We start from the raw sequence: 121,933 nt of genomic DNA, 5'->3' as shown, positions 1-121,933 counted from the left end.
CTTCTAGCTGATCTCTCTACAGAGTGATTTGTTTGTAGCTGAATTCTGTACAGGTGATTTGTTTGCAGCTGAGCTGTTTACAGAATGGTTTCTTTGTAGCTGAACTCTCTACAAGGTAACTTCTTCTAACTGATCTTTCTACAGGGCAATTTGTTTGTGGCAGAAATTTTATTCAGGGTGATTTCTTTGCAGCTGAACTCTCTACTTGGTGGTTTCTTTGTAGCTGAACTATGTACAAGGTAATTTCTTCTAGCTGACCTCTCTACAGGGTGATTTGTTTGTAGCTGAATTCTGTACAGGTGATTTGTTTGCAGCTGAGCTCTTTACAAAATGGTTTCTTTGTAGCTGAACTCTCTACAAGGTAACTTCTTCTAGCTGATGTCTCTACAAGGTGACTAGTTTGTAGCTGAACTCTCTACATGGTGGTTTCTTTGTAACTGAACTTTCTACAAGGTGACTTCTTCTAGCTGATCTTTCTACAGGGTGATTTGTTTGTAGCTGAACTCTCTACAAGGTAACTTCTTCTAGCTGATCTCTCTACAGGGAGATTTGTTTGTAGTGAACTCTCTACAGGTGATTTGTTTGAAGCTGAACTCTCTAAATGATGGTTTCTTTGTAGCTGAACTCTCTACAAGTAAACTTCTTCTAGCTGATCTCTCTACATGGTGATTTTTTTGTAGTTGAATTCTGTATAGGTGATTTGTTTGCAGCTGAGCTCTTTAAATAATGGTTTCTTTGTAGCTGAACTCTCTCAAGGTAACTTCTTCTAGCTGATGTCTTTACAGGGTCACTAGTTTGTAGCTGAATTCTCTATATGGTGGTTTCTTTGTAACTGAACTCTCTACAAGGTAACTTTTTCTAGCTCATCTTTCTACAGGGTGATTTATTTGTAGCTGAATTTTGTACAGGTGGTTTGTTTGCAGCTGAGCTCTTTAAAGAATGGTTTCTTTGTAGCTGAACTCTCTACAAGGTAACTTCTTCTAGCTGATGTCTCTACAAAGTCACTAATTTGTAGCTGAGCTCTCTACATGGTGGTTTCTTTGTAATTGAACTCTCTACAAGGTGACCTCTTCTAGCTGATCTTTCTACAGGGTGATTTGTTTGAAGCTGAACTCTCTACAAGGTAACTTCTTCTAGCTGATCTCTCTACAGGGAGATTTGTTTGTAGCTGAACTCTCTACATGATGGTTTCTTTGTAGCTGAACTCTCTACAAGGTAACTTCTTCTAGCTAATCTCTCTACAGGGAGATTTGTTTGTAGCTGAACTCTCTACATGGTGGTTTCTTTGTAGCTGAATTCTACAAGGTGATTTTTTCTAGCTGAACTATCCCTTTCCATAGTTGCATGAACTCCCTACAAGGTAACTTCTTCTAGCTGATCTCTCTACAGGGTGACTTGTGTGTAGCTGATCTCTATACAGGTTTCTTGTTTCTAGCTGATCTCTTGAATTCTCTTCAGGGTGACTGCTCTATTAGGATGACTGCTCTATTAGAGTATCTCGATCTCGCACTTGCTGCACCAAGTTGGATTTCGTGTTATAACTCCGTGGCTTTAAGTCTGATTCTTCTACACCATTGATGAGCCTTTCTAAGATGATTACTCCATCTGTACAACGATTTTCAAAGCATTACCCCAAGCGGTTTATCTGGTAGGCGTGGCAAGTAGTCGTTTTTTTATTAGCCAATCTCGATTGCGTAATTGTTACACACTGTTGGTTTTTACGTTGTATCTTCCTGTTTTTTAGCTCGATTTCTTTCAAACCACAAAAGGTTTGAGGTTCAATAGTTAACCTATTCACCCACCGATTTTCAGCTTATTCCCATACGCGGTTTACCCTGTAGGCGTGACAACATATTGGTGTTATTTTTCGTGAATAATCGCTCATAACTCTTTGCCTGTTTGTCGTATTCCAGCCAAAGTTGGTACCGAGATGCGCCTTTATACCCCCCTTCTGTGTGCCAAATTTCAAGGCAATCGAATATGGCGTTCGCGTTTTATAGCAGTTTTTGTAAGTGTGCGACAAGAAAAAGAAAAATAAGAAGAAAAAAACGAAGAAACTGAGCCAATTTTTGAAGTCGCATATCTCGGGAACGCGAGAAGCGATTTCGCTCAAATTTGGAATGTGGAGTGCTGCAGTTGGAGGGAATGTCCACAGCAAAAATCGTCTTGTTTCATCAAGGATGCACAGAGCTACGGAGGTGCAAAAATTGCGTTTTCTTTCTTCCTGTCAATATACTCACGGGTGTTACGCGCCGGCTTCTTGGGCCGCACGACACACTACCGTGTGTCTTGATTAGTACAGGTCATGTCTCTTTTAAATCAAAGGAATTCACTATAGTATACCTGGTAACCTATAGACCAGCTACATTGTTTTTCAGCTGTTTGATGTTTGTACAGCAGATTTGGAAAGGCTTTCACAACAATATGATAAAACTAATTTCACCTGTATTTCAAACTGGCACGTTGATGATGAGCTTTCTGAATTAATTTGCTGTTGTGATAGTCAACTTATTTCAGGTTATGAAGACCGATCTAACTAGCAGGGTTGCCAAGAGAAATTAAGGGGCCCAGGGCAAAGAGTTAAGTGGGGCCCCAGGGGCAAGGAGGGTTCCACTCTCAATGCACAACTTCAGCCTAGCTGTAACTGAAGACCAAATAAAATAAAAGGTCATTACATGCTCACAATGACAATAGCTACCTCACCAACTATATCTCCATTTTATAAGTTTGTTACACTACTCCTCTGAAGAATACTATGACTGCTCTATTAGAATATCAAGGTCTAACTGCTCTATTAGAGTATATCAATTTTTTAAACAGGTATTCAAGGGGCCCCGATCAAGGGCCCCTTAGGCTGCCAGCACCATAAACCACATGAAGTCATATCAGAAGGTAACTGATACAAATTTAACATTCGTAGACAAAAGTGGGTAAATATGCTAATGCTTAGCTGCCTTATCAGACTGTCAATTACCAAGACCACAGTTTTGCTAAATGGCTGAGTTGGTAGCTATATACTGACTGTAACCAGATAAACAATGTAACACTTTGAATCAAACTACACTTTGATTAAGAATCACCTCTTATAGCCATAGTGGAAAACAATGTATAAAACAAAACTCACAATTAAACTTTTGTAACTATGGAAATGCAACCCACAATCAAACCTTTTTCTTGAAGAAAAAGAACCTATACTCTCCTGTTAACAGAGTTGAACAATAGGTATAGTTACATAGACATAATTTGTGCTGATAGTGATGTATAGTTCCTGGAATAAGTCTGCTTTTGATACACATTAAGGATTTAGGCTAAGCACTAACTTAAAAAGGAAGCCCCCCCCCCCTAAATCCGCCCCTGCAGTATCTATGCCTTAGTTAACGTTAGACCACCATTTAGATATTCAACTTGTACACATGTTTGTATCTGTGTGTTTAGTTTTTGTACGTGTTAGCTACGTAGCTATACTGTATTTGTATATTTTGTACTGCTCTGGCAAGGGAGAATGGCAGTCATTGACTACCAGAGGGTAAATCATAAATCAATCAATCAGCAGAGACACTTGAATGTCCCTTGATGACCTGTGAGTGATCAACAACCTCAATAACAATCAATCAACTTTGACACCTACAATTTGATCAGTCTGATAGGATGAGACGAGGTCACTCCTTCATGAGCCTTGATTATGACCTTTACCAGATCACATGATCCTTCATGACATCATCAGGTATGAGATCATCATCACATGATTCCTCAAAACCAGTGATATCATCAGGGAATGGTTTACCCACAGCCACAGTGAGGTCTATCAGTTGTTGATCCCCTGTTACTTTATTGTACACCTCCCAGTCCACCATCAGCTCTGTATATGAAAATAAACATTTAAAAATACCAGCAGTCAGATTTAACTGCATCTAAAAATACAAATATAAGCACTACCAAAAATATGGTGACCAGTGTGCATGTAGGAGAGACCCTACAAGGATAAGTGTAGCTTGTGCTCACTCCGTTTATACTAAACTAACTCACCACATGGACTGGTGTTGTTTAATTTCACACTTCTCTTAGCAGATCCACTATCAGCTGGGTGAGAACCAAACCTGAACAACACACACACTAATAGCCACACTTTGATGTAACACATAGTGGATACATCAATATACCATACAGTCTGGTTGTTAGGCACATAAAGTTCAAGAAAATTAAAATGTACTTGTTAAGAGTATGTGCTTACTTGTTGTGATTATGATTCACTCTCTTGGGGATCATGTGATTTGTAGTCACAATGTCTACCAATATTTGGAGTAGTCTGGTTACTGTGTAAATCATTTGTATGGAGCATACTTACGCAGTGACGGATACAGGGGGGTTGCAATGGTTTCAGCTGAAACCCCCTCTGAAAATAGCTCGTGCCCCAAATTTATTGACGAGTCATCGTGCCAGTGATAAAATCTCCACGTGTGTTATAGAAGGATTCTCTACTGGCGAAAATCTTCATAGTTTAGATTTTGAAATCACAACTGTAACGTTCTACAGCAGGTTGTGACCTTTTTTTTGGTCTTCGACTTACAGTTAGGCTGAAGTTGAGTGGAATCTGAAACCCCCTCTGAAAATTTCTAGATCCGCCACTGACCATTTTGCTTAGTAAGTATAGTCGTGCTATGTGAAATTTTACACCTTGCAACATTGGAGTACCTCTACAAGTCTTATAGTAGCTATCTTGTATAGCACATCTTGTCTTGGAACTTTGTGTTTGTCCACATGTGTTTTCTTTCAACCATGATTAAGTATGAGAAATGGGTAAGCACTTAACAAACAACACAAGCTTAACATATGCGTACGCTTAACAACCAGACTCTATGGTGTTCTACAAATTTACGTATTTAATCTAATCATTTAATTTAATTTAATCAGACTCAATCTACAAATTTACGAAGTCCTCATTATTACAAGCAGCACACAGAACAATTTGGGATTTTCAACTAGAGTAGGGACCATAGCACATCGATGAAAAGTACTGAAACAAGTTGGAGTACAGTGCACGCTATTAAATCACAGTAAAACAATAAGAAGTGTTATATCCCTACTGTGCATGGTCCCTACTCTAGTTGAAAATTCCAAATTTTTCCATGTACTTGTTTGTTAACTTTTTTTTTGTAAATAATTATTATGACTGGTGAACCCACGCATACCACATCTGAATGGAGCCGTGCACCCCAGCTATGTTAATTATCGTCTGAAAAGTGAGGTATCTATTACGCTTCGTTGTCAGCTATGTTCAACCCATTACACAGCATTTGGGATTAAGAACAGCACCTTTGCATCCATACACTGGTGCAGCGCCCCAGTTATTTTAATTATTGTCTGAAAAGTGCAGTATCCATTATGCTTCATTGTCTACTATGTTCAACCTGTTACACAGCAATACGAATCAAGAACTGATCGAAAAGCTCCTCTGCAATCAAAACAGCCACTACGAAAAATACGGGCGATTTCCGTTACGAAGGGAAGCCATCACATGTTACCACCAAATCGACACTTTTCGCTGTCAGCAAAGATGAACGGGACACAAAGGAGGACACTGATTAAGCTGGGTAGACTGGAACAATGTTAGAAAAGTTTCTTGTTTAGGGAAACAAATAACAGCATTAAGCATTAAACCTATATAGAACCTTATGGTTACCATGTCAACACTATATGTTTCACCAATTTGGCTGCCTCACAAACAACACACAAGCAACATTATATTTTTTACTAAAATTGTATACCAGTTGATCAGGGGGGACCACTTCTTGTAGAGTAAACTTGATGGCTACTTCTGTGTCATTCCTGAAGTGTCTTGGAGCAACCATTAGTGATCAGACCATAGTTCAGTGACGGTAAGTCACTTGTCAATGAGGGAGCCTACAAGGAACACATATTCACTGATCACTATACTACCACACATAACACTGACTATCCAGTCACACAGACAATTGAATCCACAAAACAATAGGCATCAGGATGACTAATGGTTAAGGTTAATAGCTGTAACTACAATAACTTTTAGCAAGGAAATAATGTGGCTACCATGTGAAAACAGCTACTATCTGAGGGTGGCAACTATGATCTTGTGTGTAGGAGCCCACAGCATCCTTCAAGACTGTTATCCACATGGCTCCTTTCAAAATCACTATTTCATGGCTTAGTCTCTCCTTCAAACTTGTGTTATCAACAATTGCACCAACATATTCAGATACAAGTCAGAGCTCTAATCCAACAGAAGTTACCATAATAATTCAAGGCTGCACTATAGCTATTATCTATTATCTGGGGCAACTATTATATGTGAGCCACAGCTATTCTGGTAAAATGTGGTATCATCATCTTAAGATTCTCAGAACAGTTTCATACAGTACACATAAACACTGTATCTGTATTCAGTGGCTAGCACAGAATCAACACATAAATACTCTAATAGAACAGTCACATTAGAAGAAGTACTCACTTTAGCACTAGCTCTAACACACATCACCAGGGGTAGACTACGATGTGTGATAGTACAGTTGAGATCTACTGATACGGCACCAGCCACAAGTGGCCTAATCAACACCTCACAATAGCCAACACCACTGGACACTATACAAGTGATGAATAGAACTTTCTATACACTGGAACCATATAAGAGAAATACACCTTGATATGTGAGCTACAGTGTAGAGCTATGAAAATGGACAAAATACCATAACCGGTTACTGGGCAAATCATAACTTCCGGTTATCCGGTTAACTCAACTTAATCTAATTTTTATGCTGGGCTTATGTAGTTTTGTAAGCTAACTGCACCTTAAAATGTATAGAATAATTTATCAGATTGTATTTGTAGTGGCCAAAGTAATAGACAACAACTAAGGCTGAACCCCACAACAAGTGTGATTATCAATGTTGAAGAATGAAGATTACCCAAACACCACATTGTTAACCGAAATATTAGAAATCAGTTATATGATCACTGAATTTATAAAAATTACTAGTCGATTAATCAGCTAATCATAATTAAGTGTATAAGTTATGCTGACCATAATTAGAACAGCACACGCACGCACGCACACACACAGACACACAAACACACACTACAAACATACAAACTCATACACTACACACACACAGACACACACTACAAACACTCACACTACAAACACACACACACACACACTACAAACACACACACGCACACGCACATGTACTACAAACACACACACACACACTACACACACACACTACACACACACACACACACGCACTACCAACACACATACACGTACACACACACTACAAATACACACACACACACACTACACACATGCACACACTACAAACACACACGCGCGCACTACAAACACACACAGACACACTACAAACACACAGACACACTACAAACACACACACAAACACACAGACTCATACACTACAGCACACACACACACACACACTACAAACACACACGTGCACACACTACAGCGTGCGCACACACACACACACACACACACACACACACACACACTGCAGTACAAATACACACACTAACATGGTGTTGCTGTATCTGTCTGGTCATTCCTAGTGACATTTGGTAGTTTAGAGTGTCCCTTCTCATGATGTAACAAGCTGCTACTCTTAGAATAAGACTTGTGGCTGGTGGTAGCTGTCACGTGCCTCATCTGGTGACTCTGCTCTCCCAACATGCAATGGTCTTGTGGTGGTCCTGTAAGAAAGTGTGGTGAGTTCTTACCATGTGAAATACATGAAATAAACCACAAAAAATTACAGGCTGACAACATGTCAATATACAAACTGTTTACACAAACAATACATAAACAGTCTCAATGTATACTAACACATGAGGTGTTCTGTCTACACAATTGTGTAGGAAGAAATAAAGAACACTAAAGACTTAATAGTAACTCAAATACCACCATATAACCTGTTTGATGTTCTATTAGAGTATATTCATCCTTATAGCAGTTAGTGGTCATGACTGGTCCAATAGGTAATAGTGTGGTATGGTGTCAAATCAATGACAATAATCCACTCTGATGTTATACAACAACATAATAATATCAATTCTTTAAGTTATTCTAATAGAACAGTCAGTCAGTCAACTACTCTAATAGAGCAGTTATCAATGTACAACTCAACAAGTTTAATAAATTCAAGTGCAGTGTTACACCACATATGATATCAACACCACACAATGAGGTGATAACTTACCGAACTAGATTTCTGTACTTTCTTGCCACTAGCAATATCTGGAATGTGAAACAACATCATGAGATGAACATTGTACTGAGACCTGCTCACTGTGTACAAAGCCAACTATACCAACTTAAGTTTCAGCATCACTACCGTATCTCAGGTTATCTTCAAATGGTTTTTTGTTTGGATTATTTTGAAGAGGCTCTTCTTTCAAAAATAAATTATCTCCTGCTTGTAAATAAATTGCCACAATTAAAGTTCACATGACTGGCATGAACATATAATCGCTCCATGCTCGTGTTATAGCACAGTATTAGTGGTTTAGCAGTATCATTGAACAGATGATCACAGACCTGCCATTGTTGAGAAATGACATGTGATCAAGCCAGTGGCCGATTAGAATTTGCTCCACTAGAGACTTCCCCAGACTTTCTCCAGTACATAGGGACAGGGAATAATTTTCTGTTGGCAAGATATCATGCATTTGTGACACGAATTTCCATTTGTTTTCAAAATGTACACTCTTAAAAATAAAACTTCAAAATTCGGATATTGCCTCTTGTGCAAAATTTTCAGCTTTGAAAATAACCCACTATACGGCAATTTGTCAATCAACTAATATTGACGCTGGCTTCAGAACTGACCCTAATCATTACATAATGAGACAACAGTCAGTTACTAACCTAATGTTCCATATCTCTTCTTCTTGCCCATATCAGGAATAAGATTGTGATGATCTGTGTAACACAACTATTATGATCAGAATACTACCATATATGGGTACAATCTGATATGTGCTTACAGTACAAGGTTCAATTAGTAGTGCCTGAAATTACTTTTTTGAAATGTTCTGACAAAGTGTCTGAACAAACCCAAAACTGTTCAGACATTCTTATATTTGGTCTGACATAATCAGTTGAGTTCAAATACAAGTAATAAAAAAAAATAAAATATACAGTTGAGTTGCGTTTGGAAACAGAGTAAAGTTAAAACAGTAAACCACATACACAAATGAAAAAAATTGTAAAAATGATATATAATTACAATACCCAATCATCCCAGTCTTCAAGCAGAAACTTCTCTTGTTGAAGTTCATCATCCTCTTCTTCATCACCATAATATTCAACCTCTTCAGCATCGTTATCATCATCGACAACCACCACATCACGTGTTGAAATCATTGCTGATGCACTAGATAAATGACAATCTGATGTTGCTTCTTTATGTTCAGAGCTGCAGCGCTTTTTGTAATGTTTACGTGGGCCATGAGAGGGTCTTCTTTGCTTAGCACTGCACCACAAATCTATCGCAGAATCTGGTTTGAAGTCCCGAAGTGGAGATTTATCAATATTTAAAGCTACTAGGTTGCTCAAACTACTTTGGGCAAGGGAACTCCTCTTGTTGGTTTTGATAAGGTTTACTTGAGAAAACGCTCTTTCCAGCTTACCGTTAGAAGCTGGCAAAGTAAACAAAATTTTTGCTAAAAGAAGTGCGTTCTGCCATTCTGAAGAATTGGGGCAATTAAACAATCGCCACCATGCTGATTTGTAGTCCATGGTTGGAAGTGAAATAAACTGAATGGCATACTCAATCATTGACTTGAATTCTTCTCGAATTTCACTGATATCAGCACCTGCAATTTCTAATGGTACTTTGAAGTGCTTGGCCAACCTGTCAACAGCATCCAAGGAGTTTGACTGAGAACCATCATTGTTGTCATCAGCATCCCCATCAGCATCTTCAACATCGACAACATCATTTTGCTCATCTTGTAGTAGTTTTTTCCATCCTTGAGTAGCCATCACGACTATCACATCTCGGAATAACTGCATGTCAGACCATTGTAAACGTGTACGTAACTTATTTACTACAAAGTGACAAAATTCCATGTAGTGACTTTCAAATTAAGATTTTGCTTCAACAAATCTTTTCAATTCTTGCCCTTGGTACAGGTGTTTCCCATCTTCACAAGCAACCTTTTTAACAATTGTAGAGTAAACTTCCATTTGGATATTGGATTTTTCTTAAGTTTGTCTATTTCTTTCACAGTTTTAAGTAGGTATGTAAGTGCGCTAACTATATCTAGCTCATCAGCTTGCATGCTTTTAGAAAATATTGAACATGGTGTTAAGATGTCAACAAATACGGCACATCCCAATAAATATTTCGCATCGGTCCATTTTTTTAAATAGCCAATGAACTTGCTGCGATCCACAGACTTGACTGATGAGTCTTCAGACAAAGTACAAAGGTGAGCAGTATATGCTCCAAATTTGTCTATAACCCTTTTCATAGCACTAACTTTATGGCACACCCATCGAGTGCCACAAGCTCGAATTGGCCTGGTTCCTCCCTGATCATCAAATAGGTAAACTTCTTTAAGATCAGAAACAATATTAGCCAATTCTCTACACTTTTTTGGAGATTTTTGGTATAGGTAATACAAACGCAGAAGCGTATCATCTACAGCCTTAAAGCAAGGGGTACCTGAAAGGGCATCACTGATAGCTAGTTCGGTTCTATGTGCTAGGCACCACATCCACACAACCCAGGGGAGTTTTCCCTGAACCAATCCACGCAAACCATTAGCAGCAATGTTGGAAGATGCTCCATCAGTAGCAATTCCCACCAAACCACTGCACATTTCTTGTGTGACACATGATATACCTAACAACTGAAGCCCTTGCTGAAGAGACTCAAAGAGACCTTCAGCATTTGTGTGAAGTGGTGTATGCATCAACAGGTAAGTCATTCTGGTATGTACAGTGTGGTCATTACTGTTTACATCACACCACATAACAAATACCATTTCATTTTCTGAATTTGATGCATCAGTAGACCCATCCATTAGGAGTGAAAAGAAAGATGAGCTCTGAACTGCTGACTGTACAGATAGCAGTTTTGATTCAGCTATATACTGTACAAATTCCTTTGCTGAATTTCCATTTAAGTATGAGGTTCCTAGGTTTACACCGTGTCTTATCTGCAACTCACATAATTTGGGGTACTTCTGGTAGGCGATGTGCTCAGTTGCCACAAAATACGCAATGTCAAACTTCAGTTTTAATTTTTGCCGTTCTTCCTCAGAAATCATACTTAGTGACTGTACAATTGGCATCAATGTAGTAGTATCTCTCCCTCTGCTTTGGGCTTCCTCCAACTGTAGAAGTCTCATGGCATGAAGGTGTTGATCTGATTTAGCATGATCAACTACATTGGTGGTCCGCACGCTCTCTGCTCCTTCAATCCACTTTCCACTGAAATTCTTTTTACAAACAATTCTTTCTTTGTACTTCTCATACTTTACATTTTAGCTTCTCCACAACTTTTTCACCATTTTCCCAAGATGTATCTGAATCTAGCCAGGCTAAAGTCTTGTACTCACGGTCATAGTCCATAAGCCATTTTCGAAAGGTGCCAAACTTTACTTTTCGACGCTTTGTGGAAGAGCTGCTGTCACCATCAGAGCTAGTAGTGCAAGTTCTCTTAGACATTGATGTACAGTTATCCAATACCTGAAATACATACCAACAACAGCGCATAACCCAGGTAGTCACGAATAGTTACACGTGCTTTTGCTCGCCAAACTGCTTTCTGGGCCCATAAATTAGTATACTGCTTTCAAAGTTCTTCTACTGACTAGCTACCAAAGTCCGGAAAGCACTATGCGTATATGAGGTACACTAGACTTGCTCGCCCCAGCACCCAATGAAGCAGTTTGGCGAGTATAAGTTACCAAACTTACTGAATATCGCTCGGCTCAAAAACTACAGTATACGTATACAGTAACGTATATACTAAAGTGAAACAACTGCTTTGCCACGAGGAGAAATTTTTCGTTCGTAAAATTGGCACATGCTCACGTGTGCACACTTTTTTATTTGTCGATCAGTCGGACTGGTGCTAGCACAGAAGACTTGTTCTCCCATTAGTTTCGTCACTGGATCTCGCTAATTGAAGGGCGTGGCACCTGTTTCGTTCACGAGTATTCATCCCGTTTCGTTTGGGATGAATACTCAAGAATGAAATGGGTGCCACGCCCTTTTTAAAATCACTCGCACCCGCACGAGACGACGTTGCATTTGAGCGGTATTGTGATTAGTACTGTAAATTAAATACTATACTTGTTGGCAGTGTTCTTATCGCCTTTAATACTGGCTCGGACGTTATGTCCGTACAAAATGATACTTGTTCAGACAAATACTAATAATGGTCAGAAATTGTCCGATGTCCGACCGTAATTTCAGGCTCTGAATTAGGGATCATAGAAATAACAAGTAGTGAAACAAGTGAGGTCACCTACACCTACAGATACACAACCTACTCCATGACCAAATAAGGTATATCTGTAGGTACAGGGAACATCAACTTGTATCACTACTTTTTTCTATGATCCCTAATTTGACTTAAAATTCCAAAAAAATATCTTTGAACAACTAGTTAAAATGAGAATTAAAAAGAACTGCTGAACTGCTGGCAAATTACAATATTTAGTCTTCCAGTTCATCTGCAACTTAATCTGCAATACTTTTGTCACCTTGATCTATTATGATAATTACATTAGAGATTAATAACTACATGTACAAAGCACATGCAAGCTAGGAGGGTATGGGGCATGCTCCCCGAGGAAATTTTACAAAAACAGATGCTTTGAAATGGAATCTAGAGGCTTTTTTGCCATGCAAAGTATCTTGATCCTTTCTTTTTTTAATAATAAGATAGCATAGACCAAGCAGTATAATTAGAGCAATGTTATATATTCTACTGACTGTTCTATTAGAGTATCACACTGACTGCTCAATTAGAGTATTTCAATCTTTTTATAAATTCAAGTAGCTGAAAATTGGCATTGGTTAATCACAGTGGCTCTTTGAACTACTATTCCTTTCACTGGTTTACTGCTTCCTACACATCCCAACCGCTGCACACAGATCTAAGTAGATACCACCTTCAAAATACCCAACAGTATGCCACACAGTTGACGTGGGCGAGATGTGGGTGCAGTAGGAGTAATGGCAAAACTGGAGATGCCATCTTACTAGCTTAAGTTGTTCTGCTTAGATCATGCGCGCTATATTGTGATATAGTTTCTAGCTATTGTATTGCGATATAAAAAAATATGTCTTATGTTGGCTATATCACCCAGCACTATTATGTGGCCATCTCAGCAAAAGTCTGCTTAGTTTTCACAACCATGTGTTTTGGTAATAACAAAATTTAAAACAAATGATGAAACTACACATGCTACAAAGTAAAACATACGTAAGCAAGTTTTAATCAAGCCATTACTCAAGGGAAGCTAGTCTCAAACCAATTAATTCTATATACCACCTAGTTTGCCTGCTCATGGAGAGTTTGAATATCCTCGTTTTGTTTCATTAGTCCCAACAGTGCGCATGCCACATGTGCTTCCTTATGATGCAGCAAAATTGATGTTACTTCTTTATATAAAATTCCTTTATTGTAAGTGACTACAATGATAAAACTATATTGATTCATTTGCCAATTCATGATGAACATTGTAAGCCAAATCCCAACTTTGTAGACTAATGCAAACAAAAGTTATGGCAGCGAATTTAAATGCCTGCAGCTTATTTTCATCGTACGTAGTTGCTGTATATTTAGATTTCTTTGCTCTTCTTACCATCTAGTGCTATAATTCCAAAACTGCTAACCATAATTTGGACACCAGATAAAGCTGAGAAAATAAAATGAAATTTGGAAGTTGTGTGAACCAGGCAGAATCCACTGAGATGGTCACATATTCAAACCCAAGTTTCACACACACAATCACAAATACAAAGATGATAAGTACACACCTTAGAGAAGTCCCTCTTGACCACACTACTCTTATTAGTGCTCTCCTCCACCTCATCACTGTCATCATCATCATCCAGTAGGGTAGGACTAGTAATGTCCAATGACCTCCTGGTGTTCAACTCATCTGTCTTCTTATCTGTCACTGGGTACTCTTACTCCTTAAAACTGTGGTATGAGCTAGTGGAGATGAGAGGTGTATCATAACAGAGAACTAACACATAATACGATGGACACCACACTGGTTTATCTTTTACATACAACTTCAGAGTTCTAGTTATCTGATCACTAGAGGCTTGCATAACTACTGGGTTGTCCACTGTAGTGGGAAGTGAGCTGGAGGATACCTACTGACCTTATCATACGTATGTATTACTAAACACATGCCATCTACGGATGACTGTAAACAAAGAACTGTAACTTAGATTAAACACAGTGTGAAATGGTACCCAAATAGGGGTAAAACCTACCAGACCAAAACTTTCCATAAACTCCTCTAAGTACAAGCATGCAAATCTTAGGAATGGTCAATATCTACACAACACAATTCACCATTCAATAGCATATTACGCCATGTTATGGCTCAATTTGTTCTTAATATGGTAAGTGATAGCATCAGGTACTGTGATATGCAGAACCTGAAGATAAATCCTCACACACACACACACACACACACACACACACACACACACACACACACACACACACACACACACACACACACACACACACACACACACACACACACACACACACACACACACACACTACACACACACTACACACACACTAACATGCTGCATCTGTCTGATCATTTCTAGTGACATTTGGTAGTTTAGTATATGCCTTCTCATGACGTAACAAGCTGCTACTCTTAAGATAAGACTTGTGGCTGGTGGTGGCTGTCGTGTGAGCTCTGCGATGAAATGTCGCCTCATCCGGTAACTCTGCTCTCCCAACATGTAATGGTCTTGTGGTGGTCCTGTAAGAAAGTGTGGTGAGATGTTACTATGTGAAATACATGATAACAATTACAGACTGACAATAAGTCAATATACCTGTACATATAAACAGTTCACACATCACACACACAATACACAAACAGTCACAATAAAATTGTGTATCTGTACACATAGGATGTTCTGTTGACGGAGCTGTGTAGGAAGAAATAAAGAATATAGTATTGATGATCTGACTGAAAACCTCCTAACAATATGTGGAACTATTATTAGAGAGGATTATAATGGACAATCATTGAACATTTACCAGACAACTAACTCAAATACCATCCTATTACCTATTGGACTAACCAGTGATGACTGACTGTTCTATTAGAGTATATTCATGCATTTGCAGGATGGTCTGATGTGTGTAGTGACAAGCAGTTCATAATCCACTTTGATGTTATACAACAACATAAATATATACCATGATCACATGAAACTTCAAAGGTGCTGCTGGTTGTATATAGGGCATATACACTTCAGGTGAGTATATATATACTCACCCAGTTAAGTATATATATTAAGGTTACGGGTTAGGCGCTTAATAATAGGTTATTATTTTTCGATGCGTGATAATGGTTGGTGCAATATTGGCACGAAACTCGAGCAGGTGTTAGTGAGAAGGTTGTTAACTTTAAAGCATTGTATAGCCACGTGATAATAGTGGAGGAATCGTACGAAGTGAGTGTTAATAATTTACTGCGGAAGGTAGTCAAGGTAAAATTAAGTCCCCGCAATGTGGTTGAACCGGCGTTTAGCGCTACTGCTTAATGTGGTTATTATTCATCAAAAATAGCAGCTGTCAGCCAATTAGCACTAGTTTTTTTATGGCAGTGTCAATGGGTGGTTATATTATCTAGGTCCTGTCGTGGAGACTTTGTGGGAAAACTGACTAGAAGCTGGTTAATTATTGTATCTTTCAAGGATAATGGCGATTAGTTCTGCTACGGAAATACCGCTAGTGCACTACAGTGCTGTTACAATCGGATAACAACTCAATTCGTTCGTGACGACCTAGAAATCACTAAGTAATAGCTTATTAATGCTGAATATCATGGTCTGGCTTCCCATGAAACCTGGTTTTTGATGAATAGCAACTCAACAGTTTCGCTGTTTAGTGCCTGCATTTCTGTACAAGCGCATCCCTTGTTGAGTGTATCGCCGCTTTTGGTATTTCTTGTACGTTAATATACCATGTTATTTTAGTGAGTTCTTCCGTGCAAAACGGTTAAAATAGACCTATAAGCAAAGCGCCTACAAAATTATTTAATGGGTAACCCGTAACCTTAATACAACATCAATATCGTGTCCTGTAGAAAAACTCCAATAGCAGCTTGTGGTATATTATTGATATACTACAGCAAACTAGCCAATAGAATCAGTATATCACTTGTACATTTGATATACACATCTGATTGGCTAAAATTTTTTGAAAGTGTTATAGTTGTTTTACCAGTTAAGTATGTCCGACTTGACAACTAGTGATACCATAATAACCAATGCCTGTTACCCAGCAAACAACATTTGTTGCCTAGCAACCGTTGCTAGGCAACCACCACTAATATATAAATGTTTTGACACCATAGCAACGGTTGCTAAGCAACTGCCAAAAGGTATATAACTAGGTCAGATTTAAAATTTGTTGCCTAGCAACAGTTGCTATGGATTGCTGGACCGATTTTCAAGAAGATTGCAGGCTGCAACACACGTGCATACTCCTTGAGCATGCTAATCACAAGGAATTAACTTACCAGTACTAATAATGGTGTAAAAACATTAGAAATTGCTGTTACTGCTTCCAAGTGGGAGACGAGATGTTGTATTAACATATTATACTACAGATATCATGGTATTCGAAATATATACCAAAAGATATACATATTTAGGAAAGGGTGCCATAGTGCGAGGCTTCGCCTTGCACTATAACATCTCTTCTAAGCTTGTATATCTTTTGGTATAACATATGTGACCGGATTTCACATAACAAGGCTTCCACACACACAAAATCAAACTTACGATTTTACCAGAAATGGATTGCTGGTCTAATACACTATCATATTTCACACTGTACTTCCTTCAGCACTGACAAGTCTGGTTTCTGTAGCAGCTTTCTTCCGACCCTGTCAAAGCCACGAGTGTGAGATTGGCACCATTAAATGGCCATGACTTTGTGATAATGGTGTGTAGTGAGCTGGGACTTCACAGAGAGCTCGCCAATAGTGTTCTCAGTCAATTTGGAGTAGTTTGAGGGCCACGGAGAGCCCAAATTTGGCCTCTGGATTCCAATCGTCTTCTTACTCCATTTTATACCCGTATATTAAGACCACCGTCCACCCCCACCCTCCCACCCTATTACTACCATCTGTGATGTTATTACCCACTCGAAAAAAGCTGCTCAAAACAGGGCAAATGTTGGGTATCAGAAATGTATACACCCACTTAGTGATAGCTAGTAAACAGATGAACAACTGGTGCAAATTTTGTTTGCACAGCTGTAGGCACTGGGAAGTTATTACACAATGATTCCTTAAAATCGCTATATCTCCTAACAAAGCTTTGTGCATCGAAGCCTTGTTTTGTCAAATTCAGTCACATATACATATATATATATATATACCTACCTGGGAAGTCATGTGACAGATTACTTTGTCACGATTTTGGGCTGATAGCCTAACGTGGGCGGACGAATGGCGCCCACACTAACTAGCATGATGACTAATCACCCAGAGACTCGGGCTAATAGCCTTTGTCACGCTAGGCAATCAATCACCTCAGCCAGTAAGTAAGAAGTAAAAGTGAAATAAAGCCTGTATTAAACTTCTGCACAGGTAAACATTGCACTTCTTTTCAGTGGTCTGAAATATGGGTGTGGTGACTCTCCACAGACTTTGTGAATTACCTTCCCTTCAGGGTTTTACAGGTGTTTAGCAACTGAAAAACAATGGTGCAGGCCTCGTAGACTACTAGGAATAGCCTATCCCTTGGAGTTGTTGAAAGGGGGCATATCCCTTACATATGTGAACGAAAATGAAGATAAGCTTTTTATTTGAGGCTTTGTCAAGAGAATTTGTGAAAAAAAACATGATAGTCAACAGTTTAGAAGATATTTCTGTACGTAATATGTTGGTAAAACTGGTTTGTTTAACTAGCGCTTCTTTAGCAGTGCATAGTGTAATTAAAAGAATTTAAAATTTTCATGAATTACCAAATACGAGAATCACACACTAATAATAATGTATTATTGCACAACCAAAAACCCTATTGGTTATAACAATAAAAAAGTTGATAAGTTCCAGATGACTTAGCTAGCTGCATGGCGCCTGGTCTTCACAAGTAACACAACATACATGTAGCTTGTTTTTCTTTGAACTTGTTACTTATTTTGTAATAATACTTATGACAGGTGAATTCTCACGTACTACATCCAAAAAAAGAATGGAACTGGAATTATTTTTTCACATGAACTCCTGTAAATGGGTAATATGTTTCACTTTCAGTTCTATTCAGTTGGTTACACAACATCACAAAATGAATAACAGTAATAATCCGGTCTCTATGACAATGTAGGGAAGCCACCACAAATCAACATCTTAATTGTGTTGTCAGTGAAAAGAAATGGGATGAAAGGAGGACAAAGGTAAGTCCATGATGTGTCTATTGTACATACTGCAGTATGCTAACAAGTGCCTGACAGACTGAAGCAACTTCTAATAATATTGAAAAAGCACATACATAGTTTTAGCTGTTATTGAGGTTCCCTTCTCTGAAGGTATCAGTCAGTCAGTGAGACAGTCAGTCAGTGAGGCAGCATAGCTAAGTGGTTAGGGAATCTGCCTGGTGATCGAAAGGTCCCAGGTTCAATCCCCGGTTACGCTACTTTGGTTTTTGTTGTTGTTTCCTTGAGCAAGAAACTTTACTCACACTGCTTCAGTTACACAGCTGTTAATGGGGACCTGGTGGTCTAGTGTCAACTGGGGAAGCAGCCCACCCAGCTGTAACATCAATGGGTACCTGGTGTTAACTGGGGAAGCAAATGTCTAACTATCCTTGTCTCGCTTAGCAGTGTTGAGGCCATTGTGGAACTCTGGGTTCCGCGACCTCTCTCTATGAGACCTGGACAGTCCTCCTGTGGGTTACTGGCCCTGCCCCAGGAGGATTTGCCTGCACAAGGCTCAAGCACCTGAGTAGTGCACAGGCATCCCAGTGCTGGCTTACTGGGTGGTAATAGCTGTGTTTAGCTGTGTTTTGTACAGCTGCTGTAGGCTTTGTTATGCAGTCAGTCAGTCAGTCAGTCAGTCAGTCAGCCAGTCAGGCAGTAGAAAATTCTCCTGGATTAAAAATAATGTACCAAGGCACGTTTGGGCTTGGTGATACTGTACCTAACCAATACTGCCAAGGTGTCATGAGTATTGTGAGGGTGAGATTGGTTTATAGAAAATGTTGTTTTTTTGGTGCACACCTTCATGATCCATAATATAGAGTTTTCCTAACTGTATGATAAACACACGTACATACACATGTACACATGTGCATGCACACACGCATACACCCATGCACACACATATATATGCACACACGCACATAAAAACACATCCACTTACCACTATCCAGGATTCCAGAAAATAGCAACAGTTTGGCCTACAGTGAACTAAACACAACTGTAATAAATGCTATTGTAACTGAATGTCAGACATAAGATAACAAAATGTGGAACTTGACATAATTTCAATACCATATATGGTACATACAGTATGCACACATGTTAATGAGAGGAATAACATTTAGCCCTCGATCTCACTGCCACAACTGCCCTATGGCATAAACGACCATAGCATCACATTCTAAGTGCTCTGTAACTTCAGTCAAGAATTTTAGTAACTCCTGCACTTACATATCTTGTAGTGGCCACGCCCTTAAGTGAACGGGAACAGGGATAATTGGCCTCTCTGCACTATTGCGTGATTAGATGATGCAATCACATACTTTTGGAATGTTGATAACAAGTATTGTAGACGATTCTTCGCAGTGATAATGGCACTACTAATAAAGAGAAACGGTAAGGAGAAGGATTGTATAGGTTGGAGTGGCATGTTGCTACTTCTTTTATGCCTCTAAACAGTGACCTCGTGTCTGTATGTGCATGTGCACTTGCTCAAATGCTGAAAACCAGACTTGGTGACCATCACTTCAACCATAAACAGGTTAGCGATGTTTATTGTGTTATTAGAAACAGTGGTAGCCTGCAGAGTTGTGAAATTTCACGTTTGGTTTCACTTAATCCAATTTTTGCCCTTAAAAGTTGTATGATGACTCTGTGGTTGCTCTTGTGTAAACAGCAACTTGATAATCGAATTCCTTATTCTATAGCAAGTAAACTGATATAGTTTTATAGGATTATATGGTATTGTAAGATATTGAACTGTTTTATTTGATAGTGTGATTATGTAATGGTGATTTTTGTAGTTGCATAACTTGTAGAGTAGGCACATCTTGTAGGTGTTGTAACGCTGCTTTAGGAATTTTGATTTTGTTGTTGTGTACTGTAAGGTTAGGAATTTTTGTTTGTTTTTCTGCATGTATGTTTTGTAATATAGGATAGAATTTTGTGCATAGTTTTGTACCTATAAATACTTTGAATCAATAAATAAAAGTTTAGTTTTTGTTAGTCAAAGCTCAGTGAACTATTTACGAGTAAAGTCCAGCGTGACAGAGTTAGCCCCACTGTGACAGAGTTAGCCCCACTGTGACAGGTATAATATGCAAGTTATAGCAGTTTAAAAGCAGATTGGAGGTGGCGGTGAGGGGTTTTGACATTAAATTTAGTAATACAAAGTCTTCTTGTTCATTATGAGGTAACATTCCAGTTTGTACAGATAACAGATATTAGTTAGTTCACTGTACATACAGTAGTACATTGAATGAGCTCTTCTTGTCTACCTGAACTGTATTCTAATTCATTAACTATCAAGCTAACTAAACATATTTGAAGCTACTAGCTAACTGAGGCATTAAATAGTTGATCATTGAATGTGAATTGGCCAAGCAGTCAATTATATCAATTCTTAAATGACTGTTCTATTAGAGTATTTGAACAGAACTTTGTATAACAGAATTATTTTTCAGTTCAAGGAAGACCGTTTGTTTCAGACAATAAATATAATCTTCTAGCAGTTGCTGTTGACATCATTTACACAGCACTACAAGATTTTATTATACTGTACGTAGCAACACTTCTCCAAGTAGGCCAGTGAGAAGGTTTTCGATCAATGTGTACAAAATTATGCAAGTTATCCCTCCTAACATTGCCATGCAGGCCCACATTGTGTAAACACACATTCCCCACAAAGTTCTATGTGGGCTTAAGGATTAAGGTACTTACCCTATTAGGAATGTCCATATCAACACTATCACTAATGTTTTGTTGATCACCTTCACCCAGTCATCTTTGAGTGACACAGTACAAGCCTGTACTGTGTCACACAAATGAAGCCCATACATTTATATGTAGAACATTAAAATACACTTTAGGCAAAATACTCTAATAGAACAGTCACTTCCACAGTTTGGATAATCGATGGTCAGATAACGGAGAGACCGCTGTATACAAACACACATTCACCCACACATAAAATACATTATTATATAATACAAGCTGACTAACAAACAATACAATAGAGTGGTCCCTCCATAATCTGGTCATCGAACAATAGAAATGACTGCTCTATTAGAGCGTTTTGACTAAGGTGTGCTTTTATTAAAGTAATTGAACAACATTCTGGATTATGTACTGAATGTGTCCTCAAGTGTCCACATTAACAGGTTCCAGTGTAATATGGAACAGAACAAGGAACCCCTCTCCGACTACTGTCTATTGGATAATGACTTACTAAATACAAGCACATGTGACTTACCATAATGTCTTCTTTCTCATCCTCTCCAACAATCAAACAATCATTGATCTTCTGTAATAGTAATAAACAAATGATGAATTATTTGTGTGTTTAACCATACGTATGTCAGTATATACAGTAAACAGTCCTTGTATATACAAATAAATATGAAATATAAACCACACACACACACATGTACGCACGCACGCACGCGCACGCACGCATGTACACACACACTATACACGCACACATGTACTTCTGGTATTAGTAAATACTTCAACACTCTCTGGACAGATTTCAACAGGTAGGCTCCTAATGGTAACATGTGTCCAAGTTTCTGTTGACATTTCTGTACAATAATACAATATAGTAATCACATCATATCATACACTATCAATAAACAGCTGTGAAATCTAGAGGACTTCGTAAGCTGTATTATAACAATAACTACACACATGGCACAAAGAAAGATAACCCTCAACTTACAACACAATACTACACAGACGGTGTACACAGAACACACAATACTCCCTAGTTTATGTCATCACCATAGACACAGTACAACTCAACACTAACAGTACAAAAGATATGGGACACTACAATAATGTCAACATAGGTCATGGGATAAACAGATTAACACCTTAGTGATATTCATAACAACAAGCTGACTGTATGTGAACACTTCTCTACCATAGTAATACACACAGACAGACAAATGGACAGACAGACACAGTTACATACATTATTGTGTTGCTTGTACATGAAGTGACCTTCTTTCTGCTTAGTAGAGGAAGAAGTGTCTCTGTTGTCAACCTGATACTAGTATTGACTAGCTTGCCACCGAGAAACCTGAATGTGTCCAGTAGTAAAATATAGTGTTAAATACTTGAAATAAAATAGGTGTAAGTATAATTATATGTGCAACGGTGGTGGCGTATGTTATATGACATCACACACACACACGCGCACCCACGCACGCACCCACCCACGCACTACACTACACACAGCCCAAATTGAGAACACATTTTTTGTTGACTGCAATAAAGTGAGTACAGAGAGGAACCTTAGTTAAAAGAAAATTTTACAGATCAAAAATTCTTTAAAATTTTGCTACTACATATCAACAGACACACAACTTCACACTCTACACAACTCATCACATTATTTTGTTGCTACAATACTGGACCTTGCTGGGCCTTAAAAATCCTATCACTTCATTACAACATACAAGGTGTGTTGTTCCTCTGGTATACACTGGACACTTTTATACACTATGATGTGAGCAGTAATTGTGGGTTTGAGTTTGTGTGTGTTATGATGAGGTGGAGTTGTTAACAACATGTCATTTGTACCCTAACAGGTAGAACAGGAGTGTCAGTTCTCCATTTAATATAACTGTGTAGATTACTTCCCCAGTTAACACGAGGTCCCCATTAATAAAGCTGGTCATTTTCTAACTCTTAAAACCCACACATATAATATACCTTAGTAACAATGTACTGAAAAATACACACACTGATAAATCAACTTTTACACGTAACCTCAAACAGATTACTGTCACTATGGAACACAATTTGTGCTATTATATTTGTGATGTAATAAAGAATAAAATGTTACCTAGGGGTTTACCCTGTGACCAAGTCAAAGGTTGCCACGACAACAATATTTATACAATTCAAACATACATGCTACAAACTATTCATAACTCCTTCCCAGTTCACTACATTGAGCTGATAATGTTACAACATCTAAAACTGATGTGAGTTGAACATTAATAAATTGATTACTGTGTCATATTTATTCACTATCGGTCTAGTCCTTCATAACAAGTCAGTGAATGTTGTTACAATTATTTATCCTTTTCTGAGTACACAAATTATATGTTTTCTATTGTTGGATGGTTTTAGGGTTTGTACATTTGTTCCAGCTCTACCATATGTACATGGTCAACACATGACTACTACAGTACTACCTTCACACAGGCGTATAATATTTGTATAACACACTACACACAGACAGACTCACCTGTGATGGTAAATATCTAGGATTAGATAGGAAACTGAAGGATTATTAATGGTAAATCTGGACATGTATGACCTAATCTCTTAGACCTATATCATCTGTGTCACTATCTGCCTGAGGGGACTGCTCCTCCCTGCCTATCACATGATCTACATAATCCTAACCCTTACACCCCGTTCACACTACCCTCTAACCCGGGTAGAGTACGGCACGGCTTGAAACAAACTGGAGTGTGAATCAATCGAGCCGTGCCGAACTGGGTCCAGCATGGCACGACAAGGAGAGGTGGGCTGGCACGGGTTGGCCCTGAGTTGACTCAGGATAGCATACAGTTTGAACGCATTCCGAGCTGGCCAAGTCATGTTAACAATATAACTTGTTTCTGTTGGCCACACAGCAAGTATATTCTATGTTCTAAAACTTTTCTTCAAAATGGCTATGACGTACCGTAGTTCTAGTAGACTTTGTGACAATTACGCTCGAACGACGTGTTAATAATCCTGGAGAAAGGAGCATCCACTAGCTTAAACATGGTGTCTCTAGCATTGTACGGCTTATTTCAGCTGGTTCTACACTTCCTTGCTACAATTCTAGTGTCTTTTTATTAAGCGTCTAAATAATCAAAAGCTCATGCGCTTCTCTTAGCTAATTATTATTCGGCGCTCGCACTATCGAGCTCGTGTCAGATGCAGTAGTGTGAACAAGTGCCAACCCGAGTTCAATAACCCGAGTTGAAATCACTCTGGCTAACCCGGGATAGTGTGAACGGGGTGTTAGGGTATATAACACTGGTCCACTATTCTATGTCTCTACGGCCCCAACCTATTCATCACTCATAAGACTTGTTAGATGAGACTGGAACACCATCTAACCACAGGGTGTTCTGTATCTGTCATCTTGTTGAGATCATGTGATCTGACTATCTTGTACTATTGGTGGTGGTCAGCACTACATGAATCAACCTGTAACGGAACGAGACACGTATGACAAGTTAGTCAGTATGGTGTGTGTAGAACTACTCTATGATGACCATGGAATTGTAACACATTTATGAAATGAGCTACACAAGGACACAGTTATTAAACTACACTACTAGTGTACATGGTTGAGAGGTAGAGGATGACAGATATACTACACAGTTAACAAAACTATATCATTGACTATGACACAATTGTGTAGTCAGTCAAACACACAAGATAAACAAGTGGTTAGTGACATGTATCATCCTGGAGGTAATATTTGTAGACCAACATGTAACCATCAATACATTAGTTACAGGACAAACAGGTTTCCAGTTTGAGATAGTCAAACCCTCCTCCAGGGCGATTTATCACAACAGCAGCTGAACAACAAATGTTGATTCTTGCAATAAACCCTCTGTCTGCTGGTCTAAGCTGTCTGTCGACACATGAACAACTCTGGCAGTTGTGGGAAACACATTTATTGTTTCCAGTCAACCAACACTGGAATGTCCATGTACCACTCATACACTCAACTGGGGCAGGACTAGTAACACACAGGAGGACTGCACAAGTCTTACAGATAGAGGACACACAACCTGAAGTTCCAGAATGACCACTAAAACACTATTCAACACAAGGATAGGTTATACAGTTGACATGTGAGCAGATTTCTTGTTCAAGGTAACAACAGTAACAGTAACTGAGCATTGAACTTGGAACCTTTCAATTACCAGTTAGTTGGTATAGCCACTTAGCTATGATATCTCACACAATGCATGCACACACTCAGATGGACAGACAGACAGATACACACAGACAGACAGACAGACAGATACACACACACAGACAGACAGACACACCAAATCTGCACAATAGCAGCTTCAATCACATGATGATGTGTAAAATGGCCTAATGTGACATTAATGTTAATCTCAGAATCAGTAGTTGCCATGACAACATTACATCAGTATCATACACAGGTAAAATGACATCATCATAACAAAAAATTGTTATGCACAGTGAAACCTCTAGGACCATGAAATTGGACCTACTAGATGTGGCCACATGGAAATACCTTACACAGTGAAAATCACCTTTAGACTCTATTTAGGCTGTTTTGGGTGAGTAATAAATCTCATATACTCCACCTTGTTTTCTAATATACTTCACGCCTTCAAGCACAATATGACATATGCTCAAAATCGGGTTTGTCCAATCGCTATGCATTGTTCACGTGCAGTGATTTAACGAGCGTGATTATTTAGTCACGTGAGGACGCATAGTTGCCATGGCGCTAGTATTATCGTAAGAAAACCAGCCACCGCTTAGCCAAGCCTACAGCAGAAACAGCTGTGGATGAGGTAAGTAATCTGAGTGAAATGTGAAATAGAGTCTAAAGCAGTTATACGGGCACAATGAGTCTATGAAATTTATAAACTCTCAGGCCCTTAGTAGCACCCTCGCTTCGCTCGTGTGCTACAGCCCGGGCCTTCGGGTTTATAAATTTCATAGACTCCACATTGTGCCCGTATAACTATTATTTACAGAATAGCCTTACTCCATTCAGCATTAATTCATCAATTATAGCATTAAAATAAATGCCATAACTTGAACTTTTTGTTTGCTAGCCTGCATGTCTGCCACCTGACCACAGTCACAAGGCTAGAGGCCAAACAAAGCAGCACACAACCACCACTATATGCCACAACAACAAACTCACTGGTGGGATGAAGAGGAGGTTGGAAGGCTTCTCAAGTCACATGACAAATAAGGGTATTTTTTACATTGATGGAAATAAATTATTATGATCATTGATTAGTCTGTGGCTTATTACAGAATTTTTAGCACCTGTACATTAGGCAACAGGCACGCCCCTTGCTATTCTACATCCTTGTGTTTAAATAGAACTAGTGTACCATTTTTTACCCAAAAGACATGAAAATTTTGGAAGAGTTACTGTAATAATTTTGCTATAAAAGAGTGCTTGCGGTTTTTTGATAGCAACTTTGGGTGACAAATAGCATGGAAGTGAAAGGAAAGATTGGTGGCAGTGTCAAACTGGAAGTTGAGTATCTGATGATTGAGAAGCCAGAAGACAAAAATAAAAACACACAATAGTTTGTACTGTTTTGTATAGTGTATCATGAAAGTATCAAGGCTCTAGTGTGTAAACTCTAAGACTAGTTCTAGTTTAAAGGGAAAAATTATAACTTGCATTCTACAGCAAATTAGCAGTTGGGTTTGGACTAAAGTGTGTTCTAGTGCTTATATCCAGTAACAAAGTACAGTATATTTGTCCAAACCATTTGTGAGTTGTGGAAATTTCATGGGAGCCATACATGAACTATACCTTTAATAAGAGCTACGAAATTTGTGTTGATCGCATTTTTGAGATTGTAAGGCAGGGTATAACATGAAGGAGGGAAGCAACATTGGATGTTGGCCGTGAGAATCTCATTTCTAGCCTTCTTTGTGGTGGCCAGTTGCTGCTATCGTTCATCTGGAGGCTTTCTTCATCTTTCTAGTCTCGTGTGACCCTGACTACGACGCATGCCAATGAAGTACGCTGCATAGAATGACTTCTTGGGTGTTTATTCATAGTGTTTTCTCAGGTGTGACTCATCTCTCTATCTTTCTAGCTTTTCAACAAAGACATTTACAGCATCTGTGACCTGGTGTGTAATCTCACGTGATTTATACTTAGCCCAAGTTTAAAACTAACCATTCAGTGGGGCTTAATGGGGCTCATTGTGCCAATCCCATATACGTACTTGTCATATTTCATCAATCAGGAGGTATTTCAGTACCCAAGAACGTCCAGTACATTTTTCAATGCAGACCATTGGGCTCACGTGCACGCTTCCAACCTCCTCTGGGTGGGATGTGCCTTTTGTATTCCTGATGAATGTCTGCCTTCTGTGTTTTGTCATTTCTTTTATCTTCAATTAAATGATCCTCTTCTATCCAGGAAACCATACAAAGACATTAATTTTCCATATCAACACTTTCCTTGAAAGAGCATATCTAGATGCTACAAAACTATTTGAAGTGCTTAACAGACTGGTAGTCGCTAAGCTGTGCTGCTTTTAAAACAATTGCCACACCCCTTAAAGATCAAAATGTGACACGACAATCTAGCTTCATAGGAAAACAAGGTGTTGTGTCATGTCTACTAGCTTGATCTAATGTGTAGCTTAGTGGCAAGATCGAGATACCACACTAACATATTTCATAGCTAGCTCTGGTAAAAAAGAACCAAACTAGTGCAATAAAAATTGTGACCTAATTTTATAAAACCGTCGATATCCGTACAATTTTCAAAATGCATTTTATTTGTTCTTTGTTTTCTACAGGGACAGAGGAATGGACTAGCTAAGTTTCAGCTTCCTAAGTTAAGCAGCATTGGAAATACAGCACTAGACAGTCGGACGAGCAAATAATTTGATATGTACAGAAACTATCGAGAAAAGAATCTACAGACGCTTACATAAACCATCATAACTTACTGATACAACGACGTACAGAATTGAATCTTGGCTCATTGTGTTTGCCATGAATTTGTGCATCCACCAAGGTATAGTTTGTCCCCAGGAATGCTTCTTTGTTCGAGAAGGAAGGCAAATTCACTGAAAAACGATCGTCGGTAAATTCTTTTGTCACCGCAACATAAACAAACGTCTGTTACATTGGAATCTTTTCATGTATGGAGATGAAACAAAGATTTTTGTACTTCCTATGAACAGGCGAACACGATGATGCCCAGGATTTGTCCATTGGCGACTTAATTCGTCCACCAGCGAGGCGATACAAACTTGCACAATTTTTTTTCTGGAGCTTGCGTTTTTTACCCATAGTTTTTAAATGCATTTTATTACAAAAGTATTGTTGTGCGTATATTGACGGTTTTCCAAAATTCGCTCACAATTATATAATTTAAAAATGAGGTATGCTTCCAGCAATAAAACAAGAGATGATGATAGATGTGAGGGAAAATCCCTAGTTTCGTACTTGGAATTGTAGCAAAGTGGGGAAACCCTACTTTTGAATCCATCATCTCTTGTTTCACTACTTCTTATTGCTGGAACCACACATACCTCATTTTTAAATTATATAATTTTTATTTACAATAAATTTTATTGCACTAACTTTAAGGTGGTCACTATAATGAGCTTGTCTCAGGGAGGGTAGGACAAGCTCACGTTAATACGTAATAACATTGCGCAAATACTGAAAGTATTTCACATGAGCTGAATAGACCCTGTACAAAAAGTAGAGGGAGGGGATTGACGGGGATTAATACATATGTAACACTGTAGACACTTGATTAATAGTTTATGTAGTGTTATGTAATAGGAATGATGTAATTATGTATGCTGTAATGTAGCTCACGTGTAGAATGTGAGAAGAGAGTCAAAAAGCTTCTTGTTTAGTGTTGTAGCTCGCTCGCTTGCTGACAGATTAGCTCACATATCGTTACATTTGGGGGCTTGTCCGGGGAGAGAAGAAGCGCGATATTGAAGTTTGCTTCCCCCCCGACCGATCGTCTGAACATTGCAAGAATCTTTATAACCACTAGAGAAAAAGTCGTGGTACCGTGGCATTGTTATAACGGTACCTGTGAAGGCGAGTCATTGGTGTTAAGCGAACTGTTGTTTGTTTGCTGTTAATAATATAGGAGCTACGCCAGTGGTGATGAGCAGGGAAGCACTGAGAACCCAGCTGGACGCTATGCGGCTGGAGGTTCAGGCTCTACAAGTGGAAAACCGGAAGCTGAAGGAGCAGCTGGCAGGAGGACCCGAAAAGGAACTGGAATTAACACAACAGCTGGTGTGCATCAGGGAGGAGAATTTGCGTCTTGAGAAGGAACTAGACGAGGTGACTGGGGAGTTGCAGCGACAACAAGAAATTAATGAACACGATGAATTAGTACAACAGCAACAGGCGCTAGTAGCAGCTGAAGAGAACAATAGGCGCCTTTCCGAGCAGCTGTCACAACAAGAAGTAGCGGCTAGGGAATGAAACTAGCAAATGGGAAGCCATAGAGAGGCGACTGGTCCAGCAGATTGACCTGCTACTATCCCAGGCTGCAGATAGCAAGACAAGTGTGAGGCACCAGGTTAACACTAGTGATCAAGTGAGTGGGCAAGTATTGTGCAGCAATAACTTTGTGACCACACCTCATTCCATACCAACACCTAACATTTGTGGGTCTGTAATCACACCTCACATTCCTCCCATGGTAAACCTAGTATCAACACCATCCAGTTACACAGGTAACAGTCACCACTCATTTATTGGCCCTAATTCTGTCACCCCTATTCAATCATCTTCTGTTGTTCCAAGCACCATCACTAACCACTTGCTTATTGGCTCTAATTGTACCACCCCTATTCAGCCTGTTGTCACCAGCCCAACCACCAGCCATGGTATTGGTACTGGGGTCACCACTGTTATCCCCCCTTGGTACTCCATACCTTCTGTACACCCAACTACTTCTTGGCCTGTGTCTGCTACCGGAATGTCAGGTGGTACTGTTGATAATCTGTCATTAGCACTGTTGTCCCAACAGATCCCATCCTTACCTAAGTTTAGTGGGGATACTCTGGAGGGTGATGCTGAAAGTTTCACTGACTGGATAGAGCAGCTAGAATTGATTGCTGAAGCTTGCAGATGGAACAGCCAGTCTAAACTAGTGAATCTAGTGACTAGACTACGGGGCCAGGCCTACAGCTTTTACCGTTCGTGTACAGCAGATCAACGTGCTAACTATGATACTCTGGTTGCTGCCCTTAAGGAGAGGTTCACTCCCATCCAGATTCAGTCTGTTCAGAGTAGCAAGTTCCACGAACGGAAGCAGTTACCTGCAGAAACAGTGGACAGTTATGCCCAAGATCTCAAGAAGCTATATTACAGGGCCTACGCTGGTGCTCAGAGAGGAAGCAAGGAAGCTGAGGCTATGGGCAGATCCGTGTTAGCATACCAGTTTGTGGCAGGTCTGCTGCCACACTTAAAGTCGAAATTGGTTGGATGCGATGGAAGGCTTGAGGAGCTCTTGATGAAAGCTAGGTTTGAGGAAGCCAGATATCGTGATGTAGTGGCCCCAACCAGCAAACAGTCACCAATAAGTGGTAAAGCACAAGCAGGGCATAATACTCCAAGAGAACCCCCCCCCCCCCCAACAGAAGCAAGCATATAGCAGTACCCGACCAACTGAAATAAGAAGATGCTACTACTGTGGAGGCACCAATCATCTCCTACGAGAATGTCCTCTGAAGGGTAGATCTGCTCCGAGGGAGGCTGGAGGAAACTCTAGAGCTAGTGGTTCAGCCCCTGGTAGGGATGCAACAGCGAGCAATTCTGGTAACACGACTATCACCGATGCACCACGTATGGTAACTGCAGAAGATATTAAAACTCCAGCTACATCCAACAACAGTGCTAGCAACAACAGCCAGAATAGTGTGACGGATACCGTGGACAAGCTGGTAGCTGTATTACATGGGGTAGAACCGCCTCAACAAGTTGTATCGAATGTTGTACTAGGGATAGTTCCAACCAGTGAGGTACACTTGGATGGAGTGCCAGTGAAGGCTTTGTTAGATACTGGATCACCAATCAGTATCACCTCATTAGATTTTTTCTTGAAGGTGTGTGTACAAAACCGCAAGCCTAGTGAATCTCCAGAAGAGTGGGGGGAAACTTTAAAGCAACGATTACAGAAACCAACGGTGTCCTTACGCAGTTATGGAGGTGGTGAGTTAAATGTTGTTAGCCAAGTGAAGTGCTTTGTCAGTAGAAAGGATTTTGTGGTGGAAACTGTTCTCCAGGTGCAAAGGAAGGCCCCTGTGGATCAGCTACTGGGTACGGACACTCTTACGAAGCTAGGGTTCATATTCTCCAGGCTTGAGAGGGATGGTAGAGCAACCAACCTTCTTCCAGAGTTGAAGAGTACACCAAGTGATATTACTCATGCCATTTCTGCCCCTGCAGGTGCAGCAGAGCAGGAGTCACCTACTAAAGTGGCCAAGGTAGCTACTGTTAAGCTGATTCAAGCTACCCGCCTTCCCGCTCATCATGTAAAGCTGGTACGTGCCAGTGTGGATAATCCTGAGTTATTTGGCTCTGTGTGTTTGTTTGAACCGAACCTACTAGGACTGCACCACCAAGGTGTTACAATGTCTGATGGATTGGTGGATGCTAAAGGGCTATAATTTTACTTATGAATAACCAGGGAGTAGAGCCGGTACAATTAGGAGAAGGTAATGTAATTGGGCAGCTTAAATTGGCTAGGCTAGTCAAGACCACATCTGATGTTGATGATAATGTCCCTGACGATTGTAAGGTCAACACATGTGAGGATGCAGCTGTGACTGAGGAGCCAATGGTAGCTAGCATACAGGGTACCTCTCGTGTAGAAGAGCTATTTAGTCAGCTGAACCTTGAGAGTACTGATCTAAGTACTACTGAACTGCCACAGCTGAAGGAACTGGTGAGAGAATTTAGTGGCTTGTTTGCACTCAGCAGTGCTGAATTAGGTCGGACATCACAGGTAGAACATCACATTAATACAGGTGACCACCAGCCAATCAAGCAGTTACCCAGGAGAGTGCCACATTCTCTTAAGTCAGAAGTGTCCCGTCACATCCAGGAAATGCTAGATAACAATGTCATTGTCCCTTCCCACAGCCCATGGGGTAGCCCCATTGTGTTGGTTGCCAAAAAGGATGGTGCAACACGATTCTGTGTTGACTACCGGAAACTAAACGCTGTGACTAAGATGGACGTGTACCCCCTGCCCAGAATCGATGATTCGCTGGATCTCCTTGCGAGATGCCGATACTTTTCTACCTTGGACCTTGCCTCGGGATATTGGCAGGTGGGGATGAACCCGGACTCACAAGAAAAGACTGCCTTCATTACCAGTAATGGCCTTTACGAGTTTACGGTCATGCCGTTTGGGCTATGTAATGCGCCCGCAACCTTTCAGCGGCTGATGGAAAGTGTGTTGGCTAAGATTGCAAGGGAGAAGTGCTTGGTTTATTTAGATGACGTTCTAGTGATGGGTTCCACGTTAGAAGAGCACCTGAGTAACCTTCGTGAAGTACTCACCCGTTTGGCAGAGGCAGGCCTCAAGCTGAAACCGAGCAAATGTAAGTTAGTACACAAGAAGGTAGAGTACCTTGGGTATGTTGTGTCTAGTAGTGGTATAGCAGCTGACCCTAAGAAGATTTATGCTGTTGAGAATTTCCCAAGGCCGACAGACTTGAAGTCATTGAGGTCATTCCTGGGGTTAACTTCGTACTACCGTCGATTTATACCTAACTACTCTGTCATAGCTCAGCCTATGTACAAGTTGACCCGCAAGGATGTACAATATCAGTGGTGTGGAAGATGTGAAGAGGCCTTTACCCGGTTGAAACAGGCCCTCACGAATGCCCCAGTGTTGGCCTATCCCTGCTTTGAAGATAGTTTTCTGTTGGAAACTGATGCATCAGGAGAAGGACTGGGAGCTGTCTTATCCCAGCGTCAAAATGATAATACGATCAGACCAATTGCCTATGCCAGCCGTACCCTGCAATCCCATGAGAGAAACTATGGTATCTCCGAATTGGAAGGCCTGGGGATTGTGTGGGCTGTTAAGCATTTTAGACATTACCTGTATGGTCATCACTGTACAGTATATACAGATCATGAGGCACTGAAATCATTGTTGCACACACCTCACCCTTCTGGTAAGCTTGCTCGATGGGGTATGGCTTTACAGGAACTAGACTTAACGATTGAATATCGTCCTGGAAAAGGTAACCAGAAGGCTGATGCGTTGTCACGATATCCAATATCTCTGCTAAGTAATGATGTTTTGGATGAGCCTGCATCAGCAGTAGTGGCAGTGGTGGGAGTCTCAGACCATCACGAGGGGGAACAGGATAGAGAAGGAACTTTAGCAAACAGGCAGAGGATGGACCCCTACCTCAGAGAAGTCATCATTTATCTGGACAACGGTGTTTTGCCAGAAGATGAAACCAGAGCCAGAGAGCTAGTGTTAGGGAGATCACAGTATGAGATACTGGATGGGGTGCTGTACAGAGTGGAAGCTGATAAGAGTCTGAAGATTGTGGTACCAGCGAGTGACCGTGAAAGACTATTTAATGAAGCACACGCTGGAGAATTTGGAGGGCACTTAAGAGAAGTGAAGATATACTCCCAACTAAACCGCCATTACTGGTGGCCAGGTATGCGGCGAGACATTGTTAGCTGGTGTCGTGCATGTCTTGTATGTGCTTCACGTAGTGTAGGGAAGCCGATTAAGCCATTGCTTACTCCAATACCAGTCGGTGGCCCTTTTGACAGGGTTGGTGTTGATGTTCTCCAATTACCGAAGTCAAGTAATGGTAATCGCTATGCCATTGTGTTCATGGATTATCTTACTAAATGGCCAGAAGTATTTCCCTCTCCTGACCAAACAGCTCCTACCATTGCGAAGCTACTCGTGGAAGAAATCATTAGTCGCCATGGTGTTCCCAGAGAGCTATTGTCTGACCGAGGTCCTTCGTTCCTATCAAAACTGTTAGGTGAAATTTGCTTGCTAATGGGGATCAAGAAAGTGAACACCACTGCTTATCACCCACAGACAGATGGGCTCGTTGAAAGGTTCAATAGAACACTCTTGGATATGTTAGCTAAGAAAGTGAAGCCAGGAGGCCAAGACTGGGATTCACGTCTCCCTTTCATACTCTTTGCTTACCGCACTACCATTCAACAGTCAACATTAGAATCTCCCTTCTTTTTATTGTACGGCAGAGACCCACAGTTACCAGTTGAGGCCACCTTGTGTCCTCCAGTGGCGCGGAACCCAGTATGCACTGATGACTACAAAACTGTGATGATGCAGAACTTGTCTGCAGCATGGAAACTGGCCCAAGAGAATGTTCATAAGGCCCACAGCAAGCAGAAAAGACAACATGATAAAAAGGCTAGAGGAGCTACCATTAACCCTGGAGACAGAGTCTTTGTTTACATGCCAGCTATCCGTACTGGACCTGCATATAAGCTGACTAGACCATATAAAGGTCCATACCGTGTTATTACCACCCAACCTAATGGGGTGGAACTCAGATCTATAGACAACCCGAAGGATCCGACTATTCGAGTGGCATTGAACAGGGTACGACATTGCCCAAATATGATCATAGACAAGGAAGAGACAGTAGTAAGTCCAACTATTGCTGAGGGGGACACTAGTCCAGCTATTGATGAGGGAGACACTAAAAAACCTGAGGATGCCAGAAACAGCTCTAGTGAAGTGTGTAGCAATGAACTGGCTAATGAGGAACAAGATGCTCATACTCAGCTAGAGACTGTGTGGACAAATCGACTAAGGCCCCGCAATCCGAGGACGGCTCCTAGCTAAGGAGGGGGAGATGTAACACTGTAGACACTTGATTAATAGTTTATGTAGTGTTATGTAATAGGAATGATGTAATTATGTATGCTGTAATGTAGCTCACGTGTAGAATGTGAGAAGAGAGTCAAAAAGCTTCTTGTTTAGTGTTGTAGCTCGCTCGCTTGCTGACAGATTAGCTCACATATCGTTACACACATTTTAGTTCTACTTAGTTTGTTGTTTGCAATGATGTGATTCACGATTGGAAAAACGCTGCCGTTATGGAGTAATTAGACTTACAATGATGACGATGTGTGGCGGTGACGACTTTCACATCAACAGTAACAGTGGTCATCAATGATTACAATACAATTGTTTTTTGTACGATCTATTAATTTCAACATGTAGTATGACTACGTTTAAAACAAATATTTTTGTTAGTGCTCCGTAGTGCACGTGGTCCTGTCCTACTCCTCCGAGCTTGTCTTATTAAAGAGGTGGTAATATAAGGTTTCACTGTACTAATATTATAGAATACACTAAAACACTTTGTTGTTACAGGCCCACAAGCTGTTGACAAGATACAACAACAAACAATAGTGTCAGTTATACAATCACTCAGGATCACCACTTTGGTTAGGTACCACAATACAACACCTTCACATGACTACATTCAACCATAGATACACGACTCTTAATAGGGATTGGAAATGGCGTCACATGCCCAGTATACTACTTGTACATTTGGCATCACCAGGTAGATACAAGGCACATTTCGTTTGCTACCACTTTGAAGAGCATGAGAAGACTAACACTTCTTCTTATTGTAGACTATTACTGTAGGTTTTGTATAATATGAAAGTTCTGTAAGGTTGAATGCAGAGGAGGTTGGACACGCTTTAAGCACCACCAAATATTATTGCCATTAATTGCATTATTTTAATTGGTACTCCACGTGACCCTCAATAGTCGCAATGCAAAAAATACAAATGGTGGAGTAGAGTGGGGTAGAGTGAGGTAGAGTGGAGTAGAGTGAGGTAGAGTGGAGTAGAGTGGGGTAGAGTGGAGTAGAGTGGGGTAGAGTGAGGTAGAGTGGAGTAGAGTGAGGTAGAGTGGGGTAGAGTGGAGTAGAGTGAGGTAGAGTGGGGTAGAGTGGAGTAGAGTGAGGTAGAGTGGAGTAGAGTGAGGTAGAGTGGGGTAGAGTGGAGTAGAGTGGGGTAGAGTGGAGTAGAGTGGAGTAGAGTGAGGTAGAGTGGGGTAGAGTGGGGTAGAGTGGGGTAGAGTGGAGTAGAGTGGGGTAGAGTGGAGTAGAGTGGAGTAGAGTGAGGTAGAGTGGGGTAGAGTGGAGTAGAGTGAGGTAGAGTGGAGTAGAGTGAGGTAGAGTGGAGTAGAGTGAGGTAGAGTGGGGTAGAGTGAGGTAGAGTGGAGTAGAGTGGGGTAGAGTGAGGTAGAGTGGAGTAGAGTGAGGTAGAGTGGGGTAGAGTGGAGTAGAGTGGGGTAGAGTGGAGTAGAGTGAGGTAGAGTGGGGTAGAGTGGGGTAGAGTGGAGTAGAGTGAGGTAGAGTGGGGTAGAGTGGGGTAGAGTGGAGTAGAGTGGGGTAGAATGAGGTAGAGTGGAGTAGAGTGAGGTAGAGGGGGGTAGAGTGGAGTAGAGTGAGGTAGAGTGGGGTAGAGTGAGGTAGAGTGAGGTAGAAGGGGGTAGAGTGGAGTAGAGTGAGGTAGAGTGGAGTAGAGTGAGGTAGAGTGGGGTAGAGTGGAGTAGAGTGAGGTAGAGTGGAGTAGAGTGGGGTAGAGTGAGGTAGAGTGGAGTAGAGTGAGGTAGAGTGGGGTAGAGTGGGGTAGAGTGGGGTAGAGTGGAGTAGAGTGGAGTAGAGTGAGGTAGAGTGGAGTAGAGTGAGGTAGAGTGGAGTAGAGTGAGGTAGAGTGGGGTAGAGTGGAGTAGAGTGGAGTAGAGTGAGGTAGGGTGGGGTAGAGTGGAGTAGAGTGAGGTAGAGTGGGGTAGAGTGGAGTAGAGTGGGGTAGAGTGAGGTAGAGTGGAGTAGAGTGAGGTAGAGTGGGGTAGAGTGGGGTAGAGTGGAGTAGAGTGAGGTAGAGTGGGATAGAGTGGAGTAGAGTGAGGTAGAGTGGGGTAGAGTGGAGTAGAGCGAGGTAGAGTGGGGTAGAGTGAGGTAGAGTGGGGTAGAGTGGAGTAGAGTGGGGTAGAGTGAGGTAGAGTGGAGTAGAGTGAGGTAGAGTGGGGTAGAGTGGAGTAGAGTGGGGTAGAGTGGGGTAGAGTGGAGTAGAGTGAGGTAGAGTGGGGTAGAGTGAGGTAGAGTGGGGTAGAGTGAGGTAGAGTGAGGTAGAGTGGGGTAGAGTGGAGTAGAGTGAGGTAGAGGGGGGTAGAGTGGAGTAGAGTGAGGTAGAGGGGCGTAGAGTGGGGTAGAGTGGAGTAGAGTGGGGTAGAGTGGAGTAGAGTGAGGTAGAGTGGGGTAGAGTGGAGTAGAGTGGGGTAGAGTGGAGTAGAGTGAGGTAGAGTGGGGTAGAGTGGGGTAGAGTGAGGTAGAGTGAGGTAGAGTGGGGTAGAGTGGAGTAGAGTGGGGTAGAGTGAGGTAGAGTGGAGTAGAGTGAGGTAGAGGGGGGTAGAGTGGAGTAGAGTGAGGTAGAGTGGGGTAGAGTGGGGTAGAGTGAGGTAGAAGGGGGTAGAGTGGAGTAGAGTGAGGTAGAGTGGAGTAGAGTGAGGTAGAGTGGGGTAGAGTGAGGTAGAGTGGAGTAGAGTGGGGTAGAGTGAGGTAGAGTGGAGTAGAGTGAGGTAGAGTGGGGTAGAGTGGAGTAGAGTGGGGTAGAGTGCGGTAGAGTGGAGTAGAGTGAGGTAGAGTGGGGTAGAGTGGAGTAGAGTGGAGTAGAGTGGGGTAGAGTGGAGTAGAGTGAGGTAGAGTGGGGTAGAGTGGGGTAGAGTGAGGTAGAGTGGAGTAGAGTGAGGTAGAGTGGGGTAGAGTGGAGTAGAGTGAGGTAGAGTGGGATAGAGTGGAGTAGAGTGGGGTAGAGTGGAGTAGAGCGAGGTAGAGTGGGGTAGAGTGGAGTAGAGTGAGGTAGAGTGGGGTAGAGTGGAGTAGAGTGGGGTAGAGTGGAGTAGAGTGGAGTAGAGTGGGGTAGAGTGGAGTAGAGTGAGGTAGAGTGGGGTAGAGTGAGGTAGAGTGGGGTAGAGTGAGGTAGAGTGGGGTAGAGTGAGGTAGAGTGGGGTAGAGTGAGGTAGAGTGAGGTAGAGTGGGGTAGAGTGGAGTAGAGTGGAGTAGAGTGAGGTAGAGGGGGGTAGAGTGGAGTAGAGTGAGGTAGAGGGGGGTAGAGTGGAGTAGAGTGGGGTAGACTTGATAATCACATCACTCCTCACGTAAGCTTCATGAAGAAATAATTTGTTTTGTTAAAGCACTTAGAATTTGGGTGAAATTGCTAAACCACTTTTTTACGTGAATAACTTTGCCTGACTAATCTCATATGTATTTGTAGACAGAAATCACGACGTCTTACTGAATTGTATCGAGACAACCCTTTACTTCACTTCATAAAACAGACTTTTATAAAATTCGTTTTAGTAGTGCTTAAGGGTTGAATGATACAAGCTGCTTTGGTGGAAGCCATTGAGTGGCCTTTCCCATTATATCGTGCTATTTTATCATCTCTACACCAAGGTACCTGTAGCCTCAGCACACACTTCCTGGTATCAATGATACGTGGCTTTTTAGAACACTTTTGGTCATTAGAATTAAACACAACGGTTTGTAAGTCATACCCCTGGTTTAAACACTGCAAATTCCTTAGTTACAACATTGCTTGGTGCTGTAATACCCTAATGTTTCTGTTCTTAAACTCTGCATGGTTGTAGTGTAGCACAACTATTTGTCTATCAAGCATTAATCTAATGCCCAAGCCGTTGAACAAAGCTAGTAATACTGTGACACACTTTGTAAACGGGTCCTAACCCCTCTCACAAAACCTGCAAAACTCTCATCAATGGCCAATAAATTTAGTATGTGGTACAGATTACCTGCCCATATATAGTTTTATTAAGTAAGCAATATGCAATATCTAGCCATATGGCTGCCTACTCACAAGTGATACAGCAATCATGATAAATGTCACTCAGCCACCATTTGACTCGCAGAATCACTCTTCAGCTGGTAAAAATATTTTAATTTTACCGACCTACTGACCCTGTCCTTGGTTGAATTTGGCCCGAGAAACAAAATATTTAGTTGAAGTGGCCTAGTTACAGGTTGCACATCTTGCAGGACATCTATGGTTACAAAGAATTGATGCACTACAACTACTGACAAAACTGTTTTTATGGTTCATCTCAATTCCTACAATATAATACAAAATAAAAGTAGTTCTCAGTATAGAACTAAAGTATTAATTCTATTAATCCAACAACTGAATGTGTTACTGTATAATACTCTCAATAGCAGCTTGACGTATTATATTGAAATACGTCAAGCGATTAGCCAATAGAATTAGTATTACACTTGTTTGTCAAGGTTCCATGACAAAAATCTATAATACTAATTTGATTGGCTAAAATAGTGTGGTGTGTTTATATTAGAAGTAAATGTCAGATTTGACAACTATTGTTACCATAGTGATAGATGCCCCCAAGGAATGACACAACATGGTTGCTTAGCAACGGTTGCTAGGTAACAATTGCTAAGGTAAAAGTCATTTTGAGACCATAGCAACGGTTGCCAGGCAACGGTTGCTAAGTGTGATTGGACTTTTGCAGTGGTTATTTTTTGAATTTCTGTTGCCTAGTAACAGTTGCTATGGTTGTCGGATTAATTTGCAATAGGACGGATGGTTGTGGTATTTGGGATTAATAGTTCTCGCATTGTAAACAGGAAGGAAATAGTGCTCGGCTTCGCCTCGCACTATTTTATTCCTTCCTGTTTACAATGCTCGCACTATTAATCCCGAATACCACAGCCATCCATCCTATTACATATACAAATCCCTCGTAGCCGTGGTATAACTATTATATAACATAATAGTTTTATATTCACAGGTCAAACACTGATCAACACTTCAAATAACAGATCAAGGTGAAACGTTGCCCAGTCAAGACTGCAAGGACTTTGACAGTGGTTGTAAAGCAAACTATAGCTCATATCACTACCTTGTATTGTATATAGTGTACTTCCCCAACAAATGTATTGGTCTGTTTACAAGCCGGGACTACAAGAAAATAAAAAAAAAAAACATCTGAGCAACATGTTACTGTACATTATACTTTAAATTGACCAGCTACTGAAAGTGATTTAGGCCACAATTTGGTGATCTTCTGTTTCTCATCAGTACCCACATGTGTTTTCATTGCAACATGTATTTCCCCTATTATTACAGATTAATCATTATTTGTCTGAACAACAAAATATTGAGATTAGTTTTCAAGATTGCCACACCTGTACAGCAGCTACTGTACCTCATGTACTGTACAAGCAATGTTTATTGAAGTGTCAGATTTGTATAGTGAGCCCTTCATCGTTATAATGTTTACAGAATTTTACAAGCAGAGTGTCAAACAGTGCCACTGTGCTTGTTAGTGGAGCTGACAGCACATCAGAAATGGTCTAGTATCTTGTCATAGCCTAGCAAGTGTGGCACGTGGTGTGATAATGACCCACCCGCCCGCACACCAGCCTCGCACCTGCCTGTACTTCACTTTTTAAATCTTCTGATGAGAAACTGAAAATCATCAAATAGTTGCCTTATGAACGAGAGTACTTAGTCTCGCGTGACCAGACCACTTTTTCTCTTTATCACTGGGTAGGAGAAACAATGACAAAGTGGCCCGCGGTTTGAGACTACTCCAGGTGGGCTAACAAAACATATTTAACAGACCAACTGGAGGATTATACATCCCGTACAAACACATCACAAACACTTACTACACATGCTCATTTTTGGTATCGCTCCTACTCTAGCTCCTTATGCTGCGTTTCTGTTAATAACCATTTTGCCTGCTTCACTTCCCCACGAGTATCCATCAGTCATCGTATACCCTCCGTATATTACCTACACCAGTCGCGTGATTTGCCTTAGCCTGGGTAGTGGTTGTCCTCGTCGATAGCTGATTGTCACTCTATAACAGGTGTTTGTGTGTGTTGTGTAGTATATTATGATGAAGTGTTGATTCTTGTTCGTGTTGTGTCCTCGGGTCAGGCGACTTAATAGCAACGCAGAATTTCCTATACTGACATGTAAAAACTGCTATCTATGCAGATAGGTATAACAGCTAGTAAAAGATCAGTATACAGGAGTAAACTCGGGAATTTAATCACATTGCACTTGTCTTAATTATAGTGAGTAGTGATTATTTAATAGCAGGCACTGGGTGTCTCAGTGGCCCAGATTTTAAGTTGAGAGCCCTGAATGTTTTAATATTTAAATCAGAGAAAGAGCTGACAATGTTGTTGTCTAGCTTGTACAGTGAAGCACACAGTAACATGATAGCTCTTATGCACATATGTAGCTGTATCCCAGTACAGGCCAGTGGCGGATTTAGGAATTTTTAGAGGGAGTTTCAGGTTCAGAAAGTTCAGTTTCAATAACTGTGATCCCAGACTGAGAAGTGCATAGCTAGTCCAGTTGGGGTGAATGTTAACTCAGTCTGGATAGCTCAGTGGCCTGGTAGCTACTTAGATCTATAAACTAGCTAGCAATGAATCAGTAAAAATCACTCCACAATATTGTTTCATACTTGAATCTGGCCTTCGCAGAAAGTTTTGTCTATGCTTGTACTCATTAAAACAACAATTATTTTTAGAGGCGCTTAACACGCTTAAACGTTGTAATAGCTTTTCCACTGATTTCAAAGGCAAAAGTACGATGTTTGGCCAGTAATAAAAGGTCCCAATGTAATACCAAGAACCCTCTCTTATTATTAACTCTTGGTAATACACTATGTATAACTGTTGGTGATTTTATCACCCACACGAATCGTATATAAATTTGGGGCGTGTGCACCATTTTCAGAGGGGGTTTCAGCTGAAACCATTACAACCCCCCTGTATCCGCCACTACAGGCTGATCATGACCAGTGGTTATAACAGTGGACATACTACACATTCCTTTCTGTGTTATGTGATGTGTAGGAGTATTATAGGTTAGGTCTACTCTAATGAATAAGTGAATGTGAACTATCTCATCTATTGATCACATGCTCCACAAGAAGAAACATTACCTTAAAGATTATAGCTATAATTCCCTTTATATGTTTTTCACTATTAACCCTTAAAGCCACATAAAACTTTACAAAAAATACATGCACCACATCCACATAAGCCGCTATAGTGGACATTGATATTGATCAATTGATAACTCATATATGGATGGTCACACATACTTGTATAATTAAGATGTTTGAAATGCTGACATCACAAAGAATAAAATGGTGTCAAAGTTTTACTGATTCTAATACTACTTTGCCAAGTTTAAACACAGGGGTGTAAATTTGTATAATCTTTTAGAGAAGAAGATACAGTATCTTTGAGGTTTGTAAACACTGTGAGCTCTAGTCTTGTAAAATGTGTCTGTCGATCTACAAGTTGATATGGTCCAGTGTCGCTTTCAGCAAGTCCCTCAAGATTAGTGTGAAACGTTCGAGTGAGCTGATGGCAATTCTTTCCGATCCAGGATAGATTTTTAACTGAAACCAGACGAAGAAGACCATGAAACACATAGAGAAACAGTACTAACTGTTTTATTATTGATAATCCCTAAAGCAGACCCCATATTTTGCTTTCAAGAACTCCTCTGCCTGGTGGTAGGTAATACTGCCCATTGTCTCATTACTGCATGTTGCAATCTGATTGGCATGAAATGTAGGGATTTAGTTCATATTGACAAAATCTGCATTAACACAGAGATTTATTCATGATTAGCATTATGATTATAGAATCATTTTAGTAATGCCACCACCCTCCTTCCTACCCTCGATCAGTGCCTGTTACTGTTATTAGGACTGTACCAATACCACGTTTTACATCTGGTACCGATATCCAATATTTATTGTCTATTTTCAGTACAGGTTTTTAATGCATTACAGCCGATACTTAAAGTTGAACCGATATGCATTACAGCATAAGAGTATGTAGGATGATCACTATGGCTGTGTTAACAGTATACGTAGATGAAAACTGAAATGCAATAGAAATTAAAAAAAAAAAAAAAGTTCGTAGCATCCTAAAGGAAGCATGTCAGGTTGTATTAAAGGCACTTTTGGATTTGACTATACTTAACCATTATAGCCAAGGCACCATGAAGGTATTGTGAAGCTGGTTTCTGTTTTATTTTATTTTTTATTTGTGACTCATACAGTACTACCATATTGTACAATAAACAGTCACACTAGTTAAACTGCTCTAGTCAGGTAGAATAATGGAGGACGATTGCTAAATTATTTAACCAATTACTGAAAGACAGTATGCAGTAGTTCCAACTGGTTGGAAATAGTCTCTTATAACCGCAGTTCGCAAGGGTGATGATTGTGATGACCTCAGCAATTATAGGCCCATATCTGTGATTCCTGTCCTTGTCAAAGCATTAGAAAAGATTGTGTCAATTCAGTTTAGTTGATAATGGAGCAAAACAAATTACTTCATCCTCACCAAGGTGTGGAAAATCAGCAGAGGACATCTTGCTTTATGTTGTACATCATATAGATGAAGGGAAAGTAGCGTGTGCTGTTTTTCTTGACTTTCATGAAGCATTTGACTAATTGACTCCCTTGACCACTGTTTACTATTGGAAAGAATCAACAATCTTGGTGTTACAACTTCTGTACTATCTTCAAAACTATTTTAAGTGATAGAGATCATAAACGCTGTTATAAGTCTTCAGAACAGAGACAAATGAAAGGTGGGATTCCTCAAGGCAATGTACTGGGACCATTGTTATTGTTGATATACATGAATGATCTACCTTTACAGGTTACTGATATGGGCCAGTATGTTGATGATACAACATTTATTTGTAGTGGAGCTACTCCTTCCATTGCAGCAGCTTCCATGAACACACAGTTACATCTGATACATAACTGGATCACTAACAGTAAAATGAGATTAAACTGGCAAAATGTGTCACGTGATTCAAATTTGGTTCTAAAAAGTTTTCATCATATCAGTAGTAGATAATTCTAACCTGAAATCAGTACATAAACAAAAGTACTTGTGTGTGTTGTTTTTGACTGTATGTTATCATGAACCTACCATGTATCTCAAGTTTGTGAGAAAATGTCATACTATCATTTTTAGTTGTCACAAACATTGTCTGAATGCTGACCTGCTCATATCAAAAGATTTTGTACAGAATGCGAAACACTGCAATCTCTGTGACATTTCCGGATTTTATTGCTACACAAGAATGGCTACCAGGTCACACCATTCCGTCCCTAAGAGAGGTTATCATGAATTAACTGATGTAACTGTGCCGAAAAGGTCTATAGTATCACGTCCGTTGTCATTTACTAAAAGCAATGGAAGAAGTGAGGACAGTTCATCCTACCGTTTGAACTTTACCGTTTGAGAGTAATAGAAGCCGATAGTGAACGTGGCCATGTTAAAGTTTGATACATAAGCTATGGAGCTGAGTGGGATGAATGGAGATCTCTTGACGATATTGTGGAACTGAGCAACCCGTCTAGTTCAGATGAAGCCACTACTACCACCCCAGTACCATCTGAAGGTCGGTTTTGTTTTTATAATGAACTGAGGAACAACATAAAGTCAATGTGGTCGCCAAGAGGAAGGGTGACCCAGTTTTCACCATAGTCATGAATTTTGACAAGGTTTATTTTAAAGGACATATAAGGCATGGTGTAAAGACCAATGGGAGGCAAAATAGAGATGTGTACCAGTTGAGCAGCTTGTCAAAGCTGGATGATATCTTGGGAGAAAGGTGGTATGTATGCGGGCTTAATGCTAATGGAGACTTTTGTTATGTCCAGCCAAAAACAGTAAAATACTACTTTAAAACTGCAAAACAAAAGGTTGACTATCAGATGCAAGCAGATGGGTTACTACGCAAGTATGTATTTGGTGGGAATTCTCAACTGGTCTTTCATTTCATCTGTGGTAATGATACTGTAGCAGACTGGGATCATGTACTTAAGTCATGCCAGTAACTTCATAATTTGACTTAATTGTATTACAACTGTACAAGTGATAATATAAAACATATAATACTGTATGTACAATCAAGCACTATCATTGTTTTGGGAACATGTTCGACGGTTGTGATTAGACTGTTGACATATTCCACATAACTGAACTCTTTTTGAATGAATGCAATCAGGATTAAAGGTTAGTTCTTCAATGTGATTTAGTTTAAGCAGAAGTTGACATAAGGAACTGATGTCACAATGGTTTGTAGATCTAAAGTAACTTTTTGTTATGTCGTCATTTAATTTTTCTAACCCTTGTTGACTAAATGGAGTGATGCTTCCATAAAGCTTCAGAAATTCAGGGATGTGACTTACTAACACATGTAGGTATGGAGTAACATTCTCAATCTGGTAAACGGAGGTAAAAAGTGACATACACTGAATTAAATCATGTTTAAGGTTGCTTAACTGAGTACTAGTTAAAGTTGTGGGTAATTGAAGTGGTTTGTAAATGTTGTAAAATTGTTCCCAGATCTTTTTTTTACGTCAGTAACTTTTGGCAAATCTGGAAATAAATCACTGAAGTCAATATTGTTGAATACTCAAACTTTCTCAGGGCCAGTTAAGTCCCTCCATTTCAATACTTTATAGACTTTATCTTGATACGTATGAAAGTATACTTTGCAATCCTCATTCAAAAACTTGATGTACTTGTCAAAATGTAACGTATTTTTATTGATGCCATCTAGACGTCTCAACTCCACAATAATCAAATTAGTCAGAACATCTGACACCCTCAGAAATAAATATAATATATCGGGAACCACATGGTCTATCAGTATGGATGGAAATAAAGGCTGCCGAATACAACCACACTTTTCTTCATTGTGCTTTTTTGTTTTAGGCAATAATGAACCTTTGCTGATACTTGCAATTGTCCTAGCTCCTTCATCCTCATTTTTTACAGACCAAACTTTAGTCATATCATGTCTGTCTTTGGAGGGACACTTACATCATATGCAAGAAAATCTGGCGTTAGCAGCTTCAATGCCTGTGGTTATGGCTAAGTATTTTAAATCTGCGATAAAGAACCATTCAATTGCAAATTGACGAGCACCTACTTTTATTGACTGTGTCTGTTGTATTTCATCTGAAATATTCACTTAAGATTCTGCTCAAGTGTTATAATTTTCTGTTGTATTTAGAATTGCAATGGTGTGATTTCCACTGGGGGAATTTGGAGAAGCAACTTCTCTAAGAATTGTAAATGCATTTACAACACAATGCATACTTTGACTGATGCGAGTGCCATCACCTGTGATTTTTACTCGAACAACTGAATTTTCTTTAAATGAAGGGTCACTTTCTACCAAGTGAGAAATCACCTTACGTATCCGCTTTCTTATGGACTGTTGGACTCTCAAACCTCTTCCTGGGGTAGGGTAGATGGAGCTCTTCTTATCAAGTTTCTTAGCTTCTTTGATAATAGAGCAAGAGCTTGGAAGAGAGAGATTTGCCATGGAAAATTCATGGTATGTCTCATTAGAAATTTTATACCGTTCCTTAATGTAGAGTGTCTTTTGTATAACGCTATTTTCAGTCACTTCGTTTTCTTCAACCACCTGAGTTGCTTTCCATTTCTATCAATGGTCATAGTTTCTCTAGTGGTCTTATTCATGAAGCTTACTTTTGTAGGTGTAAAATGATTATCTTCTGCAAATGACAGTGCTGCCTTCACATCATTGGCAAACTGTTTCTTTTTTACTCTGTTGTACTGACGGGTATACTCTTCCCAGCTTTTGTCATTTTTAGGAGTACGAGTGTCTCCACTCTGAACTATTTTTGCTGCAAGCTTTTTGTTAGACTTTCTAACACATTTTCATCATTTGCTTCTTTGAATTTATCATTGGCTTCTTTGACTTTTTCTTCTAATTTGGCAAACTTCTGAAGAAATGACTGAACAACCAAGTGGTCAGGATTTCGCTTCCTATGCTGGTTGGAATAATTTCAGTATCCTTTAACTCGAGTAACCATTTTGTTTCTTTCCAATTGTCTAACAATTTAGCATGGCCAGTTCCTCCTACTGATTGAATAGCTTTTCCCATTCTTGCTAATATAGATGTAAACAAAGCTCTCAACCTGTCTGTTATCAATACATCACAACGGTAATGGCCTGGTAACCATTCTTGACTGCTCTATTAGTGTGTACTTTAGTGCAAGTAACTGCTCTATTAGATTGTTATAGTAGAAGGATCCAACAACGCTGCAAAGAAGCATTGCCGGTGCTGTGAAATCCAACCTGTATGTCGACATGACCTATATCAGACATTTTCTGTTGTTTGTTTTCATTTCCCTAGAAATCTACTTATACCCCAGATCACCTCCCCACTAAACCAGTCACTACTATGGTTTTGTGTAATATTTCATAATAAATAGTGATGTCTGTCTAGGTGTTAAATTACCAACACAACCAGCTCTGTACATTTCCATCTCTGAAAAGAGGACAACCTCTTTGTTCTACCAAAGGGGAAACAAAATTCTTGGTTCTAAACTGTCCATTACAAAGATGTGTCCGATGTGACTCAGTCAAGCTATAATAGTTCAGAGATGACAAGTCCTCCTGAAGACATGACCAGTAACCCACAGGAGGATGTACCATGTCTTACAGATAATTTTTTAAAGCCTTTAAAGTATTATCTGAACCTCATTCACTATGTGAGATATCCTATGTGAGACATGGACAGTCACTGGCTAAATTGCTGGAAAAATAGTATTGTTGTACTGATAATCTGTTCAATAATCAGTATCAGGCGACATTGGTTACTAGCTGATTAATTGGTTTTGATAAATCAAAGCTGATATTTACCTCCACTGTGCTGTGTAGTATAATGATGTGGGGGAGGCTAGACATAAGTTATTGGCATTTCAATTAAGTTATGTGTTGATGGTTTAGCAGTGACTATCAGGTTTTAGGCCATGCCCTGAGGTTTTAGGTTTGTATGTACATACTTGTCTCCCTGTATAGCAGTAGTAAAAACCTGGCAAACATCAGTAGCTTTTGCTTGTGGTTTACATCCAGCTTACAGTTTAGCCTACAATGAGCTGTATATCAATGATTATGTCACTAATACGAGTCACTTAGTAATGATAAGGATGAGTATTAGTGATATTAGTGTAAATAAGATCAGTTATCAGTATCTGTTGCTTAATTCAGTTATTGGAATTATAGGCTAATTTTGTTATCTCTGCAACACACTCTACAAGGCTGCAATTTAGCAGCTGCAGCAGCATTGGTTGGTGAACATAAAACTTTTACCACTACACATCACACTACATACCTGCACAAACCTGTTACACCACAATACTATAATCCTAACTTGTTAAAATACACAACAACATCCATCATAACCATTACACTAACACCATATATGGCAGACTACTAACTACACATCTTTGTAAATTATAGACCAATGTAGTCTATTGGACTTGGACTGGATAAATAACTACAGAGACCAGGGGTACTTTGTAAATATCAGAACAGGAAATCCACAGTTATGAAAGTCTCTCGTCTAACCAGCCAACTAATCCACAAGCGTGTCAATTGTGCACAAAGTGGCCAACTGCACTTGAAGTTTGTAGTACTAGACACAACACAACAAACACACCACACACATGCACGCACTCACACTCCCACGCATTCACGCACACCCACACAGAGCTGAGCAATATCATCGATAGTACAATAGATCATGATAGTTAATCATGAAGACAAAAGCAATAGCAGTGCATCACTATCATGATAGTAGCTAAGATTCATGCTAAAAATTTGATCTATCATTAACATTTTAAACCTGTATATCTTTATCAGTGCTTTCTTCACTAACTAGTGTTACACTACACAAAGCCATCTAAGTGCACTTGAAAGCATATTAAAATCAGTTGAAAAATGTACTTACCAATACAATAGTTCAGACTGACAAATGGAACATACTAAAGAACTTGCTATAATTGCCTACAACTGCCATCTTTGAAAAAGCTGAGTAATCTGGATCAGATTTTGTGGGAGCATGCATTACAGTTTTTGTGCTGCCTCATTGTCTGAGTTGTGTAATACAGACAACACCACCAACAGCAAACAGGCATAGAAATGTTTGTAAGAGGATACACAGAATCAAGCTGTCTTAAGAAATATCCACTTGGTAATACAGTTCAGAGACTGTCGGGATACAGTATTCACTATTGTGATATTTGCTGATAAACTATCGTGATAGTAATTTTTTTAAGATCATTCAGCACTACACACACACAGAGAGCCTAAAAGCAGCAGCTATGGAAATAGAATGCCAATGATGCAAAAATCAGCAGATCACGCTTTATATCTATGGCAACAGAATGCAAATGATGCAACGATTAGCAAAACACGCCATTCGTACCCACAAACAATCGGGAAGCTGTGTAGTAGAATCCCCACAATCTTGGGATGGGCCAATGACCATGCTATACTATGTTTAAACAGACCCTTTCCTTTTCCTGCTCCCACACAAAAGAAAGAAAAGGGTCTGGCTAAGTGAGACTACATCATTATAATGTTAACAGAATTTTGCAAGCAAAATGTGTCAATCAGTGCCACTGTACTTGTTAGTGGAGCTGACAGTACATCAGAAATGGTCTAGTATCTTGTCATAGCCTAACAATTGTGGCATGTAGTGTGATAATGACCAACCTGCCCGTACACCAGCCTCGCACCTGCCTGTACTCCACTTTTTAAAAAAACAACTGATAATCATCAAATAGTTACCTTACGAACGAGATTATTTAGTCTTGCGTGGCCAGTCACCTTTTACTCTTTATCATTGGTTGGGAAAACAATGACAAAGAGAGGTCTGGCTAAGCGCATGAAGCGAGACTAGAGACTACTACGGGTGGAGTAACAAAACAAAACAGACCAACTGGGTGGATTATACATACCGTACAAACACATCATAAACACTTACTACACATGCTCACTGATTATTTCGTTTGGTATCGCTCCTGCTCCCTCCTGCTCACTGGTTCACTTCCAGACCCGAGACGTATCAATACTTTCCGAATATTACCTACACCAGTCTCGTGATTTACCTTAGCCTTCTGCCTTTGGTGGTCTTCGTTTTCCTCAGATCCTCGTCGATAGCTGATAATCACTCTATAACAGGTGTTTGTGTGTGTTGTGTAGTATACTACAGTATGATGAAGTGTTGATTCTTGTTCGTGTTGTGTCCTCTGGTAAGGGTAGAGGGTGGGGCGACTTAGCAACGCACAAATGGTCCGGACTTGTTTAACGGACCACTGTTCCATCCAGATGATCAATGCAGAGAGGGTATTAAAGCTGGTAAAAGATCAGTGCAAGTAAAGTATATTATATTAGAATCACATTGATAACTATCTCATTACTTTGTGACAAGTATTCTGATGTAGTGATTACGTCAGCATAATTTTGGAAAGCTGTCAGTACTATATATTGTGGTTTTGAAAAATGTGCACAGTTTGTTAAATATAAGATGCTCTAATAGAGCAGTCAGAAATTCTAATAAGTGCAAAGAAAAACTAGTTTAGGGATCATAGGAGTGTACCTGAAGATAGCATAAGGGGGCATCTCCAAACTGATTTTGGTACGCTTAACGTCATAATGATGTTAAGGAGGGTTCAGCCCATGACGTTATTAATTTTTATTAAAGCAGTTATAGTGTAAACGGCTAGGAATAGAGAAAGTGATGTGATTAAGCAGCTATACTGATTGTAGATTATGTTTTCAGGTAAAGAATATAACGTTCCATACTTTTATTGCCAATGCACTGTTTTCATAGTGTGACGTTAAGGAGGGGGGTCTGAAGTTAGCGTCATTGTGACGTTAAGCATACCAAAATCAGTTTGGAGATGCCCCCTAAGTGACCGATTATTGAATGAGGTTTACACTTTTCATAAATATCTCCAGGAAAGCAGTATTTACCTCAAATTTTCACCAGGAGGTAATGCCTTTCTTGTAGAATATCTCACGTAAGTTTGAGCAATAGTATCCGATTAGTGTCCGTGTTACGAGTGGATTTCTGCATTCCGTATAATACGAAATATCGAACACCGCTACCTATTATCGAACGATCGTTAATTTCCGTTGATCAGTTATCGAAAATTTTGCACCTTTCTACTCTGTTAACCTCAGTGCAACATACACACTCTTAATTATTATATACACAAAGGAGGAGAAAAAGTTAGTCCATGATGGATGCATTGTATGTACTGTGATATCACAGTTGGGCTGAGGTGATGTCTGACAGTGACTGACTGATACGGCCTGACTGACATACTTACTAATACCTTCAGACAAGTGTAGCTCAATAACACCTATATATTATGTGACTGGACCTGCGAAAACAGGACATGTGGGCACAAACTACACCCCGTCACCTAACAGGTCATATTGCAGTACTGGAACAGATTATTTGTATTCTGTAACTTGCATACTAAATGCTTACTAAGAGCTGAAAATTGCATTGCCATAGCATAACGGTACAAAACGTTATTAGTGATGAAAGTTTGAAAAAGTAGGAAAAAATCATGTGCCCACATGCCCTATTTTCACAGGCCCAGTCACATATGGCTATGGGCTTGATTTTGTCAGTCATGCAGTAGACATTTCTCTAATAAAAGAGGTTCATATAGCTACACTGTACCTAATGTAGGCTTTTCAAGTAGTATTAAAGGCACTTTTGTGTTTGATTATATTTAACCAATACTGCCAAGGTGCCATGAAGGTATTGTGAGGCTAGTTTACGAGGTTGTTTTTTTGAGACTCCGTGATCCTTGATATACAGTACTGGTAAACAGTTACACTAGTTCAACTGCTCTACTAGGATGATCCTTGATATACAGTACTACTGAATTGTATGATAAACAGTCACACTAGTTAAACTGCTCTACTAGGACAGTCTGGTAGAATGTGAGAACATGATTGTTAAATTATTTAACCAATCACTGCTTTAACTTTAGCAGCCACATAATGACATAAATCAAAACACAGCAATTTAAATGTGTTTGTGTTCCGTTACTGACTCCATTGAAAAGATACTGTATCTATGAATATACTCATCCCTATTAGCTTATAAATTTCCTTATTCATGTAATCATGTGATCCACAGTAGATAACTATGTAAATATTACAACATGTTGTGTTGTGTTATGTTGTTACAGAGGATAGTGATATGGCTGAAAAGAAGAAGTGGGATCTTACTTTTGTGAGTATACACTTATTATACCTGTATTGTGTATTGTGTTGTATAAATGTCAAACCTACAATGTGTGGTTGATGTATTAGTACATGTGAAATAATGTTTGGACAATGGACAATTACTGGTCAATTACACTAGTTGTCAGGTCAGGAAATAATGTCTTTATAAGTTGAGTGTGTGTGATATTTGCCAAGGAGGGACACCAAACATAGAGGTATTGGCATGTAATTTTTGTTGTTTCCTTGTGGTGACCACAAAGCCATTCCTAGGGTAAACTGTGAGGCTAACAGTTTACTATGTTGTACCAGCCTACTTGTCTCAGTTATGTACCTGTATTGTAGTAGTAAAATGTACTTACTTATAACCTGTTAGCCATTATTACCTTTTACTTGTGGTATTCACCTGTACATCTAGAATGAACAAGACATCACTGTATCTCTTACAATTTTGACCTTAGTGATAAACCTCAATAATAAGGCCACTTTGTTTTATAGCTACACTAGCTAGGGATGCACCGATTCTAGTATCGGTATCGGTATCGGGCCGATACTGCTGTTTTCATGAAGTATTGGAATCGGCCATTATATTGTTGCAGATACCGATTCTTATCACGTGCACGGAGAATAAAATAACGTTCGTTTACTTGCTTATTTTACTAGCACAGTGGACGCCTAAAAGCATCAAGTATAACACTAACAGCTAACTACCAGCAAAATTACTGATCTATGCTGAAACCTACGTGTGAAAACGCTTTACTGAGAAAAAGATCGATATACTCTAATAGAACAGTCAATAACTCTAATAGAGCAATCAGGTAGAAGTGACTGTTTCAGTATTATAATAAGCACCATTATGATATTATCTACACTTCTCCAGAAGAATACTCGAATATCCACTGGTTTGCGTTTCAGTGACTTGAATCTTGATTGGCTACTTCATTATAAACATGAACCATACTGAAAATGTGTACAAGAATATCATGAAATGCACTATATAATAAATGTGTGCACTATGAAGTAGCTACTTTAAGGTACTTGGTATCAGTACTTGTACTTGCAGATACTTCCCAGCTGAGTACATGGTATTTGAAGTATCGGTAAAAAGTGGAATCGGTGCAGCCCTAACACTAGCATTGGTACCTGCCTTACATACAGGACCATCTCCACATGTGTTAATGCTGGACACAGAGACCAAGCATTAAACACCAGCACTGCTCATGTAGGTACGTAGCATGTATGGTGATGTAACTTTTAAAGAACTTATGCCATCCCTCAAGGTAGGTAACATCAGTGTACCCAGGGTCCAAGGACCCGGGAACCTGCGGGAATCCAACTCTTCTTGGAATTTTATACACTTCACAGCATTCTGTACTTGTACTAGGACAAGTAGTCTTGCATGGACAATCCACTTTTTCCCCATCATGGTGTCTCCCTTGATGTTTATACCAATTAGAAATTACAAGCTCCTCTGGAAAAGTGTCTGAAGCTGACTGCACTTTATATAGGCCACTTGCCTGCATGAGCATACGTACTAGTCTGTTATGCCACCTAGCTACTAGACTAGTTTAGAAGCATTGTGCAAAATGTATGAAGTCTGGTTTTCAAGCTGCTGGAACTTACTTAGTTTGGCTTAGCTAGTAATCGCTATTTACATAGAATATTTGTTTGCACAATATTTCTAAACTTTAGTAGCTAGGTGACATAATAGACTAGCATGCTCATTGTGCAGCAGGTGAATGGTTTGTGAATGCAGTCAGCTTCAGACACTCTTTCATAGGGGTAGGTAAAAACAGTGGACCCAGGGACCAAGGACCAGGGGACCCAGGGACCCAACTCTTCTTGGAATTTTATACCCTTCACAAAATTCTATATTTATACTAGGTACCTTTGCAAGTAGACTTGCATGACTAATCCACTTTTTCCCCCATCACGGTGTCTCACACAATGTCTCACGCGATGTTTAAACGAAGTAGAAATTATAAACACCTCTGAAAAAAAAAAGGGTCTGAAGCTGACATTTATAGGCCACTCGCCTGCTGCACAATGAGCACACTAGTCTATTACAGGTTATGTCGACTCGCTACTAAAATTTAGAAACATTGTGCAAATGCACCACGATGTATGAAGTCTGGTTGAATGTCGAGCTGTTGGACTGAAACTTGCTTAGCTAGTAATTGCTATTTCCCGTGAATATTTGTTTACACAATGTTTCTAAACTTTAGTAACGAGTCGAAATAATAGATTAGTATGCTCATTATGCAGCAGGCGAGTGGCCTACAGTTTCAGACACTTTTTTCAGAGGCACTTATAACTTCTAATTGGTTTAAACATAGTGTGAGACACCATGACAAGTGGAAAAGTGGATTAGTCATGCAAGTCTATACTTGCAAAGGTACCTAGTATAAGTATAGAATATTGTGAAGGGTATAAATTCCAAGCAGAGTCAGGTCCTTGGGTCCCCAGGTCCTCGGTCCCTGGGTCCACTGTTTTTACCTACCCCTTTCATAGGCGTTATAATTTTTGGTGCAAACATTGTGTGAGACACTCTGATGGGGAGAAAAGTAGATTGACAATGCAAGAGCACTTGCAGAGGTACCTATAGGACCTGGGGACCAAGGACCAAGGGACCTGCAGGAATCCAACTCTTCTTGGAATTTTATGCACTTCACAGTATTCTATACTTGTATTGTATTAGTCCTACTGTTTTTACCTACCCCATCCTGCATACTGAAATTAATGATGTAAAACAACAAAGTTATTTGTCTGTGGTTTTGACAGGAATGTAGCTCATTTATTGGGTGAGTCTTGCCTACCAGTGCCTTCAACGTGCTGTAAAGAACAAATAAAAGCGTTGGTACCTGCTGTACATGTAGGGACAACAAATGTGACATTATTAGTATTCTGTATTGCTGTGTAGCATACATGTTGATAGTGCTTTGAACATAATTCTTATGCCATCCATATAGTGACATAATGAACATGCAGGGTTAGTTGAACTACATGCAAGCTAAGGCCATTACAGGTGGTGTACACATAGCACAGTTTCTGTCTCTGCATGACATTTACCTTACTGTCAACAAAAAGAAAGAAATGAACTTGTGCATAATTTAAAGGACATGACTAAAATGTGGAGCAGACTGGGAAAACAGACTCATAAATGAACTGGGAAAACTTACTCCAAACGTCTATTTACCACTCCTGAACAATATCAGATGCTGCAGTGACTGTAAATAAACCTCTGAACACTGTCTTGAAACTTGTATAAGCCGATATTAAGTAGAGCTGTACTGATAATTGGATCAGCCAAAATATCGGCCACCAATATGGCATTTTTTACCAATATCGGCATCGGTATAGAACAGTATCAGAACCGATATCGCTACTGATATTTATACAGCAATAGTTCGTATATAAACGGATTATAATATTGATTTTCTATGTTATTCATGTGGTTGTTCAGTGGCAGTGGCTTATTTTCACCATACAGCAAGCGCTACGTTACAAGAAGCCATACAAATACATGCAATTCTATTGTTTGTTGCTGGAAAGCTTATCAGTCTTAAACAAAGCAGTTATATATAGTACCTTTGTAATAAAAAGAAGAGTCACAGGATAGCCAAGGAAACCTACTGTACCAGCCTTCACACAAGCCAATAAAATGCAGAGTAATGCAGAAATATCTGTTTAAGGCTTCATGGGAGTATGCATAAAAATCAGAGGAGGTACGACATGCACATGTGAGCACATATGTTTTGTACAGAGAAGCTATTTCGTGGGGTTATCAACGAAAAATATGTGCCAATCGAACTCTTTTCTTATGCCTAATTCAACGGTGCAGTCTACCCCATTCAACCCCAGTGGTTCAGTTTCGATATACACAGCCTATTGGAGGAACCATCACGTGATGAATAACTAACCATACGAAATAAGGCCAAGCAGCAAGTTGGGAAGAGAAAATCAGTGAAAATCAACTGCACAAGTGTCTAAGTAGCTTTGCAGTTCATCAGATCTTGTCTACGGATTGATTTTCGCAATTTAACCATTTGAAGAATGCAATTACTGCGAATTCTTTTCAATAGCGCTTAATTCGTGTCGTACCTCCTCTGCATAAAAATGTTTGTGAGTGACTAATTGTCTGGATTGCACAATAGAAACCCAAGCCACCATCACCACAGGCATAGAGTGAGCAATGAATATATCACATGTTGTTGTAGAGTAGGTAAATGTACACTTTTGCATAAATATTATTAACTATGACATTTATTTGTAATGCAAATATCGGATTGACTATCGGTTATCGGCTTCTTTTAGTGGTATACATATCGGATATCGGTACATGCCAAAAACCCATATCGGTACAGCTCTAATATTAAGCACCGCGCTTAAAACTGCTGTTGAACTTCATTCCTTCTGTGCTGAACTAAAAGTGCATTCTTCATGGCGTGACTTTATAATGCTGTAAACAAGCCAAAGGTGACTTGTTGAAGAGATGCTGTTATTAATAATAGATTTGTGTTCAGGTTAATTGCTACATAGCTTTGCAGCTGCTTCTCAGTGTAACAGGTTACGGAAGGTGATGGGCAGGCTTCAATGTCACACCACAGTTTTACTTCACCAGCTGGTAAGGCTGACTGCAACAATAAAATGTGCTATAATTATGTCTACAGCACTGATAGTGACAATTTCACCCGTGACTGCTATTTCCTGAATTTATTAAACCTAGTTTTAAGCGCTGGGCTTGTTGTTGGCTCGACTGCGCTTTAAAATCATGGTTAAAAGCTTTTGTAAGACTTTTGTTGTGTGTAGTATTGTTTATGGGATGCTATGCTATGAGCTATACTGGTATTTAGGTTTGTTTGAACCAGTCCATTTACGAGTCTGTTCTGCATTTTAACTACGTCCATTTGCAATTGTAGTTATTGCATGGCAAGCAAAGGATCAGAACTTGTTCTATGCTATGCACTTTCAGTATTAACGTTGTAGTGACACCTCTTGCCATACAAAACCCCATGCTAGTGTTTAAATATCATCATTAATTTTATTGTCATATATGACATTTAATGATCTTTTAAGCAGATCTAGAGTGAAAAGATGTAAGCAAGATTAGTGAAATGATTGAGCAATTGCACACATAGTTCCTCATTGTAAACTAAAGTATGGTATCTGCATGGTGCCAGTAATATCATTTTTCAGATGCACAGTAATACCTGCTCAATCATGTAAGTTGCTTCTTTGAGGTAAATCTGAACAAAGTGTCGTACAGATTAAGTGTTAAAGAAGCTATTACCTACACACTGGACAAACACACAGATGGACAAATATTCTGGCAATTTGCCTGCCCTACCACAAAAGTGCAGTAAGAGTCCATCCCTATGATGTAAAGCAGTCTATGTGCCAGTGCTGAAAAACTGTAAGCGTAAGGGTTTGTGGATAATATAAATTGTATATAAAAGATACTATAGAACAAATAGGTGCATCGATTTTTTTTATAAAGTTATGACCTAGGCAGGGATCAAACCTAGGTTGGCTATAATCAAGGGAGGTGCGCATAACACCTCAGTTGTTTGCCTGTGGTTTTGACAAGAATATTACTGTAGCTCAACTTTTCAGTGATCCTATCCTACACCAGTGTGTTCATCGCCCTATAAAGAACAAAGAAGAGCACGCATTGATTTACAGTACTGCTCTCGCATAATATCTCACTTACTCGCACACATGCAATTACAAGCAATTAAAAAACTCACTAAAAAGTTGGCGTGGCAACTTTTTCGATCACAAGTCTTCATCCCTCGAATCAACAAATGAATTCCCACAATCAAAACAGGTGCCACACCCACTTTGTAGCAACTATTTTAATTGCGCGTAATTGCACTCGAGTCTTGGGTGGTACCATACACTTGGGCAGTACCATACTACAACATCACTTAAGGTGCCAGATGATATACATTTACACTAAAATTCCTTGTCAATATGTGCTTTGCATGTCATAATACTATGAGCTAAACGTTGAGTTTTATATAGGTGTGCACAAAAATGTACTGTTTAGAAAAATAAAAGTGCCAACACATGGATTTGAACCCATCACCTTCAACACGTTCTACTACTTGAACAGTTTGTGTTGTGGTTTTCAAAGGAATGTTGCTCAAAATTTTTCTAGACCTTGGCCTTATACATGCTGTAGAAAATGAACGGAATCACACATGAACTCGTGATTACAATCTTCGAGTAGCCAGATGATGAATGCTGCATTATCAGCTTTGATTATGTCGAATCTCTCTGAGTTTGGTGAGTACGTGGCGTGACGGATGGACAGAAGGTTTATCAGCTTTATATATACTTAGATTAATGAGGTTGTTAGTAATAGGGCCACCTTGCTAACAGGGCCACTCGTTGTGGTCCTATAGGTGGCTCTGTTAATGAGGTTTCACTGTTTTCTACTTGTTTCACTACACTTTTGGCCTTGTATACAAACATCCCACACTAGCATTGTGTCCTCCTTACTTTCATCATTTTTTGATCTCTGTAACTTAAAATACACAATTGGTGGTATTAATCAAGTACAAGCACATGAAAAAATTTGGAATTTTCAACTAGAGTAGGGACCATAGCACATCGATAAAAGTACTGAAACAAGTTGGAGTAGTCCATGATATTAAATCACAGTAAAACAATAAGAAGTGTTATATCCCTACTATGCTCAAGATACGTACCATAACGGAAATGCACAGTAGGGATATAACACTTCTTATTGTTTTACTGTGATTTAATATCATAGACTACTCCAACTTGTTTCAGTACTTTTTATCGATGTGCTATGGTCCCTACTGTAGTTGAAAATTCCAAATTTTTTAATGTACTTGTTTGTTAACTTTTTTGTAAATAATCTTATGACTGGTGAACCCACGCATACCGCATCTGAAATGGTGCCGTGCGCCCCAGCTATATCAATTATCGTCTGAAAAGTTAAGTATCCATTATGCTTCGCTGTCAGCTATGTTCAACCCGTTACACAGTAATACGAATCAAGAACTGTTTAAAAAGCGCCTTTGCAATCAAAATAGCCACTATGAAAACTTTCGAAGGGAAGCCATCACGTGCTCGCACCAAATTGACACCTTTCCCTGTCAGCAAAGATGAATGGGACACAAAGGAGAACACTGGTAAGTCCATGAAGAATGCATTGTACGTACTGCGGTATGCCAAAAGGCACCTGTCGGGCCGAAGCGACGTCGAACAGTGAAAAAATCAAGCACGTAGCCTTAGCCGTTATCGAGTTGCGCTTGTCTGAAGACATCAGTCAGTTACTCAGTCAGTCAGTAGAAAATTCTGTTAAATAAATTATTTTTAAAATTCCGTGACAACTTGTTAAAAGCATTTCGGGTCGATGTGAAAGCTTGTTTAGGCTTAGTTTTACCTAACCAATACTGCCTCATCGTCGTCAGGGAAAATTGAGGCTGGTTTTTGGGTGATTTTATTTCGTGGACCACGCCTACTGCTTTATGGTCCGTACTATACAGTTACTATTGTACTGTATGATTTCAAATCAGTTCACCTCATCTAATATCTCCAAACTAAATGACAACTCTCAAGATGATTATGCACAATTAAATCACCTGCAAGTGTCCTCCACCACTGACTACAATTTTCTTTGAATTTAAAAGGACATGTACTGTAAGTTCTAGCTCATCACTCTCTTGACAGATTATACTGAATTCATTATGAGATACACTTAGTATTGCTCAGTTCCAAGGTCAAATTTGCCCGTGTATACAATGTGTTTTCCTCTTGTTTTGCTCACGATTTTCCTGCATTTCACCCACATTCTGTGCATGCAAAATGTCCATAGAAAAGTATGCTGTAGCCACATAGAGACAACATAAGTGTTGCAAAATACAAGTTTAGTCACTGAACTTGAACACGTTTCACTAGTATTTGCCAGCATTTTGCCAGAATTTCACCCACATTTCACTCATGTGGGTGAACGTTACCTTGGAGCTGAACTGTACCTTGTAGTATGTACATGTTGTGCTGAGTTCTGAGAAAACGATAGAAAAGATAACTGGATTTGTCTATTAGAGAAATGACATGTCAGCCAACCAGATGGTTATAGTGATGACAGTAAGGTGCCAAGAGCAGACAGGTACAGATTGACTCCATTACAAGTTTGAGAAATAGTCATAACAGACTGGGTGTTTATGACTTCGTCATTAGAAATGTATAATGAAAACTTTGATTGGCTATCAATAACGTGTCAGAGATCATTACTACAAATGAGCCAAATTTCAAGAACTTGTGTAATTCCATACTTGAGAGTTATTGAGAGTTCATATAAAAGAGTAGCTATACTAAGCAGGCTCAGGAACACTGTGATAAAAATGCAGTGTATTTGATGTAGTTGTACTACTTGAAGAGGTGTATGGCTAGTTTAGACAACTATTACAAAAGTTACATTGCTTATAACATGGATAGATTAACATGTGTGAATAAGTGGGCGATGCCTATCAAAATGGGTGTAGTTGGAGATGGTCGGATATCCAAATTTCTTGTAATAACCATTTCTGTGTCAAATTTGGTCAAAATGTACACTTGTTATGCTATGCCACTGCACTATTTCTAGTAGTGGTACGTATTACTAATGTCACAGTATTAGGCCATGTCAACTTAATTATTTCACAGGCCTGACCAGCTCATTGTTCAAAGATTTAAAAAAAACTCATCCATGGAAAAGGAAGCTAAAATGCCACTAAAACTGAAACTCTGAATGCAACCCTTATATTATTCCAATACAATTAATTATTATGTATTTACCTGCCATTCACCTTCTCAAACCTAACTCAGAAACACAGTATGGCTGCAAATGAGTTGCTACTTTGTTGAGACCAAACCACCAGGTTTACTGAAATTGTTTTCATAAATGTGTGTGTACCTGTCTATTTACCTAACTATCTACCTATGTTTGTCCATATGCACCCACATGAGCAAAATCATTAAAATGGCGAAAGTAGCTTTACGTAAGAAGTAAAAGCGTAGTAAAGTTTATATTAAACTTCTGCACAGGTAAACTTTGCTCTGAGGTGGTTTGCGGTCTGAAATGTGGGTGTAGAAGCTCTCCTTAGACTTTGCGAATTACATTCCCTTTGGGGTTTTACAGGCGTTTAACAACTAAAAACAATGGTGCAGGCCTCATAGACTACTAGGAATAGCCTATCCCTTCTAGTCGAAAGGGGACGTATCCTTTGCATACATGGACGAAAATGAAGAGCATGCAGCTTTCAGGCTTTATCAAGAGAATTTGTGGCAGAAAACATGATAGTCAAACTGTAAAACAGTTTAGAAGATACTTCTGTGCATAATATGTTGTTTGTTTAACAAGCACTTCCATAGCAGTGCATAGCAAAGCAATTGAAAGAATTATGAAATATGAGAGTTACGCACTGATAATAATTAATTATCACACAACCAAGAACCCTATTGGTTAAAATTATAAGATAGTAATACATAGTTGGTTAATTCCAGATGAGTTAGAGCTACTGTAGCTGCATGGCGCCTGGTTTTTAGAAGTAGCACAACATCAACTTGTTTTTGTACTCATATTGTTCTGATTTCTGTTAATATTACATACTGACCTACCAACACTATACTCTTGATATTTTAGTCTGTGAAACAACTAATCAAGTTGAAGTGTTCTTAATGTAACAATCATTTACCACAATGAAAACAAATACCTGTGGTAGCTCAACAAGTCTCATGTGTCAATACCACAAATAAACTTGTTTACATAAATTGACCAGTTGTCTATATTACCACCTGACTTCAAACATCTGGTAATTCTCTACTGAAATAATATGGGATGAAACATGTCCAAAGGAATCCTAGAGGGTATGGTGGTATTGAATATAAAAGCAGATGATATCAAAAACAGTATGACTTAAATATCACAGTTTACTAATATGATACTGGTATATTGGCCAGTCCTATTTGTCATCATTCATTACACACTACTAACACTAATGTAACTTAGTTAATTTACTTTATTATTGTAATCCAATAGTGCTCCTAGTTATAGCTAAAGTTCAATCACTTTAACACTTCACTATACAAACAGACACAAAAGGTATAATTTGTCTAAAATTAATTAAAATAAGCATCTATCAATTTTAATAGTGATATAATGTCTTCACCTGAGAAGCTGTTTTGGAATCATACTGTAAACAGTAGGAAGAACAACTTGTATACTAACAATATGTTAAGGTTCTTATATTGTCAGTGATATACCTTGTGCACATAGTTGAATTTGGCTTAAAGTTTTTACCATAAATTGGCATAGCTTGGTTATAAATAAAAATGACAAAGATCTTGTTTACGTACATACCCCATTGTAAACAATTGCATGTCGTTCATATACTGTACTCTTGGTTATACAGTGTAGCTATAGGAATGATACACAGATATTCAAAACTCTCCATGACAACAAGTTAATAAGATAGTATATGCACAGTAGCAGAGCCATCCTGTATAGCTGTTCGGTAGTTATCATCCAGCAAGGAACTTTGATAATCCCACACACTGGGATTTAAGAGGGTATCACTAAAAGGAGGAATGGGAAATGAAGAAATGGGAAACTGAGTATTTCTCTATAGTTTGTTTTCAACGTATTGGTGATATTGCTAGCAAGTGAAGGCGTCAAAAGTCATCTGTGAGGGTGCAAGCTGGACATAAAGCTAAGTGCATAGTTGAAACTTGGTATTTGAATTCATTATTCGATGTTCCACTGTCAGTGCAGCTTTGCTAGGAGTAGCTAGAGTGACAATGAACAAGACTGAATGAAAGCAGCTTGTCAAGTGTTCTCATTATTGTGCAAACTCTACCTCATTCTTCCGACGTGTGATCTCAGTCAATACATATTTGTGTATCTCATGCTGTGATTATACTATAGTGTGATTACTCTACTCAGTGTCACAAGTTCTCTTGTCACTGCTGCTAACACTGGTATATTGTACATATGCTGTTGTAGCTATCAGATAATTACTCATGACATTTGTATTTACCATGTGCTTAATGTAGTCTCAGATGTAGTGGTCGGTGAAGTAGTAGTAGTAGAACAATGAGTTGCCAAGGGAATCTCTTACACTGTATCATAATCACAAAATATTAATTTTATATCATGTACTATAGCTACTACAAACATTGCAAGGTGCAATACTATAAGTCACCTAGTTCACTGTACAGTCATGATAGTACTGGTGAGCATATACTGGTAGTGGATTGGTGTTTTGTCATTACCATATCCTTAAATAAAACTGGACCAGCTTTCTTGGAATACATTATTTTATATTTTCTTTTTGAAGAACTGACTACCAGTAGCTGGCTAGTGACACTCTACCCAAGCTACTATCATGTACAATCACCTCTACATATATGTGACTGGATTTTGGAAAAACGATCCAAATCGCACATTAGAAGTTTCGAGATAAACGGTTTTAAAGAATTGAAGCCAGCATAACTCTCCAAGGATAGCAAGCACGCGTATGAAATTTACACAAAAGATGCATCAATCTGTTACCTTTCAAGCCACTTCCAGTACTTGTAGCTGCTTGTACAGTTTCCCGCCAAATAAGATAGAAAATCTGAGCAGTTAGACGAGCGAAGTAGTATCACGAGTGCTCACAAAGGGGTGGAGGCTGGGGGGTGGTGGGGAGGGCAAAAGATAGGCCTCAAAATGGAGGCAGACCACGATTGGAGTCCAGACACGAGATTACAGGGCTGTGCTGGCTCCTTAGTGGCTGATATGTAGCAAAATCTACAGAGAACACGTCTGGCCAACATTATAAGGCTGTCCACCAGTAAACCACTGATTCTTGCCAAGCCAGGTCCTTCACAAGGCCTGAAACCGCCATTTGGGCACTCCACACCACCCAGAAAAGACGTCTATTAAAACCAGCCTCGTGTAGTTTGAGTAGTGCTGAGGGTCAAAACTTGTAGTACGATAGTGTAGCTATCCACTGGTGGTGTTAGTTTGATTTTGCCTGATGTGCGATTTGGTTCGGTTCTGTAAAATCTGGTCACATATGCTGATTACACATGTGTCATATACATGTACATATAATCATATTACATTACCATGTGTATGTGTCATTAGTGGCTACTTACATTCATAATTCTTGATAAATCATAATTTGATTAGCACGAACTTCAAAGCAAAAGATGCAGTAGTTGCACTAATTCCATGACAGTGTTGATGGAGACTTGATGTAGTGACAGGAGAATTTGAGTACAGTAGGAGGTACACAAATATGGTTGAGATCGTTTGCCAGAAGAATGAGGCCAAGTTTGCACAATACTGAAGAGCTGCATTCAATCAGTCTTGCTCATTGTTACTCTAACTACTCCTACTCTTGCTCTTGTAGCAAAGTCACGCTGACCGTGGGATGCTGAATAATTGATTCATATACCAAGTTTTGACCATGCACTTGGCTTTGTATCCAGCTTGCACCTTCACTGATGGCTTCTGACACCATCACTTGCAATACCACCTGGAATACGACAAATTAAAGTGTACTATAGAGAAACACTCCGTTTCCCATCTTCTCATTTTCCATTTCGGTTTCCTAATTTCCCATTCCTCCTTTTAGTGACACTTGATTTAAGATGGTTTAGTTGATGTTAGACTTGTTTTCTAGAGTAACACATAATGTATTGTAGCACATCATTCCTCTTTCTAATAGCATGCATAATTTTCAAATATTGTTTTTTATTTAAAAAATATTTTGTGCAAGCTATGTGGGTTACCGTATGGAGGGAAACTTTGGAGGAGGAAAAATTTGTTGAATCAAGCAAAATATCACTGTTGGCGAAATAAAATTTGTCGAATTATTAGCAAAGCGCACGCCCTATTTAATTAGTTAGATTACTAATTGCTGTGTCTGAAGCGAGAACTGGGAGTGCCACGCCTCTTCGGCGCCTGGAGTCAGCTATCAACTAACAGTAGATCTACACCCTCTGGAATAGAGAATGTCGTACTTAATATGGTATGACTTGCTACTTGTCACGCCCGTTTCAAGTTGAAGTTTGAGGATACGTGTACACTCGCGTGTACAGTAGCTAGTTGACTATAGCTTGCTACCTAGTGAGGTATAGTTGAGGCAAGTCTTGCTCTAGCATGATGCCTGGCCCAGTAGCCCTTGGTTGAGTAGAAAATTGATTAATCCGAGGCTTGGTTTGCTATTTTCTTCACCAGCGAAAATATTTGGATGGGGAAAATTTGGCAAATTCATGGTCATTCGCCAAATTTGCCAAATTTTAACGGCACCAAAGTTTCCCTCCATACGGTATACTGAGATGATTGCATATACACTGAGCACTGTACGTTTTGACACTACATTTGTTGTGAAGTCATTTCCCTTCGATTCAAGATAGGATTATAGCTTGATTGGTTATTATTGTAGTTAAGTGAATATTGAGTGCTAACATTTACATGTTGAGTAAATTGGATATGTGTGGAAGACCCTGTTTCGCATATTCGGCCACATATGTGTAAAGATGGTATTCATCATTAGAGTGATAGTCCACTAGTAATGACCATATTGTGTTGTGGTATTAGTGATTGTTGTTATGGTAACTAGTAGGTGTAGTGATGATGATGTAATATCATGTCATATATTAGGATGAGAACAGCAGACTTCACAGAGCTATAGAAAATAATGATTTGGACACAATCAAGACAGTTACGCAGCTGATAGATGTTAATGCCTTGTTATATGATCTTGTAAGTATTACTTCACGTTGTCATCACAAAATACATAATATAAGATTAGCAGTATTATAATTTGATAAAATTACAACATTATAGACAATAACTAGAACTAAAAGTAGATAATGACTCAAGGTATAGTAAGAAACACTCTGCTACACTTCAGAATATTTTCCATAACAATTTTGAAATTTCGGGTAATTATCTGAGCATCATTTCACACACTGATAATGGTATACCATATTTGGTAGTGTTGCCAAAAGTAGTAGGTATGATTTTTATTTATTGTTGGATTAAGGTTGAAGTTAAGGTTGACTCTGTCTCACATTCAGTTTGCATAATCTATTTAACATCTGGGTCATTCCATGTCAAATCACCAAGGAATTGTACGGTCACCTCTCGGATTTTGATGAAACATAGTGTGTTTGTAGTATCTGTGGTGATCATCACCCGTACCAATTTTTAGCCCCATACACCACATGGTTCTGATTTATGACCACAAATATTTTGAATATTTCATGAAAAATTGGTCTGTCTTGAGTTACAAAATGAACTGTAGCTCATCAGTGTGTTAATATTAAAAATAGAATTTTCAGTGATTAAAGACTGTCATTGATAGTAATCTATAAATTAATTATGGGATATCAACTTAATTAAAATTTTAAAAGGCTCCATTAAAACTTTAATCCTTAATATTTCAAAATGTGCTTCTTCAAAATCTTTGAATTTTTTAGTGGATTACAATTAGATCATGCCATATGGTTGATAAATGTTTTGTGATGGGGCCTAGGGATGAGCCTATTGTGCTTTTTTCCACCTATTTTTCTTTCCAGCAATTATTATTTTCTTACCTATTTTGCTCAATATTTGCTCAATATTTGCTCAGCATCAATAAAAATAGAATTAGTTCACTCATAGTAACTGCTTTATTGGAGTATCTCGATCTTTAGTTGCCATTTCTATGAGCATATGACCTGTACTATGCTTGACTGTTCTATTAGAGTATCTTGATCTTTTTCATGCAAAATGTGCTAAGTTTCCATTCCTTGGTGCCCATTTTTCTAATTTTCCACTTATTTTTCCAGCATTTTGCTCTTTGCTATTTACCAACATATTTTTCCAAAAATATTGCCAGCAAAATCGGCGCATCCCTAGTAGGGCCACAGTGGGTTCAAGAGATATAATTAAATACGTTGGGGTGTGTAGTGGAATTTTGTGGTCTATTATTGCTATATGGGAGTGTACACCTCTAATAACCACTCCTAATAAGGCCGTGCCAAGTTTTCCTTACACAATGAAGGTGTCCAAGTGCAGTGCAACCTGTATTAGTGACCACCTGTATTGAAAGACCACCATTGTGCTGCAATTTATTTACTACATGGGTAATTCCATATCAGTTCACCCAAGTTTTGTGTATGACTCCCTCAGAATTGGATGAAATTCAATTTCAACCCATTGCTTGTATGGCTCTCCAGAAAATTTTGATATTTTGTTGTTATTATGAACATTCAATGCATCATAAGTTGAGCGTTTCCATGCAATGTTCCACAGGTTTCGTACTGTGCATTGCAAAAGAATGATCCCACGAGAAGACACTAACATTACTCGCATGTGTACACTCGCGACATTACCTGTGAGCTTTACTGTATGGGTAAAAAACGCAAGCTCCAGAAAAAAAAATTATGCAAGTTTTTATTGCCTCACTGCTGGGTGAATTAAGCCTCCAATGGATAATTCCTGGTCATCATCATGGTCGCCTGTTCATAGGGAGTACAAAAATCTTCTTTTCATCTCACTACATGAAAGGATTTCAAAATTACAGACATTTGTTTACGTTGCGGTGACAAAAGAATTTACCTACAATCATTTTTCAGTGAATTTTTCTTTCTTCTCGAACACAGAAGCAGGACTGAGGAAAAATTATACCTTGATGGATGCAAACATTCATGGCAAATACAATGAGCAAAGATTCAATTCTGTACGTCGTTGTATCAGTAAGTTATGATGGTTTATGTAAGTGCTTGTAGATTCTTTTGTCGATAGCTTCTATACATATCAATTTATTTGCTTGTCCGGCTGTCTAGTGCTGTATTTCTAATGCTGCTTAACTTAGGAAGTTGAAACTTAGCTAGTCCACTCCTCTGTCCCTGTAGAAAACATAGAACAAACAAAATACATTTTGAAAATTTGTGCAGATATCAACGGTTTTCTAAAATTAGGTCACATATGATCTTTACTTTTTGCATGTCAATGAATTTGTTTGTTTGAAAATAATATACAAACTAGTCTGGTTTTTGCTGTTTTCACTGTATAGAGTGTATAAGTACTGTATAGCATATTAAATTTTAGCGTCATTTAAAAAAAAAGAAGATTTTTTGCAATATTCAACATTAAGTATATATTGGGCTACAGGTTACCTAAAAGTACTCACTTTGATAATGCATGTTGAACCACAGCATGTGTAAAAACCAAAAATAATGTCAGTCCAAAAATCCAGTCCACTGAATACTAACACTCTTCGTAAAGATGGTGTAATGGGTTTGTTTCTGCTAATCAATATCACATTTTGTGTTGTTTATCTGTTACAAGCAGCTAACAACCTTTACTGTAAGGCCTTAAATGGTTGACTACAGATCACTGGGCTGTATGTTTGTAATATACACCCCCTGTAGTAACCCTCAGTCCCTGTAGTAGCATCATCACTTCACTAATGTGCTACAACACAAGGTCTTTGTGTCCTGACTTGTGGAGATCAGTAAGTGAAGTCTAACTATTACAAAGCCTAGTTATTAAAACAATCTCCACTTGCTTCACATAAGCATCAGTGAAAAAGTTATGATTTACAAATGATAGTTGTTTAAAAGAAGACTATGTGTGGGAAGTAAATGGGTTTGTTATAATCCTAACATTAAAGTGATTTGTTTCCTTTCACTATATTGTTGGTTCACATTAACCAGAACCCTTGCTTTGTGTTAGTAATTCTTGTTACATGAGTCAGCTGCCTAAACATTAATTTTAGTAGTGCTGTAAAAATCTTAAACTCTGATACCCTCTATTGAAAAAGCACTTTGATGAGGGGAAGACTGAGTAAGTTTTTAGGCTTTAAAATAGAATTGGTACACAGGTATAGAATGTGTAAACATTCAAAAATATATTAAATTCCTAGAAAAATTAGGTCCCAGGCCGTTGGACCCTGGATGCACCATTTTACATTATCCCATACATTTCATATCTTGTTTTTATTATAATTAATTATCATTGACATCATATTAAAGATTCAACTTTTCTGAGCTTTATCGACACCGATCCAATCTAGGAAATTTATTACCAATCCTACCGATATTGTACCGATCTGACATCAGTTATCAGACATCATTGTTGAGATCGGCACCGATCTGATACTAGATTGGTAGATCGGTACATCTCTACATCATATGGCTGCCACCTTTAATTTTACAACTCTTTTACCAAGGCTTTTTTGAAAGCCACACCCTTTCATACAGCTTGGCTGTTTTTGTATGAATTTCACTTCTTTTTTGTATTTTAAATCAACAGGTTGTTGTTGTACAAATCATTGTTCTTCTTGTCTTAAAAAAATACAATGATGATGATATAAGGCATACTAGTGCTCTCCCAATACAAAAAAATACCTACCGATCCGATACCATGCAAAGCCAAAGGATCTATGCTATAACCGATTAGCTAATACCAATATTTGTTCCATAATTTTGTGCTTGCTTTTTCGTGACTATGGCTACATTATAGTGCCTGTATTAGTGTTTTATAACAATTCTGTCATTGTATTTTGCATGCAGTGACTGTTCTATTAGAGTATATCTAGATTTTTAATCCAAACGTGATAAGTTGCATTTGCTCAACTTTTTACAAAGCAAATCCAATTCCATGCTACAATACGATTTCCAGTCTACAAGTTTTGCTAGCATAGCACTTGTTAAGATGATGATGATTGGTGTGACTGGGTCTTAATTGTGACCCAGTCTGAGAAAACCTGTCTTATTGCCCATGTCAGCAGATTCGATTTTTCACCAAGGACACAAAGTTACTTGAATAAACTATCTAATTCCACAATCAAAATTAGCTAGAGCTGATGGTCTGGTTTTGCTAGTTACTTTTCCCAAGCCCAGTGGCAATCCGTACGTGCGGTGTGGGGCCTTAATGGAGCTCTGGTCAGTCTGCATGGGGATGACTGTATGTGGCTATACTGCTCTGTGGTGTTGAGTAAGTACCTCTGCTGTGAATTTCCTTTCATTTTAGCCAATTTTGATACCTCAATGGCCCCAAACTTGGCCTATTTCATCCCTACGCCTTCTTTTCAATTTTTGAACACCATCTTTCCCGCCTTCCACCTCCCACCCATTGTGCAGCTCACCTGATACAGTCAACCTCAGTTTAAAAACTATCTAAAATGGCAGGAAACTGAGTTGTTGGCTACTTGCACAGTGGATGCTGTGGAAGGTAAGGAATTGGTGTAAAACGTTTAAAAAATTTGGTACACATAGCTTCAACCACAACACACTAAATACTTAAAACCGGCATTTCTCGATACTTTTAAATAGGCGATAAGCCCGGTTTTCCCAGACTGGGTCACAATTGTAGTGTACTACCCCGCCAATTGGTACCAAAATGGCTATAATAATACCTTCGATTTGATGTAACTTTTGAAAAGTTACACTATCATAATTTGTAGTGCTCTAATAGAACATACATTTTGAGGATTCTAATATAACACACATAGAATGATCTAGAACAATTGGATTTTTATAAAATGTTGCTATTGAATAGATTTTAGCTAGAATTTTCATTTGTAAAGTAAAAATTACATAAAAGGGCAGTATTCCAACCTTACAAGTGCCAAAGTTTATACAAGTATAACCAGCATTTTTGACATAGTTTTACATAATTACTCAGAGATTGTGGTTATGCTTGTGCCTATTATGCCAGCATAATTTTGAGAATAATAGGTCAACAATTTCGTGAGAATAATTCCGGAATAATAGGATGGTTAAAGGCATAATTTTAGAATTATCCGATTTCCACGGGAATAATCGGTGGAATTAAGAGGCGTATCTATTCTTGATTAGCTAGAAGAAAGAGTTAAGCTACTAAGAGTGATATATAGCTGACATTATTATACAACTGCTGGCTGAAAAGGAGTTGAAAGCCTTTAAAAGATCGATATACTCTTAGACTAATAGAAGGCTCAAATACTTTAAAAGAGCAGTCAGATTGTTTCATGTTAATCTGAAGCCAGCACCAGGGATTGAACTGCATAATTATCTACAATTCTGAAACTTGTGCATCTAAATCAGGCCAGTGTATCTTCTTAAAGTCTTTGATCATTAACTTGGTATGTAGCTAGCTATAACCATAGCTTTAATGCACCAATAATTTAAAACACTTGAATTAATACTGCAGTCTGCAAATAGCTATTCCAAGAGTGTTGTAACTACTTACGGCTAGAGACATTAATGATGTAAAAGAGGAAGTACTTTATTTGTGGCCATTAATTAATGCTGGCAAAACTACATAGGTCAGCATCTTGTAAACTAAGTGACTGGCTGCAGAAACTAAATGAGAATTATTTTGGAATAATAGGCTAGACACAAGAATAAAAAAAGAGAATAATAGGTGAAAATTTTGGGAAATTTTGGAAAGAATAATAGGTGAAATTTTGAACATAATAGGCTCAAGCCTAATTGTGGTTTGGTAGTGGACAACAATTCTCACTTCCATATGACCTGCTACAATGACTGACAATCATTTTGAATTGTTTGGTTGTGGAATTACATGTCTTCACGAGGGTTGGGCAATATTGAAAATTTCCTCCCACGGTTATTGTGGAGCTTATTATCACGATTATTGCAAATACATATCACGGTATTGAAATGAATTATAGCAAGTACACTCAAAACTGTTTACACAGTATATTGGCATGGGTGAACTTTGTTTACCAGCTACCACAACCGCTGAAAAAACCAGCCTAACTTATAGAGCATGAAGTGCATATGCATACTCAAAGTATCCATGTTAGGTGGCTGTGTTTTGCACGAAAGAATTGGCCAAGAAACAGCCTATTTCATTTGAAAACCATCACGAAGATGATCATCTGGGTCCCCAAGAGTGACAATAGAGTGAATTAGCCTGAAAGTGTTAGTTTTGAAGACACGTGCGAACACAAGCTGGTTTGTAGCCAACACACGTTTTTCCTGTGTATTCTCAAGTGATAGCATAAGCTGGTAAGTTATATTTGTAATTGTACACCTATTTTTAGGTAGTGACGATGTTCCAGCTGGATTTATCACCCATTACAAAACATTGACTGTGTGTTGTTACGAGGCGTTACCTATCGAAGAGCAGGCTTGGTAACTCCACAAGCAACAGGAAGGTGTCCCAGTGTGTAAAGAAACAACAGCTTTTCTTTTGTTCAGAACTTCATTTATAACTTGTTATTTGATAAAGTTGACATATGTGGTTTATTGGAATTTGTTGTAATAACTTGTTGGCGTGCGCAGGTTCTACACTGCATTGTAAAAGGTAATATTCTGGAATGCACGATAGTCGGATTTCTACCAAACTTTTGGTGGGCCATCAGTGATAAATTTGCAAACTTTTAGTGCATGGGATTATAATTGTTGTGATCCAGCACAAAGTTACAAGGCCTCAAAGTTAAAATTTGTTTGCAAGCATTCGCTCTTTGTTTTATAACTCAAGAAAGAAGAAGTGCAAAGACAAATCCATGCGCTAAGTTTCCACAAGTTTATTGAAGAATCGTCACAGCGAATTTGATGCCTGTGCAAGCAGCCAGTATCTCAGAATAAGAAAAATGTATGGGTTAACTTTGGGGGACTATAGCGCCTTAATGAAACAAGGTGCGATCTCTCTGTATAGTAGGAAGTTAGGTCAATCTTTGAAGCAGTAGTTTGGATTCCTGTAACCTCCTTTTGTCTGTATCAATTGTAAAAAAGAACAGCATTTGTGTGGCTTCAAAACCAGCTAGCACCCTTAATTCGATGTTTGTGTCAGTGAATATATGAATGTTATTTTGTTATTGCAAGTGCTGGAATTTTAAGTTTGATTATGGATCATGGCCAAAAACTGAGGTGCAGTGAAACAAGGTAGGTTGCCTACACCTGCAGATAAACTATTTAATGGACATTAAATCACTGCTTCAGTTTATGCCTATTTTGAATTAGGGGTTAAATTATATTTGCAGGTGTAGACAACCCATAGACTGAATTAAGTAGGGATTAAATGTCCAGTGTTGTATCTGCAGGTATAGATGACCCATAGATAGAGATATAGAGGTTAATTGTGCACAGGTGCAGTATATCTGCAGAGGTACACAATAGTATAATCAAGCACTAATGAGCCTCAGAAGGCAAGCAGTTAGTAGGCTACCCAGCACGTTTTATTCTTCTCAGTCAACCACACAGTGTTGTCCAATACAATACATTACTAGTAAAAGACTTCTATACTAGTCTTTGTTTGCATTTGAGCTATCTGAACTGTGTTAGCTACACTAGCAGAATTTGTACATTAAAATGGATCGACCCAAACTGTATGTTTAATAGTCATTGTATCAGAAATAGCATTGTTTTGTCGTACACTAGTCTTTCTAGAACTTTAGACAAAATACATAGTAAAGAGATAGGATGATAGCTGTTCACTGCTACACAATCTTCAGATTTGAATATGGGTGTGATAGAATGTATCAGCAATTCGTTAGGAAGTGTGCTGTTGGTTAAGCAGATGATGGAATGGGTAGCATAGAACTGATGCACATGCTTTCCACACCTTTGGGCTAATCTGGTCAATTAGCACTGTAAACATATTGTGGAGGAATGAAAATGCTGACCATAATATTACTGTTACTACTGTTGATATAGTCGGTAAATAAAGTTTGTTGAAGAGCTCTTAGTGAAACTTGAGGAGACAGTACTGCACTGAAAGACTTCACTTCTCAAGTTATCAGCTTTTGTTCATTTTATTGTACAGTACTGTCATTAGTTATTAGTCTTTATTTTGAGCCTTGTATCATGAGAATAAATAAAATGTTCACAGAGCTTGTGCAGTTATACAGAATATACAGGTTGTAGTTGATTAAAGTCTTTAACAAATTGCTTGACAAATCACAATTACAAGGCAGCAACAAATAACAACAATTAGTAGTATAATAAGAACTACACTGCTTATATAATCTAGCTTCATGTGTTTAAGATGCATATTAATCAAATCAGTCTTGTTACAAGCTACTGACATCATCACATCATATCCCTCCCTTGTCCCAAGTGTCATGTTTTAAAACATCCAAGTACTTGTTTTTCTGATGACTGTTCGATGAGTATGGACATCTGTTAGACATAGACTGTTCATTTTGCTGTTTCCGGAAATTGGTATCTTCCTCTATACTGAAATAGAGGTCTGGCCACACAAGACTAACTTGCTGTGTACTATATAGAAATTCTGCAAAGAATTTAATGCTTGCTAACCCTTCGGATATCCTTAGAACATGAGCTTTAGTAGCAAACTACATAGTTTTGAACTTCTGTTTCTGCATGGTGGCTTACTAGTTAGAGATTTTTTAGAAAGGGTGCGTATAGACTGTAATTAATATGCTTTGAGCTTGCTCTAATAAAGATATCATGCTAGTTGACTGTCGTTGTTATGTACATACCCTTCATACAACATGAGTGCTGTAAAACGAACAATAGTAAAATTATTATTAACTTTTTACATATTTAGTCATACATAGTCCAGTCCACTAAATAGTGATGGCCAAAAGGGATTGCTGTAGTAAATCAACAATAGGTATGAGGATTTGATATTATTTTGCTCATAAAGCTAAGCATTATGATTTTGAGTAATGCTACAATACGTACCACCTTTGAGGAATGTCCAAATTATCCACCATTTTAACCAATATTGTTGTATCACAACATTTGAATTGATGATTTGACTTTAAATAGGCTTCTTCTCCTTAGTTAGTTACTATATTAAAGTAATTCATCTCATATTTGTGACTTATCAATACATGTGACCACTTTAATAGGCTAGCATTAATAATGTGACTGTCCTATTAGAATTTCTGACTGCTCAATTCTTTTTAGGGAATTTTGCAAATGACAGATTTTCTTATTGTTAAACTTTTATAATTGCTTCAAAGTACTAGCGTAATTGCAGCAGCTTTACAGAGACAACTATGTGACTGAATTTTTGGAAATCACTCTTGTGGTCGTGCCTGAAGCTATTAGAATTTTTGAAACTAGCATGGTGCTGTTAATGGTAGAAAACACCTCTCAAATATTTCTACAATTTTTCTTATGATTCAAGGTATCTATGGTTTATTCCACCCTTAAATGGGTAGAAATTTAACTTATAATACTGTGTTTCAGAACTAAATATTTTATGTGTCAAATGCGCCCATGAGGGTGATTATCCAAAATTTGGTCACATGTAACGTTTTGGTCATAATGTCTTGTCATATGTAGGCTTGATCGGTCATGGTAGGACAGAGTGGGACATTTCAACTAAGAGTTAGATTGTACATGATTATTAATTCTGGTATATACTGTTCACTCATTCATTGCTCTACTGTAACATTGCTAATTGAATGGGAGTAGGCCTAGTACATTCATGGCCACCCCCCTTGGGTTGTAAGAATGTAGTATCTCCTAGCAACCAAGTGGTAGCTATGATTAGCAGTACAAGCCATAAACCAATCAGATAAACTGTATTCCTTAGGCCCCATCCCTTTTCTTTTGATAGCTAGGACATATGTCTGAGCAAACTAAGTTATGGTCCAGACCAAGAGTCAGCAAATGTAAAATGCCTGGTGATCGACTGTTATAGCATAAGTAATTGATTATCGACCAAATTTTGTACTTATAATGGTGTAACTTATGACAGGAACCTCACATCTACTTCCAGATTTCACCATCATAATTGGCTATTCTTGGTCTCCTCCATAATCTAAGGTTATATACATTATTGTTTGCCTAAGCAGTGCATGTTAGACTAAGACCATATTATAAAGCTGTGATTATCGACCACCTGTACAAATTCAATAAAAGTGTTATTGACCACCCTGCTACTTCCCTTACACGTGAATACTCTGCATGCAATTTACCTTCCACTGATATACTAACATAATAGATTTTCAAATTGTTTATGTGCGTTATTGGCAAGTTATACGGCACACAAATAATATTGTTCACACAGTGTATTTGTTAATGCAAAAAGAAGAAAAATGTTGAAATCCATCATTGTCTGATACAACATCTTCAATGCAGTCTTCATGCAACCATCTTCCACACTTGAAGAATATCCACTCTGCTCCACCCCCTTCCAGTACATCATGATGCCATGATTGAAAACACATACAATGTATGTTCGGATCAATATCTTCATTGTCCATTACGTTCTTTTGCTGAGTTATTTCTGTCAGTAGCTCTTCAGCAGCAATATCACTGATCTGAATCATCAACTCCACCATTGATAGCTGTAATGCCAACAGTGCTAGCACTACTGTTTGTTGTAGTGGAATTCTTTTTCTTCCTAGATACCCTCTTTGATGCTTGTCCTGCTGCCTTCTTGCTCTTTCTTGAGCAAACCTGGGCCCTTTGTTACTCTTTGTTATTTCTTATCTTATGTGTTTCTTATCAGCTCTTTCCTGCTTTCTTTTTTTCCTCAAGCTCTCTTTTCTTCTTGTTCTCCTTTTCTTCTAACATTGCTAAGCTCTCATCACTAGTAAGTAATCTAGCACAAGGCAATGATCTCTCTGGTGTAGATGATGGCTCCAGGGACACTAAGAATTCTGATATGCTTGAGTTTGAGGACCTAGGCACTCTGCTGGGAGTTTCTGCAGATGCATTAGTTAAAGATCTTTGCACAGTTTGTTCTGGTGTAATACCTGATCATAACACTGGAGCCTTAGCAACACTCATAGAGCCCTCTGCAGATGCAAAATTCATTCCACCATCTGGTGTCCTGCAAGCATCTGGCACACTAGGATTTCCCAGAATGTTACATGAAAGACTTGATCCAGGGACCATAGCAACCCTGGCAGGGGTTTCTGCAGGTATGATTACCTCATCAGGTGTAGTGGGAACAGGTTGCTCTAGGGTGATGCATGACAACCTTGACGCAAGGATAGTATCCCTGGTAGGAGTTTCTGCAGGTATGGAAATTGTACTTTCAATAATACTAGCATGGTCAAAACTGCTACAGGTTCTTCGGGAGAGATATTTGAAAATAAGGCAACAACTGATTCAGATTCTGAACAGCTACTTGGATATGATTCAGGATGGTACATTCTATGCCATCATACGTAATCTGGGTCAATATACAAATTATATCCTTCATCAAATCTCTTCTTGTACAATTGCTGTTGCTCAGCATTAAAACCACTAGGTTCTGCATCTGTGTCCACAGGCACATCATTGTATGTGCTAGAAATCTCAGTAGCAGGTGATCCTTCATCATTGCTGCAAGGTGGCCTGCCTTCCACTGCTGTATTACTGCTTCCTGATTGTAAGGATGGAACTTTTATAGCTGAAGAATTGAAAGGATATACTCCAGAAGACTTAAAACCCACCATGATAATAGCAGGTACAACAGACTGCAACCAAGCCTTTGAAAAAAGTAAATTAAAAGTAAACTTGGTAATTACTCTACCGGGATTATGTTGGAGAAACTCATTGCATACTGTTCTCCATTGTGACTTTAATGGTGCAAATACTGTGCAATCCAAAGGCTGTGCCTTGTGTGTAATGTGCAGTGGCAAGCACAACATTATTATCTGTTTAGATCTTGCGAGGCGGACAACTTCAGGTTGGTGATGGGTACTACACCCATCTAACAGTAACAATAATGGTCGGGCACCTACTGCATGCTTGATAAAGTGGTCACTCACTCAAGACTCAAAAAAATCTATGTTTATCCACCTTTTATCACTGCAACCTGGAATTTCCCCACTTGTTCAAGCATGGGATACTTTCTTTGCATCAAACAACACTGTTGTTGGTAACACCTGTCCTGCATCACTCACACATGCAACAACTGTAATTTGATCTTTCCTCCCTGTAGATCTATATCGCACCTTCCTAGTCCTTGTCTTTGTAACAACATTTGGTGCCTTTGGGTCTATAGGGATGCCAGTTTCATCAATGTTGTAGATCTGAGCAGGTGAATTTAACGTTCTACTATGTATGTTCATAACTTCAAACCTAACCTAGTCTTTCCATAACCAACAGCAGCAGAATCTTTCAGAAACTCAGCCAACTCCTTCTCTTCCTCATTATTTAAGTACTGTTTTGGCCCTGACTTAGTGACTCTATCCCTAAGTCTGTCTTTCAGTGTTGTTTTAGGAACCACAAATTGAAGAGTGTTGCCACAAGAAGCACTCAAATGAAGGTATTTCAGTATCCTTGCCGTTCCACATGCTCACAATTATTGTTTGTTTGTAATGTTATTATAACAGGTGAACCTGCACATATCACATCATAAGAAAGAGTGGTACCTGAGTTAGTGTCTTCCACTGAATGTGCTCCAACTATCCTGACCAGAAAGTGAAGTGGCCATTACACTTTACTTTCAGCTATACTCAGCCTGTTATACAGTGCTACAAATGAAGAACAGTAGAAGTGCCTCTGCAATCAATCCAGTCAGTGCAAAAAAATATAGATGATTCATGCACCACAATTACCAATTAACTGATGTGGCCATTATGCTTTGCTTTCAGCTATGTTCAGCTCATTACACAATGTTACAAGCAAAGAACAGTAGGAGAAGCGCCTCTGCAATCACTCCAGTCTACATGGAAAATATGGATGATTCCTGTTACAAGCATAGAGAAGCCATCCTCCTACTAAAATCAACACCTTGGCTGTAATGGTACACAAAGGAGGACAAAGTGAAGTCCATGATGTGTGCATTGTACGTACTGCAGTATGCCAAACGACACCTGTGAGGCTGAAGAGATATCAAACAATGAAAAAGTCAAGCCTGTATATATCCTTAGCCGTTATCGAGTTATGGTTTTCTCAATGAATTTAGTTAGTTAATTAGTCAGTCAGTCAGTCAGTCAGTCAGTCAGTCAGTCAGTCAGTCAGTCAGTCAGTCAGTCAGTCAGTCAGTCAGTCAGTCAGTCAGTCAGGTAGTAAAAAATGCCATTAAATATTAAAATTCATATCAACATTTTTGAAGCACTTCAGGTCATACTGAGGGTACTTTTGGACTTGGTTATACCTAAACATTACTTCCAAAGTGTCATGAAGGTATTTTGAGGCTGGTTTTAGGGTGATATTTTTGGCCACAAAAGCCCAAACCTTCATGATCCATAATATATAATACTACTGTACTCTATGATACCATTATAGCCAAATAGCATTTTAATAATTGCATATATAGACCATGACACACCGCTTGATGTATTGTATATATAGCAATTAAGAGTACACATATCTAAACATCTTATTACTGATTCCCAACATGGCTTTCGCCATAAACGCTCAACTGTCATTCTTTTACTTCAGCAACTAATGACTGGGCATTTTTCCTTGAAGGATGGAACTCAGTTCACTGTGTATTGTTGGAGGCATTTGACTCAGTTCCACATTGTCACCCATGTTTAAGCTTGGATGTCTTGGTATCTAGAGAAATCTACTCTGTTGATTTAACTCATTTCTAACTAATCACTATCAAGGAGTTGTTAATGGTAGCTTCTCAGAATGGCTTCCTGTTTGTTCAGGTGTCCCTCAAGGCTCTGCTCTTGGGCCCCTGTTACTTTTACTTTATATTGTTGAAATCCACCAATTATTTCTAATAGTACTGTTAAGTTATTTGCTAATGACATTGCCGTATACAAGCAAATTGTTACAACTCGTGATGAAGCCTTACTTCAAGAAGACTTGACCAAAATTTATCAATGGTCACAGTTATAGCAACTCAAATTGAATCTTTTAAGCGATCTCCACCGACTTGTAAATACCATCTTTATGACCAACCAATTCCATCTAAATCAGTAGTTTGATACAGTGTACTTGGGGATTAATTCTCATTAATGGAGTGATCATGTTAAACACATATCAGCAATAGCCTCCCACTCTCTCAACTTTTTAAGACACACTCTTTTTGCAAGTCCACCTACTGTTAAAGCTGCAATTGCCTTGTTAGGCCCTTATTGGAATACGCTGCTAATGTATGGTATTTATATTCTGCCAGAGACACTGCTCAACTGGAAGCAATTTAGCAAAAGGCCTGCACACTGGGTGTGTGGTAGCAAATTTAATCCTCATACCTGTAACTGGTCCAAATCTTCCACCTCTTGTTTATAGGACTTAAGATGATGGCCTACATATCTGTCGGTCGTACCTTGCTATAGCTCAAGTACATGACATTCTACACTGGGGCACAATTTGTTATCATATCTTGTACAGGGTGTGTGTTGAATATAGAAACTTAACACTCACAAAAAGCAAAGTCTACAAACGTGCTCCCTTTACAGAGACATACATAAAAGAACAAGCACAAAAACAACCATAAATAAACTTACAACAGAATATGACACACAAAAATATCTATACAAGAACAAGACAAAATAAATGAGGTCAGTTAGTTAAACAGAATACGATGAAGTACGAACCAGAAAGAAGCTGATTTTAAAAATTTCTGCAGGTAGTAAGTTCCAAAGGAATGGAGAATTTATACAATTGTTAGAGAACTTAAAATGTGAATTAAATGGGATAGAGACCCTGTTATGTACAACAATTGTGACCGGATTTGCGAAAGGTACCATTTCCACACATTTTACATACCAGCAAACAAAATGATGTAACACTTGGCTCCATACACTGATTAACTTACTCTTAGTATCAAACTGCAGCCAAATACTGTAGCTACACTCATGGAAAATTTCAGCCAATTATACGAAATGATCAAAAAGTTTAATCAAAGTTCAAAAAATGAGTCAAATTTTGTGTGTGAAAAAGGTACCCTTTTGCAAATCCAGTCACAATTATTGTGGTACCCAAACATGGGTACTATCTCTTGAGTAGGAAGCTTAGCAATCCTCTGATCTGGAGTGGCAAAGACTAATGGCCACTTTTTAAAAAATTCTGGAACACAATAGCATATCTATAGCCATTAGCTATTCGTGGCAATTCATCAATATCTGCTCCAATAATCTGGTCCACAGGGGTAGACTACATTTTGAGATTTTGGTCCATCACCTTGCATGTTGCTCTGGCAGGTTTGGTGAGTCTAATATGGCTTTAATAGCAGCATTGTGTGTTATGATGGTCACAGTTTGTCTTAGCAGTTTCCCATAGTGCTGCTAGCATTTCCAATTTGGCTATAAAATAATTGAATTCAGCAGCATGCAGAGACAGAGCAGGCGACTGGATGTATTTTCTTATCTTCTTGATACAGTGATAGTATTGCTCCCAAACCCTGCTTGCAAGTGTCAGTTTCTAGTGTAAAATCCTTGTTCAAATCAGGACAGACTAGTACAGGTGCTGTTATTGACTGACTTCACAAACATTCAAATACTATACTTCACTATCAGCAGTCCAATTAAACATTGCTCATTTTATAGTGGATGAGCAATCATAGTGTAATCCTTGATATAACACTGATAGTGGGATGTACAGTAAGTACCAAGAACTGTTGTAAAAATCTCAAATTATCAGGTGTAGGGAAGCACTTTAGAGCATCCAGATTCCTGTAGTTTAATTCAGCTTGTGTGACCAGATGACCCAAATAATTATTCTACTTCTTCACAAACAAACTTGCTTTTGTGTGTATTGAGGTTCAAGCCTGCATCAAACACAGTTCTCAAGTGAATAACATTGAAATGACTCTGAAAAAATTATCACAACATCTGAATAATCAGATTCAATTTTTTTTTTACTATAACCAGACTATAATCCATATAACACTCTCAGCATACAATGTTGGAACACTGCAAGTCCATTCATCACCCCATAAGCATCACATTTAAACTGGTATAATTGCTGGGTGATAAATTCAGTCCTGCTAATAACCAGTCGCGAGATGTAAAGTTATAAATACTGGGATCTTAAGAGATGATTAACCCTTGTTAAAGGGAATACATCTGGGTTGGTTATAAAATTTGGTACACAAAAAAATTGGAGTGTTCCATCCCTTTTTAAAAACAGGACTTGGCTATGGACTCTAAGATGGTTTTGTCACCCTAATTGTTAGCATCTTCTCCAATTTGTCAGCCGCTTCCTTTCTAACAGCGAAGGGTACTCTCCTAACAGGTTGCTTCCTTGGGGGCTCAGAGGAAATGGAACACTCAACTGCCACTGTGGATCATAATCTAGAAGAATAAACAATATAACCCACTTTTTCTACTCTTGGGAAGACGAACTGCAAAGGAACTACAGAAACATCTGCCTAGAAGCCTTGTGAAGAAACTTACAATGGAAAGGACAACATCTCACAAGTGTTTCTAATCAAAACTATATGCATATCAGCTATTACTTCTGCAACAGTGTCTGTACAAACTTCACATGCACAGGGTACAGTGCTTTTAAAGCATTATATTTATTTGAACGTTCTTTACAATTCTAGAGTCTCTTGTTAGGACCAATCCCACCTCTGTCTTCTTGCTTCCTGCCTGTGGAAAAATGTTTCCTCCACTTGTACCAAAAGCTGAAGCAGTCAAACTTCTATGTGAAGCTTGCACATCAAGGTGATAGTCAACTATAACCAACCTATGACATACCTGTACTGCATCGGATAACTGCAGTTGGTCAGGTGCTACTAACTTAATGTACAAAGTACCATACAATATTTTCTTGGTGGGGTCTATTCTACGGAAAGGAACGGAACGTAATGATGGACTAAACGACGGAATGGAATGCTTTCTTAAATTGAAGTTTGCAGCTTACCATTGCTGTAGAAGTTCTTGGTGACACCTCCAGCAGGTAATTAAACGTACCCCAAGAAAGATAGAAACAATTTAAGGATTGATTGTGGGTTCTTGTTGCTTGTCATTAGTAACGAAGTACTAAGCTGACTCAGTGTGTTCATTTTGAGATGTATCAAGTAGGGAACTTAATGCATGACTTGTTTTTACTAGTATGAGAGTTGTTTTTTTGCTTACTTTGACTTTAGAATGCACAGTCTGGGAGCTACACTACACCATAGGAAATAAGTATGGTGACAAACTGAATCAACTCAGTCTAAGCAGGAATTTTGTGCAGTGTGTGACATTCAGATACCACAAGGAAGCTATATTGTGTTAATATCAATGATTCATTAACAGTGCAGTGGACTAATGCCAGCCGCTATCTCATGGTTGAATCCAGGATTGGAATGCTTTCTGAATCAAAACTTGCAGTTTGGCTATCATCACTGGTATTGCATTTTATTAGTGAAACCTCCTGGAAAATGGAATAGGATAGTAATAAAATATTAATAGCTGTCTCATGCAGTGATTATTCTCCTACCTGATAAATCAAGCAGGTCCATTCAATTCATTTATATTGCATGACCAAGGCAAGTTTTGTTACTGAAATACAGAAGCTGATTGGTATCAATTGTTTCTGCTGATCTTGACAATATAAAAGACCACTCAATTTCTTCAGTTTCAGAACATAGTGTCCACAGAGAAATTAACTAGAAAGTTATGGTGACAAGAAAAGGCATGACTTCTGATTCAGTGTAATAAACAGAGTAATTAAATGGTTGATTGAGGAGGCATCACTTATGGAATGTTCAGACGACCAGTGATGAAATGCATGGATTCATCAAATTTTGGTTGTGGTTGGAGACATTAAATATCCTAAAGCAAACTGACTGGTTATACAGTAATTTACTTTCTTTTTATTTTCTCAATTTTGAGCCTGTAGCTATACAAGTAATTAAATTTTTCTCAGTCAATAGAAATCGTAGCATAAGATGGGAGAGAAAATATATTTTTGTTTACCTATACTGTACAACTTCAAAGGAAAATGAAGAAAGCATACAGAAAAATCAATAAAATTATAATAGTACAATTACAATAAGGTGAATTATATAGATTTAAATACTTGATATGAATTAGTGCCTTTAGATAAATTGTTCCAAAGCAAAATCATAAATGGAAAAAACAAAGACTGGTGAGGTCTTGATTGATGACAGTGGTTGGGGATTAAAAGGGTGGTAATTTCTTGTTCTTGAATATGTTGCGAAGTGGAGGTACAGTTAATCATTATCAAAATGGGATATCAATTTCATTGTGAATAATTTGTATAGTAAATAATCAAGCATTATACTGTATTCATTTGCCCTCCACTTAAATATGCCACAATATTGGCAGTCTACCTTGATATCTCAACTATCCAACACAGAGCAGCCTGCTTTGTAACAAACACATGTGATCCCACTGTAATTTCATGGACCAGCTGGACTGGGAATCACTTGAAAGTAGACGCACGAATTTAACCTGTCTTGTATGAAGTGAAGTATGTGAAATGTTACACCTAGAATTCTTAGGTGGTATGTGATTAATGTGAGCATTCTATTTCTGGTCTGACTAAATGCACTGAAATCACACATATATACATCTTAGTCCAAATCACATTTCCCTTGTGGATATGGGCATAATTTCACATGTATGGAAGGTATAATTGAAATCTGGTTGATCTTGGAGTTTTGGCATTTAGCCTGATTCATGGCTATGGCAGTCAGACTCATCCTTGAATTTGTGCAACAGAAAAATCAGCTCAATACTGAATACTGTATGTCTGGCATCAGTCCACTGCACCAGCTGTTAATAACTCCATACATGCACTTTAATAATGTTTGCAGAATATATAGCCTCCTTGCAGTGTCTGCCAAAATATTTGCTCCTCACACACTGCACAAAATTTGTCAAGTTTTAATTCAGCTAGCTCTTTCCTGTCACCAGTGTCTTCCTGCTTCCTTTATTTTTATTATTATTATTATTATTAACACTTTACAGTGACCAGCACTGAAGGTCTACAACAACATGTGCTGCAGCCTTAGGATTACCTAACCTAGTTTCAAGGACTTAGACTTAATGACTTATACAGTAGCTGGAAAGGTGTAACAGAAAAGGGGCCAAAGTAAGGAAAAAAATCCCTCCAACTCCAGGAATCGAACTGCAGGTCACCCAATGTCTAGTCGGGGCCACACTCAGTCTTCTTCCAGGAGGGATGGATTTTCTTCCTTAATCCTAAGGTATTTATTAATCCTAAGGTATTTAGTATAGCTGCATTCAGTATAACTTGAAAAGCCAGCCCCGTTTGTTTTTCTAAAGTCAAAATAAGCAAAACAGCTCACATACTAGTAAGAACAAGTGTCCTTCTTGATATATCCATAGATAAACCATGGATGAACATCACTGAGACAGCTGATCACACAATTAGTACTTCGTTACAAATGACAACCAACAAGAACCCACAATCGATCCTTTGATTGTTTCTATCTTATATTAATTTTAATCACCCGCTGGACTCGGCTGGAGGTGCCACTGATAACTTGTAAGGGCAGTTTCAGCAATGGTAAGTTGCAAGCTTCCATTTGAGAAAGCATTCCGTTCCGTGGTTTAGTCCATCATTCTGTTCCGTTCTGTAGAATAGACCCCACCTGTTTTCTTACCAAAAGTAATATTCTCATCTATATCTCCTTCTAAGTTTATGGGCTTTGAATCATAGGTGCATACTTTTGTTTATCAAGTCTGACCTTACTGGACTTCAACCCAGCTGATGAATATAATGTGATAAAATCACAACAGATAATTGTTATGTCTGATCCTGTGTATATCAAACTAGTACCATGTTTTTCAGGTTTCTGGCGAAAATCAAATCATTAACGTGATCAAACACGTGATCCGTGCTTCGAACTAGCAAGGCTTACATAACTTGCAGCATACTAGCAATACTTGAACGTGTACAATGATCGGCAAAAGGTGCGAATATTCACTTTAAATGCCTTGCAAGTTCGAGATATTTGAATTACAACTCATGTGTTTGATCACGTTTATGCTTTGATTTTTGCAAGAAACCTGAAAAACACGGTAACTGGTACTCCCTCAACTTTGACTTCAACACAACACAAATCTCTGCCACCTTCCACATAGGATCTGGTCCATATCATCTTGTTATCTTTTGGAGTGTTTCTGTTTTTTGTATCTTAGCCAAAAGTTTGACATTGTGTATTTTCTATTGAGCTGAACATCCCAGCTGACTGTCATTGGGTTATTGGTTGTAGTGTATCTGTTCCCAATTTCACAACTGATATAAATGTGACCGCGGATCTGTGAAAAAAGGACATAATCACACAAGCCTAAATTATAGCATAAAGCATTGAATACACTGGGCGAAATACTTGCGTATTATTGAAAAATTCCGTAAAATTTTAAATCCCTCTTTCTTAGTGAAGGAAGGGATTAACAATACAAACCTGGATAACAACATATTCGCCTGCTCAAGAGGAGTCGGAATATCTTTGTTTTGTTGCAGTAGACCCGAGGATACGTAAGTTACGAGCGTTTGTTTACGTCATGCGAAGTGATCGTTTTTTTTTATCGATTTTCTTCACGAATTTCACCTTTGTATGCAGTGAAGAAGGGAAGTATAGGAAAAACTTACCCAGTAATTGATTCCCCTGTTCATGGCAAACACTATGGTGAAAATTTTAGCTCCGTTACCTCAATCTGTTGGTAAGTTAAAACCGTTTTTGTAAGCGCTTGTAATTTATCTTCCCTATACTTGCTGTACAAATTGATTTTTCTGTTGTTGCTACTTTGTAGGGCTGTAACTCCCACAGTTATTGCCATATGAAGCTGAAACTTTGCCAGTGGGTACACTTGGCTAAGTAGATTATAAATATTTAATAAACAGGAATTCGAAAAAAAAAAAGCGATTATGTCCTGTTTTTGCAGATCTGGTCACAAATATCCAGCTCTCTGAGTTGTTTGTCAAACTTGCTTGCTTCAAGCCTCCAACTATTTGATTGAAGAAATGGGGTAGCACTAACTCTTGTAATACCTGTATGTTTGTCTATTTGCATCTACATGGTCAGTCTTCCAATTTAACTACTGTATACGTAGTTCTATTTCCATCTGTTGTAGTCTATCTTATAAATGTTTCATTTTCATCTCCTTCTCAAGCATCAGGTTATGGTGAGCTAAATTCTGTTGGCAGTTTGTTTGCCAAAGTTCTTTATTTCTATCCCTTGCCATTTTCACCACCTGCATACTTGAGATCTTGTACCTGTGGACATGATAACTGTTCTTGGAGGGCTTCATTCTTAGTAGTCAATTCTGGCCATCTCTAGGATTCTAAAAGATGCTCCTGCTGTGCTGATAGTTCTTTCTTCAAATGTGCCACCTCCTTCAGCCGTGTGTTTGCCAACTCAGTGTTCATAAAGCTCAGAACTTACTCCAAATGTTTTCTACTTGCTTTTCCCTGTGAAATATGGTCATCTAATTCATTTAAAGCCTTACTGTCTTGATCTGGCATTGTCCTAGATGAACCTGTCACCAAAGTTGAAACTAATAGTTCTCTCTCTGGAGCTGGTTATGATGTTCTGTATTGCACAATATAACTGTAAGAAATATTTCATTGAAATCTTACAAAGATAGTTCACAGCAAAAATAGTGTTCCAATACTACATATTCTAACCCTGTCTTTATTCAGTATTGGAACAACTATTTTATAAAACTCCCTATAACGAGACAAAACGAAACTCAAATCTACAAATGACTCTAATGTTATTCACTATTCAGTGCTGTGGTCTATTTTTGTTTGAGCCAAGGTAGAATTTGTGGACTATTAGTTCCAACAACAAAACATAGACGAATAAATACAGTCAGTATTTGTGTATGAAATATGTTGTGGTTGTTCCCCTTCCTCAGTCTGTGTGGCCACTACTTGGACATCAGAGGGGTAATGGTTACTCTCAGTAAGTATTACACTTATTGTTACTATTATATCATTGCTTAAAATTGAAGGCAAATCCAATTCCTGCATTAGGAAAAGCTTAAGTCTCTTAGAACTGAGAGGAAAGTTTACTGTTGTATACTAAACATCTATCCTGCTCACAGGCAAGAATGCTATCTATAGAAACAAAGTCTATTGCTCTTTAGAGTACTACCTCTTAACTACATTGTCTCTCACCTAGCCTCACTTCTCTATAAGTGGCACACTCAGTCAAGGCCCCAAACTTCTTCATAACTTTCTTTTTCATCCATAACTTTTTTACCCAAAGGGAACTTTAGAGGATTTTGGATGTGTTAATCTCCAGAAAATTCTGCATCTATTAATTTCATCTTACTTCCAGGTATGGCCATTTTTTTACCTTCAATAACTGGACTAATAAACAATGGGTAAAATACTTGCATGTTTCAAATAAAAATTCTGTAATTTTTTACATACATTTTTCTTTGTGATGAAAGGATCTAACTATAAAAATTGGATATCAATGTATTCATCTAATCAAGAAAAGTTCTAAAATCTTTGTTTCATTGTAGTAGACCAATGGATACATGAATTATTGACATTTGTTTGCATCACATCAAAGCAATCATATGCAATTTATCTTTCTTCACTGATTTCGTCTCTGTATGCAGTGAAGAAAGGTTATATGTGACTGGGCCTGCAAAAATAAGGCATGTGGGCACATAAAAATTGCCTACTTTTTCAAACTTTGATTCGTCATAACTTTGTATTCCATTACTGCTTGGCCATGAAATTTTCAGCATGTATTAAAGATTTAGTTGACTTTAAAGTACAAGTTACAGGATAAAATATTTCATTCCAGTACTGAGATATGAGACGTTACATGTTGGGGTGTATTTTTGCCCACATTCCCTATTTTAGCAGGCCCGGTCACATATAATAAAAACCTACCCAGCAATGAATTCCCTTCTCCATGGCAAACATGATAGTGCATGTTGTAACTCTGTATATCTTTGCATAAATAAGTTGCAACCATTTTTGTAAGTGCCTGTAATTTGATTTCTCTATGCTTTCTGTACAAATTAATCTTTCTGTTGTTGCTACTTGTAACTCCAAATTTTATTCGCATATGAGGTCAAAACTTCACTAGAGCATATTTTTGGCTATGTAGAGTATAAGTAAAAATGTACCATTAAGGGTGCTCTGTACAGATCATGTACGGCTCCCATGAAACTACTATAACTCACAAATGGTTTGGGCAAATATACTGTACTTTCTTACTGGATATAAGCTAACAATAGAACACACTTTAGTCCAAACCCAACTGCTAATTTGCTGTAGAATGCGAGTTATAATTTTTCCCTTTAAACTAGAACTAGTCTTACAGTTTACACACTAGAGCCTTGATACTTTCATGATACATTATACAAAACAGTACAAACTATTGTTGTTTTTATTTTTGTCTTTTAGCTTCTCAATCATCAGATACTCAAATTCCGGTTTGACACTACCACCAATCTTTCCTTTCACTTCCATGCTATTTGTCATCCGAAGTTGCTATCATAAACTGCAAGCGCTCTTTTTAGCAAAATTACTACAGTAATTCATCCAAAATTTTCATGCCTTTTGGGTGAAAAATGACAGACTAGTTATATTTTAAACATAACAATGTAGAATAGCAAGGGGTGTGTCTGTTGCCTAACACACAGGTGCTAAAAATTCAGTAATAAGCTACAGACTAATTAATGACCATAATATTTCCATCAACGTAAAAGATAACTTGTTTCACCATGTGATTGTGGAAGCCTTACGTAAGCTGTGCAGCACACCCTTAAGCCAGGTTTTTGCCAGATCTGGTCACAAATAGTTCGGCAAACGTAGCAGAATTTTGCTTAACCAGTCACATATATAATTGTGTTGTATTATGCAGTACCAGCCACAAGCATGCAATAATGACTTACAGGTCTTTAGAATTGCAGGTACTATACATATAAAGCGGTGTTAACAAAGCTTGATTGTTTAAAATTTGAATTTAGAAGAGTACTCCTGCAGGTGTGCTGATATGTAGCACCATGTATTAAATGAGCAGTTTCAATTGTTATTGAGCTAATAACAGCTTCAGAGATTAAAGTTAGTTGAACATGGCTATTAGTACAAAAAATCATGGCTATTGCAACCGCTTTGAAAATGAAAATGTAAATTCCAGTGTGCTAGGAATTATCAATCACCGTACTGTATATATGGTAACATGAAGGTTTGGACTTTTCTCACCAAAAATATAACCCTAAAACAAGCCTCACAATATCTCCATGGTGCCTTGGCAGTATCGGTTAGATACAACCAAACCCAAAAATGTCTTCAGTTTGACCTTTAATGCTTCCAATAGGTTATATATACAAAATTTAAAACAATTAGTGGAATTTTTTACTGACTGACTGACTGACTGACTGCATGAATTCCTTACTGACTGATGCGTGACTCGATAATGGCAAAGGCTACAAACTTGATTTTTCACTACTCTACATCACTTCAGCCTGGTAGTGGGAATTGTCCCAGTTTTCGGCTGTGACTGAGTTGATTGTGGAGTTCCTTCTCATTATATGTGACCGGGCCTGCGATAATAGGGCATGTGGGCACATGATTTTTCCCTACTTTTTCACAATTTCATCACACATAACTGTTTGTATCATTATGGCATGGAATTGCAATTTTCAGCTCTTAGTGAGCATTTAATTGGCATCATGATGCAAGTTACAGAATGGAAATATACTTTTCCAGTACTGAGATATTACCTGTAGAGTGATGGGGTGTAGTTTGTGCCCACATGCCCTGTTTTCGCAGGCCCGGTCACATATGTTCTTCATTTGTAATGCTGTGTAATGGGTTGAACATTGCTGAAAATAAAGCTTAATGGCTATTGGAGTATTTTAGTATATAATTGATACACTGTAGTTGTGCATGCATTCAAATAAAAACAATAATCCTGACACCATTCTTTTTTCTAATAAATTATGTGCATGCGCACCAGTCATAATAATGTTACAAATAAAGTTAACCAACAGGTATAAGGAAATATTAAGAATTTGAAGTTCGATTAGGGATCATAGAAATCAAAAGTAGTGAAACAAGAGGGGTTGCATACACATACAATCCCTAATTCAGCTGTGGGTATAGACTGAAGGAAGGATTTAATCTCCACTAGTATATCTTCATTTAATGTATGTAGGTGACCTCTCTTGTTTCCCTACTTTTAACTTCTATGATTGCTAATTGAACTAATAATTAATATTTGAAAATGTTGAAATTAAGAGATAGGAGAAATTAACCAATGCATCAAAATTGCATTTTCATTCTTCCTGTCAATAACCACTCACTGGAGCCACTACCATAATATCTTGAGACAGCCAGTTCATTTAGGTGTTGATAATTGTTCAGAGTGCATGGAAGGATTTTACTAGCTGGATGTATCAAAAACAGTACAGTAGTACTGTTTAATAGAAAATGATGGACTATATGCACAAAATGCTGCATTTTAAAATCATCATAGAAATACAATTTGCAATGAAAATCACTTTTATGGAATAGAGTGTTAGTGTATCCCAGCTTTAAAATGCTCATAAATAGCCAAATCAACATTGACTATATAACAATTACATAAAAATCACCAAATTGGAATATAGGTCTACCTGCCTGCCAGCCAACTTTCCTGCCTGCCTGCCTGCCCACCCTCCCACCCACCTGCCCAACCACCTCCCTGCCTGCCTGAATATGCAAGACTAATGGCCAAACATAGCCACCATTTTTGAGTCTCAGTATGAACTCGCTATTGACACGTGGCTTTTCTAATTCCAACAATTGTCTGTATTCTGCTTTTTGCCTTTCCTTTTATCTTCACTGAAATGTTCTTCCTCATGCAAGGAAACCATACCATGACATTAATTCTCCACATTGATACTTTCCTAAGAGGAGTATGTTTAGACTATTTGAAGCACTTTATGGATTATAAGTGAAGAACACTCCATGACACCCCTTAATAATCTAGCTACAATGCGCTACAGTTTTGCTGTAGAAAACTAAACATGACAAACCACACCCCTTAATGTATTATAAAACTCACTTAAGATAGTCAGGGAGATTGAGATACTGTAATGAAGCCATCACAGCCAAAGATGTATAACATAGCTATGGTGTAGCAAATTAAGTTAACTAGTGTAATTATCAATTAAAATGAAGTAGGTTCCATTATAAAGGTAACGAAAAATGCTGACAATTACATGAACGATGGTAGCTATTTCAATATAGCTAAACATATGTAGGAAAAATGGAAAAATTGGCATTGAATAGATTGTAGTAAAATGCCAATATAGGGTTTTTCCAGCACAGTTATGTTGTAAAAGCTGCCATCCTTATTTTGCTACTTTTTTTTCACTGTAACCTTAGTTAATTTCCAAATTAATGATTTAATGTAAGTTTGTATTTCAATCCCTGCACTAGTTTAACTTTACTTTGCGTCCTTATATTGTTCTCTTGTGGCAGTGAATATGCTGTACCATTTTGTAGTGGTATACAAGAGTTGCATACATTTGAAATTGTTTCAGCCTTAAATGTTGTACTTCATATCAAAATTACCTTGTTTGTACCAGTGACTAAATAGACGAATACATGTTTAATTTGTTTGTTTGTTGGGATCCTATAGGTACAGTATATTGTTATTGTGAATATCACATGTGTACACATTGATTATGTCTATGTGTGTGATGTGTTCTTTGAACTACTTTTGTTACTTTGTATATACTTCTTTATTTCATGTTTATTTTATCAAATTTGATGGATGCATAGTCTGTAAGTTATATTAAGTAATCTTAATTCAATTAATAATGCTGTTAATGTATGTACGTAACATGTGTACACATTGATGATGATGTGTTTATTGTACAGCTTTGTGAAATGTGTGACTTGTAATTGTGTCAGTTGTATAATGTACTTACGGGTACGGGTTACCCATTAAATAATTTTGTAGGCGCTTTGCTTATAGGTCTGTTTTAACCGTTTTGCACGGAAGAACACACTAAAATAACATGGTATATTAACGTACAAGAAATACCAAAAGCGGCGATACACTCAACAAGGGATGCGCTTGTACAGAAATGCAGGCACTAAACAGCGAAACTGTTGAGTTGCTATTCATCAAAAACCAGGTTTCATGGGAAGCCAGATCATGATATTCAGCATTAATAAGCTATTACTTAGTGATTTCTAGGTCGTCACGAACGAATTGAGTTGTTATCCGATTGTAACAGCACTGTAGTGCACTCGCGGTATTTCCGTAGCAGAACTTATCGCCATTATCCTTGAAAGATATGATAATTAACCAGCTTCTAGTCAGTTTTCCCACAAAGTCTCCACGACAGCACCTAGATAATATAACCACCCATTGACACTGCCATAAAAAACTAGTGCTAATTGGCTGACAGCTGCTATTTTTGATGAATAATAACCACATTAAGCAGTAGCGCTAAACGCTGGTTCAACCACATTGCAGGGACTTAATTTTACCTTGACTACCTTCTGCAGTAAATTATTAACACTCACTTTGTACGATTCCTCCACTATTATCACGTGGCTATACAATGCTTTAAAGTTAACAACCTTCTCACTAACACCTGCTCGAGTTTCGTGCCAATATTGCACCAACCATTATCATGCATTGAAAAATAATAACCTATTATTAAGCGCCTAACCCGTAACCTTAATACAGTATGTTTGTAATGTTTAATGTCGGTTGTTAAATAAAGAACCACAAACAATCAGCCAATTGTTTTAAGTTGATATTGTTCGCTTGTCAACAGGCATCCACTGATGGTGGTTATTTTGGTAGTTGTGCAGGGTTCCATGATTCTTCTATATGATTTTGCAATAAAACTATTGATATGATCAGCTACAAATTGTGGCTCCCAATTCAGTGGCGGATACAAGGGTGGTTGCAATGCTTCAGCTGAAACCCCCTCTGATGTTTATATATTTATTTATTTGTTTTGTTTTTTTATGATTCGTCATGTAGGTGACACAATCACCTAGAGTATTACATAGCATATTATATTGGGACTTTTTCTACTGGCCAAATTTCATACTTCAGCCTTTGAAATCACTGAAAATACAATTATGGCATTTAAGTGTGTTAAGCACCTCTAAAAAAATTTATCATTTTAATGGATGCAAGTAGGTTTGGGAGGTATGTATTTAGGTATTAGTAGTTAATAAAGGTATTTTTTCAGATACCGAAGTGGTTTTCTAAAAATACCGAATACCGAATTTGATGTAGTAATTAATTTTTGGTGGTTTAGTGGTGACCATACGTACATAAAGTCAAGCCCCATACAAACATGTTTACACTGTGGACAAGCACAGAGCTATGTGTGTTGAAGTATTCACAATGATTTTTACTTTTTAGGATACTTCAAAACTTACTTTGTGGCACAATATTGTTGTTTCATTTGATCCTTTTAAAAGACTAATAGCACAATGTGGGTATAGGTATAAATCATACAAGTGTAGTTTACCCATGTTTTAAGAGTGTGAAATATAAAAGGTATTTGTGACTGAATTTGACAAAACAAGGCTTCGACGCACAAAACTTTGTTAGGAGATATGGCGATTTTAAGGAATCATTGTGTAATAACTTCCCAGTGCCTACAGCTGTGCAAACAAAATTTGCACCAATTGTTCATCGGTTCACTAGCTATCACTGAGTGGGTGTATACATTTCTGATACCCAAAATTTGCCCTGTTTTGAGCAGCTTTTTTCGAGCGGGTAATAATATCACAGGTGGTAGTAATAGGGTTGGAGGGTGGGGGTGGACGGTGGTAGTTATAGGGTGGGAGGGTGGGGGTGGACAGTGGTCTTAATATACGGGTATAAAATGAAGTAAGAAGATGATTGGAATCCAGAGGCCAAGTTTGGGCTCTCCATGGCCCTCAAATTACTTAAAATTGACTGAGAATACTATTGGCGAGCTCTATGTGAAGTCCCAGCTCACTACACACCATTATCACAAAGCCATGGCCATTTAATGGTGCCAATCTCGCACTCGTGGCTTTGACAGGGTCGGAAGAAAGCTGCTACAGAAACCAGACTTGCCAGTGCTGAAGGAAGTACAGTGTGAAATATGATAGTGTATTAGACCAGCAATCCATTTCTGGTAAAATCGTAAGTTTGATTTTGTGTGTGTGGAAGCCTTGTTATGTGAAATCCGGTCACAGTTAGTGATACCGAGGTATTTTTCATAATACCATACCGTTCTTCAAAAATGCAATACCGCCCATCCCTAAATGCAAGTGCTTTTTGCTTCAAAAATTTCTGCGAAGGCCTGAATTGGTAAGATTCAACTGCGAAACAGTGTTGTTGAGTGATTGTTTACTACTAGCTAGTATACGCCGTAGCTATATAGGCTTTTGTGCTATCAATACACCCCAGCTGGACAGTACGGGATCACAGTTATTTAAAACTTCCTGAACCTGAACCCACCTCTGATCTGCCACTGCAATTGTATGAGGTTTGGTACTGAAATACCTGGGGGTCCCAACTTGGGATTTCTAAGACCATCCAAACAATCATAATGAAACCCTGCACTATCGCACCTCAAGCTAGTCTTGGAATGGAAGAGCTACTCTTGGAATGGGGGAATACTGCATGGATTCAAGTCTACCACACAAGACTCCCTTCAATGTCTGTGCATTTCCTCCCCTGACAGAATAATCCTAACCATAATGTTAATTCCCTCTTTTTTATGAAAGATTTTATTTTATTATCATTCTTATAGCAGCGCTAATGTAATTGGTTTTTATGTTCTCATTTCCAACATAGTCTCCTAGTCCTAGGGGTGGGTTTTGGGAGAGTCCTTTTTATTTCAGCCGGTTTCAGATTTAGAATGACCCATACATGTGGCATTTTTCCTACGTGTGTGTTCAGTGTGATGATGCCTGCAGAGGTTAATCTCCATATAGTATGGATCCCCTGAATAAAATCTTCCCAAACCCTATTGTTAAAAAATCTCCACAGACATATGAAAAATATTTCATTGGTGCTAGGCGGTGCATATTGGAAGATCAAGGGGAGTGGTTCCTGTATGTTCTGCAGTGTAATGGTGATGTAGGGTACAGAGACTATGATATTAAATGTGATAGACTACTGAAAGCCATAAAAACATGATCATACTTTGTAGTGAGAGTGAATGTAGGAATGACATGATGTTGATTTGAACTTGAGTAAACATTGTGAAATGAAAAGTATTCAATGTTCTTTACACACATAACAATATTTAAATTGTACCCATAGATACCCATGACGGTAATAAATTTAAAAAGGTCACAATGTTACTGACTGTATAAGTGTTGCCCCTGTTTCACAGCATAAACTACATGCACATACCTTGTGTCAGTTTCTTTCTGGTGTCAAACTGTATTTTTAGTGTAAACATGAGCCTCATGCTGTAAGTAAGTTCATTCTTGAAATAACACTCATAAGGCTTATTTTATTATCGATTGTTTAACTTGGATAATTAATTTTTGTTGTTGTGAACCTTAAAAGGATAATCTTGATTTTGAAAGCATTCTTTTGAGTATAATAAGGTTGATTTTTGAGCATTGCTCAAAATTATATGTATATAGCTGTTATTTTGGTAGCTATATACATATAGCTACCAAAATATAGTGGTTATCCCAATATATAGTGTTTATTTTGGTAGTTGTGCAGGGTTCCATGGTTCTCCTATACAATTTTGCAATAATGACCATTGACATGATCAGCTACAAATTGTGGTTCTAATTCAGTGGCGGATACAGTTTGTAACGGTTTCAGTTGAAACCATTACATGGTGTATTATATTGGGACTTTTTCTACTGACCAAATTTCATACTTCAGCCTTTGAAATCACTGAAAATACCATTATGGCGCTTAAGCATTTTAAGCACAGAGCTTATGATAAGAATTCTCTGTTGTCCTGCCACAATGTCCTGGCAAACCAAAATTGGCCGGACAATTGCCAAAATTGACTGGACATGTGGAAGATGAATGCCCAGTATGTCCACTGTAGCATAGCAAATAAACATTATAGTGGTAAGATGTCACATGCCTTACTGCAACTGTTATGTGGTTACAGTACACCAGAGGGTTGGCAATGGTACATTTGTGGTCACTCCCTTGGGTTGTAAGAATGTATACTATCTCCTGGCAACCAAGTGACTGTTATTGTTGATAGCATGCCAGCTCAGCCCTTAGGCTCCTTCCTTGTGCTTTGATGGGACACTGTGTCCGGACAAATTGCATTATGGTCAGACATCTATGCAATTTGACCGGATTTTGTCCGGTGTCTGGACGTTATCATAAGCTCTGTAAGCGCCTCTAAAAATTATCATTTTAATGAATGCAAGTGCTTTTGGTTTCAAATTTTTCTGCAAAGTCCTGGATTGGTAAGATTCAACTGTGAAACAATGTTGTGGAGTGATTTTTTACTGATTCATTGCTAGCTAATGTATGCCACAGATCTATGTAACTATATAGGCTTTTTAGCTATCAATTCACCCCAGCTGGATAGTATGAGATCACAGTTATTGAAAACTTCCTGAACCTGAACCCCCCCCTCTAAACATTTCTAGATCTACTACTGTAATTACATGAGGCTTGGGAGTGAAATACCTGGGGGTTCCCAACTTTGAAGCCACAGGGATTTCTAAGACCAAGCTAACAATCCTAATGAAATCTGTACTATCACACTCCAAACTAGTCTTGGAATGGAAGAGCTGCTCTTGGAATGGGGTAACACTGCATGGATTCAAGTATACCACACAAGACTCCCTTCAATGTCTGTAAATTTCCTCCCTGATAGAATAATCCCAACCATAATATTAATTTCCTCTTTGTATTATCATTCTTACAGCAGTACAAATGTAATTGGTTGTTAAGTACTCATTTCCAACATAGTCTCCTAGTCCTAGGGGCGGGTTTAGGGAGGGGCCTTTTTATTTCAACCGGTAGGCTCCGGCCTATTATGCCCAAAATTTTACCTATTATACTTTTGAGCATTGCTCAAAAAATAAGCCTATTATGCTCAAAATTATGCATTCAAAATCAAGATTATGCTCTAGAACTGACTGTTTTATTAGAGTATATCAGCCTTTTCTGACTGCTGTATTAGAGTAAGTGACTGCTCTATTAGAAGATTTTACTTCTGAAAAGTAAGAATAACCAACAAAGAAATGGTTTAATAAGTTATATTACATGTTTTTTAAATATTTAATGCACTAATAATACTATTGGAAGTGAATATTTGCTTTCAGGTGCACGTATTGCACATTTAATTAAATTTTCTAATATCGTCACTATTATGCTGGTATTATTCTTGATGCTTTTGGTCACCTATTTTGCTTTAAATTATGCCGGCATAATTGGCCAGTACCTATCAGCCAGTTGCACATTTAGAATGACCCATACCTGTGGAATTTTCCATGCATGTGCGTTCATTGTGATGATGCCTGCAGAGGTTTATCTCCATATAGTATGGATCCCCTGAATAAAATCTTCCCAAATCCTGTTGTTAAAAATCTCCACAGACATATGAAAAATATTTCATTGGTGCAAGGCTGTGCATATTGGAAGATCAAGGGGAATGGTTCCTGTATGTTCTGCAGTTTAATGGTGATGTCGGGTACAAAGACTATGATATTAAATGTGATAGACTACTGAAAGCCATGGAAACATGATCATACTTTGTAGTGAGAATGAATGTAGGAATGACACGATATTGATTTGAGCTTGAGTAAACATTGTGAAATGAAAAGTATTCAATGCTCTTTACACACATCACAATATTTAAATTGTATCCATAGATACCCATGACAGTAATAAATTTAAAAAGGTCACAGTGTTACTGACTGTATAAGGTTGCCCCTGTTTTACAGCATAAACTACATGCACATACCTTGTGTCAGTTTCTTTCTGATGTCAAACTGCATTTTTAGTGTAAACATGAGCCTCATGCTGTAAGTAAGTTCATTCTTGAAACAACACTCATAAGACTTATTTTATTATCAATTGTGTAACTTGTATAATTTGTGTTGTTGTGAACCTAAAAGGATAATCTTGATTTTGAAAGCATTCTTTTGAGTATAATAAGGTTGATTTTTGAGCATTGCTCAAAATTATAATAACCTAAGTGTATATAGCATGGAAGACCCTCCTTATGACTCCAGGAGGTCCCAAGCAAGCAAATATACAGTAGCAGTCAATGTCTTTATCACAAGAGAGAGCAAAATCACTACAACTACAACTGTGACATACATGTAGCAGAGACTCAATGAAACATTACAATACACAATTTTTATACTGTACTTTCAATATTGATTTAATTTCACATTGTGTAATGTTTATTGTTTGTCATATTAGTCAAATCAGTCTTGCTACAAGCTACTGACATCATCACATCATGTCCTTCCCTTCTCCCAAGCGTCATGTTTTAAAACATCCAAGTACTTGTTCTTCTGATGACTTCTCAATGAGTATGGACATCTTAAGGCTTATACTGTTCACTTTTCTGTTTCCAGTTATTAGTATCTACCAATGTCTGATCCTTCTCCTCTGACTCAGGACTATTGCTTGACTCTGTACTGTTGCAGACAAGCAATACATCATTATCAACCTGAGAATTTGTCTGTTATTCATGTCCAAGTGTTAGTTCTCATTATACGTGGTTGAGCATTTAACTTCTACATCAATTTCTTCCAACTGCTTTTGCACTTGTTTAAGAGGTCTGCCATGCTTTGATCTCTTTCCCCATACCAGTAAAAGTCAGTTGGAAATGTAGATGGACAATTGATGACCCTGGGAAGAAAACCTTGATTGCTGTAGTATCTGGATTATCACATGAGGTGATTTGATAAGGTCCGTGCCAAGGTCTTGGCAGCTTACATTGTTTCACTGTCTCATCTTGTGGGAAGTGAATCAAGACCCATTCTCCTACTCTGAGTTTACTTGGTTTTAGCATGCTTATCATATTGGGTCTTTTTATGTTCCTGTGCTTATAAAATTGATTTGGCTGCTAAAGCACTCACAGTTGATAGGGATAGTACTAGTCCTTCTCGATTATCTGCCACATCAGTTAGCTTCAATGACCTGGATGGTAAAGTGGCAGACTCTGTTGGCAAAGAGCAAGAACGACATTTTTTCACCGGTTGAAGAATGTGGCGTGTTGTGGTAAGCCCACAGGATCCCTGATACGTGCATATCCCAATGCACTCCAAATTTGAAAACGTGTTTTCTTGAAATGTTCTGAACAAGGTTTGGTTGAAAAGTTCTACCATCCCATTGCACTGGGGATGGTGTTCAGTGGTATTCAACTTTTTCATTCTAAGCAACTTGCACACATCCTGCATAAGACATGGCAATAGGTTTATACCTTGATCTGATAGCAATGCTCAAAACATTGGCACTATTTCTTGAGGCAAGTGCTTAGCAATCCTTTCAGTCTTCTGGTCAGGTGTAGCATATACCATTGGCCACTTGCTAAAGAGATCTTGAAATACAATTGCATATTTATTGCCATTAGTTGTCAAAAGGTAGCTCCAAGATATCGATGCCAATGAGCTGGAAAGGATGGTCTATATACAGGAATAGGTTGCATTGGGGGCAGCTGTCTTCTCCTGTGCCAGTGACAATAGCACATTAGGCACAATCGTGGGTATAGTTGGCGATATCTCGATACATATTCTGCCACCACCATTGATGAGACATGGTTTTGTAGATCTTCGTACCAGAGAAAGTGCCTTTCTGTGATTCCACTGTAGTACTCCACCAACATGTTTTGCTACAATCCACAAGGTACCACTGCTCTAGGGGAATCACCCTTTTGTCCATTGAAATATAGAATATCATCAACCATTGTGTACATGAAAGCTTAAGCAACTCTCTCTGCAAATCAAGGTTCTGCTGGCAGAACATTTTCTGACAGATACTGAATAATTGGCAGTAGACCAGGATCCCTTTAACTGCTCCTCAGCAATAGACTTGCTCTCACGATTGCCACCAGCATCAGGATCTTTACATAGTAAAGAGCTGATGGTATCAAGTTTTCTATCATCACTGAGCAACTTAAACTTCTGAATTGGCCTCCGAGTTAGGTAGTGCAGATAAAACAGGTTGTCATGAGAATGCATCAGCATGCTGATTTTTCATTCTTGCCCTGTGAATTATTTCTATTTTCTTAATTCCACTTCCATATAGCTTACATCACCATCGAGCATGTTTCCCAGTAAGATTAGGCAGTCCTAAAATGGCATTATCAGCTGCATGATCTGCTATGACATTCACATTGTGACCATAAAGGTAATATCTAAAATGTGTAACAGCCCAAACTACTGCTAATGTTTCTAGGTTGGTGATGGCATAGTTGGACTCAGTTGTGGGCACAGAATGGCTAGCATATGGGTCATTCCATGTCAAATCACCGAGAAATTGTAGGGTCACCTCTCGGATTTTGACGAATTTTGGTGTGCTTGTAGTACCTATGGTGCTCATCATCCACACCAATTTTTAGCCTCATACACTACATAGTTTCTAATTTATGACCTCAAACATTTTGAATATTTCATGAAAATTTGGTTCGTCTTGAGTTACAAAATCAACTGTAGCTCACCACTGTGTTAATATTTTAAAATAAAATTTTCAGCAATTAAAGACTGTTAATTGGTAGTTCGAATAATCCTTAAACTATGGGATATCAATTTAATTAAGGTTCAAAAAGGCTCCATTAAATACTTTAATCCTTGATATTTCAAAAATCGCTGCTTCAAATTCTTTGAATTTTTTAGTAAATAATAATTAGGTTATGGTCTATTGTTGGTAAAATTTTTGTGGTGGGGCCACAATGGGTTCAAGAGATATAATTAAATATGTTGTGGTATGTAGTGGAATTTTGTAGTCTATTATTGCTATGTGGGAGCGTACACCTCTAATAACCGCTGCTGATAAGGCCATGCCAACTTTGTCTTACACAATGAAGGTGTCCAAGTACAGTGCAACCTGTATAAGTGACCACCTGTATTGAAAGACCACCTTTGTGCTGCAATTTATTTAGTTGGATTTACTGTATGGGTAATTCCATATTAGTTCACCAAAGTTTTGCACATGGCCCCCTCGGAATTGGATAAAATTTGGTGGGTTGGTATCCAAAGTGGTCATGTGTCCTTTCACCCATTGCTTGTATGGCTTCTCAGAAATGGCTTATTTAGCATACTATTTTTGCTGTACTTGTGATCATTCAAAGCATCATATCTTGGGTGTTTTTAAAATGAATTACACCACTTTAAAGCTCAAAGAAAAAGCTTTCGTTTGGTATATTTAGCAGCTTAATTTGTTGAAGCTGATAATTAACTACATCTCCTAATCTTTGACCTTTGCTCTACCAAAAAGTGCTGATTAGAATTTTTGTGAATATTTGTCAACTTTCACCTATTAGTTGCAAAAGTTTCAACCTGGGGTCTCTATGGGATTATGAGATAGGTAGCTAACGGTGTTTGCGGTATTATACATGTAGTAGATATCCCATGCAGTATTGCATACCTTGAAACCCATTCTGTTGATTTAGGTTTGCAGACACACAAGACTCTTTGATTCAACTGCAAGTTAATACAACAGGTTGTGACAAAGGCATGTAATACAAGTTTGTCACTGTGGTGATACAGTGTCAGTGATGCTGTTTGGTAGCAAAAGTCATTTCTTTTTTTGTCAGAGTACATACAACCACTTCTTGTCCTTGGGTCTATGAGAGTTAGAATGTCATCCATTGGTATAGTGTGGATATTCTGGGGCTCTGAGTACTTGAACAAGTTTGATGGACCACAGAAATGTCAGCTTTACTTCCTAGTGTCACTGCAAACTTCAAGCACACAAGCTAACCACCAATTCTCTTCTTGTAAACAAGTGACAAATCCAACAATTGATTCTGGTGAAACTTCATTCTTTGCTAGAGTAATTACCTCTCTTTCCTGAAAACATCAGATTATGAGTAAAATTTATTTCCACTTTCTGGAATTGGCACAAAAGAGTGGTTTTCTCATACCATGGATTATACGTGAGAGTTGAAAGCAACGTCCCTATCATCTCAAATAATCTTCATTGTTACAATATCCAAAGTAAGCAGCAGGTATGTTGCTACATGCTCAATTGAACAACTGACATGGTGTCATTAGCTGGTCATTGTACTGCCTTTGCAAGCTATATAAGCTGGCTGCATTTGAAAACTATACAACTAAACAAATTGCAGCACAAAGGTGGTATTTCAATACAGGTGGTCATTTATACAGGTTGCACTGTACTTGGACACCTTCATTGTGTAAGACAAAGTTGGCATGGCCTTATCAGCAGTAGTTATTAGAGGTGTACACTCCCATATAGCAATAATAGACTACAAAATTCCACTACATACCACAACATATTTAATTATATCTCTTGAACCCATTGTGGCCCCACCACAAAAATTTTACCAACAATAGACCATACCTAATTATTATTTACTAAAAAATTCAAAGAATTTGAAGCAGCGCTTTTTTGAAATATTAAGGATTAAAGTTTTTTAATGTAGCCTTTTGAACCTTTATTAAATTGATATCCCATAGTTTAAGGATTGCTTGAACTATCAATTAACAGTCTTTAATTGCTGAAAATTTTACTTTAAAATATTAACACAGTGGTGAGCTACAGTTGATTTTGTAGCTTAAGACAAACCAATTTTTTCATAAAATATTCAAAATATTTGTGGCCATAAATCAGAAACTATGTTGTGTATGAGGCTAAAAATTGGTATGGGTGATGAGCACCATAGGTACTACCAACACACCAAGTTTCGTCAAAATCCGAGAGGTGACCTTACAATTTCTTGGTGATTTGACATGGAATGACCCATATGCTACCGAATGTAATTTCTTATCATCTTGGTAATGTGACAGTGTGTTGCCCAAGGCCCCAAGCCTTGCTTGCTAGCATAACTCTCTAGTGTGAAATCCTTATCGAAATCTGGATAGGCAAGCATTTGGTGCTGCTAATAACCTGATCCTTAAACTTTCAAAGGCTACTTCACATTCAGCTGTCCATTGGAAAAATGCTCCCTTCTTAGTGAGTAATTATAATGGGTGAGCAAACTTGGCTTAACCCATAACAAAACGACAATAATGAGATGCTAGCCCAAGGAACTGTCTCAACTGCCTCAAGTTAATGGGAGTGGAGAAATGCTTTACAGCATCCAAATTCTGGTTGTTTGGCTTCAATCCAGATGGTGTCACCAGATGAGCCAAGTAATCTACTTCATCGCAAACAAATTTGCATTTCTTTGGGTTGAGTTTCAAGCCTGCTCTCTTTAAACAATTAAACACATGCAGCTCTCAGGTGAACGACATGATCATGCAAAGATTCTGAAAGACTATTACATCATCCAAATTGACTGATACAAATTCTTTGCCACTGTCAGACTGTATTTCATGCAATAGTCTCTGCATTAAATGCTGGAACACAGCAAGTGCATTCATTACACCAAACGGCATCACTCTGAATTCATAGAATCCCTGGTGCATAATGAATGCTGTCTTCTCTTGGCTGTTCTCATGAACTTTAGTTTGCCAATACCCTGATGCAAGATCTAATGTTGTAAACACTTCCAACTGATCTAAAAGGTCATTGTTTCTTGGTAAAGGGAAAGTGTCTGGCTTGGTAACAGAATTAAGATTACGGTAATCTACACGATATCGTAGTGTTCCATCCCTTTTCTGACCAAGACAACAGGACTGGACCATGGGCTCTTAGATGGTGTGATCACGTAACATTTCTGCATCCTCTCTGGCTGATTTGCTATCTCTTGGCAGGCAGCAAAAGTTGTTCTTCTCACAGGCTGTTTCCTTGGGGCCTCATCACTGGTGTTAATCTCAAATTCAATCAGGCCAGTCTCCCCTCTCTCATCCTCTTCTAGACCAAATATGTCATGATATTCCACTAACAGATTTTCTAAAGTAGGTGCTGTTCTAACAGTAGTTTGTTAGACTCCATCAGCACCTTGCTGATCTGTTGTAGACTCCACTTAAATTGTTCCACTGTTTTCTCATATGGTAGGCTGATATTAAACAGGTGTACTTGATCTAGTAGGGTCTTACTGCCTCCTCAACTAGAGACCATTCACAGACAACAAGTATGTCTTCATCTTTAGCAATGACAAACTCCACTCCAACAACTTGACCTCAGTCCATACCTTTCTGTAACTGACTCTCCAGTATTGGCTACCACTGCTGCAGAAGAGCCATCCTCTTTTGCTTCTGTAAGAGACCCTACAATCTTCAATGAGGTGTGCAGTGAATCTGAAGGCTCTAACATAACTGTGCTTTTCACAGTACTTGTACTACTGTAGTGAAATTGGCAGGAAAATGTGTAGTTTTAATCAGATTCACTAGTGAAATGTTCTGTGCTCACTGAATTGTTGTTTTTAGAGCAATTGTGCATATCTAGAATTATTGTTGTGTATATGATAGTTACTTCTGATGATCTATATCTTCAAAATCACAATCCAGTGCTTGTGGTCAATGTACCCAGGAACCAACTGGCTAAAGGGCAAAGGCTCAATCATCAAACACAGTCCTCAAGTGAACAATATTATAAAATAAATCTAAAAAAAATTATCACAACATCCAAATAATCAGATATGTACATTTTTTTACTATAACCAGACTGTAATCCATATAACACTTTCGGCATACAGTATTGGAACACTGCAAGTCCATTCAGCACCCCATAAGGAATCACATTTGAACTGGTATAATTGTTGGGTGATTGAGATTTAAAGTTGTAAAATACTTGGGTCATTAATCCTTGGTGAAGGGAATAAATCTGGCTTGGTTATAAAATTTGGTAAACACAGAATTGAAGTGATCCATCCCAGGACTGGACTATGGACTCTAAGATGGTTTTGTCACCCTAATTCTTAGCATATTCTCCAATTTGTCAGCCATTTCCTTTCTAACATCGAAAGGTACTCTCTTAATATGCTTCCTCCTTGAGGGCTCAGGGGAAATGGAACACTCAACTGCCACTGTAGATCCTAATCTAGAAGAATAAACAAGACAACCCACTTTTTCTACTCTTGGGAAGTCGAAATGCAAAGGAACTACAGAAGAATATGCTGAGAGAGAAGATCCTCCTTGTGAAGAAACTTACAATGAAAAGGGTAGCATTTTACAAGTGCGTCTAATCAAAACTGTATACATACCAGCTATTACTTCTGCAACAGTGTCTGTACAAATGTCACATGCACAGGGAACAGTGCTTTTAAAGCATTATATTTTTGACCCTTCTTTACAAATTGTAGAGTCTCTTGTTAGCACCAATTCCACCTCTGTCTTCTTGCTTCCTGCCAGTGGAAACAATGTTTCCTCCACTTGGACCAAAAGCTGAAGCAGTCAAACTTCTATGTGCAGCTTGCACATCAAGGTGATAGTCAACTATACCCAACCTATTACATACTGCATCAGATAACAACAGTTGGTTAGGTGCTACTAACTTAATGTACATAGTACCACACAATATTTTCTTACCAAACGTAATATTTACTTACCAAACGTAATATTTACATCTATCTCTCCATCTAAGTTTATGGGCTTTTAATCATTGGTACATGCTTTTGTTTATCTCTAACCCAACCCAGCTGATGAAATAATGTGATAAAGTAAATCACAACAGATAATTGCTAAGTCTGATCCTGTGTGTATCAAACTACTGTAGTAACTGGTACTCCCTCAACTTTGACTTCAACACAACACAAATTTCTGCCACCTTCACATAGGATCTGGTCCATATCATCTTGTTATCCTTTGGAGTGTTTGTATTGTATCTTAGCCAAAAGTTTCACATTGTGCATGAACTAGTAACCAAATAACTACTATACATGTATTTTCTATTGAGATGAGCATTCCAACTGGCTGCCATTGGGTTATTGGCTGTAGTGTACTTGTACCCGACTGATATTAATATCCAGTTCTGAGTTGTTTTTGACTGTTTGTCAAACCAAGCCTCCAACTATTTAACTGCGTAGTTCTATTTCCATCTTCTGTAGCCTATCTTATAAATGTTTCATTTTCATCTCCTTCTCAAACATCAGTTTATGATGAACTAAATTCTGTTGGCAGTTTGTTTGCCAAAGTTCTTTATTTCTATCCCTTGCCTTTTTCACTACCTGCATGAGATCTTGTACCTGTGAACATGATATCTATTTATGAAGGGCTTCATCCGTAGTAGTCAATTCTGTCACTTTGACTCTCTCCATCTCTAGGATTCTAAAAGGTGCTCCTGCTGGGCTGATAATTCTTCCTTCAAATTTACCACCTCCTACAGTGATGTGTTTGCCAACTCAGTGTTCATAAAACTCAGAACTTGCTCCAAATGTTTTCTACTTGCTCTTCCCTGTGAAGTATGGTCATCTAATTAATTTGCAGCCTGACTGTCTTGATCTGGCTTTGTCCTAGATGAATCTGTCACCAAAGTTGAAACTAACAATTCTCTCTCTGGAGCTGGTGATAATGTTCTGTATTGCACAATATAACTGTAAGAAATATTTCATTGAAATCTTGCAAAGATAGTTCTTCCCTTTCCTCAGTCTGTGTGACCACTACTTGAACATCAGAGGGGTAATGGTTACTCTCAGTAAGTATTACACTTATTATTACTATTATATCATTGCTTAAAACTGAAGGCAAATCCAATTCCTGCATTAGGTAAAGCTTAAGTCTCTTAGAACTGAGAGGAAAGTTTACTGTTGTGTACTAAACATCTATCCTGCTCACAGGCAAGAAAACTATCTATAGAAACAAAGTCTATTGCTCTTTAGAGTACTACCTCTTAACAACACTGTCTCTCACCTAGCCTCACTTCCCTAAGTGGCACACTCACCCAAACGTCTTCATAACTTTCTTTTTCATCCATATCTGTTTTACTCAAAAGGGAATTTTTGGAAGATTTTGGATCTGTTAATCTCCAGAAAATTCTACATCTATTAATTTCATCTTACTTCCAGGTATGGCCAATTTTTACCTTCAACAACTGGACTAATAAACAATGGATAAAATACTTGCATGTTTCAAATAAAAAAATCTGTAATTTTTACATGCTTTTTTCTTTGTTATGGAAGGATCTAACTGTAAAAAATGGATATCAACATATTCATCTAATCAAGAGAAGTTCTAAAATCTTTGTTTCATTGCAGTAGAACAACGGATACATCAATTATTGACATTTGTTTACATTACATCAAAGCAATCATATGCAATTGACCTTTCTTCACTGATTTCGTCTCTGTATGTAGTGAAGAAAGGTGATATAATAAAAACCTACCAAGCAATGAATTCCCTTCTTCATGGCAAACATGATAATGCAAGTTGTAACTCTGTATATCTTTGCATGCATAAGTTGCAACCATTTTTGTAAGTGCCTGTAATTTGTTTTCTCTATGCTTTCTGTACAAATTAATCTTTCTGTTGTTGCTACTTGTAACTCCAAATTTTATTCGCATATGAGATCAAAACTTCACTAGAGCATACTATTGGCTATGTAGATTATAAGTAAGGAATTTGAAAACTGTACCATTAAGCCAGGTTTTTGCCAGATGCGGTCACAAATAATTTGGCAAACATAGCAGAGTTTTGCTTAACCAGTCACATATATAATTGTGTTTTCTTATGCGGTACCATCCACAAGCATGCAATAATGACTTACAGATCTTTAGACACTGCTTGAAGTATCTTAGTTTACTACAGTGGTATATCCCCAGTACATGGAACAGTTAATTGTTTGTTATTTTAGTAGTTTTTCAGTAAACCCGCATTCAGTGATGTTTTACTGAGAGTTTAAAACTTAGTAAAATAATTATGTTCCATATACTTAAGTCTACTGACACTTTACTATCAGTATATCTACAGCAAGGCATCTTAACAAATTAGTAAACTAAGAACCTTCAAGCAGTGAGAATTGCAGGTACTGTACATATAGAATGGCTTGATTGTTTAAAATTTGAATTTAGAAGAGTACTCCTGCAGGTGTGCTGATATGTAACATCATGTATTAAATAGGCAGTTGCAATTATTATTAAGCTAATAACAGCTTCGAGATTAAAGTTAGTTGAACATGGCTATTAGTACAAAATAATTCATGGCTATTGAAACCGCTTTGAAAATGAAAAATGTAAACTCCAGCTAGAGTGCTAGGAATTATCATACAGTGTGATGTTACTGCATCATCACACTGTATATTTGGTAACATGATGGTTTGGACCTTTCTCAAACAATTCCAATAGGTTTATACAAATTTTAAAACAATCAGTGGAATTTTCTACTGACTGACTGACTGACTGACTGACTGACTGACTGACTGACTGACTGACTGACTGACTGACTGACTGACTGACTGACTGACTGACTGACTGACTGACTGACTGACTGACTGACTGCATGACTGCATGAATTCCTTACTGACTGATTTGTGACTCGATAATGGCAAAAGCTACAAGCTTGATTTTTCACTATTTTTCGTCGCTTCAGCCTGGTGGTGGGAATTGTCCCAGTTTTTGATTGTAACTGCGTTGATTGCAGAGTTCCTTCTCATTATATGTTCTTCATTTTTAATGCTATGTAGCAGGCTGAACATTGCTGAAAATGAAGCTTAATGGCCACTTGTGTATTTTAGTAATTGATACACTGTAGTTGTGCACACATTCAAATGAAAACAATAATCCTGACACCATTCTTTTTTTCTAATGCATTATGTGCATGCTCACCAGTCATAATAATGTTACAAATAAAGTTAACTAACAGGTATATTAGGAATTTTAAGTTCAATTAGAGATCATAGAAATCAAAAGTAGTGAAACAAGAGGGGTTGCGTACATATACAATCCCTAATTCAGCTGTAGGCATAGACTGAAGGAAGGATTTAATCTCCACTAGCATATCTTCATTTAATGTATGTAGGTGACCTCTCTTGTTTCCCTAGTCTTAACTTCTATGATTGCTAAAAATTAAAATTCAAAAATTAAGAGATAGGAACTATGTTATAATGTGCTGTGAACTATGTTATCTCACCTGTCATCCCCAGTCATGATAGGATTGATTATTCTACTTATGCTCATTTTTGTGATAATGAATACACATCAATTATGATACTACTATTATTACATCATCACAACTACTACATGCTTGACTTATCAGTGATGATCTGAATTGCATCTCTTGTATCTAGTACATAGCCATAGCATCAAAGGTGATTCTAAGGGGGGCCATGGCTCCCCCTGCTGAAAAATAACCGTTTTAAGAGTCTTGGGGAAAGTTGCAGTATAGAATGGTATTGTTATTTTAGCATTTTCATGTTTTTACCATCAATTTTAGGCTGTTTTCAAGCTTTAAATTGCAAACATCCTGCAGCTTCTTGCACCTCCAGACCCCCCTGAAATTCTACTTTATTTTACAGCCATTCAACAATAGTTATACTTTTCCCTACTTGGCCCTCCCCTGTAGGTCAGGACTAGAATCGCCACTGCATAGCACCTAGTGTACCTAAATTGTGACTGAATTTTGGAAATCTCCCATATATGGTTGTGCATAAAGCAATAAGAATTAACAGAATGCAGAAAATAATTTTTGCAATGTTGCAAACTTTAATTGTACTTCAAAGTATTTAGGTTTATTCTACAAATCAATGAGTAGAAATTCAGCATTAACTGCTCTAGTTAAAGATTAATATATTATTTAATAATTCACTAATATGGTTGACTTTCAAAAATTCAAATGTTCATTTTATAGGTGGATTATTGTGGCTGTTGCTATTACTGGAACAATGGATTAACATATTTTTGTTATTGCACATTTGCTTGACTGTGTCACCTTAGTTTAGGACCCTTAATTAGGGAAGCTTGAGCCCTCTATGGAAACTGGATACAAGCCATTGAATGTGAAAACTGTTTTTTCAACAACTTTACTTACTGTTATATATGTGACCAGATTTGTGAAAAGGAGTCTTCCACACACATCCAATTCTATGAATTCAGAAGACCATAACTAAGTCCTCAGGTAATGCATTAATGTGAAAAGTTCTCCATCTACTAAATAGACTATGTTGGTACTCACTACTGACCAAATTATAAATCAATAGCCTTTTCCAGTCTGCAGTTATGAGTCATCAAAGTTGATAAAATGGATATGTGTGGAAGACCCCTTTTCGCAAATGCGGTCACATAATTATTATGTCACTATGTAGCACTTACTCTTACTCTCACATGGCTAGACCTCTATTTTAGTGCAGTGGATATCAATTAAAAGTGCCCACACTGAAATGTTGCACTTTATATCAAAATTACCATGTTTGCATCAGTGACCAAATAAATGTTTTGTTTTGTTTATCCTATAGGTACTTCATTTATATTGTTATTGTGAATATCACATGTGTACACATTGATTATGACTATGTGTGTGATGTGTTCTTTGAGCTACTTTTGTTACTTTATATATACTTCTTTATTTCATGTTCATTTCATCAAATTTGATGGATGCATAGATAGTAAGTTATCATAAGTAATGTTGATTCAATTAATAATGTTATTACTGTATGTGCATAACATGTGTACACATTGATTATGTCTATGTGTGTGATGTGTTCTTTGAGTTACTTTTGTTACTTTATATATACTTCTTTATTTTATGTTCATTTCATCAAATTTGATGGATGCATAGATGGTAAGTTATCATAAGTAATGTTGATTCAATTAATAATGTTATTACTGTATGTGTATAACATGTGTACACATTGATTATGTCTATGTGTGTGATGTGTTCTTTGAGCTACTTTTGTTACTTTATATCTACTTCTTTATTTCATGTTCATTTCATCAAATTTGATGGATACATAGCATGTAAGTTATCATAAGTAATGTTGATTCAATTAATAATGTTATTACTGTATGTGTATAACATGTGTACGCATTGATTATGTCTATGTGTGTGATGTGTTCTTTGAGCTACTTTTGTTACTTTATATCTACTTCTTTATTTCATGTTCATTTCATCAAATTTGATGGATACATAGCGTGTAAGTTATCATAAGTAATGTTGATTCAATTAATAATGTTATTACTGTATGTGCATAACATGTGTACGCATTGATTATGTCTATGTGTGTGATGTGTTCTTTGAGCTACTTTTGTTACTTTATATCTACTTCTTTATTTCATGTTCATTTCATCAAATTTGATGGATGCATAGATGGTAAGTTATCATAAGTAATGTTGATTCAATTAATAATGTTATTACTGTATGTGCATAACATGTGTACACATTGATTATGTCTATGTGTGTGATGTGTTCTTTGAGTTACTTTTGTTACTTTATATATACTTCTTTATTTTATGTTCATTTCATCAAATTTGATGGATGCATAGATGGTAAGTTATCATAAGTAATGTTGATTCAATTAATAATGTTATTACTGTATGTGCATAACATGTGTACACATTGATTATGTCTATGTGTGTGATGTGTTCTTTGAGCTACTTTTGTTACTTTATATCTACTTCTTTATTTCATGTTCATTTCATCAAATTTGATGGATACATAGCGTGTAAGTTATCATAAGTAATGTTGATTCAATTAATAATGTTATTACTGTATGTGCATAACATGTGTACGCATTGATTATGTCTATGTGTGTGATGTGTTCTTTGAGCTACTTTTGTTACTTTATATCTACTTCTTTATTTCATGTTCATTTCATCAAATTTGATGGATGCATAGATGGTAAGTTATCATAAGTAATGTTGATTCAATTAATAATGTTATTACTGTATGTGCATAACATGTGTACGCATTGATTATGTCTATGTGTGTGATGTGTTCTTTGAGCTACTTTTGTTACTTTATATCTACTTCTTTATTTCATGTTCATTTCATCAAATTTGATGGATGCATAGGCGGTAAGTTATCATAAGTAATGTTGATTCAATTAATAATGTTATTACTGTATGTGCATAACATGTGTACACATTGATTATGTCTATGTGTGTGATGTGTTCTTTGAGCTACTTTTGTTACTTTATATCTACTTCTTTATTTCATGTTCATTTCATCAAATTTGATGGATGCATAGGCGGTAAGTTATCATAAGTAATGTTGATTCAATTAATAATGTTATTACTGTATGTGCATAACATGTGTACACATTGATTATGTCTATGTGTGTGATGTGTTCTTTGAGCTACTTTTGTTACTTTATATCTACTTCTTTATTTCATGTTCATTTCATCAAATTTGATGGATGCATAGATGGTAAGTTATCATAAGTAATGTTGATTCAATTAATAATGTTATTACTGTATGTGCATAACATGTGTACACATTGATTATGTCTATGTGTGTGATGTGTTCTTTGAGCTACTTTTGTTACTTTATATCTACTTCTTTATTTCATGTTCATTTCATCAAATTTGATGGATGCATAGGTGGTAAGTTATCATAAGTAATGTTGATTCAATTAATAATGTTATTACTGTATGTGCATAACATGTGTACACATTGATTATGTCTATGTGTGTGATGTGTTCTTTGAGCTACTTTTGTTACTTTATATCTACTTCTTTATTTCATGTTCATTTCATCAAATTTGATGGATGCATAGCATGTAAGTTATCATAAGTAATGTTGATTCAATTAATAATGTTATTACTGTATGTGTATAACATGTGTACACATTGATTATGTCTATGTGTGTGATGTGTTCTTTGAGTTACTTTTGTTACTTTATATGTACTTCTTTATTTTATGTTCATTTCATCAAATTTGATGGATGCATAGATGGTAAGTTATCATAAGTAATGTTGATTCAATTAATAATGTTATTACTGTATGTGTATAACATGTGTACACATTGATTATGTCTATGTGTGTGATGTGTTCTTTGAGCTACTTTTGTTACTTTATATCTACTTCTTTATTTCATGTTCATTTCATCAATTGTGACCGGATTTGTGAAAAGGGGTCTTCCACACACATCCAATTCTGTGAAATTGGGAGACCATAAATGAGTGTTCAATTAACACATTAACCTGAACGTTTTACCATCAATTCAGCTATGTTGCTGCTCACTTTTGACCAAAATTCAAGTCAATAGTTCTTTCTAATCTAAGGTTATGAATTGTCAAAGTTGGTAAATAGAATGTGTGTGGAAGACCCCTTTTCGCAAATCCGGTCACAAATTTGATGGATGCATAGCTTGTAAGTTATCATAAGTAATCTTGATTCAATTAATAATGTTATTACTGTATGTGCATAACATGTGTACACATTGATTATGTCTATGTGTGTGATGTGTTCTTTGAGCTACTTTTGTTACTTTATATCTACTTCTTTATTTCATGTTCATTTCATTGGATGCATAGGGAGTAAGTTATCATAAGTAATCTTGATTCAATTAATAATGTTAATACTGTATGTGCATAACATGTGTACACATTGATTATGTCTATGTGTGTGATGTGTTCTTTGAGCTACTTTTGTTACTTTATATATACTTCTTTATTTTATGTTCATTTCATCAAATTTGATGGATGCATAGGATGTAAGTTATCATAAGTAATCTTGATTCAATTAATAATGCTATTATTGTATGCGCATAGCACCTGTACACATTGATTATGTCTATGTGTGTGATGTGTTCTTTGAGCTACTTTTGTTACTTTATATCTACTTCTTTATTTTATGTTCATTTCATCAAATGTGACTGGATTTGTGAAAAGGGGTCTTCTACACACATCCAATTCTGTGAATTTGGGAGACCATAAATGAGTGTTCAATTAACACATTAATCTGAACTTTTTACCATCAATTCATCTATGTTGCTGCTCACCTTTGACCAAATTTCAAGTCAATAGGTCTTTCCAATCTAAAGTTATGAATTGTCAAAGTTGGTAAATAGGATGTGTGTGGAAGACCCCTTTTCGCAAATCCGGTCACAAATTTGATGGATGCATAGCTTGTAAGTTATCATAAGTAATCTTGATTCAATTAATAACGTTATTATTGTATGTGCATAGCACCTGTACACATTGATTATGTCTATGTGTGTGATGTGTTCTTTGAGATACTTTTGTTACTTTATATCTACTTCTTTATTAAATTTTTTTTATTTTTATGTTCATTTCATCAAATTTGATGGATGCATAGAGAGTAAGTTATCATAAGTAATCTTGATTCACTTAATAATGTTAATACTGTATGTGCATAACATGTGTACACATTGATTATGTCTATGTGTGTGATGTGTTCTTTGAGCTACTTTTGTTACTTTATATCTACTTCTTTATTAAATTTTTTTTATTTTTATGTTCATTTCATCAAATTTGATGGATGCATAGAGAGTAAGTTATCATAAGTAATCTTGATTCAATTAATAATGTTAATACTGTATGTGCATAACATGTGTACACATTGATTATGTCTATGTGTGTGATGTGTTCTTTGAGCTACTTTTGTTACTTTATATCTACTTCTTTATTTCATGTTCATTTCATCAAATTTGATGGATGCATAGGCGGTAAGTTATCATAAGTAATGTTGATTCAATTAATAATGTTATTACTGTATGTGTATAACATGTGTACACATTGATTATGTCTATGTGTGTGATGTGTTCTTTGAGTTACTTTTGTTACTTTATATATACTTCTTTATTTTATGTTCATTTCATCAAATTTGATGGATGCATAGATGGTAAGTTATCATAAGTAATGTTGATTCAATTAATAATGTTATTACTGTATGTGTATAACATGTGTACACATTGATTATGTCTATGTGTGTGATGTGTTCTTTGAGCTACTTTTGTTACTTTATATCTACTTCTTTATTTCATGTTCATTTCATCAATTGTGACCGGATTTGTGAAAAGGGGTCTTCCACACACATCCAATTCTGTGAAATTGGGAGACCATAAATGAGTGTTCAATTAACACATTAACCTGAACGTTTTACCATCAATTCAGCTATGTTGCTGCTCACTTTTGACCAAAATTCAAGTCAATAGTTCTTTCTAATCTAAGGTTATGAATTGTCAAAGTTGGTAAATAGAATGTGTGTGGAAGACCCCTTTTCGCAAATCCGGTCACAAATTTGATGGATGCATAGCTTGTAAGTTATCATAAGTAATCTTGATTCAATTAATAATGTTATTACTGTATGTGCATAACATGTGTACACATTGATTATGTCTATGTGTGTGATGTGTTCTTTGAGCTACTTTTGTTACTTTATATCTACTTCTTTATTTCATGTTCATTTCATTGGATGCATAGGAAGTAAGTTATCATAAGTAATCTTGATTCAATTAATAATGTTAATACTGTATGTGCATAACATGTGTACACATTGATTATGTCTATGTGTGTGATGTGTTCTTTGAGCTACTTTTGTTACTTTATATATACTTCTTTATTTTATGTTCATTTCATCAAATTTGATGGATGCATAGATGGTAAGTTATCATAAGTAATGTTGATTCAATTAATAATGTTATTACTGTATGTGTATAACATGTGTACACATTGATTATGTCTATGTGTGTGATGTGTTCTTTGAGCTACTTTTGTTACTTTATATCTACTTCTTTATTTCATGTTCATTTCATCAATTGTGACCGGATTTGTGAAAAGGGGTCTTCCACACACATCCAATTCTGTGAAATTGGGAGACCATAAATGAGTGTTCAATTAACACATTAACCTGAACGTTTTACCATCAATTCAGCTATGTTGCTGCTCACTTTTGACCAAAATTCAAGTCAATAGTTCTTTCTAATCTAAGGTTATGAATTGTCAAAGTTGGTAAATAGAATGTGTGTGGAAGACCCCTTTTCGCAAATCCGGTCACAAATTTGATGGATGCATAGCTTGTAAGTTATCATAAGTAATCTTGATTCAATTAATAATGTTATTACTGTATGTGCATAACATGTGTACACATTGATTATGTCTATGTGTGTGATGTGTTCTTTGAGCTACTTTTGTTACTTTATATCTACTTCTTTATTTCATGTTCATTTCATTGGATGCATAGGGAGTAAGTCATCATAAGTAATCTTGATTCAATTAATAATGTTAATACTGTATGTGCATAACATGTGTACACATTGATTATGTCTATGTGTGTGATGTGTTCTTTGAGCTACTTTTGTTACTTTATATATACTTCTTTATTTTATGTTCATTTCATCAAATTTGATGGATGCATAGGATGTAAGTTATCATAAGTAATCTTGATTCAATTAATAACGTTATTATTGTATGTGCATAGCACCTGTACACATTGATTATGTCTATGTGTGTGATGTGTTCTTTGAGATACTTTTGTTACTTTATATCTACTTCTTTATTAAATTTTTTTTATTTTTATGTTCATTTCATCAAATTTGATGGATGCATAGAGAGTAAGTTATCATAAGTAATCTTGATTCAATTAATAATGTTAATACTGTATGTGCATAACATGTGTACACATTGATTATGTCTATGTGTGTGATGTGTTCTTTGAGCTACTTTTGTTACTTTATATCTACTTCTTTATTAAATTTTTTTTATTTTTATGTTCATTTCATCAAATTTGATGGATGCATAGAGAGTAAGTTATCATAAGTAATCTTGATTCAATTAATAATGTTAATACTGTATGTGCATAACATGTGTACACATTGATTATGTCTATGTGTGTGATGTGTTCTTTGAGCTACTTTTGTTACTTTATATCTACTTCTTTATTAAATTTTTTTTATTTTTATGTTCATTTCATCAAATTTGATGGATGCATAGAGAGTAAGTTATCATAAGTAATCTTGATTCAATTAATAATGTTAATACTGTATGTGCATAACATGTGTACACATTGATTATGTCTATGTGTGTGATGTGTTCTTTGAGCTACTTTTGTTACTTTATATCTACTTCTTTATTAAATTTTTTTTATTTTTATGTTCATTTCATCAAATTTGATGGATGCATAGAGAGTAAGTTATCATAAGTAATCTTGATTCAATTAATAATGTTATTACGGTATGTGCATAACATGTGTACACATTGATTATGTCTATGTGTGTGATGTGTTCTTTGAGCTACTTTTGTTACTTTATATATACTTCTTTATTTTATGTTCATTTCATCAAATTTGATGGATGCATAGGATGTAAGTTATCATAAGTAATCTTGATTCAATTAATAATGTTATTATTGTATGTGCATAACATGTGTACACATTGATTATGTCTATGTGTGTGATGTGTTCTTTCAGCTACTTTTGTTACTTTATATATACTTCTTTATTTTATGTTCATTTCATCAAATTTGATGGATGCATAGGATGTAAGTTATCATAAGTAATCTTGATTCAATTAATAATGTTATTATTGTATGTGCATAACACGTGTACACATTGATTATGCCTATTTGTGCATGTGATGTGTTCTTTGAGCTACTTTTGTTACTTTATATATACTTCTTTATTTCATGTTCATTTCATCAAATCTGACCGGATTTGTGAAAAGGGGTCTTCCACACACATCCAATTCTGTGAAATTGGGAGACCATAAATGAGTGTTCAATTAACACATTAACCTGAACTTTTTACCATCAATTCAGCTATGTTGCTGCTCACCTTTGACCAAATTTCAAGTCAATAGGTCTTTCCAATCTAAATTGTCAAAGTTGGTAAATAGGATGTGTGTGGAAGACCCCTTTTCGCAAATCCGGTCACAAATTTGATGGATGCATAGCTTGTAAGTTATCATAAGTAATCTTGATTCAATTAATAATGTTATTACTGTATGTGCATAACATGTGTACACATTGATTAAGTCTATGTGTGTGATGTGTTCTTTGAACTGTTTTTGTTACTTTGTATATACTTCTTTATTTCATGTTCATTTCATCAAATTTGATGGATGCATAGGAAGTGAGTTATCATAATTCAATTAATAATGTTATTACTGTATGTGCATACCATGTGTACACATTGATGATGATGTGTTTATTGTACAACTTTGTGAAATGTGTGACTTGTAATTGTATCAGTTGTATCACGTACTTAATACAGTACATGACTATTTACTGGTGATAAGTTTAAAAGGTCACAATGTTTCTGACTGTAAGTGTTGCCTGTTTTATGGCATAAACCACATGCACACACACATCAGTTTCTTTCTGGTGTCAAACTGTATTTTTAGTGCAAACATGATCTTCATGCTGTAAGCAAGTTCATTCTTGAAACAACGCTCATAAGACTTATTTTATTATCAATTGTGTAACTTGTATAAATTGTGTTGTTGTGAGCCTTAATTTTAGCGTAATCTTCATTTTGAAAACATTCTTTTGAGTATAATAAGATTGATTTTTGAGGATTACTCAAAATTATAATAACTTAAGTATAATTGGCTCAAACCTGCTAGTTATTCCCAGCAGGCTCAAGTTTCCACCTTGCAGGGCTCAGATAAGTGATAGCCTTGATACGTTTCCATGCCAGTTAGTTTGTATAAACTACAGGTACACAAAATAATGTTAGAATTTTCAACTAGAGTAGGGATCATAGCACATCAATAAAGAGTACTGAATCAAGCTGGAGTAGTGCATAATATTAAATCACAGTTAAATTCATCTGCTCAGATCTACAACATTGATGAAACTGGCATCCCTATAGACCCAAAGGTACTAAATGTTGTTACAAAGCCTGGGACTAAGAAGGTGTGATATAGATCTACAGGGAGGAAAGGTCAAATTACAGTTGTTGCATGTGCGAGTGATGCAGTACAAGTGCTACCACCAACAGTGTTGCTTGATGCAAAGAAAGTATTCCATGCTTGGACAAGTGTGGAAATTCCAGACACCAGTTATGGTTGCAGCCTTGCAGTGATAAAGGATGGATAAATACAGATTTTTTAGAGTCTTGGGTGAGTGACCACTTTATCAAGCATGCAGTAGGTGCCTGACAATATTGTTGCTGTTAGATTGGTGTAGTACACATGACCAACCTGAAGTTGTCCGTCTCGCAAGATCTAAACAGAAAATGTGACTGGATTTTGGAAAAACGATCCAAATCGCACATTAGAAGTTTCGAGATAAACGGTTTAAAAGAATTGAAGCCAGCATAACTCTCCAAGGATAGTAAGCACGCGTATGAAATTTACACAAAAGATGCATCAATCTGTTACCTTTCAGGCCACTTCCAGTACTTGTAGATGCTTGTACAGTTCCCACCAAATGAGATAGAAAATCTGAGCAGTTGGACGAGCGAAGTAGTATCACGAGTGCTGACGAAGGGGTGGAGGCTGGCGGGTGGTGGGGATGGCAAGAGATAGACCTCAAAATGGAGGAAGACCATGATTGGAGTCCAGACACGAGATTACAGTGCTGTGCTGGCTCCTTAGTGGCTGATATGTAGCAAAATACACAGAGAAACTGTCTGGCCAACATTATAAGGCTGTCCACCAGTAAACCACTGATTCTTGCCAAGCCAGGTCCTTCACAAGGCCTGAAATTGCCATTTGAGCACTCCACACCACCCAGAAAAGACGTCTGTTAAAACCAGCCTCGTGTAGTTTGAGTAGTGCTGAGGGTCAAAACTTATAGTATGGTAGTGTAGCTATCCGCTGGTGGTGTTAGTTTGATTTTGCCTGATGTGCGATTTGGATCGGTTCTATAAAATCTGGTCACAAATAATGTTGTGCTTGCCACTGCACATACACACAAGGCACAGCCTTTGGATTGCACAGTATTTTCACCATTAAAGTCACAATGAAGAACAGTTTGCCATGAGTTTCTCCAACGTAATGCCGGTAGAGTAATTACCAAGTTTAAATTTAATTCACTTTTTTCAAAGGCCTGGTTGCAGTTTGTTATACCTGCTATTATCATAGTGGGTTTTAAGTCTTGTGGAGTATATCCTTTCAATTCTTCAGCTATAAAAGTTCCATCCTTACAATCAGGAAGTAGTAATACAGCAGTGGTAGGCAAGCCACCTTGCAGCAATGATGAAGGATCACCTGCTACTGAGATTTCTAGCACATACAATGATGTGCGTGTGGACACAGATGCAGAACCTAGTGATTTTAATGCTGAGCAACAGCAATTGTACAAGAACAGATTCACCTGAATTGTCGTAATTAAATTTTTGCCATTAACCTACCATCACAGCCATTTCTTGGCCGCCACCTTGGATTTCACATCTTTTTTCACCTTGGAGACCACACTATTTTTTTACAGCTTGGCTGTTTTGGTTTAGATTGTAATAAACATGACCAATACTCCACTACATATACTCTTCAGGTCTTGTGTAAAAAGGGAACTACAATAATACTGTATAGTACAGTAGGTGTGGGCATGGCCCATGAAAAAACATCACCCAAAAACCAGCTTTACATTTCCCTGATGATGATGGGGCAGT

At 37.7% G+C, this 121,933-nt stretch overlaps 2 protein-coding genes and 1 long non-coding RNA gene across 16 annotated transcripts; 1 reads left to right on the top strand and 2 right to left on the bottom strand.

Annotated features, from left to right (window-relative positions):
• Positions 1-3,374: 3,374 nt before the first annotated feature.
• Positions 3,375-41,373, bottom strand: LOC136246430 (deleted in lung and esophageal cancer protein 1-like). Of its 14 annotated transcripts, XM_066037867.1 has the most exons (18): positions 41,222-41,343; positions 40,450-40,508; positions 24,834-24,923; positions 23,965-24,783; positions 22,681-22,788; positions 22,196-22,288; positions 21,961-22,011; positions 19,651-19,697; positions 14,840-15,027; positions 14,048-14,225; positions 8,912-8,965; positions 8,244-8,281; positions 7,564-7,737; positions 6,485-6,615; positions 5,766-5,901; positions 4,027-4,097; positions 3,629-3,859; positions 3,375-3,578 (listed from the first exon to the last, which is right to left on the bottom strand). In XM_066037867.1, the coding sequence occupies exons 13-15, from the start codon at positions 7,715-7,717 to the stop codon at positions 5,821-5,823; spliced, it is 366 nt and encodes a 121-aa protein (XP_065893939.1). In that variant the 5' UTR covers positions 7,718-7,737; positions 8,244-8,281; positions 8,912-8,965; positions 14,048-14,225; positions 14,840-15,027; positions 19,651-19,697; positions 21,961-22,011; positions 22,196-22,288; positions 22,681-22,788; positions 23,965-24,783; positions 24,834-24,923; positions 40,450-40,508; positions 41,222-41,343; the 3' UTR covers positions 3,375-3,578; positions 3,629-3,859; positions 4,027-4,097; positions 5,766-5,820. The 14 variants fall into 13 exon arrangements, with proteins under 14 accessions (XP_065893939.1, XP_065893937.1, XP_065893936.1 ...); XM_066037865.1 differs by lacking the exon at positions 40,450-40,508 and having other exon boundaries at positions 23,965-24,126; positions 24,784-24,923; positions 41,222-41,373; XM_066037864.1 differs by lacking the exon at positions 40,450-40,508 and having other exon boundaries at positions 23,965-24,098; positions 24,784-24,923; positions 41,222-41,373.
• Positions 36,247-41,193, bottom strand: LOC136246346 (adhesive plaque matrix protein-like). The gene is made up of 2 exons (XM_066037739.1): positions 41,175-41,193; positions 36,247-38,678 (listed from the first exon to the last, which is right to left on the bottom strand). Exons 1-2 carry the CDS (start codon positions 41,191-41,193, stop codon positions 36,247-36,249), a joined length of 2,451 nt encoding a protein of 816 aa, XP_065893811.1.
• Positions 41,319-72,995, top strand: LOC136246453 (uncharacterized). Its single transcript, XR_010696427.1, has 4 exons — positions 41,319-41,424; positions 52,660-52,703; positions 66,360-66,461; positions 72,739-72,995. It is a non-coding gene; the product is annotated as an uncharacterized lncRNA (long non-coding RNA).
• The last annotated feature ends 48,938 nt before the right edge of the window (positions 72,996-121,933 follow it).

This window comes from Dysidea avara, chromosome 2 (genome assembly GCF_963678975.1).
Source record: "Dysidea avara chromosome 2, odDysAvar1.4, whole genome shotgun sequence".
Lineage (NCBI taxonomy): Eukaryota > Metazoa > Porifera > Demospongiae > Dictyoceratida > Dysideidae > Dysidea > Dysidea avara.
This window is presented reverse-complemented; position numbering and strand designations above follow the sequence as displayed.

Coding starts and splice junctions, on each gene's coding strand:
- LOC136246430 (XM_066037855.1), bottom strand. CDS start 11,403: ATGAGACTTCTACAGTTGGAGGAAGCCCAAAGCAGAGGGAGAGATACT.